At 42.1% G+C, this 105,847-nt stretch overlaps 5 protein-coding genes and 1 non-coding gene across 9 annotated transcripts; 2 read left to right on the top strand and 4 right to left on the bottom strand.

The window, feature by feature from the left end:
* Window positions 1-4,472: 4,472 nt before the first annotated feature.
* znf385a (zinc finger protein 385A) lies at window positions 4,473-55,562 on the bottom strand. 2 transcript variants are annotated; one of them, XM_029506625.1, is made up of 8 exons: window positions 54,976-55,562; window positions 30,146-30,297; window positions 23,538-23,648; window positions 18,718-18,892; window positions 12,104-12,466; window positions 8,398-8,582; window positions 8,171-8,263; window positions 4,473-7,871 (listed from the first exon to the last, which is right to left on the bottom strand). In XM_029506625.1, the coding sequence occupies exons 1-8, from the start codon at window positions 54,983-54,985 to the stop codon at window positions 7,623-7,625; spliced, it is 1,338 nt and encodes a 445-aa protein (XP_029362485.1). In that variant the 5' UTR covers window positions 54,986-55,562; the 3' UTR covers window positions 4,473-7,622. The 2 variants fall into 2 exon arrangements, with proteins under 2 accessions (XP_029362485.1, XP_029362486.1); XM_029506626.1 differs by lacking the exons at window positions 30,146-30,297; window positions 54,976-55,562 and adding an exon at window positions 26,073-26,452.
* Window positions 55,563-63,445: 7,883 nt separating this feature from the next.
* Window positions 63,446-64,957, top strand: birc5b (baculoviral IAP repeat containing 5b). Its single transcript, XM_029507169.1, has 4 exons — window positions 63,446-63,571; window positions 64,218-64,327; window positions 64,633-64,750; window positions 64,868-64,957. Exons 1-4 carry the CDS (start codon window positions 63,446-63,448, stop codon window positions 64,955-64,957), a joined length of 444 nt encoding a protein of 147 aa, XP_029363029.1.
* A 6,371-nt stretch (window positions 64,958-71,328) lies between these two features.
* On the bottom strand, window positions 71,329-72,402 carry neurod4 (neuronal differentiation 4). The gene has a single exon (XM_029507050.1). It carries the CDS (start codon window positions 72,400-72,402, stop codon window positions 71,329-71,331), a length of 1,074 nt encoding a protein of 357 aa, XP_029362910.1.
* A 9,337-nt stretch (window positions 72,403-81,739) lies between these two features.
* Window positions 81,740-89,802, top strand: zgc:153867 (myosin light polypeptide 6). Of its 3 annotated transcripts, XM_029505859.1 has the most exons (7): window positions 84,854-84,985; window positions 85,384-85,411; window positions 87,410-87,553; window positions 87,689-87,862; window positions 88,037-88,114; window positions 88,508-88,542; window positions 89,562-89,802. In XM_029505859.1, exons 1-6 carry the CDS (start codon window positions 84,983-84,985, stop codon window positions 88,534-88,536), a joined length of 456 nt encoding a protein of 151 aa, XP_029361719.1. In that variant the 5' UTR covers window positions 84,854-84,982; the 3' UTR covers window positions 88,537-88,542; window positions 89,562-89,802. The 3 variants fall into 3 exon arrangements, with proteins under 3 accessions (XP_029361718.1, XP_029361717.1, XP_029361719.1); XM_029505858.1 differs by lacking the exons at window positions 84,854-84,985; window positions 85,384-85,411; window positions 88,508-88,542 and adding exons at window positions 81,740-81,916; window positions 85,621-85,648; XM_029505857.1 differs by lacking the exons at window positions 84,854-84,985; window positions 88,508-88,542 and adding an exon at window positions 81,740-81,916.
* trnah-gug (transfer RNA histidin (anticodon GUG)) lies at window positions 84,168-84,239 on the bottom strand. Its single transcript has one exon. It is a non-coding gene; the product is annotated as a tRNA-His (tRNA).
* A 3,222-nt stretch (window positions 89,803-93,024) lies between the features above and the next one.
* On the bottom strand, window positions 93,025-100,462 carry c1ql4a (complement component 1, q subcomponent-like 4). The gene is made up of 2 exons (XM_029507025.1): window positions 99,914-100,462; window positions 93,025-93,204 (listed from the first exon to the last, which is right to left on the bottom strand). Exons 1-2 carry the CDS (start codon window positions 100,457-100,459, stop codon window positions 93,025-93,027), a joined length of 726 nt encoding a protein of 241 aa, XP_029362885.1. The 5' UTR covers window positions 100,460-100,462.
* Window positions 100,463-105,847: the final 5,385 nt, after the last annotated feature.

The following is a 105,847-nucleotide window of genomic DNA, read 5'->3' as shown; positions in this document are numbered from 1 at the left end:
ACTCAATGGCAGTTATTAGCACAGAATGGATTTCATAATTGTAGATTTCTGATTCATAAAAGCTTTTTTGTCTTCTTCTCGTGGATACACTTTTTTTTTGGGGGGGGGGGGGCTCTTTTAATAGCTCACGATTTGATTCATAATGATTTCTGCTTCAATCTATAGGTGTGCAAAGGATCCTCAGGATCTACTCCAGCTTTGCAAAACAGAGTGACAAATGGAGGCATTAAAGTGTCTTTTTCACATTAAGTTCAAGTTTCAAACATTTATCCATGCTTAGATGGAATTGAAAGCAATTGAAAGCAATATCACATATTACTTACGTAATAAAAATAAAAGTGTCTCTTTATATAAAAAATAGTGCAGTTAAACATGGGTTCCCAAAGTGCTTAATCCTCATTTTGCAAACCTTGCACACTGTGAAGCTCATGTCAAGCTCGGTCTTCCTGGGCATTCAGTATATAGGGCCCAATAAAATCTGTGATCACAACAAAACAGAATTCATTATAAACACAGAATAACATGGAACTCACCACTATGCCTAGTGGTTAACGCTGTCGCCCCGCAATCAGAAGGGTGTTGTTCAGTTTCCGGCGTGGGCACCTGAAAATATCTAAGTTAATTGGTTAATTGGTGATGAGTAATGGACTGGGCTACAGCAAGGAACGGCAACCACCTCCAGTTCCTAGACTAGACCGTTGATGGCACCCTTCCAGAGACTACAGACTAGATCCGACCAGAAGAGACCAGAGACGGGACCTGCACAGAGACTAGACCAGATCAGACCAGAGACCAGACCCCTGCAGAGAGTAGAGACTAGACCAGACTAGATGAGACACCGGACCTCCCCTTCAGACCCCCCCCAAAAGATTAGAATGGACCAAAAAGATAGATAGAACGGAATAAAAAGGAACGTATCTGTCAAGAAAATTCTAATAATGCACACCCCCCAACAGTGAAGTGGCCGTCTGAATGCTAAGTGCTAAGTCACTCACTGACCTCAACACAAAGAGGTTGACTATCATGTACTTCAATGGAGATATCAGTATTTGGTGGAAAACCAAAGAGCATGGGGAGAGAAGAAATTCAAAAGTTTATCGTGAATTTGATATTTCCACCAAAGTTGTGGAACGTATGTTTCATTGTTTCATTGTTATGTTTTTACTGAAATGTGTGGAAGTATTAAAGTTTTCAAAGAAAGAAACTGTCAGTGTTTCATTACTTAAAACACTGTCTCAGGGTTAAATTTGCATAAAATGCTAAAAATAGAATTCTCAAAAATTTAAAAACTTGGGGGGGGGGGGGGACGAATATGGGGAAAATTTAAACAGAATTTGGGGAAAAATAAAACAGATTTTATAGGACTCTAGGTAAAAACCAAAATGAGTCCAAATCATTGCCTTCAATGAGGATGGGGCCAGTTGAATCTCTTTCCTCCATTATTGTAGTTTCCTCCTTGTTTTGGTGCTTACCGTGCAAGCATATGTTCCAGAACTGGTTCTGTGATTTCGGGATATTTTAAATTGATTCTGAATCGTAGTAAATGAGAATCGGGATTCTTATAGGAATAAATTTTTTGGCACACCCCTAATACTTTTGCTGAGAAGGTTTGTCTTTTCGAAGAGATACTCTTATTCTTGCAGTATGATGCAGTATGATGCTCAGTGAGAAAATGGTTGGTGAACATTAAAGATTCCTATAATTTGTTTGCTCAACTTCTGTAATATTTCAGCTTTTCTGGTCTTGATCAATAATTAAAAGAACCTGTTATCCAGATTGAAAATATGTACTCAGAAAGGAATTAGAATCTCTTCTAATCTTCTAGGAATGAATAACACACATCTAATCTGGATGCTTTCATCTCTTTAAGGCTTTAAACTTGCCTCAAATCCTGTGGCAAAAAGTGTAAAAAAAATTTTTTATTTTGATAAGCAGAAAAAGACATTCTTGCTTTTACATCAGTATCAAAGTTTAGTGTCTTAGTTTGATTTTGCATTGAAAATTCGACATGGAAAACATTTAAAAGGAGAAAAGAAGTCAGTGAAGAAGAGAGGAAAGGAGACAGGATAACATGATGGGTCCTCTCAGGAGCAGACTTCCATTTAGAGAAAAGTGCAGGCACGAATCCCAGTCTCTTCAGATTCCACTTGAAAATCAGTCTGTCTGAGTGCTCGAGCTTCAGGGTTTGTCTCACATCAATGGCATTGTGCTCCTGTTTTTAGAAATTGTGATCTATAGAAATAAAAAACAGAATCTTATCAAAAATTTTGAATGTGTAGTGAAAGCTCCTAGTGAAATCTGTTTTCTTGTTTTGTTGTTCTGAAAGGTAAAATGATTTTAGAAATATTTGGCAAAGCAAAATTCCATGGGGGAAGATGTCAAATTCAAAGTTGAGAACCACAATTTGCTGTGATTTAGGCTGGCATTTATGTTAAATCAAAGACAGTGTTGTAACAATATGTAAAGCAGCCTAAACACATGTAACTGATTTTGCAAAGAACTTTGCATATTTGTCTGTTAATACACAGGATCTCTCAGTAGTAGAATTCAACCAGAGACTATAGTTATAGTCAACATCATCAACATACCATCTGAAGCTCCATCGCTGAGTAGCTTGATTTTAGGTATTTTTTTTCTTTAAGTTGCCTCACAATCCTACTGACTGGATCATTTAGTTTTATGATGTTTTTGGACAATGTGTAAATAAGAAAGAATGACATACCACAGTTTGTCTAGTCTACTCTTGGCCTTTTCTCTTCCACATGGCTGTGTAATCTCTTTTCATCCAAGCCATTATATTCAGAGCTGACAGCCCCATTTGACAAACTACATGTATTTAGAACATTATGAATCGTGCATGTGAGAACCAAATGCCCTTGATCATCAGTCTTCATTACAACATCTTGAGTAATGCAGCTTTGCACGTTTAATTCAATTTGACTGCTTATACAATGCAGAATAAACTCTTCTTTAAAGTTCTTTGTTTCAAGAGAAGCTGCTTTCCAGTCATGACAGTAGGACCATCTAGTGGTTAAGGTGTGTACTGTTGCTGGATGTAATGAACTGCTGTCATTGTGGTTAGGAATGGTTAAAAGAAGGTTCCTGGGGAACAATACGAGGGCTGTCTCCCAAGAAACTGGCAGTGCTCTTCAGACAAATGAACGCAGCTTTTCATCAGACAGTACAATGCAGTAATAGTTTCTACCCCACGTGCTCACTGCATCTCTCACAAAGGAAATTCAGTCTGAAAACAGTTAAGATGAGTGACTTGCTCATAAAAATGTGGTGTGGTTTTTATGTTTATATTCATTGTTTAGTCAAATGAGAAATTGTTCAAATGTTCTATTTGAATGTTTCTGTTTCTCTTCTAAGCTTCTCTCTCAATAAATACTTGTTGAGATGAAGTCCAGTTCTAGGTCACCTTTAACTATAACTTTAGTGATACCACTTCTCAGGTGTGTAAGGTTGAGTGGGCAGCAAAGGCTGTACAACTCTCATGCGTTTTATTTTTTATATTTACAGTGCAGATGAGCTTGTCCCACACTAAAGAAAGAAAGAGACTATTTACAAGGAAGCTCTGTACATTGGGTCATTTGGCAGCATATGTAGCCTGCTAATGCCAGCATGGTCGTAACTCCTGCTAGAAGGTCCAGTTTTTTGGGTTGTTTTTAAGAGACAGTAACTGAACATACTTCATGAAACAACGATTGTGGAGTAATTTAGTCAGGTGGTGATAAATCATTTCCACCATAGATCAATATGACTTAAAAATAAAATAACGTCCTAACACAGATACTGTATGTATTAGGAAATGGTAAGAATAATTACTAGATCAAGTCTGCCTAATGAACTTTCGTAAAGTCTATGTAATTAGACCACATTCCTGATGGGGTATTTCAAGGGAAAAAAACGAATAAATTAAAAACAATGACAAAAGCTGAAATCTACATTATAGCAGATACTGGAATTCTTTACCATTTCTCTGCCGCACCTCGATTTTCATTTAAAACCACTTACAGGGATCTGGATCCTGTAAGAGATCCTTTATGGAAAATTTAATGGACAGGTCAGCCAAAACAGGAACTTTATATTAAACATGAAATAAAAATAAGTCTGATCTCGCACTTCAGTGATATTACATTGGGATGTCTGACGGCTTTTGATGAAATCGGAACAAGCCTGTCCTTTGTTTGAAAGGAACAGACACTGCATTGGGGTTATATCTTGCAACAAATCCTTTTTCTAATGAGTTAATAAAAAAGTTTTGTATGAGTGTTTCAACTTGTGAACTTTACCATCCATTAATTAAATGTAATGTATTAGTGACATAGATCCATAACCTGGTGCTGCGATGCACTGGGAGATAATGTATATGCATTGGAGATACAATACCAACTCTGGCATTTAACAAAAAGTGTTGGACCACACAATAACTAAATCATAAAACATGCATGAGTTTCATTTAATGATTTATTGACATTTACTTTTTTCCACCATGGTTTCTCTTGATACCAATAGTATTTACCATAAAGTTTCTTTTTCATTTAAATTACATTTATAATGTTTTAATCACATACACATTTATTGTTTAATTTTCTTATTGCAATAAACAAGAGTAGCCAGAATGAGTCAGGTATTGCTACAATTTGCCATACAAACTTTTTGTCCCCTCTGACAATGAAATTCAAAAATAACTTTATTGGCAAGACAAAATTACACCATAGCCTCTCCATCTCTCTCTCTTACTCTTTCTCTGCTCTGGGAGAGACTGAGGGCAGAATAAGGCTAAGGCTAGTAGCCTAAACACAGCTAACATGAAACACCTGCCCAGAAAATGGGAATCTAACATTTATTTCCCATATGTGAATAATAAGAATGGGTCACTGGGAATTCCCACAGAAATAATAATATGAACATATCTGTGGTACTGCTACTTGACTGAGCTAACAGGGTAAAGATTGCTGTAGTTTTAGGTTGGGTGGGCTGTTGTTCAAGTCTGATCTGAACTGTGGATGATGGATCAATCTTGCTAAACCGTGCAGGCTTTCTTTGTCTCCATTGATGTATTAGGCCACTTTGAAACTGAAGGTTGGGTTCTGTATCTGATTAGTTGGAAGTGGGGAGCGAGCCGGTCCCAACACACACTAGAATACATATAGTACACACACCAACAGAAAAGCGAGCACAGATCCTGGAATAGTATCTCACCCACAAAATAAACTCTGCAAACAAGGTTTCATTCAGCAACAAAAAGAGCACAACGGTGGAAGCTGACACCCAGCCAGCTTCTTCTTTAAGTAATGGCATTGATAATGTTTTTCAGGATTTTCACTTAAGCACATTTCGCACGCACTGAAAAGAAAAAATATACAATTCAGTCCCCCCTCCCAGCCCCCCAAAAAAGCCTTTTGAACACATCTATCTTTAATCCCTTGATACCTGCCGTTATACCCTGTTCCCCAAGCAGAGATTACCATAGTAAAAAGGCCCTTTAATATGAAGGGTCTGTACCTAAGCCCCGCCACACCTCTTTCTCTCTCTGTTCCTCTCTTGATCCCTTCGAGGGCTTGCACTCCTCATGGAAGAACAGAAAAGTCTGTAAGCTGGCGTGCCCCAAGTTCTATACACAACTCCAGACAACATGTCACAACATGTCACAATGATAACAAGTCACTCTGGTTAAAAATTGCTCATTGCATTGCAATATTCAGACAAAGGTAAGACATTAGAGCTCATTGCTTCTCAATGAAAGAGCACAGTGTACATCTTGTTCAGAAAAGGGTGATAGCTTCAAGCTGCTGCTTAGCTAGTTTTTGTGGCTCCCTGCTGAGTCACTTGTTCTGCTTGTATGTCAGTGTCTGTCTGAGTCAACACTTATATAATTCACTATCCCATAATGCCACCCCTTTCTTCTTTTCACCTCATGGATAAGTCATTAACATTTCTACCTACAAAAATACTTTTATTGTTTTCCATTTTGCTGTTTTTTATATGTGATATAAACACAAACAATCCAAACCAAACTAAAGAAAGTGCTCACCAGTCTTTGTATAAGAAAACAAATCATGGTGCATTTCATGGCTTTCAGTTGTAAGACAGGAAGTATTGATAGATGCCTTGGGCTGGACTTCCACTCTGGGCGGCCTTGCTGGGTTTCTGGATCGGTTGTCACACTGGCTCAAGATCATTTCTCTAAGAATGCATTTGACTGTCATTTTCATCTCTTTAATTTGTTCCCTTAAAGCATTATGTTTTCCAGTGCTGTGATGTGCCCTCTACAAGAGACTCAGATGAATGTTTGGATATGGGGGAGGAGAGGAGGATATGGCAGGAGGTCAACCCAATGATGCAGAAGCCTGAACCTGCAGGACCTTATTTTGAGGCTGCATGCAGAATAAATACATCAATACACAGGGTCACACCTAAGTCATGCCTTCCCACTCATATCGGGAATTAATCTGTAAATGGAGACCAGGGTGATTGATGTTGAGGTCATCAACAAATTTCTCTTTGATGGTTTGATGTGAGCAGAGGTTACAGCAGATACATATGAGCCATGTTCTTTGCAGTGGAGCATTTCTCTTTACTGTGTGAATGAAATCACTGAATCTTGCCATCAAAATCAATGCAGCAGCACAGTATGTACCAATGCGTGACTTTTGTTGTTCCTCCTATCCTCTCTCCCCCTTTGGTGAGGCTCTTCTCTGACTTGTACAAAGGTTGGCAGATGTGCTCTGGAGCGATTTTAGTTGGTAGTCTATTTTAAAACATAGATTCATTTGGGCTTGTGTGTCTCTGCATGCTGCCCGGGGTCAATCTATCCACTGACCCGTGCCAGCCCTCCTCTCACCTCACTCTCTCTGGAAATGACAGGGGAGCGCAAACCCCCGGAGCCACTTTTCTGCTCTCTTGACCCCGCCAACCATCAGACATGTTCAGATGTGGCTACCACCTGCCTGTCAGCTGAAGTCATGTTGTATCTAACAAGGACCTAGTGTCAGAAACTGAAGATTGCTGGCCTCCGGCGCAGAAGGGGACATGTACAGTACCGTGGAGGCTGCCACAGTTAAATGTGACGCATACAGCATACAGACTGATGGAAGCAGCTAACCTACTGACATAACATTATTGTCTTGGTTTTTGAGGTGCATAGGATGAGAAGAACATTTTGAGCCGTGATGACAGAGGACAACCAACCTGGCCCAGAATAGTTATGTAACACTACATGTGGTTCAATATTTCTAGAAACGTCTGCATGTGTTTCTTCTGTAGTTATCAAGGTGGCCATAACAGGGCCACCACGCAACAGAGGGAGACCACGGGTGGTGAGAGATGTACGAGGGAGCTCAATGCATAATGAATCTCTCTCCTTTGCTCTTCCATTGGTGGTTCACTCAGAAGTCTTTGAAATGGAGGGAGAGTTTCCGGTAAAGGGGAGAAAGAGTGACATGTACTTCTACTACTTTCTGCCGCTGCTTTCCCTTGCTTTTCTCTCAGCTCAATATTTAAATGATTGGATTTTTTTTCCCCCTATCGATTGCTGTTTGTTGATCATGTTGGTATCTTCACAGTGTGCTTTTGAAGTGGCTGTTCCTGACTGGCCGAAGTCAGAGGGTGATGTGTCAGTAAGGGGAGAAGAGAATTGGCCCGTGGGTGGTGCGAATAGGCCCTGGGGCTGGTCTTAGGATGGCGTGGCTGAGGGGCGGGCCTTGCAGTAGGTGATGGTGTGGGTGAGGCCCAGGAGCGGCTGCACGTAGAGCCAGTGGGTTTGAGGAAGCTGCAGCAGCCATTGCTGCGGCAACAGCCAAGGGGTTCGGCAAAAGCCCTGCACCCAAAGCTTTGGTGAGATCCTTGGAGAAGGTCAAAGAAGACTAAAAACAGAAGGACGTAACCAAAGAAACACAAGACAGCAATAAGTATTATTAGGTTTAAAATGTCAATTTATATATTTATATATTTTTATATTTTCTGACTGTTGATATGTTATAATGCAGAGATTCAGCTCAACCCAGAATCTAACAACTGGAGGGTTATCAGATCCACACATTCCCCGATTCTCCTTACACACTTAATGCTGTTGGCTTTCACTCTTTAATTGCTTTTTGGATCTGAAAAAAATCTTATCGTGTCCTCAAAGGAGTCAGACTCAAACAGTGAAATTTAAAGTTACCGTCAGATCAGCGCCCCTGTGCTTCTTGTGTCGGCTGAGGAGGGGGTTAGGCTTGCCTGCCATTCCGTCCCGGTGCCTCCGACTTGATATGTGCTGAAAGGAAAGAATACAGGAACGCAACTGAACTCCATTGTCCATAAGTAAAAAGATTTCCCAGAGTAGACAATTCAAATGGATTATCCAGCCATGTCAAAGGGCAAATATAGAATAGTTTTAGGGCTGATTACCTGTTTGAGTTGCAGTTCAGAGTTGACCCGCACGTTGCAGATCTCACAGTGGAAGGTTCGTTCCTGAGTGTTGGGGTCCACCGGCCCCCCTCCCTGCTCTCCACTGGGTTTAGGGCCCAAGCGAGGATATGCCTTGATGGGGCCCAACCCACTTCGTGCCTCCAGGATAGTTTTGTGTTTAGTACCTGGAGGCAGTTTCACAAGCAAAAGCACAGCAATCTTATTAAAAGATCATTCATTCATTCATTCATCTTCAACAGCTTATCTGCTTTTGGTCAAGGGGGGTGTTGGAGCCAATCCCAGCTCACATTGTGCAAGGGAGGGGTACCCCCTAGAAAGGTCGCAGTCCATCGCAGGGCTAACCAAAAGATTTCTAGGATAAAATGTAAAAGTAATCCTGAGAGAACTGAGAGTTTTCATTCTTTCTAACATATGAGACTTGTTGGGTCTTGTGGATAGATAAAGATTGATTTAAAAAAAATAATAATAATAAAAAAATGGGTAAGACAAGTGCCACCCACTTTCGTTGGATCCCCCCATGTTTCCTCTGTCGATACAGTCTGTCCACTCTGCTTTTTTCAGAGTGCTGTCAGTGTACAGATACACACAGTAGCTGAATTAAGGGTGAAACTCTGTCATAACAAAATATGTTCACGAGATTTTTAACTTACTGAAAATGTATATTGGTGTTCATGAATGTTCTAGTGGTTCAATTATGTTATGAAGTTTTAACCAACTTTACCAAAGTTTTCATGGTCATACTGCAGCTCAGCCTGGCCTGTTTTTTAGTTGACAGTTTCAACTAGTGGTTTGAAATGTTTGCATCATGAAGATAAGGAGTTTTTATTTTATTTTATTTTTTTTTTAAGAAGAGCACAGTAAGTCATCATTGGAAGCAGCTAACTTAGTTTCTGCAATTACAAAATGTAACCATTAAATGTATAAATGTAACCACAGTTTAGTCAGGTCAAAGTGCCAAAATGCCTGGGAGAGACACGAGAATACATAAAATGATATCCACTCAGTTCAAAATTATCATGAAGTATATGCTCATTTGCCTTTTCCTTACAGGAATTGACCACAAACATATTTTATCACTCTGCATTATACACTTGTAGAGCTTAATTTTAACCACTAGAGGGCTGCAGTCAGACATCTGTGCAGCTGGTGGACTGGAAGATGAGCTCATCGTATGGAGCAGGCTTGTCTGGTCTTGGCAAGCATTGAGTATTTACCTTGCTATAACATCATTACATCAGTTTTTTTATGCTCCACTACTTACTACTTACATACTTACATTATACTACTCGAGTGTAAGGCGGAGTGTTCTTTTTTTTTTTCTTTTTTTTTTTACTGGTAACCAACAGATATTCATCTCTCTAACTCTTCTGTCAATGATTTATATGCCCAAGCGATCACAATACTGACTTCTTACATTATAGATGAAGGTGTAATATTAGACACAAAACAGTTAAATTTTAAACGTAACTGAAGTAACGTGTGAACTCTGCATGATCGTCCCACAGCCTGCTATTAAGTTGACATGACATGATTTCAAAGGGAAAAAAAATAAATGTGGACCAATTCAGACCACAAAATGCATTTGGATATTTTGTTAGATGTAAGCAAAGAGTTACAAAAGTGCTAAACAAGAGATTATAAACCTGGGGCACGTGTTTCATACTTTCTGTCTGTACAGTATTTTCAGTATATTCTTGATTTGAACAAATCCCACAGGCTTAATTTGTGATTGCATTGAGAGAAGTGCTTTTGGGTATTACTTACCATTTCAAGTGGCCTGCCAAAGCAGCAGCGTGGCAGAATATTTTCTAATTAAGTGATTACATTTTGTCCTGGGCTGAAAATTTGTGGTAACAGCACCCACACCTACCTCACCCCACTCTTTACCCTGTGGCCTCCTATTTCATCTAACTGCATTGCCTCTCTACTCTCAAATCACCATCACTGGAACTTTGAATTTATACCACGCTCTAAAATCCCTTTGAACAATTAAATTACAGAAGAAAGCAAAATTATGGTGGTTGTGTGTGTGTGGAGGCTGTGGGTTCTACTGGAGAGGAAGTGACTGGAATGACGGATTTCACTCATGGCCAGGAATGTGCTCTTGGGGTGTCTGTTTTTGCCTTTGTTCTATTTTGGTCCGACAATGGACAGCTCAGTGGATTTTTTTGTCTTTGCAAGCTTGAGTGACTGTGTAAGCCAAGGAGACAAGGCACATTTGAAAACACAAAAATAGGCAATGTGTTGGCAGTAGACTGAGTGATTATTAGAATAAATAATATTCACCAGTTTTTTCTTTTTTTTGCTGTCTCTGTTGTTCAGTCTGTGCCACGCGTGCTGTTCATGTCTTTGTGTCTGCACCACATATGCTTTTATTTTTGAACCCTACTAACATGCACTGTTTTGATTTTGAGAATGAATAGGGGTGATTGTTTCCAGATAGTTTCCCTCACAGCGTTTCAGCAGTTTCAACTCTTGCTCATCCAAGGGTTAAACTTTGGAGCCAATTATCTGATAGGAGGCTGTAATCTCATGCTGATCACTTGTTTGACTCCCATGTGCATTTGCATCATAAGGGTGCTTGTGGTGTAATGCAAGTTTATTGCTATGTAGCGCTTAAAATGTTGAACAATTAGTTGGAGCATGATAAAGCATGAACTCCTAGAGTCTTTTATGGGTCAAAGACCATGATGCTGGCAGTGATTGCAATTTTGCACTATTGATTAATACTTTATTCAGCATTAAATGGTTTTTGTTGGCTGTACTCATGTCTTGCTGACCTGACGGGACCTAACATTACTCAAGGCAAAGAGGACAGAGTTACTCAGATCTGTAGCTTTTCTTCATGTACAGTAGATGAATGTGTAGGAGGGAACAACTCCCCAAAGAAAGAGTGGAGATCCATGAGATAAAAAATGTTCTCAGAGGGAAACAAGGTCACAGGCAGGACTAACTGATAGAGAATAAAGGATTAAAGCAGTCACCCTGCACCTCAGGGGTATTTGTAGCCCTGAGAAAGTGTTGTCATGTGTGAAAGCTGTCTGACTGAATGTTGATGCTGATTTTGTTGTGAGTTCACCCAAAGAACAGCTTATTTTTTTATTTATTTTCCCTGTGTAGTGTTTAATTGCCTTAGCCATCCTCCTCTGCAACATTTTCAAGACAAAAGGCTTCGGGCTCCAAGCTTCACTTTTATGCTGCGTACTGCAAATGGCAAGAGAAATAGGGAATTTTGTGCAAGTTAAGAAACTGTGGTGCGGTGTAGGTGTGTTTGCAGAGGGGACGCCCAGACAGAGCTCAAGAAACCCAGAGGTGCGGGCTTAGTTACAGAAACTGTGCATGGCAGTATTACACAAATCATTACCCTGCTGCTCAGTATTCTCTGTGTGGGGTCATAATTTGGACACAATGTGAAACACCTACATAGGGCATTTCTACAAGCAAGTTCATGAACCTATACAGGGCCGCTGAAAACAGGGTCAGGTGATTTTGTTTTATGTACTTTGATACACTTTGTTTTTGGCAACAACAACAGCAGTGTGGTGTGACTAAAGAGAGTCAGAATTAAAGGATAGATTAAGATATTAAACTCAACATCCAAGGAGAAAAACATTCCTGCAAATTCCAGGAAAGTGAACAGGAAGTACGGCACTTTTAGTATATATGAGCTCACAGACAGACCAACCTTTGTTGTGGGCCTCCAGCTGTGACAAAGAGTTGACTGCCACCTTGCAAAGTGAACAGTACAGCAGTTTCTTGGCCTTGTCCTCCTCTGTCTCTGGGTTCGGCGGGCTGCTGGAAGCTGAGGTGCCAGTGCCTCCTAAAACCTGCGGTGCAGGTTGCTCTGATTTGGCGCTGCCACTGTTGCCACTGCCACAGCCTGGGGAGGATGAGGAAGGAGGGATCAAGGGAGGAGTTGGGGTGGGTAGCAGGGGGCACACTGAGGATACGGGAGAGTCCATGGGAGGAGTAGGTGGGGTGGTAAGAGTGGGAAGGGGCACTGGGGCCAGCAGGGGGCCATTTAACTGTGAAAGAGGCCGTGGTTCATCTACAAAAATGAAGAGAGGAAACAAAGATGGAAAACAACTGTCAAAGCAGAGTGGAGAGAAATCAAAACACCAGTTTTATAGTCATGACTCAAACAATAAAGTTTTGTATTGTTCACTTCATTGTGAAAGCTGTGGTGAAGCAAACCCTCCCTTTAAAAAAAGCTCTGCTATGTCAAACCACATCATTACTCAGTCCCAACTGAGGAAGTCATGACTGGGACCATAGATCAGACAAAGCAACATTTTTGTTTCCTAAAGTATGGGTTGAAACTGGTCAAAAAAGCTCCTTTTTTTCCTTTTTTTAAGTTGCACATAGATTGGCTCACAGGAAGAAAATTTATGTCCCATGTATTGCAATTAGATGTGCATCTGTTTGTTTCCAAGCTGATATTTCACAGATGCCATCACATTTTTCTAAAAACTTCCAAAGTGATAGATAGGTAGCAGACACTTTAGCCCGTGCACTCTTTTCCACACACCTGTTATTTTTTGGCTGGGGTTGAAGCAAAATGCCACTTTTGTCACGAGTCCAAAGAAAATATCAATAAGTGTGCTCTTCTCTTACTCTCAGTTTCCCCTCTTCTCTGTCTGTCTCGCTCTCTCTTGTTTTCTCTGTAGATCGGATTTCAGCATATGATAGTTACTTTTTCTCTTTTCACTGAGCACCATGTTTATGCATGAATTTCTAAGCACATGTTTCTGGTCAGCCACTCCCATACGCAATGCCTTTGGTATTCACAAAGCTGTGGTTGCTGGCTGAAAAAAGACCCCCTATATTTGGGTGGGGTATTGAGAACCCTTCACTGCCGCTTTCCGCAGAGACCAGCAGGCCCCTTTTTAAAACTCTGCAGGATGTAGCACCAAGGGCAATGGAAAAGCCCCAATGGATTAAAGCATTAAAGGGATATCAGGGAGTATTTCTGGGAAGTCAACAAATACTGACTTTAACTGCCCAATTTCCCTTTTAAAGATCTCCACATGCTTTGTTATTCTGTCAAATGACAGAGCCCATGGGGGCCATGATATTTTTACATTTTTGTTCCACTTTGAGATTATTGGAATATATAATTTGTGTATTGTATAACCACTCTGACTTTTCTATTGCATCATCTCTGATGAAGATGCCATTCTGAATGCTTTCCATTCCATGGCTTTCCAAGATTGAAATTCTCTCTCTTTCCATACTGGAAGTTTCCAGCTGCAGAGCTGCTTGCTGAACTGAGCGTTTGTCAAACAGATGTTTAGTAAAAAAAAAAAAAAAAAGAAAGAAAAGAAGAATATTTCTTACTCCAACTCTCTATGGCACCGAGGAGTCCATAAACCAGGCCTCAGTCAGAGTGCTGAGTGAGGGCAAGTGCTTTTTAAGTAACTTTGTGATTGTAATGTGCCAAATTTGCCACAGTGCAACTGAGATGGTTGTGTTGATCACAGAGGTTGTACCTGCAAGTCCGGGATTGCAAAAAGACCAAGAAGATAAGCATTGTAAAGGTGCATATACATACATGCACACGTTTTCATTACAATGCTAAGAAACAAACCCAGAAACCCTTAACATGTGGTTTTAGTTAAAATCAAGCGGAGGAGAAAAGAACTGGATGGCCAATAAATATTCATGATCCATAATAGTTTGGAGATGTTCCACGCTGAACCATCACTTTCAGTTGCTGTTTCACCTCATACCACAATGAATGTCTCCTACGCTCATCCGTCCCTATTTCTAGTTCACTTCGAGGGTTAACCCCTTGGGATCACGTAGCCACAGTAATGCACTCTCTTTCTTGGCCACCCAGAGCCACTCATCACCCCAAGCAGCAAAATGTTTCTTTTTGTCATTAATTCTAACTAAAATGAAAAGCATTGAGCAGACAAATTGCTTTGTTTCTCTTGCCCTGAGAATCCCACCTGCAAAGTTATTTGACTCCTCAGAAACTAGGGATATGTAAGTCTAATTAAACATTGATATGGACGTTAACTGGCCTTCATCCCTACTGGCCTCATAGCCAAACAGAAAAAGACATTATTCACTGGGAGAGGTCAGCACAGGAAGATAACTCTTTCCAGATGCTTTACACTGCAGCCCAGTGTGTCTTCATTGCCTTAATCCACCTCAGGAAATTAAAGCTATGTATATAGTATGCAGTCCATGGGGAAAGGTTTTGTTGATAAAACCATGGACTTTAATAAGAACCAATTCAAATTCAGACTAAAGAAACTTACATTGCTGAAATTCTGTATAGCATGCAATAGCTTCTTTAAAAATATAAAATATACCAAATTGAGGAACTGGTGTAGAAAGGTATCTTAATGAGTGTCTGTGTTAGCCATATTCCCCTAGCAGCCACACAACCACCATAATTTTGCAAATGTCTCCTTTTCCACACAGAATATAAGTGGTCCCGTGTGGTTAGAAACCAAACAAGAAGCAAGCTTTTGCTGTACTGTAAATTTTATTGCCATAATCAATCTGCATGTAGGCGGAACACTGAGCAGCGATGCAAATATTCTGTTTTCTTTAAATATGAGATTAAAGTAGTGCACAACTGAGGTAAACGGGTCACAAAGGTTTGCGTTATTTTGGGTTTGAAGTCAGATACTTGGTGGTTTACCACACAACTGAGAAATTAACTAAGTGTGGCTATGGCAGTTTGTGGGCAGGTCTGTTTCATAGCACATCTGTGTGTGTGTATGTGTGTCAGAGATTGGGGGTTGGAGCTAATGAGGCAGGACTCTGTCTGCCACCAGTGCTGCCCCCCGATGCCCATTCTTAATGATTAACGAGCTAAGAAACATAATGCTCCATCTACAGGACCTGGGCCTCATTCATAATGCAATTAGGTGTCTTTTTCCAGGTCTGGCCAACATCCTAATTCACAGACACACACACAAGATAATAACGCTTATCAGGGATTCATGTTATTGCAGATATATTCAATAGTTCACTATAGAGGAAAAATCTGCAGAATTCTCTGCAGCTCACTTGCAGGAACAACAGAAAACACGGAGTATGTGAAATGCAGATCAGCTCTAAGTAACTCAATAGTGCAGTCACCTGACAGCCATGCAACCGAAGCCCTCACATGAAAGTCATCTGTTTAATTGACCTTGGGTGTGTGTGCCTGTGCCTGTGCATGTTTGCGTGGCCTGTGCTATAATATCAGGTGGTTTTAACAGGGCCTTCATTAGATGGGGAGTTTCTGACAGATGAGGAATGGAGAGAAGGAGGGAGGGAAGAGACAAGTTTCCCTCCAAGTAAACAGCTGCTCACAGGCGCAGCCAAACCCCTTTTTCTCAAGGCCAAATCCCGTAAAGCCTCAAGCCTCCTCTTTAGGGGGCAAAATTGACCACAAACTCATAAAAGACTGCAAAATTCGTGACCTCCTCTGGTAGTCACAATGTTGGAGAAGATACAGCATTGAAAGTATTACTGACTTTTCAGTGTTTTAACCTTCAGTTTTAATAGTGTCCAGTTTATAGCCATATGTGACATTACAATGCTTAACATGTTTATGAGAAACGGTGCTTCATCACAGCTATATCTTATTTGTTTATTTCTAATACTTTCATATTGCGTGAAATCCCAAATCATATTCACATGGAAAAAAAATTCAACAACATAGTCTGCATTGGGTTATGATACATTTTGCACTGTGAGAATTCTCCTCCTTAATGTGTGCTTGTAGGGACCTTACCACATTTTTTGGGTTAGCATAGATTATGTGTATAACCCAGTGTGTCTCTGTCAGTTTTTTTTTTTTTTTTTCCTTCCCAATTTCAGTGACCTGTGTTTGACTCCAAAGCCCAAACTACAGTGTACTCTTCTCATCTTTTAGATGCTGCATTCCCAGTTAAGGTCATGGACTGTAGCCTGCTCCCAGAGGTCTGTTCCCCTACCATGGAGGAGTGGGACACAATGTTATTACAGACAAACACATACACATATTGTCTCATGTCCATATGTCACTTTTGGGGAGATGATATAGACTTGACCAACCTTTGCCTTCCCGTGAAAGTTTTAGTGAATCACACAAAAGTCAGCTTTTGGGGGGGACTTCTATCCCCAATTAAGTAGTCCTTAGGTTGAGATTTGCTCCCTATGTCAACAACAGATGCACATCTGCATACACAAACTCACCAGTAAGCAAGAAGGGAAGCAGAGCAGAGAGAGACAAGGTTCCAGGGTCACGAGAAAAAGACTGAAATGGAAAAAGGCATTCTTTCACATGTTGCTACTTTCAGATCTCAATCATGGCAGGCTTGCTTTGGCTCCTCGTGTTGTTGGAGTTCACCCTGAGAAGCTTCACTCATTGCTGATGTCGATCCCCCATGGGGGAGGGTGAGTAAGAAAGGAGGTGCTTCTTACAACTCTTGGATTAGTTTAAATAGTTTTTGCGCTATTTTTATAAAAGAGTCAAAGATAGTGAATCTCTGAGATTTTTGGTCTGCCATGTTACAGCATCTTGGCCTTTATTGGATCTGGGTTTAATCTTTCCATTCATCATGTTTGCTTTGCCCCCTCCTGTCAATAAGGTAAAATGTCTGGTAAACAGTCAGCTACAGAAACCTTTGTAAATGTCACCAGATTTTGAGCGGTCTATTCATTGCCTTGTGTTTGATCCGAGGACAGAAATGGTGACACTGAGGGAATGGAAAGTCCTGGGTGGAGAAAAGAGAAGGGCACAGCCACACAGCACCATGTCTTTGAATTATAGCTTGAAATAGGAAGATGAGCAAGACAGGGAGAGGTTAAGTAATACTGAGACAACTGGATCAGAGTTTAAGACGTACTGCTAAAGAAAGAGCTTGCAATGCTTTGATCATCCTTGATCATCATGACCCTGTATTCTCACCAACTAATAAATGAATCTGCCAAGAGTAAATTACTTTGAATTAAAATCATATGAGCTGCCATCTCTGCCCTTTCTGCTTATCTCCCACAATAGTGCCATCATTATTTTATCTCAATCACCATCCTGAACAAAGACAACATCATCTATTTTTATGCAGTGATGTTTCACTTTTCATTAACTTACTCAGGACTGTGCAAGCGAACCAGGAAACATATGCACATCACAGTAGGGTTCCCTGAAAAGATGCCAAGAATCTGCCAAGTTGCTGTGTTCAGTGCCAGCTGCCCTACTCACAATCTAAATGGACAGACACCAAACCATTTTTGCATTGCCCAGATAAACAAGGAAATGCTGTGGCTAGACTGGACTAGTAGCAAGGATTGTCTGTAGTAGTTATGATGCTTCATCCTTGATCAATCTACCAGTCAGAGAACACCACACCTGACATTTGGCTTTCATGTTACTCAACTCCTCTCTGTGTTACTCTGCTGTTGATCAGAGAAGATCAATGAGAGACAGTACTTTGTATTTATATTTTTCTCTGTCAAGACAAATGATGCTTCGTATGCTTCGTATGCAAAAAACCAAAAACAAAACAAAACAAACAAATATTTTTCTGGTATGCTTCGTAATGTTTTGACCAAGCATGCAGTGTTTGTAGTTGTAAATGTTTTCCCTTATGGCATAAGTTAAAGCTGATTTACCCAACTGAAATAATCATTGGTGTTGGAATGAGTGAATATTTAAACATTTGGTTAGGGTTTTGCTAGAGTTTAAATTTTTGGCGCTATCTACCCAACCACATTGGAAAATGGTCCAGATCGCCTCTGTTTTCAGTTTAACTTCCCCATTAACTGATTTATGTTCTCACCAAGCCCTTGCCAGTGCTTACATAACTGTAACTGCATTCAGACTTATCTTAGACACACTCCTCTGAAGTTAAAACACAATTTATTTCCTTAATGAAATTAATGTAGCCCGAGTCTCAGAAAGGCACTGATTGCTTCATTTGTGTCCAGCATTTAACTTCCTCAATAGTTTATTTTTAACGATAATTGAAAATAGTTTTTGTCAGCCTTAAGTTTCAGTCCGCAACCAGTCTTACATGAAGAAATTCAATTTTACTTTCACCTGTAAAAACCATTGTCAGTGCAAAAACTTGTATGTGGGACTGTGTTGTTAGCCAAAAGTTATGCTGCAGCCAAATTAGACCACACACTGAAGAACAATATACAGCAAAGCCTCTGTGATTAGATGCCTTTGTTATTCTTGCATATTTTCCATTTAATTTTCCAGCAAAACGATAAGCCTCTGAGTTTCCTGCACGGATTGAAGTGATTATTATTTACAGGAAAACTCACACAAGCACTTTCTCAGTTCCTGTTCTTTTTCTGCTGTCTTACCCGCTTTGCTGGCCTCGCTGTCAGTGACAGGGCCTGGCACTCCTGGCGGAGATGGGGAAGAGGTGGGGGCCAAAATATGAGGCTTGTCCCCCTCCTGAGGACGACTCTTAGAGGTTTCAATGCCTTTGACTCTCCTGGCATGGCGGTTTCCTTTGTAATGTGCCTCTGCCTGGCTCTATGGGAGAAGATGGAAAAAAATATATTTGTTTGCTGTGAGTGAACAGTGATGCCAAGAGTTGAATAAAACATTTCATGTTGGATTAAATATCTGTGTGCACATGCATGTCATTATGATAGCGTGGTATTTAATAGTATTCAATATACTCTGGGGACTTGAGCCACAGACAGCACACAAGTTTCTAGAGAATAAATAGATAGAATACAAGCTAAGAGAACAATGACATGATGTAATGAAGGAGACATGTGAGACCTACACCATTCAGCTCCCTTGTACCTCTATCATCTTGCTGTCAGGTTTTCAAATCAAAAATAAACTGCTATGCAGCATATTCAGACTACTAATATATCTATTTTGGGTAATCTGTGGGGCTACATTGGACATGACTGCTTGGCTTTAAGTGACATATGTCTTTTTGTAGTCTCAACGTCTACATTCACCCGGCCAGTGCTCAGCTCCAGCTTTCATTGCTATAGTCATGCTGACAGACTTGCTTAGAGGAGTTGAGTTTGGGGTCAGTGGGATGCCAAACTATTTGCCTGCCCTAAGCCCCACAATGACGCCACAATGCCCCTCTCTCCTACAATACACACACCTTATAACAGAACATACTATATTATCAGTGAACATATATGGGTTCTTACAACATAAATACTGTGATTGCTCACAGCGGCTGGTTGGACAGTGTCAGGCTCTTGCACAGACCCAGATTTAATTTCTTGCCTAAATATATATGCCTCCTGTATCATAGTCAAGATAAAATGGGGACTCTGAGTCTGAAATTTTCCAAGACCTGAATCGCAGCAAAGAACAAAAAATATTTACAACAGAGATCTGTTACAGAAGCTAGTGTGGCCAGTCTCCCAGAGAAAACCTACCTACCTACTAGCTAATGAGTTATATTCAGAGTATAAACAACAGAAGTGAGTAATTTGTCAGGATGCTACCAGGACACCAAAGCAATCTGTTTCTAGTCTTTGTGTGTTTGTGTGTCTGCACAGAAGTATGCGAGCCATGAACATCATGGTGGATGAGATGATTCGTTACTATACTGAGCTGTCGCCAGTTGTCTAGCTTCATAGTTTTGCAACTGTGAAAGAAAAACATAGACAAATACATTGACACAGACACAAATGCACACACACAGACATAGAAAGGCAGGGGTGGTCATGTAACCCCATTTGCCATCTGCTCACCCAATTTTTATCTCACTTAAAAACACAAATGCTCTTCTTAAGTCAGATAGCTCCCTGCATTCTCCACAAATATATACAGGTTGTGGAGACATGGCACGCCATGTGCTGCATTGGCCAAATAATTCTTTTACAGAGGGGCCAAAGATGAAGATGATTATTAAATGACTGGATTATCGTTAGGTGCCAGATAGAGTGAAAGTCAAGGTCTTGAGTGGCTGGCAGCTGCAATGGGTGCTGAAAAGTGTGTGACTGACACTTAGGACATGACACTGACCACAGGCTCAGAAGTGAGGGTAGGCTGGCTTGGTGACAAGGAGACAAGGGAGTGATGAGTAATGATTGTATGAGCCCAGTTGTTTATGTTTGTTTTTTATGTGTAGCTGATGGCATCCAGGATGTAGGCTGGCATGGTGAAGTGGGGGCATGCTGCAGACATTTAACCAATCATGGTTAAATGTCTCATGTAAATCAAGATCACGAGCAAAACCTGCAGATCAGGTGCAGACAGCAGTGGAGAGGGGGAGGACAGAGGGCTCGGTGAAGGCAAGTGATGTCACGGATAAAGAAGGGAATGCAGGGAGATAGAGATATATGCCAAAGCAGCCACCAAGGCTTTCTTGACCTCTGCTACCAAGCCAAGAGGATCATGTGCCAAGCTGCTCAATGTCAGTGGGGTGGTGAATGGAGTGAAGGCAGAAAAGATGAAGGGAATATGAAGGAGCAATGGATCCAGGGAACTACAAGACAAGGAAGGTGATTTAAAGGGCTGGACAACAAATATAAAGGACTGCAAATGGGAGTGAGGTAAATAGACAAAGAAAAAAATCTCAAAGAGAAATAGCAGTAATATATCAGCCTGTATTTCATTATGCAGAAGCTTCAAGTTGAACAAGTGCTTTTCAGCATGACTATCATTCTGAGGGGAAAGCTATGATGTTACAGCATAGCCACAGCTGCAGCACCAGATGAGACAGAGGGGGAGAAAAGAGGAAGAGGAAGTTAAAAGTGAAAGAAAATAACACATAGATAGGGACAATAAACAGGAAGGACATAAATTTAGGGGCTGTGGAAACAAAAGGGGATCGCAGAGAAAGGAGAGTGGAGGAAATGAAGGGATGCATATCAGCCAAGTCTTGCTGCAGCAGCTGTGACGTTAATCAATGCAGCGCAACAGAGCCTGTGATGTCACTAATGCAGCACGCCACCAAGGTTATTCTGCATAAAACCACCATTTAGCACCTCTCAGCAGCATGCGACAGAGGAACTGGCCAAACAAGTCACCCCAACAAGCCCCCTCCCCTTCCCATCCAAATCTCCTCTCCACGACTTTCCCAAGATGCACTGGGGCTGTCAGAACTAGACGCTAATCCATGCCCTTGACAAATGTGTCTTATATAAGTAGTGGCAGGCAATTTTAAGCATTTCCACACAGTAAATAATGCAGGATGAGAGAGACAGACAGAAAGAGGGGGAGAAGGTTGCTCTGTGTGAGATAGGCACACAAGGGGAAGATCTAATGGGATGAATGAATAATGGCAAAATGTTGCGTGAAAAGAAAGGGAGGACCAGAAAGCTAGATTGATTATGAAATTACACGGTAGGGCCCCATTGGTGCTTCTGACCGAAGAACTTCAACTCAGATGGTAGACAAAGACAGTGAAATGGCAACATCATGAGATGAGAATGAGGAACAAGATCATTTAGAATCATATTATTGTCTATTATCTCTGAAATACTGATGTTGACTTCACTTCATGTAGAAGGCAAGAGTTGCAGGACACTATGAACTACACACACCGTGCTCTGAGTGTGACTTTACTGACGCAGTGCATTGCAGTGTGTGAATTTTTGGATGGTGAATGTGAACATTGACATCCAAGAGGTGGTGTAGTAGCATATCACAATTCTGAGGATTCACAAGCATGTGGATTGTGTTTGTGCATGTGAGTCTTTTCCCTGTCAGGGGACGGAATAAACAGTGTGTTGCTTTATATGTCACCGACTGTTAACCTTTCACCCACGCACACAAGTAAACATAAAAAAACATTCACTGGGGATACCAAATGCTCATGAAAATTAGCTATGTTTCCATTTATTTTCACTTGTTTATCCATTTTAACTATTCTTTGTCTATACTCTATTCTATTGCATATGCATATGAGTTGTCGCTCAAGTTAATTGTCCTACTGTTGATGGTAAGGAAGTAAGGAGGAAGTGTGAGTCAAGGGGATCGGATACTGCTGCCAGTTTGATATGTATAAACACACTTCCTCACTATGTTCTACATATTTTTTCCTGATGGAAATGCTCTGCTTCACACACTAACAAATAAAACTCTTTTTCTTGGTATTAGGCATAGAATGTGAAAGATAGTAGACTATTTTGTGAATTGGTCCTTTCTCTTAAGCCATTTAGTTAAATTTAATTTTTTTTTTTTTAACCCTACACAGATTTTCTGCATCTCCTCCAAACTTTATTTAACAGGACACACATCATGACTGAAGAACCCATTATTTGATTGCTAGTGTTGGGTTTCAGAGTATTTCCTTGTATAAACATCACTGTCTGACGGCTTCCTGTGTCTATGAAGAAACCCAGCAGACAACTGTGCAGAGACTAGGCTCAAGATTACAGACTTGCAGCTCTCTGACCACATGGAAACCATGATTGTAGGCCTAAAGAGTATATATAGTACCAGTCCACTCCTTAATGTTGCGTATTGTACATGGGAATACGCCATAGACCTGCAGTCTGTACCACTAAATATGGACACTCACAGCCAAATTATACACTACACACATTTGGCACCGACGTTGTCATGTTTTTATCAGATTCATCTAGAGGACAAAACAAAAAAGCTGAGACGGATTTGGTTTTATAACACATGAAATATTACCATCTGATTTCTGTTTTCATTAATTTGTCATCAGTCATGCACGTTGCCTGAGGGTATTATGTGCCATTAAACTCACATTATGAGTTCAGATGAACTGCGCCATATGGACAAACAGATGAAAATGCTGCTAATATTCATACTGAAGCGTGTTGAAAATTGGGCAATATTGACTTTTTCACAGTTTTAGACCGAGCTTTGTCAGTGTTGATGAGCGGGAGAAAATCTCTGTGATGAATCCCTATCTTTCGCTAGTTTCCACAGCAGCTCATGAGGCTTTGTTATGCAGAGATTATTGCTTCTCCTAACTCAGTCTTGAAGCAAATTAAATTCCAGTGGGGTCGCAACTGCCTAAACGCAATCCAAACAAATATACTGCATCCTCAGTTAGTGCCTTCTTCTTGGAAAAGCAAATAAAATAGAGACACTTCCAACACATTCCTAAGTAAAATGTGTATTATAACATTATACTTAATGCCAAGTGGGAAATTGAGCAGGAATGAAGGGGGGAGAAGCACTGCGCATGTGTTGGGTTTGTTTGGTGTTTCTGTACCTCTGAGTTGAAGCGGATCTGGCAGACGTTACAGGAGATGACTGGCCGCTTGGTCTTAACCAAAGGAACTCCAAAGGTGTGGTTGATCACAGCCTTCTGCACTGGATCCATCTGACAGAGGGGGAGGAGACAGAGAGAAAAATGAGAGGGAGGGAAAGAAATCTGTAAGCTATAATTCATTTTCTACAACTCTGGTGCTAAGAGTCAACCAGCCAATCTATCATAATGACAGTGAGCAGTCACTGTGGCATGACCTCTACCCCTCGTGGTGGGGAGTAAAGGGGCTGAGAGCTTTTCAGCCCAAAGGACTAAACTTCAAAGTGACAAGTTGCATAACGTGCACAAATTGAGTGTTTATATGTCCATCCAGTGTTTATTCTATCTGGGTTTATAGTGAGCCAACAGCAGTCAACAATGTTGACAGTGTTGCTACAACTGAAACACCTGTCGTAGCCTAGACTAGATTGTGCCTCCATACGGGCCCTGTGCTAACTGTTTCAGCTCGGCCATCCGTCATCTGTGTGGTGTTAAGCACCTTGTACAAATTTAACTGTCTTGCTTTAGCATGTGTTGGTGGCTAAGCCTCTCATTTAAACTCTGTCCCAGATACTAAAGACCTTGCCTGTAATAATCTAAAAGGGCTCCATTCCAATTATTTATCTTGGTTTGAAGCAGAATTTATCCAGCGATCTTGTTAATTGACCTTAGCATTAGTCTGGAATCAATGGCTGGTGTGGATTTCCACCACAGACAACTGGCACCACGAGGAGCAGATAAAGGAAGCAACATTCAGAAGGTGATGTGGTACTTCTTGGGTGTGCAAAACTAGTGAGGAGAAATAAAAACCCTGGCCAGTAAAACAGTATGCATATAAATGTGATTGTGTATTTCAATTCATAACCCAGTCAGACATTTTCCATACAGTCCTCCAAGAATGATGCAAGCCTGTTGGTGAGGAAAACAAACTTTTACTAATCACGCTGATTTACCTTAAGCTATGCATCCAAAGCCAAAGCCTCATTTAATATACAAATGGCTCAAAACTCTGGCCTAAGGGGGGCAGAGACTTAAGTGACTAAGATGAATATTTTCATAACTCAACCTCAAACTATTTGAATTTCTGCACAGTGCTTGTTACTTGGCAACTCTAAAGAAGCAGAGTAAACACAGAGAGAGGAGGAGGCCCCAAGACATTTAGCCAGGTGACAGGATGGGACAGAAAAATACCATCTGGTAGAGCAAATAGGGGGAGAGGAAGATGAATTGGGACACAGATAAAGAAAAAGGGAGGAATAGTAAAGAGCCATAAAGAGTGGGAGAGAAAAAGAGAGAGGGGTGGGTGAGGGCCCAGGCCGGACATCCTTACATCACACATTCTTATCTCATTGGCTGTCTTTACCTGACTCCTCATTCCATGAGTGCCTCTTTTTCTCTCCTTAGTAACAGCCTAAAGTCGGCCCTGTTGCGGCTCTTGTTGTTGTGAATTCAGATAGACTGTAGATCATTGCTCTGCGTGTCTGTGTCCATGCTGTGACCCATCAGAGGCTGAGCAGACTTGTTAGAGTAACTGTACATGTGAAAAAAGGACCTCTCCCTAGCCAGTCAGTCCAGTATGCTGGGTGGATCAACAATGATCCGTCCAGTTGATTCAGCTGTTAAAAACACAGTCCAGCTGCCAACAAGCCTTCTTGGATGGCTGCTCACATGGCTCCACCAAAACATGTCCTCATAAATAGGATCAGAGCACTGTGATGCAATTGGGGGATTTTCCAAAAGGCACTCACTTTGACCAGTTTTGAAAATATCAGCAGTTGAATTATAAATTGGCTGTATTTCCCTGCAGCAGTCTAAAACCCACGCTAATAAATCTTGAAAGATTTACCTGTGTATCATATACATCATATATCATGTATCCACCTCTGCTGAGGGAGTTTTGGAAACTTGTCATGTCTATTTGAGTTCGGAGTTGTTTGAATGTGGGGAGAGCTCTGGCAGACGTATGTAAACCACACAGATCACTGACTTTAGTATCACTGAGCAATCATGTCAACAACTCCATAGAGCCTTAAGACCCAAACAACCAAATCCCTTTTGTTGCCTCTTTGGAAGGGAAGCCAAGCATCTCCTGGCACTACACAACAACTAGCACCTAAGCTCATCAGCATCGTGTTGTTTTTATTTCACTCTCTCTCTCTGTTTATCTCCACCATTCTTTGTTTTTCTCTTTCATCTTTTTTTTTGTTGTTGTTGACTCACTTCTTTTCCTTAAGCATGTTTGATCAATTCCCTACAACAAAGTATTTTGGAAGGGTTGAATTCAGGCAACGAAGAACACACTGTGCTGTGACTCTCGGTGGGACCACTCTGGCAGTCACGGTTTAGTCTGCACTGTGCCAGATTAAAAAAAAAAAAAAAAGCCTTTGAAGCACAAGTTCTGCAGTCCTCTACTGAGTGATGGCCAGATTAAGTTGAATGAAAAACAAAAACATAGAAAAAAAAAAACAGTGAGAAGCTTGAAACATTTAGGTCACTCACCTTTTTCTCCTCTGTTTCTACAGAAGCTTGGAGCTGCATTGGTCCTCCTGTGTGTGAGCTACTGGCTGAGGTGTGTGTATGGCTCTCAGCTATTGCAGGACCTAAAATGTGTGTTGCACCTTCTTTACTCATTCTGCCTTCTTCTCAGTTGTCAATGCAGAATACAAACTAACTCACAATAAAGAGGACTGTAGCTTAGTGATGCATTGCCATCTTTTTTTTTTTTTGGCCCACACGCTGCTTCTCTTTGAGATGGTGCTAGGCAGTGTGTGCTGTAAGGATTTTCTAAAATCTCTCCTTTACCCTCTCCTTTCTCACTAAGACATTACCTAACAAGTGCCTGTTCCTTTTATTCAGCCGCCACCACCTCCTCTCCTCTCCTCTCAGCTGCCTTCTCTCTCTCTGTCTCACGCTTCCCTGTAGTGCATTTCCCCCTTCACTCTGCTTTCTCCTCCCCTTCTCGCTCTCTCTTGCTCTCCTCCTTCTTCACGCATACTCAATCTGTCCAAAAGCAGCCAGGACTGTGTGTCCTACTCTCCACTAGTTCAACTCTCCCCCCTTCCCCAAGTTCACACATTCTGTTAAATGTCATCATCAGCCAGTGGAGCTCTTGTCCTGCCCGCCAATCCCCTCTCAGCACACATTAATACACACATAGATTCCTTACTACAGTGATTTTAAGATGGGATGCCTTTATGACAGGCATCTTACACATGAAGCTATATGCGGACCTTGATAAAGTATATCTTAAATGGGTTCTATTTTGGTGCTGTTCTAAGATTGGCGCTGTAATAAAGGAGGGCCCATGAAAGGAGAGAGTTGTTTAGGAGGAGAGTAAAATAACAGTGAAACGAGGGCTGACAGCAGGTGAGATTCAATAAGTCTGTGAAAGGCCTTTTATGATTAGACTGACTTTGCAGTCTCTACAAGTCCACTGTAGGGCAGGCGGTTTGACTTAGAGGTGTGTGAACATGTGCCTGTATCATGACCAGCTGCTGCAGATAAATAATTCAGCCTTGTCACTGTCTAGAGGTCCATTGGCTAAGACAAGCAGGTAGAGAACAAATCACATTAGAGGACCATTAAAGCTGTACATGACTTCAGTAGAGACCATCCCTCTGCTGTAGGCCTAATAACCCTCTATGTAAAGCAGTCTTATTAAGACTGTACAAACTCAGAACAGATTACTTATTAAGAGAGAATGTAGAATAACTAGCTGCCAGCTCAGTGCAGGGACATTCTTCTGTAATACTGCCGCCATTGTGTCCCGTCTTCATTATAATATTCCACATATCCACAATTATTACAGAGGATCATTGCAAGCAGATGCCAGGAGGAAACCGCCTCTACAAATTAATTGTTTGATTCACCCTCGGTTCACACTGTTATATGAAAGAGATGAGCAACAAGTGCCACTTTCTGATTGCCTAAACATTCTTGTGCCTGAAAACCCAACAAGCCATAAAATATAGTTGGTGACGTAAACAAAGTTGCAAGTGTTCTTACTCCAGGTATTCCTGTATAAATTTACTCAGCCACACAGCACTAAGTTAAACATAAAAACATTTCTAGGGGAGCTTGGGGTCATGCCATGCTCTGTCTGAAAAAAATCAAAAGGGGGCTTCTTCATTTGCAGCAACTAGAGTTGCATCTTTTGTTCTTTTACATTTTAACAGCACCAAAATACATCGCACAGCTGAGTGTGCGTTAAACTTCAGTAAGTAAAACACTGACTGAAATACCAACTGAACATGTCAGTTGGTCATTTGTCCAACTTTTTTTTTTCCCCCCTTAATGAAATGCAGTAAAAGCACTGAAGTCCTATCAGTGTATACAATGTGTGCCAGTATGCAGTGGAGCATTAAGGTTAGATGGGGCCATAGGAGAGGCCGCCAAGTCTCTCCAAGCCTCTCTTATGGCCCCATCTCCTGGCCACAGGGCTGTAAAACACCACTCACTGCGAGCTGGCTAGCAGTCATCAGCACGGACAGTTATTAACATTCACTGTGCCCCTCTGGACCTTCAGGCGTAGTTAATGTTCTGAGGAAGAAAATAGGCAGCAGAGGGATGTTCCAGAAGAGGGGAGCGAGAAAGATTCAGAGGCAGCGTTTCAGAAGCAGTGAGGCAAAATGAGGAAAGAGCAAGCGAGAATGATTTCAGGGCTGTGCTAACAGATGCAAGAAAGTGAATCCCTGCATAATTTCAGTATCTTTATTAATCTATGTCTGCTGGGCTCCCTGCAGTTTTAACATCAGTGATAATGCTTCCACTTGTGCCATGGCCCATGGAGGGCTATTAAAATGACACTATCATTAAAATGTGTTTAATGGTGTCGGGACTCTTGTTACTATCCCTGTAGTACCATGTGTGGTCAGTGTGCTTCTTAGATATTTCAGATTAGTGGCAAGTGATTATTGCTATGTGGAGCCTTCACAAACTCTAGCCAAATATACCAGGCTGACAGATGCATGGTCCATGAATAGCATTGCCCTACTCCAGTACATACAAAGTTCACTGAATTTATATATTGCTGACAAGAAATGCATTACTTAATGGAGTCAGACAGCACAATATGCTGAGTTGGTGAAATGCCAAATGTCTCTACAATATAATCTAAATTGTAAGATGTTAGTCAGGGCCTGAGGAAATGGGAAGATCCCTCTTTGTTAAAGTAAATACTACTTCAAACACATGGTGGTGTTTGAAGTGCGCAGCTAAGAAGATGGCCTTAGCACTTCTCTTTAATTCTTTGGTCTTTGAGTTACGGAATAAGAGCGTGTGTGCGTCTGGAATAATAGTACTTTAAGAAAGATATATTATAAGAAAAGATTTTTAGTGGGTATAGAAGAAATTAAATACGTCACTTTAAGGCTTGGTAATGTTCCTGTTACACATGAAACCTGAAAGTACAATTAAGATGGATACACAGACATGACAATAAAAAGCTAATTTGCCTGCATGCTGTACAAACTGCTCACACAGTTTGTGGAGAAACTAGCCCAACCAAGTGTTCACAGCTCTAGATTACTTATGAAAAAACAAACTGTAACCTCCAGGACTGCTAAATGAAGTCAACACAAATTGAAATAAGCGTTACACTCTGGTCTATAATGTGGTTCTGGTCTCCATGACAACTGGATTTAACTCGCATGTTTACATTTTATTTAAATGTAAATTGTCTCTTCAGGTAATGCAAGTCACTGAATATAACCTCTTGGACATATTGTTATGGGAATGATACAAGAAGTTGTACTTCACTGTCTGAACAGAACAAGAGGAAGGATTATTTAATTTAAATTGTTGGGCCTGATTAGCAGCAGTAGTGTAGCTCACCATGCCTGGCTTTTATTTGGCTAATTGGCTAACCAGAAAACTAGCCTTTAGTTTGCCTTCTAGCAAGCACACAGCTTTGCTAGCGATAGTAACAGGAGCTACAGTTAGCAAATTTATTAGACCAATCAGAAGTCTTGTCTCCAAACAGACACCAAGTCTTAACCTCTTAACCACCAGACAAGACGTCAACGGTGGATCGGCCCACTCTGAGCTACAAAACTGACTGGCACAGAAACTAAGTCCTTGTCCATATACAGTCTGTGGTCGGTGGACCACAAGTCCAGTCCAGAAATATCCCCATTATTAATTGGGATTTAGATCAGTGAGCATCGTGGGCAACAGTAGATAGAAAGGTGTCAAATTAGAGTTTTGCTTTCCTAAGAGTTCATAAAATACAGCAGAGTAATAAAAAAAAAAACTAACAAAAAACCACACTTTTGAAAAGTTAGAATGTTGGAAAAAGGAAAAGGGGGAATGAAAGGAAGGACAAATAAAAATTTATGTATATTTAGTAGATCTGAACATGTAGAATACCTGACTGATTTGGAAACACCTCTTTTAGTTTTCAGTATTTTGGACACCTGGCAAACCTACCAATCATCATTCAACAATAACTAACTAATCCCCAAAACAGGATGTTTAAATGATATGTTGAATGCTGAGCTGGAAATGTTCATCTCAGAAGTCTGGCCATCTTAGTCTATGGTCAGTGAGTTTTTTGGGTCGGAGTCACTGCTCACCGTGTTGAAATTGTGGAAGAGGCTCATGCTGTGTGGCGGAGGTGGAGTCTCCATGGGAAATTGCAGGAAGGGCTTCATGTCCAGGTGGGGCTGAATCACTGTGGGGGTCCGCAGGAACGTCGGCACTGCCGCACCAGCCCGGTTTATGCCACCTACACATCCAAAAAGACAGAAATATGTGTATTATTAACTATAATCAAAAGTAAGGGCAGCACAGCGATAGTGGTTAGCGCTGTTGCTCCACAACAAGATGTTTGCATGTTCTTCCCATGCCTGCGTGTGTTTCCTCTGAGACTCTGGTTTCCTCCCACCGTCCAAAAACATCATGTTGAACATCATGTTTGGGTTAGTTGGTGACTCAAAACTGTCCGTAGGTCTGAGTGTGAGTGGTTGTTTGTCCCCGTGTGTTGGCCCTGTGATGGACTGATGACCTGTCTAGGGTGGCCCCGCCTTCACCCAGAGTGAGCTGGGATTGGCACAACGCAGAAACGGATAAACTGTCTAGGATGAATGATTTAATTGAAAATTGCATATTTTCCAGGTTTTTCTTTGGCAATGTAAGACAACTGTTGCATTAAATGTCATGTGTAAGTCCATGCGTTGCTCATGACGAATTGCCAGATGTTGTTCTGGTATGTTCTAGTGGATCTAAGAAACACAAACAAACATAAACAACCATGCAATGCCAAAAATTACATTCTCTAAACTTATAGAAAGAGTAGCATTAGGGACATTAAGACCTGCTGTACACAGACACATCCTGATGAAGACTTAATTTGCAAAAGTGCTGTGGGCGCTGATGTGATACTAATGGTTCTATGAGTTTTGTAGATGTGACATCACTGAAGCATTTCATTATGTTCAAACATTCACATCCAATGAAGCAGTAACAGCAGCAGAGGAGAAAAGAATGTCACACAGGCAGCAGGGATTCCTCCACCTGCCTCCAAGCCTCCGCTCCGTTCCTCTCTTCTCCTGGGAGACATCTGCAGTTTGATGATAATGAGTTTCATTTCAGTGTGTGTTGCTATATGTAATCCTGACTAGTGCGCCAGAGTTGGATTATTTAGTTGTCTCTAATTATAGAATGAATGATTCTTCCACTCATGTCTGACACATGCTCCCTGGCTTTGACTGTATCCAATATGCAGTTTGACTGCATCAAAAAAAGCACAGTCACAGTCGTGAATAGCTGTACAAGAGGCCTACATTTACACACAGGAGCATGCACGCAAAAACACACACCTGTGTGCTATGTCAATGTTTAATTCTTGTATAAAAGCATGCAAGTCTGTCATGATGATACACAGCTCCCTCTTCTCGTCTTTGCTCTCATCTGCCTTCTCTTCGTTTCTTCCTTATCCCTCCTCGTCTCCTCTTTAACCTCTGTCAAGGATGATAGTGATGGGAGCCCACACAGCAAAACTCAGCCTCAGCAAGCTCTTAGATTAAGCCTCTTAATATCCGCAACTGGATTTCTGTGGCTTTTAAATTCCCCCGGGACTTAAAACTCTGCCGCTCTCCTTTTTGGGATTGCCTTAAACTACTCTTTCGCCCCTGTATTTGCTGTTTCCTTGCTCTGCTTCCAAGTGCAATTTGTTTTTTACCTGCCTCCACACTTTCTCATGGTAATTTGGCCATTCTTTGACACCTCTGTGTTTTGAATAAGCTTTATGTCAACACTGAATATGATCAGAGAAAACAATATGGCTGCTGCATAGTGGAATATAGAAATAGATGTTGGGGGGGATGCAGTTTGGATTAGAGAGAGTGGGAGAAGAAGACACAGAGAGACTGTCTTTGTAAGACTGAGGGAAGTGCTGTCTCAGCTGAAGCCCAGCTGCCTTCTGCTGCGCATCTGTGGGCCTCGAGGTGGAAAAGGACTGCATCATTACCTCTAGTTAAGCTTGTAAGTTTGTGCCAGTGAGCAAACCACAAATGTGTACACATGTATAAATGCACAAACTCACACTCACTCACGATTCTATTCTTACACCATCAGAAAGGAATTAGCGGCCTTGTGCCTGTTGGTTTTCCAGCTGGTGGTTGGTTGTGGTTGGTACTAAGCTCTCCCACTACCATTCAAAAACATTTGCGTCTATGTGTCACTGTTAATAAGGTGGAAGTGATGTGTTTTTTTTGCATTGTGCTAAATTGAAAAACCCACATACACAGTCACATTTTTCTCAGAAGTACAAAGATCCAGTCTCCTCATCGGTCTTTTAACCCAAGCTCTAGGGGCTGTTTGCTCTAACGAGAGAGGTTTAAGGTCCCCTATCCTCTACCTCACCTACATGACTGATGAAAGCAGCTGCTCCTCTGGGGCTGCGCCACGAACAACATGACTAATACACAGCCTCTTAGCTGCATTTATCATGACAGTACAGCACGTGTTGATACATGACTTTATGTCAGTGGCCCTTTGTGCAATAGCTTGTGTGCATGTATGTGTTTTGCTTGGAAGGAGTGACGGCCTCTCAGCTAAAGTTGCAGCGTTGTGCTTATAGCTCCCCAGTGAGTGTGCACTTGAACACAGTGACTGCTCCTGGCAGTGGGTCAACCAGGCTCTGGCAGACTGACGAACAGAAAGACTGGCTGACCAGGGAACACATGGTGTCTCTACAGCAGCAGGAGCAGCTGAAATTTGATGCATGATGGTCAGACAGGAGAGTCAGGAGCTGTTGTCCTTGAAACAAAGACAGAATCCGTCTCATTGGGGATCGTGCACCTGTGCATGAGTGCAGTGAGTGCTCTTGTTTTCCTCTCTTGGAGTATAACTATCCAATTAATTAGAACTTGTTGGGGACGTTCTCACAGCGTAAATGAAAGAAATCACTGAATAGTAGAATAGTGTCATTTGTGCTGCATTTTGTGCACGTGTTTGTGGATATTTATATGTGGTCCAATCAAGCTCTGCTCTTCTCATTGACTGTCACAGATCTTGCATTGGGGCCAGAGCTAAAAAAACAATTAACCATTTTTTTTTACCCAGAATAATAAAAACAACCACGTAACATCCTAAAAATAGTACTGTGAGCTACTGTGTGTATGTGATACACAGTACTGTAATGAAGGACAGCTTTTCTTTCTGTGATATTATTGCAATTCACAGCTTTCTGGGTTTCTCAACAAAGCAAGTATTTTGGAGAAATAACCCTTCATTCCAGTAAATTATGGTATACAGTAATTTCACAAACTATCTGCTTACTGATTATTAGATGAATAAAGACTATTACAGACAGGAATAAATAATGAATAATTTAAAAGGTCTAAAAACTGCAGGCCAAAGTAAAGTTAAAGGTAATTATAAGTGAGGAAAAAACTGTTGTTATTTTGTGCATTGCCATATTTCCTCTCTATGCTCTCTTAAGTAGCTCTTGAGACTGAATGAATGTCTGTGTGAGACAGAGTGAAAGACAGGGCAGCCTGGTAGAGCTGAGAGCTGAGAGCAGTCGGACAGTGATTTGGATGCTGTTAAACCCTCTTGCATGCCAGGAATCCTAGACTCGCAGGGCTCATAATCAGAGCTCTTAAACAGCCTGCCAGAGACGGCCAGGAGACTTAACATTGCAGCTCATGTGTGTTGTCAGTGCCTATGAACTATTATGGTTCTATATTTATGACAGCCATTATTTTGGAGTTTTGGACTTGACATTTTTGTTTTTGAATATAGATTTCATCTTAGATATTGCTAAAGAGTTGGGTTAGGCGTGTAATTAGAATTGTCTGTACGGATGTCAAAGCCTAACTACAAGTACAGATTCAGCATCCACTCTCAGACAGAACAGTCACAAACCCAAAGCTCACACTGCTGTTGAATTTACACAGATAAAAGTGAGGAAAATACACAACAGGCTATCTGCAGGTGGGGGCAGGGGGGATTAAAGATGAAAACTGGGGGGCAGAGAGAAGGAAGGTAAAAAATTAGAGAGCAGGCAGAAGGGAGATCAAAGGCAGGGTGGGGGAGGTGACCGATTCCCCTGTTTGGAATAATTCGCCAGCCTGCATGACCCTGATAAATCTGCTATTGGCCACATCACTGCCTACGCTCCGGAAATACATATCATCAATGTTCCCCAATCCTATTCCTCCATGGGACAGACTTAATTCCCTCACTTTGTATGTGTAAATGTGTGTGTTTGTTTATCTGTGTGCATTTCAGTAAATGAAGACAAATAACAGATGGAGGATCTTTTTTTTTTTTTTAAATATTATTACTGCCTATGTTTTTGTGTGTCTTTTACCCGTTTCCCTCCTCATGCAATGATTACGCTACTATAGTGATCACAAAGGCATCACAGAAGCACATAATCTATGGAAATCGAGCATTAACATTTCAATGAACTGAAAATATTGTGTTTGAACAGGGTTCAAAAGATAATTTTCACTTAATCTACACAATACTGTTATTACTCTCATACATTGTGCTGGTTATAATGCTTGTGCAAGATTGTGTTCGCTCTGGTGAATGTCAAACTTCTGAAACAGACGCTAATAGAGGAAGAATTTCAAAAAAATCCCCAAAGGCGTTTTCTTGTGCTTATGCTGCTAGACAAAAAAAGCGGTTTCTAGAAACTAGGCTAAGAGAATCTTTTCATTTATAGAGATTATCTAACAGGCTGTGTAGGTTGTGCCACTCTGTGCCTTTTTTCCCATGGGCGTTGGGTGCATTCAGGAGAGAACAATAACATCGGGGAAGTTGGCACAAGGCAGGCTGGACAGGCACAGATGTGCCAGGGATGTTGGCAGCAGAAGCAGGGGGAAGGAGGTGGTAGCAGTCCGACTGCCAGCCTGCCTTTCTACGGGCTACGAAGCGGGCTGCTCTCCTCCACGTGATCCATACATACACAGCTTGTTATCACATAGTTACCATCGGAATATTGTCAAGAGAAAAAGATTCAATTAAATACATTTGAAAATGCCGCACCTGACAGGGATTAATATAATGAAATTACAACTAAGGCCAAGTAATGGCTTTAGTGATGAATTGTGCAGTGATCATAATTTACTTTATGGGCCTACGTGCAGTGCTTTGAGATTTCAGGCAAACTGCTGGCTCTAAAGCCTGAGAAATCTGAAAAATCTGCCTGTGGCATATGTATACATTATTGAGACCTCTGAATAAGTGAGAGGATTTAAAGTGAGCAGGAGCTGCACTGTGAGCTTCCTCAACATTACCTGCAGCATAGATTCTCATCAGACCTCCTTTTTCGCTCTCTCTGTGCACCAGACTTTCACTGTAGGAACACTATTAGCAGATTCTCAGACCTAGTCTGACAGTTCAGAGGATGGTGACTGACTGCTTGATGAGTTTGTGGAATTGCCAGACTATTTCCTAATCATTGAAGAGGGGAAGTATGATAACATAAAATGACTGCCTTTTAGTTTTTTTTTTTTTAGTACATCCCATTTGGTATATCCTCAGTTTACTGTTTGATATGGGACGTAGTATATGATGTATGGCTGGCCGTCTGTCTGTCTGTCACTTCAGTTTTCTTACCAACACTCTTTCCCATATCTCTCTCTAAATTTGTTTCTTGCCCCCCTCGTGATCAGCAGAGTGTGTATTCTGTGCTGTACACAGCTGTGGACTATAGGAACAGCCAATTCACTTCAGCAGTGGAGCCGGCAATATGCCGTGCAGCAGGAGCAGGGTGCAAGAGGGAGAGGGAGAATGAAAATTTGGTCCTGTTCCATTCAGTATTCCCTTCCAGTCTCAGGCCCAGCAGGATACCGTGCTTTCCTTTCACCTGACCACGAGCGCTGCTGAACACGCACTCTCACGCAAAGTGCTCCGAAATACTGAATTCACTTTTTTCTCTAAGACACACTTACACCTCAGTGCACCCTAATTATGTAATCAGGCCCATTAACAGCAGCATTCCTCGGGCTCACATGTCTCACTGGCTTTACACCTGTGTCCATGATAGTGTATTTGACTGTTTAAAGTTTGCCTCCGTGCACCTATTTTAATACTCCTTCCTCCTTATTTGTTTAAAGCACTCTCTCAGCCTGTCGCATCATCTGTCACCTTAAGATTGTAGTCAGAGATGAAGTCATAATGCCACGCAGGCCGTAAGTCGTGAGTGTTTCCCTGGTGGCTGTGTCCTGAGCTGCTTAGCTGCCTGGATGGTCTCCTCCCACACAGCTGTGGCAGCAGCATCTTTCCTTCAGATAGCTGCCTCAGTGTCTGCAAGGAGTGAATTAAGGAGCGAGCGATGCACTTCGTTTGAGAAAGCAACGGGGCTCACATAGTGCTGGGAGTCACAAACGGAGGTTTTGCCACCATCTCGCCACAGAGAAATAAGAGTCAAACCAGTGGGGATTAGACTCTAGGTGACCACAAGAGTGTGCTCCTGAGCCCTTCTCCAAGCTTAGTAACACCCACCATTATGTTTCCCATTTTAACATCTGAAAATGCTTGTGAAATATAAAAACTGCATGTTCCTATTAAGCTTTATCATTTCCATCTTTTCTAATCATAGATTTCAACTTCCTGTGAAGGTTAATATGTGCACACAAGGTAGCAGGACACAGATAAAGATCTGTTTGATTTCCTGCCTAGAACTGCTGGTGTTGTGCTGCGCTTTAATGGGAGGATTATGCAGAGGGAAAGCTGGGAAAGCTGAAACTTGTGTGATTGCTACAAATGCCAGTTGGCCTCCCTGCCTGCATTTGTGTACCTTGTAAGGTGTCTGTGTGTGTGTGTGTGTGTGTGTGTGTGTGTAAAAAGGTTACTTACCAAGCTATGATACTGCTGTTGCTGTTCACAACTTTAGCACTGTGCTAAGTAATAGTGAGAACACGTTTTAGTCCTCAATTGTTGCATTAGTATTATTGCAGTAACACACACACACACACACACACGCAGATGCCCACATACACAGGCATTCACAAAATTGCAAGCAGCCTAAAACAGTGCAATGCTGGTGGTGAAATATGATGGGTTATCAAAATCGCTTTAGAGTGAATGCAGGCTTTGTTTCTGAATTGTTTTGTCAGCATCCATGCACCCTAACTTCATAGGCAAAATGTTTTTCGGTAGGAGCGTGTTAAACTTTCCACTCTAATTTAAGGTCTTTCATAATTTATCCAACCTACCAATTTTGGAAACAGCAATTTAACTAATTTTATTGTACTGCAAGGCATAAGTAAAGTATAGCCTGCAGCATGCATGGTATTCTGCTCCATGGGTAATTTTTTTTTTTTTTTAATGCTCAAGCGCCAGCAACATGAAGGTCACACAAAGTTAAAACAGCTTCAAATGAATGAACAAAGCTTGCAAATCCAAAAGTCTCACATACAAAATTCATTTTTGTGTGTGTGTGCATGAAAAGACAAATGAGAGTTCATCATTTTCTTCACTCACACACATGCACACAGCAGAAAGTTGTTCTGTTGCCATTTACAATTTGACCAGATAACCTACTCCCATACTGGTCCATTTCAAGAACAGCTTCTATTCCAAAATATTATCACCTGCAACAAATTTACCTCAGGCGCACACAGCGGTTCCACAAAATACACACACACACACACACGCCACATACAGGAAGGCTTCATATAAGGCAGGGTCAACCTTCAGTCTCTCGCGAAGGGGAATATTGTGCATAATGACAGAGTGGAAAGGGGTGGTAATAACACCCTGCCGAGATAATATGACAGTGGCGGGCCAAAAAAAGCCCCCCTCAAAAATCCTACCTTGATCTCTCCTAAGTAGCTGAATCAAGGCTGGGAGGATTTAATTGCCAGTCTGTCTTTGGTAGACACAGAGGAGCTGACTGGGGATTCCAGGAGAGATGGAGAGAAGAAAGATGGGCGCTAAGGGAGGAGGCATGATGCAAAAATTATGCCATGGAATGAGGGTGAAGACAGCGGATCTCTGACACCACTACCCACCAGGCCTGTCAACCCTCAGCTTGACAATATGGAAAATACAAACTGGGGCCAGTGCACGTGCTCCAGCCATAGAAGCAAATGCACACCAGTTTAATCCTGCAGATAAATCTCCCACTGGCTCTACATCCAACAGCAACATAACTTTTGGGAACTGCTGGCATTTGTTACTTGTAGTGTGAGAGATTTTGTGTTGGTACAATACACAAAAACAGAGCCTCACACAACTACATGCTGACAGGCGCACACATGCACATGGATCTCGTGAACTGATCTCTCCAGTCATACCAGAGATCGATGTAGCTGGCCTGCAAAGCTAAATCCTTTGACTTTACTTTTCTTTTCTTTTTGACACTGTATCTGTATTATTACCTGCACAAAGGTGTTAAAGATGGGCCGGTCAAAATAACACAGCTCTCTTCCTTTCAACATGACTGATATGCTGTTTGTCTCTTTTCCCCTTAAATCAATGACAGCACTGATAACGTTACTTTGGGAGAGTAGCCACATGTTGGTCTTCATGTTGCAACTTGCTTAATCCTATTCAGGGTGGGTTTAATGGAGTTAATGAAAATGTCTGGATTGAGTCCCATTACATTCCAATGTGATATTTATCTCTGTAACACCTTGAGTGATGAAAGGACCCCATATAATTAAATTTGAACTATGGCACAGGCACAAAAAATCATTTTCCAGTGCAAGGCACAGCAAGTGCAGAGCCAGTCCGTGTGTGTATGAGACGGAGAGTGTTTGTGCTGTTTTGAGGTCAGTAATGACAGACAAATAGCTGTCAGGGCTAATAGGAGAGGACAGGCAGGGATGATGGGAACACAGAGAAAACAGTGCAGCGCAGCTCAACGCGGCCCGACTGTGGGGATGAGGCAAACAGTACTGCAACAGTGTCCACACAGTCAGACGGTCACAATGAGTACCTAAAACAAACACATCTAATGGCTAACTTCGACCCTTGCTGCTAATCCTGAGCCACATGGTTACACAGCCAACTCTATTTTATATAACTTTAGCGCTAATAGAAAGAGTGACATTTAAAGGAATACTCCACTAAAAATCTGTCATCCAAGGGTTGAATACTTACTGTCTGTGTGCTTCAAAAGTAGCCTTGCAAAGTTTGCAGGTTTCTTTTTCGCAGGTGACGGAAGCTGTAGAGAGCATAATGATTTGGTATGACTCATTGTTTGAATATATTTTAACTACTGTGATTTTAAAATGACATTAATTCAGCAAATCATAGCATTTTTTTCAGCCACCTGAAAATTAAAGACATAAAATGTTATTTTTATATTTTGCACTAAAATGAAAAATTGCTCCCATATTACATATAGATAGTTTTGATCAACACCCAGCAGTTTCAGTAGTGTTGCTTTTAAATCTGTAATGGGAAAAAAATTCACCAACTCATTCGCTCATGCAGCGGATTTAATATTCCTCCCTTCCAACACCTCTTTGCTCTTTTAAATTCCCTGCTGTCTGCTTCTTTCTCAGGTTTCTATCTTTTTATCTATTTTTCCTTTGTAATTAATTCTCCATCCCTGGCTTACAGCCAGTCAGGTTGGTAAAATGATCACAGAGTTGAGCAAAGATGTGTGTGATCGTCGCTGACTGAGGGCAATGTCTTAGTCAGTGATGGATGGACTGTTGGAATGCAATGGAGGAGGAACCGGAGCGCTGCTTTGTTGTGTCTGTTGAAAGACAGTTATCCACTGCAGTGGAGGAAGATTAGAGTCGTGGCACTGGTGGAGAGTGGAGAGAAAATGCTCCCAGTACTTTGGCGCAGTGCAAAACAGCATGAGACAGATAAGGAGATGGAGAGAGAAAACTAGAAAAAGAGCCAGAGAGAAAAAAGAGGACAAGGTGACATTCGTCGTCTGAAGGCAACACACTGGAACATGTCTCCTCTCTGCCTCCCCCCGCTCTGTCTCCACCTGTATGCCGTCCTCCATTGTTTTCCTTTCTGCAGCCTGCTTGGATCCACTCCCACTTGTTCCCAGGTACCCTCCACCCCCACCCACCCTCATTTCTCTCCCATCTCCTCCCTTTCTTTCCTTGTTCAAGCGGTCACACACCCTGGTGGAACAATAGCCGGTGAATTTATTCCCATGCACCTCCCAGAAACTCGTGCCCTTAGGTATGGAATTCTATCACTCAGTCACAGACAGGTTGATCAGCCCAAATACACTTCAAGGTTCGAGGGAGAGCAACAAAGACGGCTGATTCTCCGTGAGATTAGGCCACCACCCTCAGGGTGAATAAGAGGAAAGGAGGAGGCACAGCGAGTAGGTGGCTGATGCATGAAGAAAAAAAAAATAAACCTGTGTTGTTTGAAGAACATTAACCGTAATATACCCCTGCTGAGTGTTTGGAGGTCCAGTTCATTTCTCCTTTTCTCCAGGGAGGGTAAAGGGCAATATGCTATCAGCCTGATAGAGTGGGGGAGGAAACTTTATGGTTGATGGCCAGTGCCTTCATTGTAGCCCTGCAGTATATTGTCTATGAATATGGAGTAGCCTAACAAATGAGCATGTCCTCTAACGTGGTGCTCTCTCTTCTTCCCCACGGCAGTCTAACCACAGCCCAATCTCTTTAAGTGCTGGGGGGTCTCCTCTGTAATGTCACTTGTCATTGGTGTGACCACAAATGACACTTTTGTTTGAATCAACATCCATCACACCCCCTCACCCCTGTAAGGAATTGCAGGCAGCTGGGGAAGTGTGCACACTTAGAGAAGTTTAAAAAAATCAAAAAAGATTAATTGAAATGTAAAACACAGTGCTGAACTGGTGCAGAGGCACGGTTTAATTGAATTTTTAGAGTGAAGAACACACCAAAATCCCCCTTGGATGCTAATTCCCTTGGTGTTGCTCATTATCTGTAAAGGGGAAACCTCCTTGAACCAAACCTGAGCTCATTTGTCAAGGCAGAGAGCAGTTTTTTCCCTCTTTGCTCTTATACATAGAAGGTAAAGTGGGAGCAAGCGCTACGCTTTTTCAAACCACCTCCCACACCTTCAAGCTCAGCTGAGGCATATTCAGCATATTTTTCCATGATAGTAGGTGATGCATTATTCAGTGAGCTTTGGTTCATCTTGGCTGTAATAAATCTCTGGTCTACAGACATGTGGACATAAACCAACATAAACTCTACACAATTTTCTCTCGTGTTGATGTATGATGAATAAAGAGGAACTGTCTGAATCACATCTCTGTGGAGAGATCTTAAACAAAGCCTATCATTGATGAAAGGAACGCCGGGGCTTTTGAAAAGCTCTCAAAAAGCAGCATGGTAATGAGAGTAATGAGGATATCAGACACTGAACGTGGTGCAATATGCTTGTTAAATGTGTCAGCTGAATTACACCAGAGGTTCACCGCTGTTAATCAAAACACAGCTAAACACTAGAACCCAACACCGCAAATATTCTGGCCTATGCCTCAGCATTTCCTCACATCACAGTGATATTTTAGGACACCTTATTGTAGATACTGCCAAAAAAAGAGACTTGAAGCTTGCAACGAGTGTAACATGTACCTGGGAATGGTCAGTGCTGGCCCAGGACCGGACAGTTTCAAAGAGAGTTAGAGAAGGAGTGTAAAAGACTTTGGTATGTCGCAGGCCTAAGACCTTCTGCTGTTGTCCTCCTACATCGTCAAAGTCAAACATTTACTCACTGCAGAGTTGTTTTAAATACGACTCTGCTCTTTGAGTGGAGCATATTGGAAACTGCTGTTATTTGCTCTTGTGGAGGAGGGTTACATGAGATGACTAATCTGATACCGCTTTCGTATCTCATACCACATGTCTGTTAACCATAAGGCTACAGGCCTGCACCTTAACTCACTCTGCCCCTTTTCCTCCCCTTCCTCCTCCTCTTCATCACTCACACCCACCCCCCATGTCACCCTTTGGCAGCTTAGTACATCTGAACATTGCAGGAGAAAAAGGGAGGATGGGTAGAAACAAGCTATGATTGTCCAACAGAGTTTTCTGGGAGAGCAGAGTGGAAGACTGAGTTCAGCACGATGGCTTAGGTGCTGCTTGTCTTTGCAGCCTGGGCTTCATTGTTGTTATGATTTATTTTTTAATGAGCAGCACCCCTCTCCCTACTGCTATACAAAGGCCTGATTGAATCTGGCGTACCATTAGCATGTTAAAGAGGCCCAGCTTCATCTGTGAGCTGTTGACTGACAGTGGATATCATCTCTGTAATTGCTCTGTATGCTGGAGCCAGAGCCAGCCAGAGAGAGAGAGAGACATAGAGTGCGAAAGAGAGTGAGCCTGTGGAGGAAGGGGAGTTGAAGAAAGATTGGGGTGGTGGGGGGATTAGGATTTAAGATGGGGGATGCGGGAAAGAGGGGGATAATTGGTGAGAGGAGCTGGTGGAACAGGCTTCATCTCTGTATATCTCAATTTGGTATGGTTGGGACCTCATGCAGAGAGCTGGGAATAGTCTGTTTGAATAAGTTTGGGGGTTTTTTTTTTTTTTTTTTTGAAAGCTCGGCACAGCTCGTGACTCTTATCAAAGCAGAATCAGTGGTTGCATTACGCACTGCATATATGGGAAATGTTATGATGCACCGAATTTTACAGCTATTTGTGTTCAGGTCGCAGAAAAGCACATACAGTATGATATTTTTTACTGCTGTCATTTTGAACAGAAATATACGCATACTGTAAGGAAATGACACTCTCCCTGACACCTTTGTGTGACAATTGTACATTTCCACCTCTGATTTTTTTCTCACATTTGCACGACGTCGATCCCTCTGCGCCCTTCCTCTGTTTTTAATCTCACAGCATTCCCTCAAACTCTTCCACATGTATTTCCTCATCCCCTGCGTCACTGAGCGGCTCCCCTCCACCTGCACCTCCTGCTCCTCTTCATCTTCCATGCTCTTCCTCATCTGTTCTTCTGCCTCTCCCTCTCTCTCTGTCCCTCTCTTTCTCTGCAGTAAATGGTAATTGAACAAACAGTGTGGAGTGTTGGAGAAGAGCTGCAGAAAAGATGTGGATTCAAACAAACACTGCCATGCATCCAAAATGAACCACCGCCTCTCCACTGCTCTGTTGTGACAGTGTGACATACATGCAGTACCACATCAGCCTTGTGTATTAATATTGGAGGACAGCCCAATGGCACCATGGTGAGTGAGTGGAGGTGCGTGTTTGTTTGCGTGAGTGCATGTGTGTCAGAGAGAGAGAGAGAGAGAGACTGAGATGTGCAGAACCAGCACATTTCATCTCCAGGTGGTGATGAAAGATGTCAAGCACACAGTAGTACTCATATCCCAAATATGCACAACATTGCAAAAGGCAACTCTCACCAGAGTCAACATGGCCTGAGTAATGTGGACTTGCTGTATTAAATTCAGGACTGTCCAAGGAGAATGTGATTGGTGCTGCATGAACTACGTACATACATTACAACTGTTTGCATAAAGGTGTTTTCAAATCTTATCATGACTTCATTAATTGAAAAGAAGTCAACTGTCATGCAGCTGAATGAACTATATAATGACATAATGGGGCTTCTGCAGTAAAAATGCACATGATGTCACAGTGTGTCCTATAGACTGGATAGATTTACTAAGTGACAGAACTGATGTGCCACATTAATGCTTACAGACTTTACTTCGACACACAGCAGCTTGTTACATCAACTGAAAGGTTTTAAAAATCAGCTTCAATGTTCTAACCAACTCTGTCTGCGTTGATGTTTTGTGTTGTGGCCTTGATTCTTTTTTCTTCTGTTATGGATATGTAGAATTGTGTCATTTGTTGGTCTCTGGCAAACATAAAGCTCTGAAGAAAAAAAAAATGCCCAAAAGTAAAACATTTCCTTGTTTAGATTGAAAAATTAAGTATTTTAAAATGCTTAGCATTATGAAATGCTTACTTATCATGGTTGTTTGCATTGGACATGCTTCATAAAGTAAAGTAAAAGATTTCTAGGTTAACCCTGATAGCACTGTTCACTTACATTAAAAATACTCTCTATATTCCATAGAAAGGAGGTGAAGTATTTTAAAGCTTGCATCAAATCTGACATGTTGATGACTTATCAACATGGCAGAGCTAATCACAACCTGACACTTTTGAACTGCATATGACTTTTGCACTTGCATGATTTATATGTTGTGTATACTAATATTGTTTTCCCCAATCTAACATTTTCAGATTTTACAGTTCTGTTTTTTTTTTTTTTTTATCTTCAGTTGATTGTGCATCAATGTAAATAATGTGAATATTTGGATGCATGTGTAATGCTTATGTTGTTTAATGATAGAATAGAACCAAATCAGAAAGAAGCAAACCCCTTCATATGACGCTCTGTTAATTATTTTCACAAAAACTACTCTAATTAGTATCAGTATGTGTCTCGCACAAGAAGTATGCAGAAGAGCATATCAGCATCTTCCACTAACAACAATGACTCTTCACAATTACATGTTTTGACATCACATGTGAAAGTCAGGTAACAACACACTTTTGTGGGCGCATCTGTCCTTTCTCCTCTCTCACCTTCATGGATCATAAAAATCTGTTGGGCCAGATCTTGCTCTTCCAAAATATCAAAGCTGCTGAACACCATGCACCCTGCAAATATACAATGCATTCATGAACACACACAACATTGTCGTCCTCTGTACGCCGCAGGCAGTCCTTGCTCCACTAACACACCATGAAATCTCCAACACTCACACCACATTTACATGACATTACCGCTGAAGTGCTATAAAATTGGTGCCTGAATAGCAACTGCTGAGATCCGTCGTTTGTGTGCATGTGTCTTTGTTTCTGTGATGGCAAAGCACAACAGGAGTTTTGATTCCTATTTAAACTGGGCTGATTGTCAAAAACATAATCTTACCAATGTCTGTGAAATGGAGAATATTAGTGTGCGCTTGTGTGAATTCTACATTTGAGTTGAGACTATATTAAAGTCTGTTGTTCGGCTGTAATGATCTCCAATGGTCTCCTGTGCGCTGCTCTGGGATTAGTATGGTAATCGTGGAGCATGTTGACACACACTGTTAGTCAGATTGATGTGTTTGTTTGAGTGGTGTGAGGCTACACAGCTTTACACACTGACTGACTGCATTAGCTACTTGCTACTAATCTGAGACTTAATGGCTTTCCCCAACAATGTTGTTCCCATGCACATTGTTTCATTCAAATGCTTGCTGGGTCTGATTGTAAACTCTTGAGATCTATCACTGTTACTTTCCCTTACACAAACACTCTGTCCAAATCACTGTAACTGTGTGTGAAAACGTAGTTTATCACTAGCAATTATCCTCCAAGTAATACCCTCTCTTTTCTGTCTTGATCTAAACAAATGAGACCAGTCAGACTTTCAGATTCAGTGAATATTGATGCTGCCCCAAAGGCCAATACTGACATATTTATGGCGTGTTCATGTTTGTGGATGTGTCCTAAGTAGAGGACAAAGAGGATCAGACTGGTTGATATCAGCGATCATACAAACAGCCTGAGGAAACACACTTTGGTGTTCATGTCAAACCAACTGCTCCACTCTTCTGAACATGAGCATTCAAAAAGCACCATGTTCATATCAAAGGCTGCATCTTGCAGTTCTTGGAGCTATTCTAGATTTGGCCACAGCTTGAGATAGCTTCTGCGACAGAGATAAAGATTTTCTCATGTGGCAGCAAATTTAAGCTTCTCTACTCAGTAGCAGCGCTGATGTATGTATGCATGCCTTTACATGTTCCTGTGCACGTGACGTTATACCACTGCCACTGGGATGGAAAGCCCTGCTGAAGCAGTGTGGGCTTGTGTGCTGGCAGTGGCTCCGCTGCTGCAGAAAAGACAGACAGATGTGACGCAACTGTGACGGTGACAACAAACCATTATGTAGCCTTTCCTGCTTCTGACCTGCGAGCTGCACACTTTCCACCCCCCGTTACTCTCATCCCCCTGCCTCCCTCTCCTGCTATCAGAGCCTCAGACTGCGGCAGCACGGGGCAGTGAGGCGGAAAATACAGTGATTGTTTCTGACGAAAATAGAGGGAGAGGAAGCAAAGGAGAGGGGGAGTCAAAGAATCACAGCGCAAGGGGACAACAGAAGAAATGCACTGAGAGAGAAAGAGAGAGGGAGAGAGATAGTATTTGAGGAAACCGTTTTTAAGGTCACTGTGTGGCTACACAGGTTCAGAGGAGACTTGTAGAAAGTAACAGCTCCACCATGAACCCCTGATATTTTGCATATTTGAGATAGTGAGTAAGAAAAATAAAAGGAGGCAAAAGCAAAAAAGACAGAGGGTGGAAGTAAGAGAAAGAGAGGGGGAGAGGGAGAGAAGGAGAGACAGAGAGAGAGAGAGCTGGACTGTAACATAAAGATCCTCACCTTGTTCTGCACCATGCACACACCCCAGCTGTCATCCAGCTTCGCTCTCTTTCTCCATCAGGGCCAGTGGGGACATGCATCATTCATGAGCAGGGACTTATTTGGCTGCGTCATCTCGTCATATAACTCAGTCAGTCAGTAACTTCTTTCTGGCTTAGGTTTTACCTTTTCTCAGGTAGCACGATGTACTAGACGCACCCAGGAAACATTACATGATGAACTGCACAGTGCCAGACTGCAGGAAGTGGTTTACTCAGCGAATGGTTTGTTAAAGATTCGCCAGGACTTTGATTGAAGATTGAAATATACTTCAGTAGAGCCCATATGTTGCGCAAAATTATAAATATAAAAGATTAATTAAAGGATAAAAAAAACCAATCCAACTTGAGTCCACTATTCAGACATTATTAGTATGGTGCTGTTATTTATTTATTTTTTTTCCTTGAGACATTAAAACTGCCTTTTATAAAAGAGCTCTTCAATATTCATCAGAGCTGCTGCTAAAGAAAACCACATGCAGGGAGTGTAATATAAAAAGTTAATTATCTTAGAACGGCCATGTCCTGCCCCCAGCACCCTTTACGCCCAGCCTTTCCTCTTCCCTGAGTGCCTGTGTCGCAGGCTGCTGTGAGGCTGCCCGCTGTGAAGGTCACCCTCCCTGCAGCTATGGATTACATGGACACACACAGTCAGGCAGAATACGATACTGCCCTTGAGGGAAGGTCTGAGGCTCAGACTGGCAGAAATGAGCCCTTTGGAACTTGTGGACCCCACTGGGACCAGATAGAACTAGAAAATATGGCTACTTCTAGTGAACAATGTGTTCTGATGGCCACCTTTAACTAACTGCCTGTGGTAAAAAGAGCGAAAATTTGAGATTAGACATGGGTCCAGAAAGTCTAAATTTATCCAGCAGAAGTTCCCAAAAAAGTGACTATTCCTTTTCTGTCTGTGATTGGTACAGATTCAAACAGACATCAGTTCGCTCCGGTGTGTCCATGTCTGTTGCTCATGCTCCCCGCCAAAGTATGTAAAAGGGAAATTCTGGTACCAGAGCAGGGCTGACTGGCCAACAACAGCCCCAGATGAGTCACAGCACTCCCAGCAGGGACAAGAGAGAATCTGATCCTGTGGTCTTCATCAGGGGATATCAAAGAGCCTTCAAAAGAGCATTCATCCTTGTGTTTTCTAGCACAAATTCAAAGAAGAGGGTGACGCCTTTTATCCTTCGAAATGGTGCAATGAGTGTCATTTTGTTCTTTTTCCTGGATTGGGACCAGTGCCATTTGACAATGGTTCTCATTGGATTTGTGCCACTGTTTAGAGTTCACAGGAGACAAAAAAATATATATGCACACACATGCACACAGGCAGGTTTGGCAGATCGTGTTGTCCTTTGCTGGTTTGGCTCTCCCTGCTGTGACCTTAATTTGTTCTGTCTTGAGAATGAGTGCACGCCGGGCAGCTGATGCACCTCAAGGGGGCAAACTGACAGGATGTGTGAGCTTTATGTGGGTTTGGACATATGTAGGAGAAAGACAGAGATAGAATGATCTCAAGAGGAGGATAAAGATGGAGACAAACAAGGAGGCTCAAAGACAAAGCATACGTACAGGTGTCCATGTGATGTGATTATGCTTATGATTGTCTTAGGTGAACTGCGTTCACAGTTTTGAGTAGAGGACATGGGAAGTATGTGAGATCTGAGAAAGTGCTGGATGCAGAGCCACCAATAAAAGCAAAAGAACACAAGCTGTCTCCCTGCCGGCTAATCCTCTAATGAAGATTTGTGGCAGTGGCTGGCCCGGTGATTATTGGCCCAGCTCAGAGACAAAAACCATCCTCGTTGCCACTGTAAATACAATCTCTCACATTTACACAAGCTATCACTGGCGCAAATGAGAAAATTTAGAACTGAGGCAGCAGCGCTGCCATACCAACGCATGTGGGCTGGCTACAGCAGTGCTCAGACATGCTGTCAAACCACTGATGCTAATTTAATAAGCGATTCCAATACAAGCCCAAACGTTAACCAAAATTATTCAGATGTGAAGAATGCAATGTAAAGTCGCTTATGTTATTGCTGCTATTCCTGTCTCATTGGGCCAGGATTGGGCTGATCCTGACTATGCTAATTATATGGAAATACTTGTTTCCATCCTTCCTCTCTGCCTCCCATTTGTTGCATTTCATCAGTGCTCCTTTTGAAGCACATTAACAGCCATTGTGTAGGTTTCGATATTATCTTAGTGCTGCATTGAAGGCTATCCATGCTCCACAGCTGCAGAAGGAGAATCTGTCAGTGGAGGATTTGACTACTCAAACTTCCTTCGAACATCATGCCTCTCATCTTTATATATGACAAAGACCAAAATTACTCTAATAAATGTGTGTTTTTTCATAACAGTCACACTACAAGAAAACCAAGAGCCTAAAATGCAGCAACTGACCAGCATCAGCACAGTACCAACAGAGTAAATGGATAGAATGACTACTGCAAATACCACACTACCTCTGTGTCCCTTACAGCCTTCTAATCCACACCTCTGGCACCTCGCCCTCCCAATCCTCCCTTTCTCCTCCACCCACTTCCCCTAGGCAAGGGCAGGGAGCTGTGCTGCAGGTCCTGGCAGAGCCCCTTCTCCTCTCACCTTCTCCCTCTCCCTCCTTCTCTCTCTGTCTCTCTCTGCCTCTGAGGGGTAGGGCTGCTTTTTCGGGGAAGTTGTTGTGTGGAGACAGGTGTGCATACCAGACGCCACACTAAGCCCTGTGCCACGCGGATCCCGTAACTACCTGCAAGCCAGACGCTCATCCAATACTCAACTTAGCATTTCCAAAGAACCCTTCTGATGGCAGGAGCCACAGTACATGTCAAAGAGGGCAGTCCTTACCTGAACGCAGAATGCTCTGCATCTCATCAGCCAATATGCACACACCATTTGAAACACATTTGAAGAGATTTAGTTGGTCGGGGGAAGGTGTTAAGGTGGAGATTTAGGCTATTTTGAGCCGTTCATGTAACATTACGGATTAAAAGCTAGCTTGAGGGATCTTGGAAGAAAAAAACACCACTATTCATTCAGTCTGTGTGTCTGGAAAACGCTTCAGTAGTACATGAAGAGCAGTTTGGATGGATGAGGTCACAGCGTGAGGAGATGTCCTTGTAGCGATAAGTAAAGTTCAGGCAGTGCTGTAGGTTGACATTCCCAACACTTGTGTCAGATATATACTGCTCATGTTTCCTCTATGTATGAGTCAGATGATACAGTGAGACTAGCTCAATGCTTGTATGTTGGAAGGAAGCATCTATTTCTCCCCGCGGGCCAGCTTTAACTGAAGAATTGTCACCCTACCCCACATCCAGTCTTTCTCATCTTGCCGTTTGCTCATTTCCTCTCTGCCTTTATCTTTTCAGTGCTACATTAAGTCTCTCTCTTCTTCCACTGTTCACTCAATCCTTCCCTTTGGTTGCTTCATCAGCTTCCTCCTCCTCCTCAGCTTCATCTTTTTCTCCGGGCCATGCCTGTATGAATTGACCTTGCTCCATCTCAAGGAGAATTGATATCACTTTTGGTCTTTGTGTGAAACCCTGTCTTAACAACACTCAGAGGAATTTCCCCTTTTCCCCATAGCTCCATGGAGGTAATTCTCTTTCATGAGGACACTTTTCATTCTATTTTTCCATCTGACTTTCTCTCTCTCCCCCCCCCCTCCTCTTCTGTGCACACAGAAGTGGAGCAGAAATGATTAATGCAACATCGCCGCCAAACATTAACTTTATACAACCTTTTCATGCTCGGATGCTGTTGTGGAAATTGCTCCTCATGTAACTTCTAACGTTCCTGAATTATCAAAGTAATTAATCAATCTATCAATCAGTTTTGCTTATTTGATCAAAATGAGGAGGGCTGGTCAGCTCATTGTTTACTACCAAATACATCTGAAGCTCTAAAGGATAGCATGCCTCAAAACATGAACATTGATCACTAAAACAGGTAACTGAAAAAGATCAATAAGTTTTGACATAGTCAGAGTAAAAATGTAGAAACAATGTCAATATATATCCTACAAGATCAAGACAACACTGCAATTTTGCAAAGCCTTGAACGCTGCAGCATGAAGACTCATCTGTACATCTTTCCACTTTGTGATCAGAGTGACTGTTGAAGCTTGCTGAGCGTGTCCCAGGTGTCTTGTGACCCCAGGACTCCCAGTAAGTAGACTGCCTTGGTGAATGCGCTAATGTGACACCATAATCACACGCAGGTGTATTTTTGTGCTTCACAGAGCAACAGCACCAAGCTGTCGGTGGGGGCAGGTGCCGGCACTGGTGTGTGTGCATATAAACTGTACATTTTATTCAAGCGCTTCAGTTATACAGGCACTGAAGTGCCCAGCATGTTTACATTCTGTGCATGTTCTCCTTAAAAAGACCTCATCGCTCTAATTCACTAAATGAAACCATGCATGCTCGGGTGCCATTGAGGCCTTTTTCTTTTAATGAATGGACATTGATAGAGGGCACTGCAGTGAGGCCAATGAAGCAGTGGGAGTCAGAGGAACAGACACTTCCACTGCTCTCTGTTCTGCAGCGGTACGCACGCTGATGGGCCACACACGCACACACCCACACACATGCACAAACAGACACAATAGGTTGCCTTCCCACCAGTCCAATAGCAGGACTATTCATTAGAGTCTCTTACAGACGATATTGACAACCTGCTGACACAGAGTCACTCCAGCATAAACAAATGGAGCGATAGAGAAGAGCAGGGGAGGGCAGGAGGGCATGGAGGAGACCTGTTATTGGGTTTTTTTGACTGAGGAGTCCCCTCCATAAAATAACTCTTAGCCCGGCTTTAGAAAAGGAAAAAATCAGAGATGCCACCTTTGTTGTTTTTATTCATCCACATATATAAAGCGCCATAACACACACAAAATCCAGGTTAACATTAATCATGTTTCCCAGGTCAGTTCCAAGAACAATGGCCTATTATAATCATTATTAAAAGGATAATTCTTATTGAAAAGGGATCTTGGTCAAAAACATTGGACTGCCCGATCACATAGCAGCCTTTCAAACAGCCACTAGCCAGGGAAAATATTTCCACTGAAAGGAAATAGTGTATACTATATAAAAAAAGAAAACCTTGGAATTTGAAGCTTTTAAGAATATCTAATTTAGTGTTGAGTGAACAGAGGGATTTAGTGACATTTATCATTCACAGGTGCTACTCACTTATTAAGGCGTGTAGCTCATTCTTTTTAAGGCATTCAAAGTACCCATCCATAGTTTGTTCAGCATGTGTAACTGCCGATTTCTCAAGTTTCAGCTGCAATAAGGCGTTCCTGTTATATCTTGGATATGCAAAGACGCCTAAAGGGACTAACTGTGCTATGCATGGCAAGTATCTGGCTCATTAAGGAGTTATAATTACTGTGTCACTTTGACACAAACAAAGAGAGCAGATCCAAAATGGAAAATGGAGGCCAAAAAAACTGCTGATCAGCCCAAAGACACATTCTCAGGTCGCTCTTTGAGCTGACCTCTGGAACCAGGTGAGTGTGTGCAGGCAGTTGAATGGCTGAATGGAATGTGCAATAGCTATTCAGACAGGTCAACAGAGATAGACAGATTTTATTGAGACAAATGAGGCCAGAGTGGGCACTCGAACACAAAGACAAGTAGACGGATAGGCTGCATGGCCCTGAGCTCAGGAGGTCAGCTCTGACTCAAACAGACAAGACAGATGAGACATGAACTCACATCCAAACATGAAATGATTGTGACTGAACCCCCCCCCCAAAACACTTGGAGATGAAGCTAACAAAAGCTAACAAACTAAAATGTCCCACGATTTCTTGTCAGACATGGAGAGTTTTGGGTGACAGTGAGAAGATGTTAAAGACGCTATCTAAAAAACCAGATGGTCCCTCCAGGCATCAGCAAGCTGGAGGCGTAGAATTTCTTATTTATTTATTTATTTTTACGCAACATGGCGGCTATTCACAATGTGACCACTCCACACCAAACAGCTCTACACCAACAGGAGTCCAGTGATCATGTCCTCCATTAGCTTTCCATTGTTCTCTCATCACGTTGCTCCATTCTCTGTCCAGATGTCACACACAAATTTTATTACACAAACACTCACAGCATCAGTAGCAGCCCCTATACCCCGAACTTGGTGCAGAGCCCATGTCAGGCAGAGCTAAGCTGACTGCCCGCGGCTTTGCATGGAGCACTCTGTACAGCGCAACCACACATCCATTGCCATTGTCAGCATCAGGACTGTCATCACTATCACAGAAGCCAAAGACTTCTGCCAGGTCTACACATTGCCTATGTAGCTAGTTATCATGGATTTGTAAATATAGCGTCGAGGACAGAGCATCACCAGAAAAGGTTGTTTGCTCAAGGTCATCCAACACAAAGAATAAGAAGAGTCTAATAGCCATACACACGCCGCTGCATTCAGTTTATGCACATACTACTTGTATGTCACACACAAATTTGAAAGAACGATTTATATTGTTGTACAATGATATTTTATCAGAGCCTTGCAGATTTGTATCAGTTAGCATAATCAAGAAATTTGTTGATTGGAGGTCCAGATCAACCAGCACCAGAAATGCAAAGGTCATTACAATGACATTTCCCTTTTCGAGGGAAGAAAGCCGAAATATCAAATCACTCAGCACACAGCACACTCAGCCACAGTCATGCAAATGTTGAAGAATGTCAGCCACTGTAAAATCTCTATGTTCAGACAGAAATAATGGAAGATACTTATCTGACTGACAAATTAAAGAGGAGGAGTCTGTGTCAGTTTTTTGGCGGGTGTGGGTTGAAATTATTTTTACAAGCCATTAGATGTCATGAAAAACACACAGATCTGACATTTCTGAGCTGCAGCCGATTTCACTGTTTGAACAGCGTTTAGTCTAGCGTAATTATCTGTCATGTGGAGTCCATGTTCCTACAGAGGCAGAAAACATTATACAGCAAATCAGAGATCACATTACGTGTTTTGTTACCTCTACTACAATTATTCTGCCAAACAGTTAAAATTAACTCACTGTAATAAGTACTTCAAGCTTAAACCACCATGAGCAAGTTAACCTGCAGGCTGCTAGTGTGGTGAAGCTGTGGTTGACGGTCAAAGCTTCTGTTAGCATGTCCTGGCCAAATATCATTTACGGGAGCTGCTAGCACCTGCAGCCTGATCAAGACAGTACATGCCCAGCTGTTGAAAAAGGTTGAAGCCATTTTTCCCTTATTACAAGATGCATTAGCTGGAAATGTAACCCAGACAGACACAAGATGACACAAAGCTCAAGCTAAAACAAACAAAAGACAAGCAAAGTGAGTGTTAAAGCTTGCTGTTGAACAGTCCACTGCCTGAACTTTAATAACTCGCTTAGAGCCTTTAGCTGTTAGGAATACACTTTTGTCAAGGTAAACTCGCTCACCTCAGACTACATGACTCCCTATAATCATTAGAGATGTCTGTTTGAAAAACATGCCTGCCGGGAGAGCAGGGGAGCAGAGCAATGCCTGAATCAGTCCAGGCATGCGTTAAAACAAAGTAGCCTATCTGGCAGAGCACACAACAACACATACACGCTTATACCAAATGGACACACAATAACCACACAGTCTCACAGACAACAATGAATTAGAAGACTCTGGAACACTTTCACGAGCTATCACACAAGGTGCTACCCTTTACATGCAAAAACACACATTCTTCCTCTTATATCCAAACAGAAGTGCAGCAATATGATGGCTCAGATGACTGTACTTAGACAGGCGAGCTCACATCCTCTGTATGAATGCAAAAGCTGAATATGTGGAGCACAGAGACCACACAAAATCCCCTCTCGCAGACATGGCCAATATGAGACCAGAATACTAAAGAAGACAGAGCTGGCTGACTCAGAACAGATCCACACTGTATAATAACTAAAAGCTGCACTGTGCTTCAAGCGAGAGGCTGAATCTTTGAATGTTTTTCTTTGTAAAAGGCCACTGGCGTGATGGCCCTTTTGCCCATAAGTTATTAAAATGATTATTCGTCCAGGCTACATTAAAACTGGGCTCTTGTGTAACAAAGGCATAAAAGAAATATTTATGCACGTGATCGATTTACATTTCCTCAGTTTTCAGTAACTTGGTATTAAGCCACATTTGTCACTTCACCTCTGCTGGCAGGGTACGAGAATGGTTGAGTCTGATCATGTGATCAAAACAGCCCATAATGACACAGTCCAGCTGGAAACACTTTGACCTTCCCTGTCGTCACTCACACCTGCCATATTAATGGCAGACTATTATTGTAATTACATGTGCTAACCACGGTTTAAAGGTTCATCCCAGCCGGTGTTCAGCCATGACAGATGTCTGTGTGGAATGGAAAACAAGCATAGTACACTGTTAATGAAGAGCTGCTGGTGGTCAAGTTTAAGTACGGATTAGTGAGCCAGCAACATGACTGACCTCTCCAAAAATCTCCCATCATCCCACCAAAAAGCGACAACTCACCCAAGATCATGCTGTGTGCTGCTGCTTTGGTATCCCTGGGTTGACAAGTGAACCCTCTCTGTCCCTGTCTCTCCTGCTTTCGCCAAGAGACAATGGCTCCAAAATCTCTTCTCAGAGTTCCTCTCCACTCTCCAGAAAGAGGCAACTCAGAGAGGCAGCGCTTGGTGTGAGGAGAGACTGCTGCTGTTGCTGTTGTTGCTGCACATGTCGTCCCTTGCCCCCTTTCCTCTCCAGGTGAAAAACTGAATGTATGTGTGTATGTGAGGGAGAGAGAGAGAGAGCGTATGTATGCGTGTGGAGGAGGGGGTACGACGTTTCTGCAGTTGAGGCTCAGGTAAACCTGAGGACACTACGGAGGGGGTCTAGAGGCAGAGAGTAAGGAGAGAGAGAGAGAGAGAAGAGGGGAGTCAGAGAGAGGAGGGGGAGCCTAAAGTGTGACAGCCAATCACAGGGGGAGGCTACAGAGACAAGCGCTTCTTCTCCACAGCAGCCAGGAGGAATTGCAGTCCTCAACAAACAGCTGACAAGTAGTTTCTTCTCTCAACTGTGTCATTTCACACGGCGCCTTCAGGGAAGGTCTTCAGTACACAGAAAAGTCGGCGAATGCTTTGGTCTCTCTCTGTTAAACACACACTCCCTTTTCTACTTCGGCTGTCTCTCTCCCTCTCTCGCTTTCTCTCTTTCTCTGCTTCTTGTTTTTGAGGTTGGGTATAACCTAAAGGCACCTTACATGCCTCTGCTCTGATTGGTGGCAGCCTCGACCAATTGGAGCAGCGTCAGACACTTGTCATCATGCAGAGTGGAAGTCATGAAGGAGAGACAGAGCTTGACTGAAAATGCCGTCTCCCCCTACCCCTGTCTGTTCCAGTCATTTCCCAAATTTTCTTCACCTATCTCCCCTGCACAGAGAGGCTAATTGTCAGGCTGTTTATTGCGTTTATTGTCTATTCCCCCTCCCCCCTCGCTGTCCTTTGCCTCCATGTGTATGTGGACTTGTTAAAGGATTAACCTTTTATCCGTGTGGCTCTGTCTCTCTACCTTTTCCCTCCCTCCACTTCGTAACCTGTCAAGACAGGGTTATACATTTTATCAACCTCTGTGTTTTCCTCAAAGGGATGGAATTTAGACAGGGAGTGGAGAGGGTAATGGGGGGGCGGTGGCAAGCAAAAAAGGAGAGATGAAATAGAAAGCGACAGAGCAGAGGAAGCAGAAGAAGGAGGGGCAGAGATTAAACTAAATACAAACTGACAGGGGGATCAAGAGACGTGGGGTGACAAGAAGAGGCGACTGGGAGGATGTGTGACACACAGAGTCGGACACAGATGAAGGACTGCAGAGAATCAAACTGTGGACCATAGCAAAGCAGTCACTAAGTGAAAAGCAGCTTCGTAGCCAGCTTCTTATGGTCCACTTCCTTCACACCAAGGAGCCACTCAAACAATGTCTACTGTCATGTACAAGGAGCACTCTCTGCTTTTCTCTTCCTCCAGTCTCCCCTGCAAAAAAAAAAGAATCAGAGGGAAGCTGGAGAGGGAGACCTTTTTAAAAATCACACTGCTACAATGTTATTGAGAAGCTCAGCGCTTAAGAGAAGGCTTAACAAAGCTGTCAAAAAATTAATCCCTCTGGGCTGGCATGCTTGCAAACAGATACAAACATGTGAGCCCGGGGCTACAGAAAATGCAGCCTGATGTTCATAGTGCTTCTTCTTCTCTCACTCTCTCTTTCTCTTTCTTGTCTATCTCTACCCCCCCCTCCCTCCACCCTTCTCACGCTCTCAGGCTGAGGCTGTGAGTCACAGGGTGTTGGAGTGAATACTAAGAAGGCTTGCTCACAACTCCAATACCTCTCTGCACAGCTCCGCTGCACACATTTCATCTATTGTGTGTAAACACTGGCAGACTTAGGGGCCACAAACACCCACTGATTTTCATGGCGTTTGGATAAAATCCACTGACTAAAAGTAGTTGGCTGTATAGAACATATAGTAGTTCTATGCAAAGGCATATCAGCCTGCTTTCACGCCCGCCAGCAAGATGAAACACCTTGTTTATCATACAGACTAAATAAAGGGATGACATTGGGAACTATGGTTGGAAGAAACTGACTTTGTTGGGAATATTAGTTTTTAAAAATGTGGCACAAAAGTTATCACCATGCAGATATGTCAGTCTTTCCATGAGCCGTGTGGGTGTTTATGTCAGCAAAAAAGCTAAGATAGGGTTTCCTCATTAGTTGTGTTGTTATCAATAATTCAGACCCGGTCCTTGTTGGCGTTCAATGGGCCGAGTGCTAATGTGCTGTCAGGCCAACGGGGGCTCAGGGCCCAGCGCCACTTTAATGGATGTCGTGATGAGAGGGTGAAATCTGAGCAGGGGGATCCTGTATCATCCATAGGAAAGGAGAAGGGAGGAGGAGAAGAGAGGGGAGACAGGGCTGGGGTGAGGGTCAGCACAAGGGAGGACAGATGGCCTTTCTGAACAGGTATGTGAGCAGAAGAATGGTGGAGGGACACAGGGAAGAGAAGGAAACTGGGTTGTTTTGTGTTGCCACTGACAATAGATCAATCATTCTGAAGATGATGCGCTGACTTCCATCACTGCTGGATGATGGGAATCTTCGGACACGAGTGGCCACCAGGGGAAGATTTTAAATGAATAATGAGCTGACATTATTTAATTTGCCATCCAGTTGATTTGTTTAAAGGACTTCACTCACAAATATCTCTACAAAAAAAAAAAAAAAGAAGTGAGATAGAATATATGGTGATAATATGTCTACAAATTGTGTATGTATGTAATGTAAAATAGAAATTTATTTCATTTATTTTGATTCACATTTGAACCATACACTTTGCACTCTGCAACATTTGCATTTTCAACTAACTTGTTTTCTGAGCAAAAACTGTTTCTGAATAATTTTTATTCAGAATTTTATTCTGTAAATTGATAAAAATATCATTCAGGTATTACAATTAAAGCACATTTTAATTGTTATTATTTATTGTTATCGTTTGACCAGGCCATTAGATTACAATTAGCTTTCAAGCTACATCTGACTAGGAAACTAAATGGAAATATTTGACTTTATAGTTTTCTTTTAAGTCGATCGTTTTGACTCATATTCACTGTCTGGACATTTATCCAAAGCTTGACGCCTTGATGTTTAGTCATAACCCTTACCTTAACTAAATCCTCAGCCTAACTCTGACATCACTACTCAGACCAAGTTTGAATGGTTGACCTTGTGTGGTCCTGCTTTTGTAATTTATCCAAAAACAGAAATTATACAGTTGCACACACAAACACACACACAGTTTGAAGCAAAGAGGGACTCAAAATACGCTATTGCTGAGGCTGTGTGGTGTATAGAGGTTAACCTGTACTGCCCTCTACTGGTGAGAGCCTGTAGATATATAGATCCCTATTAACAGATACTGGGAGTGTGTCAAAAGATTCCAGCATTAGCAACCCTGTTACTGGATAGGAAGCTCCATAATGTAAAACGAGCCCATGTAAACTGAGAGGCTGTGATCCCAGAGCCGTGTCAACACACAGAGGTAAATAAGGGAACCAAAAAGACATGAAGCAGCTGGTATGGCCTTGATGGCCTGTCAGACTGAATCAGAAATGCCTTACATAAGCATAAAGCCCTGCACAGCCAACAGTGAATCCAGCGAAGCAGCTGATGCTGGTGTTGTTTTGGAAAGGACTTTGGAGGCAAAATGGTGAATTGGGCAAAGAGCTCAAAGCCTGACAGCAGTAGGTCAGATGCAAAAGGAATGACTACTGAGTATGAAGGACTCAGGGAGGCTTGACTAGCTGATGTGCAGCAACAGTCTATGTGAAATATATCAAACCTGAAAAAGGGAGTGCATGAAACACAGCCAGTCATATGGCACAATGATCCTTCTTCCTCATTCTTTCCTACAGGGGAAAAAACATAGTAAATCCACACTCACTGAAGTCTGCCAGATAGGCCCTAACTCACATTCTTACAGCAGATTGAATGCAGTTTAAAAAATTTTGCTAAAACTTTTGTTGCTCATAAATTCTAGTCATAATTCATAGGCCAGAGCCTGTAGGCACTTTGTAACTTTCCAGAAATGTTAGTTTGGCCTTTTACTTAGAGTCTGCTTGCATGATCTGCACCTAGGTCATATATCATGCCTTGAATGTCTCCTGGCACTCTGGTGGTGAATTTAGAGTCTGCCTATGAAGGTCAAAGGTCAGGGGGCAGGCAAGCACACAGCAGAGTACTTGTATATCCCCTCATAAAGTATTTTCTTATTAGACCACAAAAAGAAGGAATTAGAAAACTTTCCAGGAAATATAAAATATATAAACACGGGGCATAGGAATAAATACATAAGCTAGCCAGTAATGAGCAAGTGATTCTTTTAATACTACCAAGTATGACAAGTAAGTTAGCTCAGCATGAACAAAAAGACCTCTGCATTCCCCTTGAACTGGCCTGAGCCTGCAAGTCTGACAAGCATATCAGTTTCCAACTGTGAGGGATAATCATCTCACCAAATTTAGACTATCGATCAGATGTGGATATGTGCAGGAAATGTGGCCAGCTGTACAGTATGTTTCCTGCTCATCTGTTTTTCCCCAATTCCTCAGCTGCTTATATACCAGCTGTTAGAAACAATGATGTGGGAGGCGGGAAACTGAGAATTCGGTTTTGTCCTATAAAATGCCCAAGACAGCGTATGTGAAAATCACACATGTATTTATCTCTTTAGCTCTCCGAGAATTCTTTTTTTTTTTTCACGTTCAAACATGCTCAAAAAATTCTTCAGACAGAGCTAGTTAAATAATTTGCAACTGCAAGAAGTCCTAATAATTTTTCCCCTCTCTTGTATTGATTCTGAATATTCCTCTTGTGTGGTTTGTGACGATTTACAGTTGTGTGTACGCAGGTGGGTGGGCCTGCCCTGTGAATCCACGCCCGCCTACAGAAATGGAGAATGTTGATGTTGACTGTCACAGTCTCACACTCCCTTGACATTTTTACACCAGCACCAGAGGACAGGGTGTCTTTCTTTCTGTCCGCATTCATATCACAAATTTGTTCTCTTACTGCATGCATGTTGAAACATTACGGCAGTAATGTGATATCATGTTGCTCTTGCAAGACTAAATGCATTAAGCTGACAATCGCAGTAATGTAAGTGTTTATTTTGTGGCAGTTTGAAGTAGTTATCCTTGTCATGCGTCATAGTCTATTTCTAAAGTTTTGACATTCCTCTGCTGAGAGTGAGGTGGCACATAAAGGAAGGTCAGTCACATCACTGCAGAATCTTGTCGCCTTCATGTGCTTATCAAACGTAAAAGCTTCTAATGTCTTATCTTATTTTATCCCGACAGACAACGACAAATTGTACACATGTTATATTGACGTGAAGTCACACTCTTCCTTAACTGTGCATGTACATTTCCTGCATTGAACCGCCCATGCAGACAATAGATTAGATCTGTCTTGCAAAAGTTTGTGTGTGTTCAGTCACAGTATGAGAGCTGTATAAGACAAATGGGGCTGTTTGGACAGATCCACAGGCAGATGAATATATTTATGTTTATATTTGAACTAAGTGTAGAGATGAATTATTCATCATCAACACACATTTGTCTATTCAGTCATATGAATAAAATCAGCAAAAGCTGTCTACTACCTGTGATGTGTGCTCCGTATAAAGACAGTCTGTGATCATTTTTAATGGCAGCAGTCAAATCGTTAGCAGGTGATGGTAATAGATTTGATTTACCTGAGCTCCACATTGATTGCTCCGTTATTCCTGCTGTGGTTCTTACTGCTTGAGTCCAGTTTCAAACCCAATACAGGCACACTAAGAAAATGACAGACCCCTCCCAGAATTAATCTGGCAAGGAAAAATGACCCAAATAATCCTTGACTGTTCTCATTAAGTCAAAAAGATTCCTGGAGCTGTGTACAACATGGTCTTACAGCCACAAAAGCAATGCAAAGGACATGTGGAAACAGAGACCCCAAACACGTTGCTTCTATCACCTCCCCTCCACCTCTCTTCATCATATCTCCTCCCTCTCTCCTTCACACTCTCAGCTCTGTGTGACAAAAAAGCTGCAGAAGGATATTCTTGCAGCTAATTGTGGCAAACCTTAATAAGTGTGGACACACTTGTGTCAGAGGAAGGAGAGCGCATTGAGTTGAACGCTTCAGCTGTGATACTAGGAAGGCAGGAAAGGGAGTCAAATGTCAATGGAGGCTCGAGGATTAATAGTACGGTGCAGTAACGGAGGGGGGTGAAACATCAATCCATTAAAAGATGATTTGTGGTGCAGAGCATGGCAGAAATTCTCTGACAGTGGTGGAGTGTCTCTCATGAAGGACAATCCATTAGAGAAAACTTACCAAGACAAATTCTTGGACATCCGTTGTTTAAGCTGGCAAACAGGCAAAAAGGTTTTCGAAAGACAAAACTTGAGAATGAATTTAGACTGAAAGACCTGTGGTGCAGTGATACAGTGAGAAACAGGGCTAACTGTAAAAAAAAGAGAAAAAAGTATGTAAAAAATGCTGAGTGCTACATTAACAACACACTCATGTGGAAATTCATATGTAGTTGTTATTCTGCAGTGTCCGCAGTAAGCAGCCGTCCACTATGCAGGCCCAGCTGGAGCCACTGCAGCATGTCATCAGCAGTGCGGTGGACGTCCAGTTCAGTCCCCGGTCCTTCCACAGCATCACCTCTCACCGTGCTGCCGGCTACCGCAGTTTGATGCTTTCAAAAACAAACATTCTCAACCCTAAAAGCAGACACGCTGCATGCCAGCTCTCCTGTGGAGACTCTGCAGGTAGATAAGGTTAGGAGGGGAAAAGGACAGCAGTTTACAGGTGTAAGCACATTTTAGCACCAGAGGGGCTGAGGGTAGTGTTACAGGGGCACAGCAGACCAGGACTGTCTCCGTCTCCCACAGTGATAAACTGACCATGAATGTTTACACCACGCACCCTGAAATTAGACAGCTATCGTCTTTTGTCTACGTTGATACATGCCGGGAACTGCCATTTTTTCCGTGATAGTATGTTTTAATCGAAACACTTCATTGTTTCAGTGGCAGCGTAGTCACATAATCATCGACTCACACAAATCTGGGACTTAACTGTTCATCTCAATAATAAGAGCGAAAAAATTAGAGACGATCTTTGACTTAAACATTTTCTGACAGTATATTGTGTAATAGGATAGGACACAAGGATTAAGGGAAATCATTCAGCCACCAGCAGCCCTACTTCTCTCATCTGCCAACAGGGGGGGGTGAAGTTCCCCCATTTTGTCTGGTATTACAGGATTAGAGATGATGCCGCTGCAATCATGTTGTAGATAATATAAATATGCATAAAGAGTTCATGAAACCTAAAAGCTTCAGATTGAAATGTCAGGAGATCAGCTTTCAGCCTCCAGCTGTGTATTTCTGTGCCTTATAGAAGGGTCTCACGTTTTTTAAAATTATATCCTAAAATAATACCATCAATGCACATGTATTGGTCGCTGTGCATATATTACATCTCCTGGGTGTAGGTTTTTTTCCTATCCATACAGGCGATGAATCAAAATCTGCAACTGTTGATCTCTGAGCATAACTCAGATAACATGCTTCATCAGACTCTTTCAAGTAATGATCGCTGCATCATGACTCCCGTTTTTCAGGAATTGAAAAAGAACAAAAATATAAACAATAGGATTGAAAGTAAGTACCAGACTATGATGCGCATTTAATCCACTCGGAGAAAAGGGACAGATAGCAACGGGAGGCAGAATAAATGTGACATTCAGCACAGCCTGGGCGGGAATCAAACTGTATGTGGTGAAGAGACATACCGGCCGCTTATCTCACACAGTCCCGGTTAGAATGATGACTGGCTGCCACAAAAACAAACAGATGTACAAAACACAACCATAACAAATTGCTGTTACACCAAACCTTTTATTAATGCCTTTGCCAAGCTGTTCAATAATAGAAATATATCAACATTTCCCCCAGTTATTCATGAAGAAAGTTCTTGAAAGATTTTAAATTGAGCCATGTGGGGACGTCTCACACCAGAAGAGAGCTTTAGAAAACAAGTCTGGAACAATGTTTATAATTGTTTTCAATCATCTTGTTGTCTCAAACAATAATAATTCGTAATATCTGAATCATGTATTTCCAATCCATCAGATATCAGGTGTCTTATTCACTCGTATGTGATGTTAATATAATAGCCAGAGCCAACAAACGTGCTTCTTGTTACTCTATGCCTGCAGATGGGGATGTTGTCTTCCTCTAACAACCCGTCGACCTTGAACCAGAGCAGAGTTTGATCAGCCAGAAGTGAAAACACCTGCCATGGGTAGCATTGCAGCACAACCTTCAGGCTCATCTACTTCATTAGTGACACTGGGAATTAGATTTTTTTTTTTTTTTTTTTTTTTGGAGACATGGCCAGCATTGATGTTTTGAAAGCCAGGTTTTACTTTTATGACAAAATGTATAGCCAGGATTTACGAGAACAAAGCTTTGCTGGCTGGCCCTTCAGAGAGGCATGTAACTGCACACCGGAGAAGGTAAGAGGAACTATTTTAAATCAACAGGAGAATTTGACTGCAGGGGAAAAAACTAACTAAGTCGGACCAGGACTCATATTTGTAATGTGTTTGTATCCTCTAATTTTAGACAAGATTTGACAACTGTTGCACACATCACAATTATTTACATTTTCCTGCACAACCATGTTAACTTATTGGAGTAATTACTGATAATTTACGTCGACCTATTTCAAACCCAGGCTCTTTATCCGGGGCTGTGACAAGTTGTGATGTACAGTTAGGCAGGTGCCAGATTTGGTTTCAATGCATCGGATAGCCAGTCCATGCCCCCTGCCATTAGCCAACGCTTTACTCATCCTGATGGATGAGCTGCTGACACGTCACTTGATGGGCAACACTATACACCATGTTACCAGCACATAAACCTTCAACAGCCTCCTCCTCCTCCTCCTCAAGAGAGCCAAAATGAGATCATCCTCTAAATTAATTCTCTCTTACAGTCCCTTTCCTTCAGTTCTGATCCTTTTTTTTCTTCTTCTTTTATTGTACTTGTGATCTTTTTATTGTATCATGTATAAAGTTCTTTAATGTAGTGCTTGGATTGTGAAGATAAATAGTTGGGTAGTGAAGATATTGAAGTATTGTTTGCTGTTTTTCCTTGCAGATGGCCAGAGCTGGGTTTGTCCACTGCCCAAGTGAAAATGAGCCGGACGTTGCCTGCTGTTTCTTCTGTCTGATTGAGCTTGAGGGTTGGGAGCCAGATGATGATCCTTGGTGAGAGAAGAATGCCAACACAGGCATTTGTCCTTTCATGTTTTGCTTACTTTCATTCAAGATGTGAAGTGTGACATGCAGCCATTATTAGGAAATGTATAGCACCAATGTAATCAGAAAAGATTAAAAGATTATTAGTGAATTATTTCCACTCGGATACAGATGTTTCTTAACCTTGAATAGTATAATGAATTTCAAATCAGTTGTTGCTCTAACAGACAGTTATAGGCTAATTTGAGCTGAATTGAATTACATTTCTTTCTTAGTGCAACATTTGACGGCAGTTCTGTAATTTCTCTGCCCAGGACTGAGCACCTCAAACGCTCTCCTAACTGTGGATTCTTAACCACGAAGAAAGACTTCACAGAGATAACTGTGGCTGAATTCTATCAACTGGAAAAGGAGAGGCTGAAGATTTACCTCGTAAGTTTCCGTATTTTCTGTGTATTGTCTGATAAAGTGAGGCCTAAATGTTTGTGCAGTATTTTGACCATCATGTACTTTTGATTTTTATTTATTTATGTATTTTTTTTTTTTTAGAGGAAGGTTTGTCATAAGAAGATGGCATATCTACGGGACGATATAGACCAAATGCTTAAGAACCTTAGATCTCAGTTGGACTCCATATGACTGAAACTAATTTTTATTGCTATGCTAATCTTCAGGCCATAACAAGCACTTTTGTGATTTGACTCACTGGTTTGATGCAATAGCATTTAAAAATAATAAAGTTTTCTTTTACGAATGTCACAGATTGCTAGCAGTAATGTTTTTACCCACAAGATGGAGCTTTTGCACTGAAGCTACAGTTTTCCCGGGACACACACACTTTATGAAGTTCCCAATCTCACACTCACAACCTTCACAAAGGCAATCTGAAATGAAAGCGCACATTCAGCAGGATTACAATGTGTGTTATATTCCCTCTTTACAATCAAATACTTACTATTTTCCTGAACGTGCCACCATCTCTACCATCCCTTTTCAAACCTTGACCCTGGACAGATGGCCTGAAGCCCCTCCCTTTCAATACCAACTGTTGCCCCAGTAACATCTGTTACATAGAGGGACTGAGAGGGCTCACCAGGACACTTGCTCAGCCCTGTGAGAGGAGGACAGAGATTTGGGAAGTGCTGAAGGATGCTGTGGCTGACAATAGAAAGTGTTCAAAAAGTGATCGTGCAGTAACCACGCTGAGAAAGCTGTGATGCTTCAGCGCTCTCATAAACTGTTCAAGTGCAACAAAAGGTTTAACATTTAAAATCACGAACTGGTGTAAAGTCTTAAGATTCACATGTCTTTTATGTAACAGAAAAAGGATGCTGGCCTTGGTTTGTGTGAGTTTCCCCTGGTGTCTGATGGGAGGGTAGTTTGGATGGAGTGCAGGATTAAAAGATGCTATCCCTTCTCCAACCTTCCACCGCTCTGGATTAATGTCTAATGTAACACTCTGGCCACTGAGCCCAGATCAGCTGCTTAAATCTCTTTCATCCGCTCACTGCAGAGCAAATTGAAGAGAATATTTTTAGCTGAGAAAAGAGAATATCCACAGATGATGTAACATTTCTAATGAAACTGTTGTGCTTTGGTTTGTGATGACTTTCTTTGACTATATTACATTCATGCTGCAGTGATTAATTAATTTGCATATTTAGGTGTAAAGGGTAAGGTTAGTCCCTTCATATACACGCTCAGACCATCAACTAAATGAAATTGGATAAATGTCTAGTTTACTGATATTGCTGCTTTTTATGTATACGTTGGCAATTGGTGCAATATTAATTGAACAGATCACATTGAGCGTATTTACAGTATTAGCTAATGCAATTCTGATCAGGGTTTATACCAATATGCCAAGTTATCCCACTTACACACATGTGCTCCCGAGAGAGAACAAAAAGAATTGCATGGACTGACTCATCCTCGAATAGCACAGATATAAAATCTGCACTTTCATCTGTGGGAAGAAATGATTTGATTGGTTCAAAACTGAGGCGAGCTCTTTTTGTTGTGACCTTCTTGCTCTAAATAAATATATATCTATAGCTATATATAGCTATAGATATATATATATCAAATTGGAATTAAAACATGTCATAACAATAACAGGAATCTGTATTTAAGCACTTCATACATCTTATTGTCTCCTGATCCATTTAATATACTGTGACAAAGGAGTTGCACCAATGGCCTCTGCTGCAGTTTTGTAATTAATGAGTTTGTGCTAAACAAACTGTAAACAGTGAGTGTAGCAGATGGACAAACTGACAGATGTTACTAACAGGAAGTTTACAACCTGAGCTTTCCATGAGGCCCCATCTGTTGCTGCTGCGCCTGGTACCACCCTCCACCCTCCTCCAATGCGTCTCATCAGCATCTATCACCGGACCCTCTCCCCTGAAACTCTGTACACCACAGTGACTTCAGTTTGCCCTCTTACTTGACCCACTTTAATCTCACAATAAAGGCGACGTAAATGGCATATTTTTAGTTTTCTGAGATAAAACATTTCTCACGCTGTAGTTCTGAGCAAGTACTGAAGAGACTGACGTGTTCACAGGCCAGTTGATGGAAAAGCATAGACTGCACAGTGGTATGTGTCTTGATGATGCTGATTGTATAGGCAGATTACAAGAGCAAACTGACACTCTTCCTTGCATTATAATTAGGATGAAACTAAAATCCCCTTTCAGTCTTTCCCTCCTCCACCTCTAATGTTCTCACACGTCTCATGGCAGTGGGGCTCGCAGGCTGCAGCCCTCCCACCTTGGCTGTTTTTTTTTTTTTTTTTTTTTAGGGGGGTGTGCCCTCTTCCAAAGGGACCTCCATCTGTCCCTACACTCAGCCTATAGTGGCTTCCCAAAGCCCAACAACTTCCACAATGCAGTGGGCGTGCAGAGTGGGGGCGCGGGTGGGAGGTCCCAGAGTAAACACGACAGCATCTCGATCCCATTAGAAGCTCTTTAACTCCTACACCCTAATACTTTCAGAGAACTCTGGGAGGAGAGTGCCCACCCCTCATCCCCGCGCAGACAATGTCACCTTTTACACCCATTCCCATAGGTAATGAGTCTGCTAGCTGCCCTCCTGCTCCCCTTCCTTTTCTTTTTTTTTTGTGTCAAGCTGTTATTTATGTTATTTTTCATTGTTTGTCTTACAATACAGATTTAGAATTTGAATTCTGCTTAATCGTTACAGTGTCAGAATTGAGGTTTTCTCAAAAAATATTGGCATAAAAAAGCAGAGTTGAATATTGACCTGGAATCAGTTTTGTTGTTGTCTCATTAGATTTCAGTTCATTGATGATAAATCTAGTTTGATGTGAGGTGGTAGCAGACAGATGTAGGGTCAATGAAAGGTAACATTTTATTGACCATATTGAACATCACCAACTAAATGTTGGTCATTGTAAGTCTGTGCACTCCTCCAGTCCCTATATTTTCTCTTAATGCCAGCCTTGCCATGTTTCATTGTTTACATTTGTCTTCGCCCACATCCCTTTCTCCAATCCGTCTTGGCCTTTCTTCTACCAGCTGCTCCTATAAGTCTACGACGTCTCTTTTTGAGGGTACTCCACCTCTCAACCTGGGTTCTCATATCCTTATGTTCCTTCCTCATAGAGGCAGTGTGTGTGTACGTCTGCACGTGTGTGCATGCGCAGTGAGACCAAAGGGTGTTTTGGGGGGGTAACGGTGTTCACCCCAGCTTAAAGGCAGAGGGATTACTGGCACACAGACACTGATTAAAGCCTTCCAGCCTCCTATGGCCCCGTTAATACAATCTTAATCACAATGCTTTATCCCTCCATCTCGCTCCTATGGAGCAGGACCTTTTCATTTTAGTGGGAGCTACTCTTGTTTGGATTGTCCGATGGATTAGGTGGACTGCACACAGAAACTAAAATTTAAGAGGGGGTGAGGTTAGCATTATACTGTACTTCAAGTTTCAAATTTCTGTCAGCTCAGATGTCAGCTTTCACTGCCAAAATTAATTAACATTTTGTGTCAGTTACCATCCAAAATCCACTTGTACATCATAAAACTTTCAAAAGGCCAAAAACAAACAAAAAAAACAAACAAAAACATTAGGATTCAAGAGTTGGAGTGCAACTACAATAATTCTCTGAGGTCTGATATCTGACGTGACCTCTCTCGCTCTCTCGGGGGACTGAGCTACAGGTTGCACCCGGTTAGCTTCTGCCTTGGCCAGGGTGGCATTACAGAGCATGTGTTGCCCTTTTGGCCTTATCATAGATAAGGGCCACTTGATGCACTAAATCTGTGTTTACTGTCTGTATTTAAAGGTTGACAGAATGGTCAGGATAGTTTCATTGCACACTTTGAAGAAATTTACACGAGGTATATAATACATACCTTTTAACATGAATCAAATGTTTTTGTGGGCACCAATAAACAATATATAAATAGAATACAAAATACTAAAACTATCATATATCATTCGCTTTTCTATATCTTCCTTAACTGTACTGTAACACTCTCTCTCTCTTGCTACTCCGCAGACGTCTGAGATTGTCCTGCTACTCTGTGTTTTGTAATCTTGTATCCAAAGTTAATTTACGTGGATTATTTATACATCCACCCACTCATGTGTTAGGACTCAGGAGGATAATCCACATACCCTGCCCCCCACCGTTTTTTGCCATAACAAAACAGCAAAGACACAAAGAGGGTGTGCGCCAGCTAACTCTGCCAGTACTTTCTCACAAGCCAAATAAGTGCGTCTGTGTAGAGCTATGTGTCACTTTTATGCTGGGGCTGACACGCAGGAGCAGAGAGGACAAACTTGTGAATGAGTAGCAAAGACCTCTGTCACCTCTTCTGCCCTTCCCCTCTCTGTCCTTTTTCTTTTCCCCCCGACACACTGATTCCCCTTTCCCTGTCCCTCTCATCTCTCTCTCTCTCTCTCTCATGCTTTCACTCTCAGCTCTCTCTCACTCCGCAAATTGGCCCAGCTGTCCGTCAGCCCCCCCGCAGTTCCCCCAGCTGTCTGCCCTCCCTAAACGAGAAACCTCACAACAATACAGGTCACAGGTCAAGAGAAAGAACAGGCTGCGCTCATAATGGACCAGTGGCGCCCAGTATAACAATCGTTCCCTTTTTCTCCTCCAACTTTTCCCTGCTGTTGCCAGGACTGGAAAAGGCAAACCTTTGGAGAGGAAGCTGAGGAGGGGAAAAGTGCTCTTGGACAGCAGCCTCCCAGGCACCTTCCCCTCCTCTCAACTGCCTAAAAGACCACAATGATAAACACTTGTACACACAAGCGCTTGCTCTCACCACTCCACCCTTGCACCATGCCACCCTGTTCTTTGTTCATTTCAAGAGCCATCATGTCGTTCAAGGCAATCATTAAAGTCAAAGCTGTGACTTTTACCATCAGTTGAGTGATATAAATGTGTTAGGAACCTCCGCACCTGAGCTGATTTAAAAATGCATATCACAGTCCAGTCCTAAAAATCTTACTGCCTTTAAGTAGAATTTGTAACGTTGCTCGTGTACTCATCGTTGATCATGTACTGCTTGAACTGTTTTTGAAATTAGAATTTCACAGAAGGATCTGCTGTATTAATATTTCACCATGCCTGTATTCAGATGCTGTGTCTTGGAGCAGAAATCTGGTGCTTTTGTCTGTTTGAATTGGTGTGGATGAATTCTTGCCCTACAGTGTTTTGGCATGAGTTAGATGGGAAAATGAGGCATGTGGGAGAGAAAGCAAATGATAGGGACACCGTTTAAAAGCCTCTGTGACACATTCACCTGTTCCCCTGAGCTGTTTTCCCATGGCCCACAGCAACCTCCTGCCTGACTCCAGAACAGGACTCTGACTTCCCCACACACACACACAGGCCATGCATCCTGCACCAGATCAATCCATTGGCCCAAAATACTCCTTTATTCCGTCAGATTAGTCATGTGCATTTTCATTAGGTTTGATCTTACTCCGTTTGCTTTTGTGAAATGAAATAGAACCACAAAGGTCAAAACAATCATCACCGTTTTTCTGGGATTCCATTTTGACTTTTTCCATCTAAAAACATGCTTCGATATCAAAATACTGCTACATATCAGTGCTGGACTACTTTTTTTTTTTTTAATAAACATTACAATTACATACAGGTAAAATGGCTTGTGGGTGTGCTTTGTGCAATTTAGTCGATTCACCGGTTCAAAATAATTAATAACATTTTTAAAGTCTATTTTTCGCAAGGCATAATGGGGTACCACCATAACAGAAAGAAACAAATGGAAAACATTGTTATGGAAATAGCATATAATATAAGATTATTTATTCAATTAAGTGCGAAACAGCAAAATATTTACAAATGTATATTATGACAAAAACATGTGACACCGAATGAACAAGTTCTTCAAGACCTCAAATAAATAATTTAAATACAGTACAGCTGCCAGTGACTGATGACAAACCAAGAAGACAGAAACAAAAACTGTGCGGAGAAAAATATATAAAAAAAAAAAAGACAAGACCTTATCAAAATAAATATTAAATACAGATATAAATAAATGCATTGCTTTTCTTATGGTGAGAGGGCAGAGTGCACAATTTAGCTGGTATGGTAACTTGATCGTTTAAGAACGTTTTCAAATTTTTCTTAAAACAGATTTGAAACATCCGTGTGATGCTTTGGTAGACAATCTTATTTCTATTCCGTAACAACATAGGGGGCAGCATATTCAGAAATAATGCAAATATCAACATATATTAACAGAAAAAGAATAAATAAAATACTCAAAGTTATGGGTGCGTGTTTGTATCAGGTAGATTGAGTTGAGGTGATGAGTCTCTCTCTCTCTTTGAGCGTGCAGTGCTCTCCCAGAGTACAAGACAACAAAAAAGGAAGCATTTTTCTCTCTGCAGTCATTGCCTTGGCCATTGTTTATCACAGCAGTTCATTCAGTAGCAGTGCTTCTCCCCTAGCTAGTTCAACAGCAGTCAGTTACAAGTCCTCTCAATTCTGTCACCTTTCAGATGACTCCCATTTGAGAGGTGACCAAGTGAGAGGGAGTGAAGGACTCGAAGGCCACATCCAGGGGCAGCTCGTAACGGGAAGCCTGAAAAAGTGGGTGTCCCTGAGGCCCGCCTGGTAGGCCACTGGTTGTGGAAGCGGAGTAATGGTGTGATGAGAGGTAGTGGGCATGGACAGGGTGTGGTGTGTAGTTCCTCTCTGACTCGTGGGGAGAAGGCTCCTGCTTCAGGGCAAAGTTGCCATTGATGCTGAGGGGAGGGGTGAGGGGCCCGTCGTATGGTGGAGTGCCACTGCTGCATTCGTTAGGGGAGGGGTTGTCGTAGACTGGCCCCTTGAATCCCTTCATGTGGAGGAGGTGGGATGCCTCCAGGGAGCCATAGGGGGGGCTGGGAAGGCCTGGGGATGGGTAGCTGAGGGGATGGCCAGCCTGACCCCCCACACCGCCCATCCCTGGGCCTCCACACTTGTCTTCCAGCTTGTTGAGCATGGTTGGACTGGGTCCCAGCTGCAGACAGCCAGCTACAAGGTTACTGGTGGGCTGAGACAAACCTTTACACAGCATCTCCACAAAGCCGTGGCTCTCTGGGGACTGGCCGCTCTCAAGCACCTCTGACAGGGCCCAGATGTAGTTGCGGGCCAGCCGTAGAGTCTCAATTTTTGACAGTTTCTGTGTCTTGGAATAGCAAGGCATTACTCTGCGAAGATTATCCAGAGCATCGTTCAACCCGTGCATACGAGAACGTTCTCTGGCATTGGCCTTGATCCGCCGGGCACGAAACCTCTCCTGTCTAGCTTTGGTCATTTTCTTCTTTTTAGGGCCCCTCCTTTTGGGCGCCCTTTCTCCATTAGGTCCAATCTCCTCTTCATCATCCTCTTCTTCCTCCTCCTCCATATCCTCACTGCCCAGTTCTGTACAGGAGTGCATCCGGCCCCCATGCATAGCCAAGCCATGGCGTGCTCTCAACTCTGGGCTTTCCTCTCCATCCTGTGAACTACCATCCTCCTCCAGCCAGCCAAGGGAGCTCACCAGCTCACTCACATCCCCACTCTTTCCAAAGGGTTTAGTCATCATTTTGATCTAAGAAGAAGAAAAAAAAACAAACAAACAAAAAAAACAGCATAGCAAAGTTAAATACATTTCTTGATACCATATTGTAAATGTACGATGCGCCCTAAATTGTGCATTTAATGAAAACATTTTCCATTGACTATGGACAGGAACAAAGCAGTCGGGTGACTGGCACCTCATGTGCCAGGAAAGACATGAGTGTTTACATTTCAGCACTTCAGTGAGGTCATGTCTCCCCCTCACACCAAGGGGCAAGAAAAATTTGGAAGAAAGCACGCAGTTGTTTTTTTAAATGTACTATACAATTGAGGAATAAATGCTTGCCAAATATTTGCAAGAAACCCCCAGTTATTTTTAAAATGTAAACTATACAATTGAGGAATAAATGCTTATTTTTAGAGGAAGTTGCCTGCTGTTGTGCTGTAGTCGTTTCACAGACGCTGTCAATCTGGGACACGACGGGATTTGCTCAGCATATAAAACTCAAAGATTAAATATGCAATGTACAAATGAACAAACGTGGACGAGCTGCCCACATACTGTTTGCAACGTTAGCACAAAGAATGGGCCTTTTCGTTTTTTAACATTTTTTTATTTATGTCACAGTAAAACTTTTACAGTTGGTCAAACAAATGGCCTACATCCGTATTTTTTTATGAAAGGCAGACATCAGACAGAGAATTTGCTATTGTTTTGAAAAAACAAAAAACCCTGTCCCAATTAATTATTGTGCACTAATGCGTAAAATTGGGACGGGACAGTCCAGTCTACCGCACTTTAGATCGGAATTTAAGGAACACAAGTCTGTCCGGACTATGCGCTATTTGAACAATTTAACAATTATTTGGCATATTTATATTTGTTTTAAATAAAACTTTTACGTAAATTATTTTAAGATTATAAACACATTTTATAGGATTTTCGAGCCGAATTAGTCGCGGATATCTCTGTTGATATTAGATTAGAAAATGAACTCACCTGTTTGGATTCAGCAGGACCGGGCCAACGTAAGCAGGAGCAGCACCTGACTGGGAGCGCCAGAGTCGCTGTGTTTCTGTGTCGGAGGTCTTCCGCTCCCTCAGTGGGCCATGAGCGCGCGCTCAACTTTTCATCTCCAAATGGGAAGAGCCGGCGGATTTTTTTGGGCTTTAGCCGGGTAAGCCCCGCCCCCGGATGCCCCGCCCACCATCAGCTCACCCAAACGCGCGTGGCGGTCTCGTGGCCAGAAGTTCTATCCAGAAAATAAAAAGGGACCGAGACACGGAGCCCGCGCGCCAGGGTGCTCGCGCAGATCAGACTGATGGTTTCAGCAGGGAGCGCGCATTGGAGAGAAAAACAAAACAAAACAAAACAAAAACAAACGTGTAAAACAAACGCAGGACACCCTAAAGAGTTTAAACTTACTACAGATGATTAGAATTCCCTCACGTCCAAGGAACTTTATTTTCATTGGCCACAGAAGCAAAGACCCAAAACCTTCAGCCTCCTGTAAGATATTTCTCTTCCAGACAGGAATCACTTGTGCTGCCATAAACAGCTCTTTCTAATTTGAATAGTTCGCTTTTGGAGCAGAAACCACAGTCCGATACTGTTCCGTGGCTGGCGCTGTTTTACCGGCTCTGGGGGGCCAGTCTGGTTGGTGTGGAACAGATTAAGTCCTGTTTTTTTTCTCATCACTTGTAGTTGTACAGTAGCTGTCTTCTTCTTCACACTTGGAAATGTAGGACATACCAAGAGAAAAAAAAATCCACCATTCTGTTTTGATGGAGCGTGTTAACTCTCCTAATCGATTGTCTATCTCTTCATTAGTCGGTTGGATTAGAAATTTTCCACTTAATTAAACCGGGAGTAGGCCTGCTCCTCCTGCGTAAAGAGACGCTCTTCCGTGTGCGCGCATTTAAGTGATTGTGACAGCTTGGTGTTCAGAGAGCAGGTGTGTCTGTTCATCCCCTCATTCAACTGTTGTCTTTTATTTTAGCGTCATATTTTGTCTCTAAGGACAATCTGATTATTGGAATAATTGGCGTAATGATTAAAAGACAGGTAGGGCAACTTAAAAAAAAAAAAAAAACACCAACAAATTTACATTTTAAAGAATGCCTATGTTCTCTGGGTAACTATAGACTACAGGAAACTGGATTATTCCATTGTTTTAATGGAAAAGGTTAATCAGCCCATTAACGCTGGCCGGGACCTTATATTTAACTTGTGAACCTTGGAAACCTTTAAACCGCCGTGCCATTTATTCTTCATACACTAATCGTACCTCAATGTTGAGCATTTTCCAAATTTTGACTACAAATAGCGCGGCACAATGAACGCCCGCCGGTCCTCGTGCGTGGCGGGCCGCGGCGCAGTGGGGGCCCCATTGTCAGCGTCGGCCATTGACAGCCGGGGCCTCGCGTGTCGCACGTGCCCCCGCATTGATCCCATTGTGCACGCGATTGCGCACAGCTGTGCACGAGACCGAGAGGCCTGAAGTTTGGCAGCCGCGCGGAGAGCCGCCCGCGCTGCAGAAATAAAATTCCGCGTCCCTGTAAATAAGACGTGGTCACGTGACCAATCGGCAACGTCCCGTTAAAGAAAAACAAAAAAACCAAAAACAGGCATTTATTCAACGATTTATTGAACGGACCCCCCAGCAGATGGCTGGATATGGAGGCGGTGGGGGTCGGGGCATCTGTTGCTTGGATGCTCACGCGTCACTCGCACCCCCAAGATGATGTCTCGTGCTGAAACAGCGTTTATCCGGCTAACGGCACTAATCACTGCTGGTCAGTGCACCGTGTGGGCAGACAGAGCCCTGTTATCTGTGTGTGCGTGTGAATCAGGCATTACATGCATACAGCGACAGCTAGAGACTAATGTGATGTGTCCAAAAACTCCCCAGGTACATGTAGCCCTATGCCCCCCCCCAACACACACATTCTACTATCCATCTGTCCCAGGAGTGCCTGCATGGCCTTCACCACACCTGCAGCCTACATGGGGAATTGGAGCCTGGCAGTCTCCCACAATCCCCTTTGCTTTCCCAAATGACTGTCTGACTAAAGGAAAGGGAATTGGCCTGCTCCCTTTTAAGCAGTAACATAGATATCCAACCTTCTGGAAGAGGTCACAATGATCACATCTGATCTGAACCAACTTTTGCTGAGTTTGCACAAAGTCAACTTTAATGAAATGAATATTTGCACAAAGCTTGGTGGTCCCCAAGTTATTTAACCTATTCTGAGGACATTTCAAGTGTTTCACGGGTAGATACTCGCAGTTCAATTTGGTTTCAGTGCATGTGGTGCAGAATGGTTACAAATTTATCAATGTTCAGTTTAGCCATGAGCAGATTTGTCCAAAAGAGTACCAGTCTTACATTTGCTATTTAAGTGTTGTTGCCAGTAATTGGGGTAACCCCTTCCTGAGAAAAAAAACACTGCCACAAGTGAGTTGTCTCTTGCTCACGTCCCCTGGGACTCAATGTGAAATGGGAGGGATTTGTGCACTGTGCTGACAGATGGGTCCTTGTTCCTGTCTTTTTCTTCATCTATATCTCCCACTCCCTCTTTCGCTAAAACACAGACACACTCACACACACCAAGACTGCACGAATACAATAGGAATTAAAGCTCTACACACATGCTCCCTGGTCTGCTTCTGAAAGCTGAGCCCCTTGTAGTGTTCATAAAAGATGGAGAGTGTGGATTTGCGAGAGGGTTTGGCCTGCAAAGAGGCGGGGGGGGGGGGGGGGGGGGGGTGTGGCAGCGTGGTGTGGGCAGACAGAGATGAAATTGTGTTGTTCTCAAACAAATATTGTCAACTTTTCTATTTTTCCTTTTAATTATATCTGTAGCACCTGTAAGACTCCCAAGTATCAACAACTACAGACATGGCCAAAAAAAATCTGCAATTCTGTCAGCTAATGCACCACTTCTCCCAGAAAATTATTGCAATTACAAAGGTTCTGGTATTCACATGTTTGTTTCTTTTGTTTGCATTGGAACAACACAAGAGAGAAAAAAACTCAAACTTGATTCAGTTCCACATAGTGTGTCATACTGAGCACAGAGAAAAGAAAGAAGAGTAAAGAGCTGACAAACTCAAGGCGAGTCCATCTCCAGAGGTCTTAATGTTCCTGTGTCCACTGTGTCCGCAGTGTCAAGTTCACAACCCATGGCACTGTAGCTAACCTCCCTGGACGTGGACACAAGTAAAATCGATGTAAAACTACAACGAAGGATTCTTTGAATGGTGCGTAACGAGCCTCAATCAACTTCCAAACAAATTCAAGCTGACTTTCAGACACGGGATATTGCAGTGTCAGCTCGCACATCTGTCACCATCTGAATGAAAAGGTACGCTTTGGTAGGAGACCCAGGAGGACACAAAGGCATAAAAAAGCCAGACTGGAGTTTGCCAAAACTTATGTGACGAAGCCACAATGCTTCTGGGAGATCGCACTGTGGACAGATGAGACCAAAGTAGAGCTTTTTGGTAAAGCACATCAGCACTGTTAACAGAAAATGAAATGAGGCCTTCAAAGAAAAGAACATGAGCCCTTCAGTTCAGAGGTTCAAAGATGTTTTGGGGTTGCTTTACTGCTTCTGACACTGGAAGTCATGACTGTGTGAATGAATGAATGAATCTGATGAATACCAAAGAATTTTGGGTGCAATGTAGCGCCCAGTGTCAGAAAGCTGCATCTCCAGCAGAGGTCATGGGTCTTCCACCAGGACAATGACCCAAATGGCTACAAACAAAGCTCTGGAGAGTTTGGAAATGTCCAGCAATGATCCCAGATGTGAATGAAAGCGTCCTTCAAATCTGAAAAAGCTGGAGCAGTTTGCAAAAGAAGAGTGTTCCAAAATTCCAGTAGAGAGATGTAAGAAACTCATTCATGGTTAGAGGAAGCAATTGATTTCAGTTATTTTTTTCCAAAGTGTGTGCTGCCAAATGTTAAGCTCGGGGTGCCAATAATTTTGTCCAGTGCATTTTTTGGGTTCAGTGTGGAATTGAATCATGTTTTTTCCTCAGTGTTTTGTGTTCTAATGCAAACTAAATAAACATTAGAATACCAGAACCTTTTTAATTGTAACAATTTTCTGGGAGAAGTGGAGTATTAACAAGAATTGCAGGGGTGCTGATATTTTTGGCCATGACTGTATGCTGTTCAGTAATACAGGGTGATATGTGTGTGTGTGCGTGTGTGTGTGTGTGTGTGTGTGTGTGTGTCCCATGGCTCAGTTCTCTCCATTTTCTGCTCACTGAGGCTGAATATGGTTACACAGCAGACTTTCCTGAGGGAGAGACTGACAGGCCTACTGACTCTGCTGCACATTGGGGAACATCGGTGGTCTATCATGCACACACACACACACACACACACACAAACACACAGAAGGTGAATAATAGACTTTTAACCTCAGTTATATTAGTTGATGAAAATTGAGATGAGTGTTTTCTTCTGTCAAATTCAATGTTAACTTACTGCTTACATGGATGCTCATAACAAGTTTCCACACTGTGGCAACGTCAGTCTTCTCATTGTACATTAATCTTTGCACACGAGAACACGATAGCCATAGCTTTCAACTCAAAAGATACTTACACGCTCAGGCATGTGTGCAAATCGATGCCCCACAGACAAGTGGACAGTTAGGTTAATCTGATTGTGTGAGAATATAATCCCATACACTTTGGAAAATAGATTGCCATATCCATAAAGCTATACTGTCAACAATTTAGTATCGTCCAGATCACAAAGTAAATTTGATAAGATCTATAACAGCATTTCATCCGGGCAATACGAGCAGATTGTTTGCAGCTTATTTCTCTTCCTTTGGGCTAATGGATTTGGAAGACATTCCAGTTGGGCAGAAATGTAGCTACAGAATGGGAATCATGCCTGAGGGCAATTCTCACTAAGTGGGGAGAGAGCCATTAAACAAAGGTGCCTGTGGTTTCATATTCAGGATACTTTACAACCTCCGTCCCAGGACATCAACAGTGTTTTTGGGTGAGCTGTTAGAGGGGGCAGAGGAGGGGGGAGGAGGATCCATCTGCCATGCTGCTGGTCCATAGGGAGACGGGCATATCCCAGGGGTGTTTTGGAGAGAGAGGGGCTGAAAGGATTACACCCAACCACTAATCAACAACGGTAATCTGTGGGCCCCCATACAAAATCCCCTCCGATCCAAACACCAATTTGGGACACAAGATAAAACCTCAGAGTATAGGGACATCCAACTGATGTGGAATATCCCGGCAAATACAAAGACAAATACAGGTGATTTTTAATTGGAAGTATCAACTGTAGAGGTGTGATTGGCAAAGAGCCACAGTGAGCCTGTGATCAGGTGCAAGTGTTCCACAAGTGGCCCAGTCTGACTCCCAATGTGACCATTATGCAAATGCAGTAACTTGACAAGCCTACAAAATAAATTACCTTAACAGATAAAAGCACTTTTCTAATCAGATCTGGTTGTAAAAGGCTTTTTCTTAGATAGCATTTTGGTCTGTAGGAGGCAAAGTAAAAATATGGTCAACTTTTGAATTTAAAATATTCAATAGTTTTTCACACGACATTTTAATTATGCACTTGTTTGTTGTTATTGTTTCGTTTTTTCAGCTGACAGGAGTCAGAAAGTGTTTGTATTCTTTCTGAACATGCCGTCACAAGTTAAGCCCTGTAGAGCTGTTGTCCCCACAGCCTCATCCAAAAACTTTGTCACAGCAGGAACCTACAGAAGGTGCAGCTGCTGAGGTGCTCTCCTGCCAGGTCTCTCCACCCAATTAAAGAATAACAGAGAAGGGAAGTAGCCACTAGTTTCATGGCCCCTTGTCAGAATGGGGCCTGGGTGGGGTTTGGATCTGGTATCGGTGGGTTTAAAGCTCCACAGTACTATAGAAGATGCTGCTTAATGATGGTACCAGTCCTCCAGGGCAAATGGGAGCTGGAGCATCCTGGCCTGTATCTCCTCTACCTCCTGCAGTATGCCCATTGGCTAGGCAGCCTCTAAGCTCCCTATCCCCATAGCCTCATTGTTTAGTGGGCTCGGCACTGTCAATATTAAGCCCGGCTAATGTGATCTAGAGGCAGCTGGAGCAGCCCGATTATTACCATGACACAGCCAACTGAGGGGCGTAATATCATTAAAAATAAATCAGGTGGTTTGGAGATTTGGTGTGTGTGTGTGTGTGTGTGTGTGTGGGGGGGGGGGGGGGCTGGTTGGATTTGAACGACATTAAAGGGGAGAACTGCCATAATTTCATTAGTCAGTCGGGGCTCCAGAGGATCTGTTGAAACATTTCCTTTAAGTTGATATAATTGAATCTGCTTTCACAACAATGCACACAAAATTAAGGATAGGGAAAAGGGAGATGGTAATTTATCAAATTAAGTGTCTAGTCATTTTGAAAATTAATTTCAGACATGCTAAGAACTATGGAGACACCTGAATGTCATAAAAGGATAATAATTCAATTTCCTGATTACAGCAAATAGGCTGCTCCAGATAATCAATTGGAAAGCAGACATATAGGATATTCCTGTGTGTATTATTAGCCTCTTGTGCTGGATTATTGTTGCAGATGATGAGGAAAACGTGAGGCCCTGCTAATCTCCTTAAAGTGTTTGACACCGAGCTGTCTGCTCGGCAGACTCATCAGCAATTAGTTGGCAAGTGGGCAGTCTGTAAAGTGACATCTAATTTAAATGCACATTAAAAAATATATATTTATATCAAGAAGATCTGCTGTACTTTATTATTATTGTTATTATTATTATTATTATTATGCACCTTCGATCTGCCAGTAAAGCGCCAGAAGTGCCGTTGGTCCCGTTGGTGTCGCTATTGTTTCGGCTCTCAGGCCGCATAAACGCTGATTTCAAGGCCCATTGAACGCTCGACGGGTTGTGTCCAAAACGCGCTGACGAGTGGAAAGCATCGATTATCGGAGGATCTGGTGGAGAGACGCCAGAAGCTGTAAATCTGCTCTCATCTGCACGGCCATCTTAAATCCAATTCTCCGGCTCAACCTGAAAAAAATGAATTCTCGACACACAGTTTATAAATTCATGTGTTTGAACTATGTGTTTTTTCATTCTGGAATGAATAAATCATGATTAAAAAAAAAATCAGTATGAAAAAATGTTTTCTCTGATTTCACAGACTGACTCAGACTCTGCTGCGTTTCAGCTCTTCTGACTGAGTCGGGGCCAAAATGGGGCTTCCTGCTGTACAATACTGACATCTAGTGACACCCGTCAGGACTACTCTCTGTATACACAGGAAGAGGTAGGTTACAACAGTACCACAACTGAAAAACACTACTGCAAGCACAGTTCACACAAAAGAAAAAAAAAACAACTCATGTTGAGCTGAAACGCAGGAGTGTTATCGGAGAAAATCAACACAAAGCAGAACTGCTACATATGGTAGAAGACTGGAAGGAGAGGCAAGCATCACAACAAACCACAAGTTTGGTCATTTGGAGCTAAAATGCAACAGTGGTAGCCAAAATAATGTGGCGAAACGTCCATTATGCTCAAATTGCTGCTTCAGGTAGTCTTCATTCACACACAGCTGATCTCACATGCTGTGTGTGAATCAAACTCCAACCTGCGGAAAATAAAACATGTTCTGTAGTCTAAAGGTGGCTCAGATCAGGGTCAGCTGATTCACACCTCGCTGTCCTGTGTTCCCCTGTTTCTGGCCATTGCTGCATCAGTGTCAGCAGCTCTGTAGGAAACAGGAGAAAGCAAAGACAACAAATCCCAAATGTATTCCATCAGCTAAAGCAGAACAGCCTATGATTGCTTACATGAGGCGTTATCAATGAAACCCATCGACACTGTACCAGAAACTGGTGTTATTTAGCCTATCATCTGTCTCGTTAGCTTGACACAGAAACCCGTCTTGTTACTGCTGCACTCCCACACACACACACACACACACACACACACACACACACACACACACACACACACACACACATTTCTGACCCAAATAAAAGCATGTGCTTGGAGTCATCCAGCGGAGCTTTTTTTTTTTCTATATATATCCCCCTCTATTCTACAATCAACCTTTCATCTTCACTCCTCCTCCGCTTTGCTTCACAAATCCTCTCACATGCTAGTCCATATATCCACCTCTGCCTCATCCACCTGCCAGTTCCTGAGCACCACCATCATCGACCCCCTTCCACTGATTCCCCTACCGTCACGCCTCCACGGGATACACAAAACTGGCACACTTTACTTCATAGCTTGATATCTTCTCTCAGCAAGCACACGAGCAGCGTGTACAGAGGTTTATAGACTAAGTTTAGGTTATCCAGAGCGTTAGGAATGGCTCCTAAAAGAGAACCCTCCATTAAGAAGTCTCCTTCACCCGTGGCCCAACCACGGCTGGGCCCCCCTTATCCCTGCCTGCCGGCGGCTCCTACAGCACCAAAAGCAGCAGCAGAGCAGAAGCCAAGGATGCTGCGTCCTTCGGATTCTCCATTTGACCCCAGTACTTTGGAGGTGAGTAAAGTTACTGCAGTATAATCACAAATTATTACAATTAGGAAAATTGGAAATAATTAACAAATTTCATTGCTAAAAAATTGTTTCATTTTAGACCATCTCAGAGATGCCTGATAGTGATGTCAGTTAGCAATTTTGGACCACCTTAGGCTTATTATTTGCAAAGTAGCTTTTTGCAGTTGCACTATACAGACCAAATTGTCTGAATAAATGTGAAACAAGAGCATGTGAAGAAATGGGACAAGGCTGTCAGTCATTCAGTGGCCTCCTAAGGCACAAATAGGCTGGTTCCCGCCACAGTATGCGCTATTTCTTTCATCGGGCAGTTGATCTAATCAAACTGGTAGTTTTCCCATGTGAACTGTTTAAAAAAAGGAAAAAATCCAGTGCTGAATCAAAAATATAGTTGTTATTGCAGCAAAAGCACGGGTGTAATTGGGAACATTAGAACTGACTGCATTCAAATCATGTGCAGCAGCCTGAGCATCTTGGCTCACCTGAGATTTTCTTGCTTAGTCACAATGTCTGCTGTGAACAAAGTGCTGTGCTTCCACTGAATTAGAGTTTATTGGCCATGACTTTTCCAGCGGCAGATATCTTTGACTTGGCAGGAAGAGCCATTTAACGTAACATTAAGTCATTAAAGTGTTACAGTGACCCAGCATGCACAACACCAAGACCTTGATGCCAAAATGGCAAAAGGAGTTCATCCTATTAGGGGAATATCACACTGATAGTGGCTGTGATCATAAATACAGCATCAAGTCAGGGTTCATAAAGTCATTTAGAAATTGTGTTGTTAGTTTTTCCCGCAGAAAAACCTGGATTTTATATGAAGTTCAAGGGTCTGCATGATCTATTTTTATCATAGTCGCATATCACAACTGAGGAGATGCAGAGTGGGTTAAGAATTTGAATTTTATTTTTCAAATGCAAAATGCTCTGCCTGTATTTGCCACATTGCTTAAGGGACAACATTTAAAGGATCCATGCAAAACGAATTCTTTGCATGCAGTATGTTAGAATGAAGCATTACACAACTGAGTTAAAATTACAGTCTAAACTATTACAGTGTTCTGGTAATCAGAAATATACAGTATGTATTCATAAATATTTCAATTTAAAGCAAAACATCTCAAACTACTGATGCCCACATTAGACTTTGCATGAATGTGCTTTTGCTTTTTTGATACTTTAACTTCGCTATCATCCTCATCATTTACATGTTACACTGTTTGTCGCGCAAGATTTTATGGGGAGAGACTGCCTCTGAAGATATGTTGGCAATATTAAGACACCGACTGCTCACAGTGGAATCTCAGTCACAGCAGGAGGCCAGAGCTCCTACTGCGTAGAGACAGCGCTTTAGACAGGCTGCTGAAAGATGTGGCATCAGTCCATGATCTCTCTGACCGAAAGTAATCCATCATCCCTGCATGGCCAGACACTCACAGCTTTAATGCAAAGACAAAAGCCATTCAATGCAATCATGCTTTAATTAAGTGGGGTCAAATAAGCCAAGTCAAACACACACACACACACAAAGATTTAGATGGAAAATGTCTACATTGTGTCTTTTGACTCACTGACTACTTTGCAAAGTTAAAGATATGATGATGAAACGCATATTTTGGAAGCTTTATAAAACCGTTTGCTTGGAATTTCCAACTCCTGTCTGATGGGGTTTTTACACTTGATTACTTATCTAGAATTTTTAAAATAACATCTGCTAGAGAAGTTAGAGAGGTTTCTACATCACTCTTGGGCAATTCGCTTATCAAACCATATTGAACAATTTTTTTGTGATGTCACAATATCAGGGCACCAATCTTATTTAAGTTGCGCAAAGCAGATGGATATCAAAACAACACTGTAGCATATATTCATAAAGCCTTAAGGACATTTATAAATCTGAGTACACACCTGGAAACATTTGAAGTTAAATCCATTATTGTAATAATTCAACAACACACTTCTCCCATGTTATAGAAAAGATCGAGGACATGATCCTAAAGTGAACTACAGTAACTTGTGTCAACTCTTCTCAAGAGTGGAAAAATGCAGCCAGGCGTTCCAGTACATAGTAACAGATCTCTATTAGAGATCATAATTCAACAATCCTACGTGCTTTTATAGGAGTCATGCAAGTTTCTGTGGAAAAAGCAAGCGATCTTGTAAATAATAAAATGGCCCTCCCTTACAGTGAAGAGACGATCATTGTATGGAAAGTTTCCTAAATTCTGGTCCCTGCCGTGACCCGGATTCGAACCGGGGTTGCTGCGGCCACAACGCAGAGTACTAACCACTATACGATCACGGCGAGCCACGGGGCCTACGTCAGAGAGAGGAAATCATCAGCATGAGAGAGAGGAAACCTCAACCGTGTTAGAAATGTCGGGGCCCATTCCATATATTTCAGATGATAGATTATAATTCGCATAAAATCCAGATTTGGAGAGCAAATGCGTTCTTAAATGGGAATAAAATGGCGACCATCGTTAACATTTCACTCAGGAAAGAAATCCTTTCTGCACTTTAAGAGGTGAAGAATGTCATTTTTTCTTTGGCAACGTCTCAAGCACAAGATATATTAAAGGGAGGAGTGCAACTGTCCGGGAGAGGGAGAGAGAGTTGGAGCATTAGCCATTAGTTCAGATTGGTGGAGCTGGTCCACACTCCAGCAGAGTGGGGGCGACAAACGGTGGTCTCACACCGTCAAAGCAGCCGTGAAGAAGAAGGACTCTACGCTGAGTCCCATAAAAGGGTCTCACAGTAAACGTCCTCACCCGATGTGGCAGAAGACCCGCCTTCGGCCCGCTTCTGATTGGCTCGCTGCGAGCTACCGCCTCATGTCTAACCAATCATCACCGCCTTTTCCTGAACCTAGCAGAATATCAGCCAATCAGAAGCAGCGCAGGGGGCGGGTCTCCGCTTAGCTCCGGTTGGCAAAAGGGGAAGAATAAAAAGGCCTATAAGGGCGGCTGGTTGTCTCACTCTGTCCCGCCTGAGAGCTCACATTCCTCCGTCTGCCGACGCACCGGACACACCTCAGCCGCCACAGCCATGGTGCGTCTTTGGTTTTTCTCACATCTATCTAGCTGTTTTTATGAACATTGTGTAATTATCAAGGGGCGCCTTTGTTAGAAGAAGCCGTTTCGCTCCACACGGAGCTCTTTAGTTCAGCCTGAATGTCATTTGCTCGCCAGTCGCTAGCGGAAGTGCAACTTTTGAGAAGCTAACGTTAGCTAGCACCGTGGATTGAATTTATCAAACTGACGACGAGCTAATTGCCATCGACAGGAGATTTGCTTGTACATGAGAATTTGCTGATTGTGATTTTGTTTGGAAATGTCAGCTTTGCTCATCTCTACCTGAAAATGCTCTCAAGCCTTTGACGTTATCCCGAGCTAGCTTTTGCTCCATACAAGGACCCATTTCATGTAGCCTGATTTCTGTTTGAACAGTCTGACTTCTCGGAAGATCAAATCCTTGGTGAGTTTTGAATTTGTGTTTGACATTTCCACCTCTCGTTTGTTTTGCATGACTTCATTCTTGCTTGGTTCAGATGGTACTTTGCCCCGTATCTCCACTATCATCCTGCTCTACCCGCCTGTCATAGCAGTTTTGGTTAGCCGAGGCTTTCCTCCTTTATTTCCGTACTGTTTCATCACTTTCCACTTGCGATTGCTTGTCCTTTCCAGATTGAATTTAACCTGGATCAGATTCATGGTAAGTCAGTGAGAATGGGCCGCTTCAGAGCAATAAATTGATGCCCATCTCGCAGTGTGTTAGGGTGTGATCTGCATGTTTGGGTAAACCAAAGTTGTTTTTTAAATGTTATGAGAGTTGCTCTGCACTGTCGTTTTGCCATGCCAAAATCAGTCACATCCTGCATATATCGTCTTAAACCTTACCAGCTTTGATCGTTTTAGTGTTCTTTAATGTGATCAGTCATGCCTTTTTAAAAGTATACCTACAAACCAAGCATTGCCAAATCTCATGTCTGTCCTCATAAGTCTTGCACTGTCAGATCGTAGCCATTGCTGGCTCTCAGTTTGCCTTAAACTTTGCCTGTTATCTTTCAAATAGCTCATCTCGACAAATGTGCCCTTTTTTGGTGCTGGATACGGTGGTGGATGGTTTTTGTCCTAGGGCTGGTTTGTTTAATCACGTTGACATAATAGGCTATACTCACTCTCCTCCTACTTTCCTCCACTCCTCCAATACCAAATATGGTGTTGGGAAAAGTCCACACACGCCAGAAGGGAAGAGGCACATTCCTCTGAACAGGAAAAACTTCACAACAGAGCCTGAACTTTTCTCTTTTTTTCCTCTTCGTTTTTGTTTTGGGTGGGGGGTTCAATCCTGCTCCCAAACATTAGTAATAGCCTGCTGACAGGATGTTGTTATATAACAACATGCGTCCCTGATTGCAAGCTCTTTGTTTTGGTGGTTGTTGTTTGGCTTGATACATACCTAATGTTCAATCAAAGAAGCATTGATCCTCAGTGTTTTTTTTTCTGAGAGTTGATTAAGCCCAGATAACTCCACTGAAACAACAGCTAAAATATTCAGTACTTGCAAATGCTGTGAAAGGCTCAGTTAGATCAATCTTATTGACTATTCAGCAGTGCTGTTAAATGTTGGTAAACTTTAAAGATGTCAGAAGTAGTTCAAGCAAATTTCAAATCTAATTTTTCTTTTGTTTGGTATATTTAAAAAAAAAGTTGCTATAATCCACTAAGGATACAGACAACTTTGAATGACTTTGGAAATGAAATGTTTATTTACAACTTAAAGTAATCTAAATGTTGAGCTGAAATGAACTTATCTTGTCTACTGACCAAAAGTTTCTTGTTTTTGTTTTTTTTTCTTATTAATGCATATTATTTACCTCTGTTCAGACTCAACATTTATGATCATATATAATTATTATTAATTTGCACCCCTCTGACATTTTTTCCTGGCATACTGATATCTTTTAGCCACAGTATACATATTTGGTCACGTTTTAAACATATTTCATAAGTTTTCATATGTTCAGACAACAAAAATCACAACATTTAGTGTTGACCTCAAATAGTTTCACCTTTTTTGCTGACTTAACAGGGATATTGCAGAAGTTGGATTGGTGTATGTAATGTCAAAGAGCAGTGGTTACACCTCTCTACATTACTAATGGAAGTGGATATGATGCATTGAAATTTTACTTTAATTATTAAATTAAACTTACATGCGAACTTAAAATTTTAAGGTTTTTGTGTGTGTGATTTAGAAAACTAAATAATTTAATTACTAAATCAATTTTCATTTGGTGCTTTTTTCTAGCTGCTTGTTCTCATTCACTTCATTCTGCCTGGTTTTTCTGTTTTCACCTATTTACTGTTTACTTCATATCTTTTTTACTTCACTATACATATGCTCTTGATCTGCATTACCGCAATAATTCATATACCTACCCCTAATTTGCTGCGTCTCTGTATCCTGCAGAGTTTAAGGAGGCATTCCTGCTGTTTGACAAGACAGGAGATGGGAAGATCAGCTTCAGTCAGTGTGGGGATGTCATGCGGGCACTGGGACAAAATCCTGTCAACGCTGAGGTGCTCAAGGTCTTGGGTAACCCCAAGGCAGAGGGTGAGTGCCAAAATAATACGCATGCTGGGAGTTGTGTTCAATAACTGTTTCCCACCCCTGTGACAGCACAGGGGTGGGAAATAGTCTGTGGAAGTTCAGAGAATAAGTTGCTTCTGTTGTTCTTGTCTTTTGCAGAGATGAACACCAAGATGCTAGACTTTGAGCAGTTCCTGCCTATGTTCCAGGCCATTGCTAAGAATAAAGATCAGGGCTCCATGGAGGATTTCGTGGAGGGACTGCGTGTCTTTGACAAGGAGGGTAACGGCACAGTAATGGGGGCAGAACTGCGTCATGTCCTCACTACACTAGGCAAGTTCCATTTTTATTTACGTACTCTTACATAGATAGCTGGCCCTTTTTATTTCAAGGGAAAATCCAACAGGCGACAGAATAAGAAGCTTACTGCAAATCTTTGACATCACAATTTTAATAGTTTAAGTATTTATGAAAAATGATGGAATGATTTTTATATCTAATTTCCAGGTGAGAAAATGACAGAGGAAGAAGTGGAGACACTCTTGGCAGGACATGAAGATGCAAATGGCTGCATTAATTATGAAGGTGAGGACCCAAAAAAAGAAAAGTACATTGTCATACCCCTCAGTGCAATTATAGCTGGTATGGGAAACAGCCTATATTTATTCTGATGGTGTGTGACAATGCCTTTGCAATATATGTGCTTTTCATTGTGTGGTCTGCTCAATGCAATACCAAAAGCTTGTTTGTGCATTCCATTTACATGCTTCCAGTAAAATGTAGTTTGAGTCTAAGTATTAAAAAAAAAAAGGTTGTCAGTTAATGTATTAAACGGTGTCTGATTTAGTCTCATGATGAGGTGAGTGGTTACTCATGTGAGCAGCTAATGGCTAATATTGGTTCTCAGTACGTCTGACTAATTGAGTCCACAGAGGAAATGCATAAAAGATAACAGTATTAATTGTTCTTCTTCCACAGCATTTGTCCGCCACATCATGTCAGGCTGAGGACCGGTATGGTCATTGGGTATACCGTGAGATGGCACCTCCAGGCTTTCCTCCCTTTTTTTTTTTTTTTTTTTTTTTTTCCCCAGTTATTAAATTATTAAACTAAACTAACGCTAATCAGCCGTACAATTGCTCTTCATTTGGCAAACGGGGGTAATGTACTGTTGCGAAGTAGATTAGACCTGCAGGTGCCTGTGGGGAAAGCCTGGTGGTTCCTCTCATTAGTCCTGAGGCTTTGACCCATGTGTAGCCTCCTGCTGTTCTCTCTCTCCTGCAGCCCTCTGTCTTGGCCCCTGGCTGCAGCATGCCCCTCTGCATGTGTCTGAAACCCACCCCTCAGTTTATAAGGGGCGATGGTGGACACACAGGGAAGAGACTGGTCTCATTCAGGGAAAGCCTGGTGGCATCTGAAGCCATTTGAGCTGATAGGTGTGGTGGCGAGAACAGCTCTTCTAATCTTATTCGCATGTCATCTGTGCTATTGAAATAGGCCTTTTCTTCTGTTGGTGTCAGCGGTGCTGCTCTTTTTGTAGACACTGAATTGGTTGTATCAGATCATGTTTTCCATTTGAGTATAGCCACCAGCTTTGGGAGAGTGGACCAGTCCCTTTTTCTACTAACCAGAGAAATGCAAGGAGTTGCTCTTGCGCTGATTGTTTTCCCTGAACTATATGGAAGCTATCTATGAGTTTGTAGCTGGCCATTCTGACTGGACTGTAGCTCCCCTGATCTCTTCCTCTTTTCTATGCTTCTCAACTAGAGGAAAGCATATTGTCAGGATGGCTTCTCTAACCAGCTCTTCTTGGATCCTAGACATGGCCTAATTCTCTGGCTGAATTGGAGATAGAGATGATTACTCTCACCTCTTTCTCTTAGTACTCAGTTAAACCCTTTTTTCATCTGGGTGAGCAGAACTCAGTGGCCTGCCTCCAAATGCAGCATCTCCCAGCCATGCTGTAGTTGGTTTAGGCCAAGATTTGGATGATGAAACTCATAACTGTCTCTTGTTTTTCTCATGTTCACAGAACTTGTCAGGATGGTGATGAGCGGGTGAAGATGATGACAAACCCATTTTTTTTTATGTGTTATGTGTACCCTCATTTTGCAGTTAGCTTCTACGGCTCTCCAAGTCATACCCATGGATTAGATTTCTACCTTTAATTTAAGAAGTGCCTTTACATTCCCCTCTATAGACCACAATTGATTTTTGGCTATTGCTGCCAGTTATGTTGCAACATTTAAATAAATGTTTTTCCTGAAAACTAATCTTGGTTTTGTTTTGGATTTTTTTTTTGGGAGTGGGGGGGTGTGGATTTGTTTCCTTTAGCAGAAGTTTGGGTCTCGCCCTGTACTGATGGATATCTTCGTCTGCTGAAAAATTTAGTTTTTCCATTTGACACAAGAGGGCAGTGTTGTATTTTATTATTGTATTTTATTTTTTATTTTTTTGGAATCTGCTTTGTTCACTCAAAGCTATGAGTTGATGTATGTGGTGCAAAATACAAGAGGAGGCCCTTGCTCTTTGTGCTTCAATGAGCCAAATGAGGAATGTAAAGCTAAGATTTTCTTCTGTTCGTTGCAAATATGTTGGATCATCTTATGTGAATTTGATCATAAAAGAAGAAATTGTATTTTATTTCCTAGCTATACATTTCCAAGCATGTTTTGGTGACGGAGTACTGGGTTACAAGCCGTTGATGGCTGTTTATTGACTTCTGGACTTTGGGGAAAAAAAAAAAAAAAAAAGGTAATTTTCCTCGAAAAGCAGATGTAACCATTTCCCCTCGTTAGGCACCGCAGCTATCAGAGCGTGAAGATCAAGTGTGTAAGGAAAGGTTCAGGAAGGTGTCATAGTCCACTGCTGAATAGGTTGGCTGCTAATTACTGTGTGTGTGCGCCTGTGTATGTGTGTGGTCAAGAGAAGTCAAAGCTATTGATTATTTTAATCCTCCTATTTGTGAGTCTGTGATCCTCATGGCTCTGCATTCGACAGGGGAATCGTTAATGGGCCTCAGCACAGCCTGTCTCAGACCTCTCCCCATCCAATTAACTTTCAACTGGAATCTGCCAGGAGAGAGCCGGGGGCTGGGCCCAGGCATGGCACCGCTACATCACACTTTCTCAGCTCTGGAGCAACAGATTCACAAAATCCTTTAAGTCTAGAATGCCATCGGCTCTCTGCTCTTATTAGATGTTTTCCTTTTCTCTAATAATGTAAGAGTTGTTCAAGATGCTTGATTCTGGATGCTTTTTAAAATGAAGTGGAGAGATGAACCGTGCAAAAAAAGCACACCCACACCAACCATTCTTGTAAGAATATTCAAGTATAATTGAGTTGTGCACCTTTTTAGATAGTATAATATACACATTTTTAATATTAATCGTACTTATCTGTCTTTTCAAGGTGTTGCCTCAATACTAGTTTACCAATCATATGTGGGTTTAACCCTGTCAAAAAAAATGCTGTTTTAGTGAACAAATTATATAGCAAGCAGTCCTGAATTGCAGTTACCTCTCTTTATAATAAAAAGAAATAGGCTTCAGTGTTGGATTATTACAAATAAACACACATCAGGTTTGATAATAGCACTGAGACAATTAGTGCAGAATTAATGCAGAAATTTCATTGCCAGTTTGATCCTTTAACTATTGTTGCCATTTCATATGAAACATCTTTGGGATAGGGCTTTTTGGAAGGACAGAACTTGATGTCACCTTGAGGTCTGACATTTCTTAAGTCCACTGATTAGTGAATCAATTAGAATATAATCAGGCGAGTAACTGTTAAGTACAATAATTGTTAATCAGATTTCAGAAGTGATAAATTAGGAGATCTTGGCTGCTTTATACATCACAGTAGGAATATCAAAACTGGATGTATCCTACAGTTACCGGTGTGCTGTCCAACAAATACTCTTGGTTCAAACTGTTAATAAGCAACAGAAAACCTTATTGAACACTGAACCAGTGTGGTTTGTTAGTCCAATTGATTATTATATTGTTACATTTAAAATTTATACATTGGCTGGAATTTGTAGATCCTGGGTGTATTATAAAGTGAGATCAATACAGCTGCATTACTGCTTGTGTCTCAGATGGTGTTTAAAGACATTGGAAATCCATCTTGTAGCAGGCTGTGGCTGACCACTGTTGCGTTGATCTCGGCTTTAAGTCTGCGCAGATCTGTCACATATCCAATTCTCCACAGTCAGTCCAAGTGCTCACTACAAATAAAACTGAAAAAGGGTCACTGCGTTTCTATAACTTTTGAATATGCATGCCTTCAGTCAGCCCTGATTTAAACATGCCAAAACAACATACAAGAACGCAAACAAGGTAGGTATAGAGATTTTAATAGCAATATTATCTACTCAACCTATTCAACATACCAGATAGCTCATCCCAAGATTACGGTTTATACATAATGATGCTACTTTAACAGGGTCTCTCAAAAATAAAGTACTAAGTGTGGCAGTGTAATTACAGCAACATGTCTGTAATATATCGTACGACATTTAATGTAAGTAAAACACTTCTTCCTCATTGCACCTGTTTTTCCCTGTGCCGATATATCCACTCAGACCTAATGACGTACAATCTCACACACATACAATAATGTCAATAATGCACTTGGTACCTGCATGCAAGTGCCGTCCTTGAAATGTGTTTTGATTTGTTGACTTGCAATATTAAGTGAACATGTGTTGTTTCATCTTACCACGTGACCTCCTGTGGCACGGTGGGAACAAAGGAATGGCGAATGTTTGTTTTGCCTTATTTAAATCAGTACTCTTCCAATGTATCACAACAGGGATTCAATTAATTTCAACTTGTGCTACTCCCTTGAAGCATAGGAGGGAAAACAATTTCAGAAAGATGAGTTGCAAATTATAGGCAGACCATTTGATTAGAGGTCATTAAGATGGAGAGCAGATACGTATAAATGAAATACTGCTTAGGTAACGACTGCAATGCACTGAAAGGGCATTTGTCAGCTTTGTCGTCTTCATTAATGGCAGCTTCAACACCATTATTGCATCAAAAACAATCACACTGATGGTGTTTGTTATATTATAGTAATCACAATGTCAATTAATATGGAACACATTATAATATTTTAGATATTTCAGAGCCACAATGTGCAATTCCTATGTGCACTTACACTGTACATATTCTGAAATTCAAGTGTGCAAACAACGAGGGCCAATAAATGTAACAGCTCATGATGACTGGCTCTTAATTCCACTATCTCACACTATCACTCGAGCCACACTTCTGTAGTCTGTTGTAATCTCATGACATTCTGTATATTTCTGTGTGTGTGTGTGTGTGTGTGTGTGTGTGTGTGTGTGTGTGTGTGTGTGTGTGAGAGAGAGTGAGTGTGTGTGTGTACACATTTATTTGCACACATACATGTATGTGGGAATATGTCTTTGTGTGTGTCGGAGTTTTTCCAGCCACTTCACTCCCTGTGAATAAAGATGAGATTCAGTCCGGGTAGATGAGGAAGCCGGAGAAGGTGCTGTACTTGTTTGTGTTCCCTCCGTGGACCTTCCCTCCGTCCAGCTGCACGCAAACCTCATCACCCACGTCCAAATGCAGGATCACACTGTTGGAGGCGTAGTCGTAATTCTGATCAGCATCCTGAGCGATGGCGCTGGCTCTAACCTGTCACCCAGTGAGGACGTACGCAATGACAATTAGAACATGGACAAACCTAAGCAAACCACTGCAAATGTCACCACCACTTTCTTTTAAAGCTTTTAAACTAAAACTAACTCATCTTTTATTCTTAATTTGTTCCTTCTTTTTCCAGACTGGGACATGACCAATTATGAACAGCTTTCAAACGAGACACTCGTGAGTATGACAACACCTACACATTCATGGTTGGCAAGCAGATGGATGGGACAATGACCTGTGACCCCAAAGGTGAAGTGAAAACACAGCCACTCTGTTATTGATAAGCTATAAACAGGAGTCAGGGACCAGAGGATAGAGATCTGATTGGGTTGTGAGGATAAGGGGACTCACTGGGGACAACAGGTTGCCCATGGGGAAACTAGCTAAGCCGAGAAAGCGCATCACTATCCACACCAGCTATTGACCTGTTGCTTATGGTCCTGAGCCAGCTCAATATGCATGATATTGAGTGGCTATGCCTGAGCCAGAGAGTTTCTCATTTGCATGCCGTGTGAGTTCGAACTTCTTGACCCTACAGCAGTGGATCTTTACTTGTTTGTTAACACACTTAATTGGGTTTACTGATTGTGGACATTTAAATGCACATTCCCAGATTGAGTTGTAAGCAGGATTTTATTATTATTAATAATTTTTTTTTTGTCTTTTCTACTCTTTATCTTCACAAGAAACCTCCCAATCATAGTGCATTAAATTGGTTTTGGTGTATAAATAATTTAGTTAAAATAGCCATTAAATAGATACTGGAAAAGATTCACAAGGTCATAAATGTGTTACAGTGGCTCCAAAAGCGCTTTTTTGTTGTGTAAAGCTTTTGGATTCTTATTTAAATCATACTAAAACTTCTCAAATTTTCCTGCAAATATTTGCCGTGAACAATCTACTCCATGACATTCTTAAAAATCTCCATTGTTGGATTGTATCAATAATTCTGGTGTAGCAGCTTCAATCATCAGACATATGTCAGCCATCAGTGGCCTTGTGTCTGCCTCTGTGTCCATCCACGGAGTGAGCACTCAATCTATGTCAGCAGCCAGACAAGCCACGCACATCTCTGTGACAGCCACAGAATATGATCTGCAACTCAACTACCATCATGTCATTCCCGTCACTGGGGCTCCATTCTCCCCATCGAGCACGCATCAATTTGAAAACAGTCAATTGCTGAGTGCCGAAGCCTGCGTTACTGTAACCAAAAACATTTCTTTGCACACATACATTTTGCCCTCGTCTGAGCATATTGTTCGCCATTTACCAGCCTTGAAGTTGTGCTCTGTTACCTAGACACGATCTGTAGGTCTCCTGAAACGACATTCGGGTCATGGGTGCTGCATCCAACATGGAGCATGCTGGCCAGCAGCAGATAAATATGTCCCTGTCCACTCTAAACCAGATTGATTAAGGGCCAGAGAAGTCGTTCTCCTGGGGCTTCACAGCTCAGCAGCAACACAATAAAACCGACCACGGCTACTCTTTCACTACTACAAGTCTTGATTCATTAGATTTCAAATTCCCTAAACCACATGGGTGTTCTTAAGTCAAGATAACCGAGGACGCTTCAACTTAAACTGTTACTCGTCCTTCTGCAGCTCTCGTGTGCTCATCTTAATGTAGGTTAAGTGAGCATGTAAGCTGTATTACGCTGAAAAAGTTGACCCATTGTAGACAAAGTGAAAGAAGTAAAACTTTAATGCAGCAATGCTTTTGTTGGTCTGCCTGTATATGACAGAGAGTCCGAGATGTGGAAAAGTGAAAGATCATTTCAATAGCCAACATGCGTAAGTCACTTGTCCTAATGTATATGCTACATTTAGTTCCGTTAAATTTTCTAGGTTTATAATTTCTAGTTTCATTGTTTCTAAATGATTGTATTTTCGAGGCCTTGATTTATCTCTTTGTAGCCTGACTCCAGTGGGAGTTGAGCAACTAGGATATTGAATGTTTCATGAAAACATCATACCTTAAATAGGATTGTGTGATTGTGTGAGGGAACAATCTTTCCCAACAAAATTTACTTAAGGAAGAAAGAAAAATGTAATTTCAAAAATAGCATGTTGTTTTTGAGTGAAGTTAAATGACATTAAATGAAAATGAAATTTTATTTGGCTTTGAAAAGATCAGCATCCAGGGGTTCTGATGTAAATCTGGCCTAGAGCACAAAAATGAAAAACAGTCTTTATGTGTTGATGCTTTAAGATGTATTACATTTCCACATGGTAAAACAATTGTACTGATAAACAAGCTAAGTAATTAAAACAAGATGTCATCAGATAATAATAGATAAAGAAAGATGGCCCATTGTAATATGATGTCCTTAACTTGATCTTTCTATACGCAGCTGGTGCCTGAACATTCATTCATTATACAAATATTTTGCATTAAATGTCATAAATCAGAGCAAAACTAATTATTCAGCCAAATATTTGTTTTAAAGGGAACTCTTTTGGGGACACTTCTGTGATCCTTGGCAATTGGTGTTAGAAAACACTGAATAATCTACCCTTTCTTTGGCCCTCATAAGACCATCTCTCAAATAACAACAACAATCTATTGTCATCTGTAAAGGTTATATTGTTGTTCTTCTTGACATGTGTAGTGACAGCCAATATCACATTTGCATCTTTTGCTGCTTCTGACAGTGATGCCATTGCTGTGACTTCTTATTGACACCCGGCATATGCCATCCTGCTCATTATTTTAGTCAAACAGTGTAACCGAGGTCTCCCTCAGGCCTTCTCAGACGCTCATGACTTCATGCATGGAAGTGCGATTGAATTCTGTATAAGAGAATAATATTAATCACTCAGTGTAGAGATCATTTTGCCAATATATGATATATGAATTAGTGCTTCAGCTGATGTTTCTCTGCATGAAGGAATAATGCAATCCAGCCATTAATCTAGACACCAGACAGAGGGGCATGAGAGAGCCGAGGTGGGATTATGGCAGGAAGCCGACAGAGGAGACAGATACGGCTGGAGGACACGGGCTGATCCATGTGAACCAGGCAGCACGCTATGCTGATCCCGGAGCTGGCGGGGTTGTGAGCCGTGAGGTAGGGGCCCCCAGGGCTCGCCCGTGGCTGTCTCTGTTGCTGCCTAGCCCTTTCATTATAGGGCCTCCAGTAAACACGCTTGGGAGCAAAGGGGGCCACAGGCAAGGAGGGAAAGAGTGGGGAGGTGTGGGGAGCAGCTGCAGTGTCATTTTTTATACGAGTGGAGCGGCACTGCAGACAGAGGACAGGACAGAAAAAAAGAAGGGACAGTGGGAAGAAAAACAGGGGGGGGGGGTGGCTAACAGACTGATCAAGCAAGGCTATTTTGTGGGGCCAGAGAGATGTAGGGGTATTTGAAGTCTTGTTTTTATCTGTGGTGCTGTGCGCCACTGGTAATAAAACTGACAGGATTCATTCACGGTGATATACTGACCTCTTAGAGCGGAGACAATAGAAAAGTAGCTGTTAAACTTACCTAAGGGACTCCAGTACTTGACGGGAAGGCTGGGGACCATGGCTGGGGGGAGGGGTGGGGGGTTGTGGAAATAGAATATTTATTGAGTAGGTTTTCCCTCTCCTCTGGGAGCCTGGGACGCTGCACCAAACACCAGCAGAACCAAACCTTGGATGAATATTACCTGCCAGCACTATAGCCTGCGGTCTGCAGCATCAACATGGGCAAACTTATGCACGGCTGGAGAGGCCTTATCCTCATTAGAGTTAGGTTATGGTATCTTTTTAGATAAAAAAAAACCAAAAACTAAACATCAGCATCATCAACATTTTGACTTATATGATCCTAATTCTATATATCAAGCTCTTTCCTGCCTTTTTCACTCTGAGGCTAATTATATTTCACCTGTAGCAACTGCAGCTCTGCACTGGGGGAAGTTATTGCAGGTACTGATCATTACAGTGAGTGATGACATTTCAACACTACTGAAAAATAACTTGACCTTTAATTGAGCTATTAAAAGAGTCTATGATAGGTTCAAAAAAAAAAAAAAAAAAAAAAAGGGGCGGAGCGGCTGAATGGGGGCAAAGCCACCATCTATTTGTCTGCATTGTACATTTTGTCAAGAATATTTAATAGTGATATACAGTACAGTGATGCACTATGGGAATTTAACTGGGAGGGTGAAGAGCTCATGTAGCTGGAATATTATCCCTGATAGTAAATTAGTTATTACATACATTTGTAACTGTGGCGTCAGCATTAGGAGGGGGGTTCATGAGCATTTACCTTGAGGGAGGCTTAATCAACATTAAATCATTAAGTATCATAAGGACACAAAATGGCTACATCACGATACCGTGCAAACAATATGCAGCTGGGATTGATCAGCTGAGCAAGAATAGGGCAAAACGTTGTGGAGCCAACATTCTTATCACACATTGGAATTGTACCACAAGTCAATTACCATCACATTACACACACAGAGGCAACTGAAGTGTGACCCCCTTCAATCACAAATCCCCTGACTCTGAAGCCCTGCCATGCTGCAATGATTTGTGAAACTTAGATTTAGGTGTGAGCAGGTAGGCTTTACAGAGTGAGGATTTAGTGAAGGTAATAGCTATTGGATCTTTAGGAATCCCATGGAAGCCGTGTACACCCCAATACATGCCCCTGAGATCCTGGCATCAAATTATACCACACTCATGACACACGATATCAGTCACAGTCCAAAAGCCAATTTAAATATCACCAGCAATACAGATACAGATACTGTTACATATGCAATATCCCCCCCAAAAACTCGAAAACTGTTTGTCTTTAATGGTATTGGCGCTCGCTGAATTGGCACTGAGACACAGCTTGTAAACTAGTTTTCTCTCGTTCTCTGGCTGGCCTTGATCACTTGTCAAGCCGAGACATCTTGAGTGGGTGTCCATTGGTCATCTTGCATGATCTCATTCTGGCCTTCACCACCAGCCTCCCAGATGCCTCGTCTACCAGCCCACTGTCTCCACACCTTCATTAAGTCATCTATCTTCCTCTTCTCCACCCCTGATCTTCCCATCAACTCACTTGTCTTGTCTTGCTTTGTGTTTCGCCGTCTCCAAGCAGACATCTCAGCATGTCCGTGTCATGTCGAGTCTCTCGTGTTTCATTCATTCGCGCTAAATCTGTCTAAGGCTTCAATCTGCTGGAATTTCCACCTAAGAAATGCGAAGCTGCAAATGACCCGATGTTAAAGTGGAAAAGTTACAGCGCAATCAGAGAGGGAGAGGGACATATTTGTACATACGGCGATACTTCTTTTGATTAAGCATAACCCAGTGGGCAGACAAAACATCCAATAAGCCTCTGCACCTACGGCAATGTTAAAACAGTTCTTTCGATTCTACAGTAAGGAATGCAACCTGTCAAACATAGTGCCCATTTAGTGAACCCTCGCTGCTGACTGGCCTCAGGCAGAGGACTCGCCTGCCTCTGGGCTTAAATAACTCCAAACATGATCAGGCATTCTGCAGCATTTCATTTACACTCCATTTTTGTTAACCAGCAACTGCTGTCTGGATAGAGTCCTGTTAGGTGAGAGCTCTATTTAACACAACTGTTTAAGGAGGCCACCTGACGGGTGTCAGATGGACCTCAGTGAGGTTAAATAATTGAGTTGAGTGAAAAGATAATTAATGGAGAATCAATGAACAAGCTGGGGAGGGGTTAGGAGAGGAAAGTATAGGGGGTGTTCAGGGGATCTAATCTAAGATGTATAAATTATTTAGCAGTCTAAAATGTCTTGAATGACAATATAGGACATTAGGCAGGCAGATTTAAACACATATTCACCTTTGTGGTCTCAAGCATATAATCAAATGGCGGCCAATTATGATTGATTTCAAACATGGAGTTTTACAGCGCACAAAATCAAGCCAAAATGATCAAGACTGAATCAGCCTTATTTTAACCATACGGTATGCACAAGCCCACATTGACCTGTGTGGTGAAACAGCCACTGGCACCGGGGAGTGAGGGCTGAGTACAGAGCATTTGCATGTTAAGTCCTTGATGAATGAATGAATGAATGAATGAGAAAAACCAACTTGAAGAATATTTCCTGAATTTGGAGTCCTCTGATGAAATTCTTGTGTTTTCTCCCACCTCTCCTCGCCTCTTCCCCATCAGCCCCTCTGTCTTTAATTAGTGTCTGGGGAATGAGGGAGTGGATGAGTGGACTGTCAATTTAGCATTCATTATTTATTTAGCTGAGGTGTAAACTGACTGGTCCACGCACTGACAGACATTTCTCTTGCGCTCTTTTGCACTTCTGTTTAGGCAATAATCAAGCTCTGTGTATGATACTTACTAATTAGACTGTTGCTTTTGGCAGCGGCTGCATTCTGCCACTTGTCATTTAGCGACAGTACATTTGGGAATGCAAATATCTGTGGCTGTAATTTTTGACTGTATAGCATGAATTCCCCTTAATGAGGATAAAGATTACTGTTTCATTTCTCAGCTGTCACGTTGCCACCTGCCCAGTGAAATGTGTGCAGAATCTGAAGAACCCAATGTTACAGAGGTGAATGAGAGTCAAAGTAACAAAAGCTGGCCAACAGAGAGAAAAATTCTTCCATGATCGTGTGTGCGCATGCATTCAGACAGATATGTGCACAATGCTTTATCCAAACATGTAGACACACCTACGCAGACAGACACACATTTTTACTGACCTGTCCGTTCTTCTTCAGGTCTGCCCACATGCTGGTCCCATCACCACCCCTCATTAGAACATGGTAGGTGAAGAAGTAGATGCCAGGCAGAGGGCAGGTGAACTTGCCAGTGGTGGGCTCATAGTAGTTACCTACATTGGTCACCACATCATCGAACTTCAGTATTTCACTCCCCTCATGCTGTTTACGTAGCCCTGCATAAAAGGCAATTTTGGGAGTATAGAGTGAGGGAGAATAACCACCAGGGCCTGGACCTGGTGGCCCCTGTGGCCCTGGTTTGCCTGGTTCCCCAGGGGGTCCTTGTGCTCCTTGAGGGCCAGGGATCCCTGGAGGCCCACGGAGCCCTGACTTTATCTTCTTCCCAGAGTAATCCTGGGGGGGTGGAGACACAGCTGTCAGCTCTTGGCCTTGCTGAGGGGTGGTGTACGGGTCACAAACCATCCGGCAGCTTCCAAGCATTTCATAATGGCTCCCTGAATTTCCACTGTTCCCCCCTTTGGTTGTGTGGACCAGCAGGGGAATGGTCACCAACAGTATTAAAACCATTGCCACACCTACAGCAGCACCGATGACACGTTTCCTGCGGCTGAGCCGTGAGGCGGCCAGCGTCAGGAAGTCCTCTTCCCCCTTGGCTGGAATAGTGCCGGCCAGGATGAAGCCCGTCAGAGAACCAATTTGGTATGAAAAGGTGAAGAAAGATGCAGAGAAGCGCGGGCTTGAATATGTGTCACTATCCAAGTATTAGAGGGAACGCAAAATGCCAGTCAGGAGAGAAACAACCAGAGAGCTTCCTTGAGGACTGATAAATATGCTCACAGGACCGCAAGGTAGATTTAGAAGCTTTTATGTTGAAAGAAAAAAAGAAAGAAAAAGACAGAAAAAAAAAATAAAAAAACTTTATACAGCCCAGCGTTTAAGGAAATGAACACACAAAAATGTGGTGACCCACTACAGAAAACATTATCATCTGATGACGTCTGGCTCACCCTTTTTGACCTCTCTTTTAGTCTTCCAGTTCAATTCAATTTTCAGCATCAAACAGAAAGCATGACTGGCACTGAGAGAGCATGTCGTGAAAGCACAGCTTATCAAAAGTGTGATGAAAAGAGAGCTGGTGCCAAATTCAGCTCATTGAGAAGTGAGTGGGGGTACCATTTGTTTTCTTGGATGATGAGATAATTGTTTATTTAAAAGAAAGATCTTCTTTTGAGTCCGCCCTACAAAGCACAGGATTTCACTTCATTCGGAGGTCTCACTTGATGCCATCACAATAAGTGACAAAAGTTCATCAGAGATTTTTTCTTGGCACAGGCTTAGTCATTTTATGACCCCCTCCACTTTTATTTTAATTCCACCAGTCACATCCAAAAAGGAAACCAGTGACACTTTGGTCAACCTGGGTGTGCTTTTGATTCCTCCTCAGGCTATGTCTCAATCTGAAAATAATAGCAAAAAGAGAAAAACTCAGTATCTTATTTATTAGAATTATGTACTAATTTAGCTGAAATACAATTTTATCTAATTATTTAAGTATGACATGTAAAATAAATATGAATAACATTTTAATAGTAATAATGTTTCCTGGAAATAATAATAATGCTATATATATTACATTATAGATTTAAATCTATGTGACATAAAATCAGGATTTACGCCATAAGAATGGTTTTCATTCAATTTAAAACAGCTACAAGAAAGCGACAAATTCAAAGTAAAACTCACCATCTGTTTCTCATAATCCACAAACATTGTTGGAGAATAAAATTCTGTGTACATCAGTGCAGTCCGCGCATCACCCAAAGCGGCTGACAGACTTTGGACCGCTGGAGTGCCAAATGGGAAGCTGGAGAGCCGACGGGCGCGCAGAAGACGTCCAAGAAAGTGATGAGAGTTTCTTAATCGGCGCTTAATCCCCTCTTTTCTTTTCCAGGTAGAAATTGGAGTGGAAATGCCGCTAGCTTCAGAGGGGAAGGAAGCCCAGGAAATACCTGCTACAGCACTTTTCTGACGCCGGTTCCAAATGGAGGAGGACGCACAGCCGGTCTGAAGCTCATATCCAATGTGAGTCCACTGTGAAGCGCACAGCAGTGTTTAGTCCATGGACGGCCAACACCTGTTTGATCTCTCTCTCTCTCTCTCTCTCTCTCTCTACCCCCCCACACACCCTCCCTTCCCCTCCCTCTCTAGTAGCTGCATCATTAGTTGGCTCCTCTATTTATGAATATTAATTTCCAACACATGTGAGAACTGATAATCACAGCACATCTAAAGAGCTCTTTTTTTTTTTTTTTAATTTTCATTCCTTTTATTTCAGGTAGACAAAAATCAAATCATGCACTAAATTAATGTCACTGTCAACTGATTCACATCATGAATGCACTGATGCTTCTGACCTGTGTCTTGTTAGCCTGACATTCGGCAGTTGTTAGAAGCAAACATGTTTGATAAAGTGCTGGAAAATGAAGAGAGATGTTTTCATCTTCTGTGTGCTGTGAAAGGGAGGACAGGCGGGTGACTAAGTAAAAGCAGCCTCGGCATGATGTGTGAGGAATGGAGCGGAGACACTAAATGTTCCCCAGACCATTGTCTGTGTGTGTGACTTGCATCCCACAGCTCCAAAGCCTCATTAGTGAGACACCCTGTCCCACACACGGTGCCGCTCTTTTTTCTTTACCTAAAACCTCACACCCAACCGCTAATGCACACGTGTGGACATATGCAGGTGTACATAGCCAAAGAGTTTTACACCATTCGTTAAAGGAAGGACACCCTTTGGGTTCTCGTTTCAACTTTTTTGCTCACAGTTGAAGTAATGTGGAGGCTAAAATAATGTTTTCCTATCAAGTTGCGTTCACAAGTGATTGCACTTTATTTCTGGAACATGTTGGCCAGATTTGTAGCTCGTATCATAATTTCCTTGGAGTCTTGTGTCACCTGTCTGACAGGGAAAACCGGAGATCTGTGACTTTAAAGTTTAATGGCTGAAGCGGTGGTAGCAAGGGGATTAGGTCTACATACAGTATTGATGGCTGCCTTTTCATCAAGCAGCTCCTCTTCGACCTCCTCTCCCCTCAGATGTGATGACCACTGTCTGGCAATGACAGATCATTCTGCCTGATCCCATCAGACGTGGAGACATAGATAATCACTGAGTTTTAAAGTGCTCTTCCAAGGATGGGTTTGGGTTGGATTTGGTGGGAAATTGAGGTGGGACAGGGCGAAAGGTTTGGGGAGCGATGGCCCGTGATAGTTCCAGTGGGAAATGTTGGTAGAGGTGAGCAGCGCAGGGACAAGTTTAATGCTGTGTCAGTCCCAGTTTGCAGGTCAGCCAGTCTGGCCTGCTGAAACAGTGCTCTCAGGTCCTGAGTGGCACACGGCATATAATCATTGCCAACAGTCAGAGGCAATATGCTCAGGATTGGATTTTTAAAGGCTGTTAAAATATTACTGAGGTGATTAATATTGAAATATGCGCATGTCTTTTAGCTGTCTTTCTCTCTCTGTCTCTCTCTTTCCTAATTCTCTTTTCAATTTTTTCCCCTTAGTATTCACACAGACCAAAAATTTCAACATTATGTGCATTATGTTGATGACATGTCCTTTCTTCTTTTTAGTGCAATTCTTTTATCATTTCGCTGATGTGACTGCGACTCACACAGTCTCTGCTGTGGCCAACAGCAAAAAAAAGAAAAGGCCATGGGGAGAATCAAAAGTGTAGTGTTTGAGTTATTAGTTTGTTTAATAATTAATTTCATATATTGTGATACACCGGGAATAAATCTTTGTCTTTAGTGCCTAGGTCTACATAATTTGATTTCTCTTTTGTTCTGTGTAAACAAGTAAGAGAGGAGCAGGAACTTATTTATGACCACATTACTCATGTGATAATTCTTTCCTGCAATAGCTCCTTTGCCTGTTTCTCAAACATACTAATTCTTCAGTTCATCCATGCACAGTGAGACTTAAATACCTCCAAAACTGTCAGGTTTTATTTTTTCTTTTTAATTCATGCAAAGCACAGCAGAAAACATCTCAAATCTTTCTTGCACACAAACTGGTGAATGGTCATACTAGGTGAGCTGACAGATAGAGACACTGCGGTTTACTTTGAGATGGCAGCAATGTTACACAATCACCAGCTAAGGCAACACAAACTGAGCATCAGCTCTGGGGCATGAAATATGGTCCCCCAGAGGCGCGTAGCTGCCAGAGGGCCGTCCCTCCCAGAGGAACCACTGCTCACGTTATCCACAGTTAACACTGACAGGAACCCAGCTATCGAGAGCCCATTCTTTGCTATGACGATTACTGTCTTATAAATCAATTCAGAGGCCATTACGGATATAAAGAGGTGATTTGGAGGATGTCTAAAACCAGGGACAAGTGTACAGTTGAGGAAAAGTTGCTGGAAGAATAGATCAGCATTTCTGGATTTAGACTTCTGCATCTAAACATCTGCATAAAAGCGGCACATGCGAGTTACCGATATATCTGGAGCTTCTATTTGCTTTGACCCTTGAAAATAAGGTTGTTGTGGAATGTACTATAGAGCGAAAGAGAAAAGAAATGGAAGTCTTGAAAGTGTCTCATTTTTAGCCAGTTAAGTCAAGGATAAATATGAGGTTTGTTTTTTTCTGGCCCACTTGTCCGTGCATCATATTGTTCTTGTACTCTGTTCTGAAAGGCTTGTTTTTCTCTCCAACTTATCTGAGCATGTGTGTTTACTGTACAGTAAGTGTAGATTTGTAAGCATAGCGCAAGGGTGTGGATGTGTCTACATCCTGGTGCTGTGCTGTTTCATTAGGTTCTGATTATGGGGCCTGATGCAGAGTGACAGTGTGCAGATTGAGTTGCACAGCCACTCTAATTCTCTCTATTAATAACAACCCTGCACACTGCCATCCTGAACCACATTTATTAATCACAATTTGTCATCTGTCCGATGCTCCACCCTCTCCCTCTCCCTTTCTCTCTTCCCTCCTTCTTTTTTAGCCGTGTTCTCCTGCTCCACCTCCGACTCGCCCTCCCTCCCAGCAGGGCCAGCTACCGGCTGTACCTCCCCACCCCCAGCCCCGCTCGCTTTCAGCTCAGAGACATGGTCCAGCATACAGAGGGATGTTCTCACTCTGCTCCGTCACTCACATACTGCTGTTTAACTGCGCTCTGGAAGGAGTAAGATTAATTAAAATCACTCCAGCTGTAATTGGTCGATTTAACAGTTAACAACTAGGGTTGGGTGAACTCTCCTTGAAACAGTCCACTGAAGTCTATACTGGAGTATCATTTTGTAATAATATTTACAAATATCTGTGATGCTCTTTGCTGGCCTTGCAAAACATACAGAGCTTGTGATGGCTTCATGAAACACATCGATTCTAGTCACAACTCCAGTAATCTGGAGTCTCCATTTACACAGAACGGTGGCATTTAATCAATATTTATGCTGGGATATGCACACTGTATTATTGCATTATTGGTGAGAAAATATTCCCATAACTAAAATCACATTTCTGCTCATGCCTCAGTCAAATGGCCCTTGACCCCACTCAGAAAGATGATTTATGAGTCAGCTAGTCCCCGAGGTCCCGCTCTGCCACTCTGGTACTCTGACTGCTTTTATACTTATTATATTGACACATTTAGGATATTTATTCACCCTGAAGTGCAATTTCATTGCACAGGAGAACTTTTCCTCCAGTTTGTTTCTCTGGGAGTTACGACTGTTGTAGTTTGCGTCTAATTGTTAACCGCCGAGCACATTTGAAAAGCAATGCCTCCACTGTTGTCTGTTGAGGTTTTGTGGCGGCAGTGTTCCTCTAATTACAACGCCACCTATTCCCAGACTCCTAAGTGCAACCCACCGCAACCCTCCCTCACAGAACCGGGGTCCCTCTTCTGTTTTCTTTGAGCAAAATGGGTGTTTGGGGGAAACAG

The sequence above is a fragment of the Echeneis naucrates genome, chromosome 7 (genome assembly GCF_900963305.1).
Source record: "Echeneis naucrates chromosome 7, fEcheNa1.1, whole genome shotgun sequence".
Lineage (NCBI taxonomy): Eukaryota > Metazoa > Chordata > Actinopteri > Carangiformes > Echeneidae > Echeneis > Echeneis naucrates.
The sequence above is the reverse complement of the archived record's forward strand: the minus strand, read 5'-3'. Positions and strand labels throughout refer to the sequence as shown.

Coding starts and splice junctions, on each gene's coding strand:
- znf385a (XM_029506625.1), bottom strand. Junction 8,264..8,397: donor CTGAACTGCAACTCAAACAG/GTAATCAGCCCT, acceptor CTTTCCTTTCAG/CACATATCAAGTCGGAGGCA. Junction 7,872..8,170: donor ACAGGGGCGCTGATCTGACG/GTAACTTTAAAT, acceptor TTCTGTTTTTAG/TCTTCTTTGACCTTCTCCAA.
- birc5b (XM_029507169.1), top strand. CDS start 63,446: ATGGCCAGCATTGATGTTTTGAAAGCCAGGTTTTACTTTTATGACAAA. Junction 64,328..64,632: donor GAGCCAGATGATGATCCTTG/GTGAGAGAAGAA, acceptor TTCTCTGCCCAG/GACTGAGCACCTCAAACGCT. Junction 64,751..64,867: donor AGAGGCTGAAGATTTACCTC/GTAAGTTTCCGT, acceptor TTTTTTTTTTAG/AGGAAGGTTTGTCATAAGAA.
- neurod4 (XM_029507050.1), bottom strand. CDS start 72,402: ATGATGACTAAACCCTTTGGAAAGAGTGGGGATGTGAGTGAGCTGGTG.
- zgc:153867 (XM_029505858.1), top strand. CDS start 81,740: ATGGCTCCTAAAAGAGAACCCTCCATTAAGAAGTCTCCTTCACCCGTG. Junction 81,917..85,620: donor TTGACCCCAGTACTTTGGAG/GTGAGTAAAGTT, acceptor TGTCCTTTCCAG/ATTGAATTTAACCTGGATCA. Junction 88,115..89,561: donor TGGCTGCATTAATTATGAAG/GTGAGGACCCAA, acceptor TCATGTTCACAG/AACTTGTCAGGATGGTGATG.
- c1ql4a (XM_029507025.1), bottom strand. CDS start 100,459: ATGGTTTTAATACTGTTGGTGACCATTCCCCTGCTGGTCCACACAACC. Junction 93,205..99,913: donor ACCTGAAGAAGAACGGACAG/GTCAGTAAAAAT, acceptor ACTGGGTGACAG/GTTAGAGCCAGCGCCATCGC.